Here is a 141,984-nt window from a genome sequence, read left to right on the forward strand (position 1 = left end):
AAGCCAGCCCTGGCACGAAAGTCTGTGAGTTTCTTATCTCCAACTAACCACTAGAAAGCTGGAAGTGCACCATAGCCTTGAGCTGAAGAGCTCAGGGACACCTCCCAAGCCCAGAGTTCACGTCCCATGACCAACAAAAAAAGAAAGAAGAAAGGAAAAAAGAGTAAAAAAGCGTCCTCCATGAAAGAGACTGCCAGGTTACATCAGATACATCAGGTTCTTAGAGAAGTGTATTAAGGAATTGAAAGTTATAAAACGTGAAGTTCTACTAGTTATGTTCAAAAATAATAAGGGTTTTGTTTTTGGTAATTCCCAAAGATGTGAAGTAGACATGTGGCCTCGGTTCATTAGCCACTTTGATCTCTTCTAAGATTCAAAAGTTCAATCTGAGATCTATCCAGCTGTATCCCTAACTCCTCCAGAGGTGCTCATGTCAGAGCCCATTAGCCAGGGATTCTGGGTGAATTTATTTCACAGGTACTGTGTTAACATGGAAAAACCAATCAAGAATAGGCTCTAGATATCCAACCCTGCAAATAATGCGGTTGAATATATATCTGAAAGAACCTTTAGAACAAGACCATGGCAAAAATAGGTCTCTAGAAAATTGCTCACCAAACAGAATAGGGGCAAGTCCTATAAAAAAGTCAGGGATTGTGGGTGAAAGCCAGACAAAGAATGATATTCAGCATCTTCAGGAAGTTTGTCCTCCTACACACGAGACCAGAAAATCACTGCTCACAGCAACATGAGTTAGAATGAACAAGCAACATGTGACACCATCTACAGAAGGGACCTCGGCATGTAAAGGATTTTGTAGGTCTGTCTACAAGTACAATGGCAGGAACAAATACCATAGAAGTATAAATGATCTCCTTAAATAGGTAAGGGCTGGAAATGTACACGAGGGAAATGAGTTTAGCCTTGAAAGGCTATGGAAACCGGAAGGGGTGGGACCAAATGTCAGAGATTGCTGCAAGTTCAATAGGAGTGGCCAGACGCACAAGGGAAAGGTGTGGCCACTGTTTGTAAGTGGAAGTGATGAGCAAAGCCAGACGATTCCTCTGCTTGGGATGGCTTTCCACGCATGCTCCGCAGAACTCAGCCTCCTGATTGTCTGGGCTTACAGAAGTGAGCCATTGAACTCATTGTTACAGTAGCTGTTTTCATGAAGTTCTGGGCTTTGCATGGCCAATGCTGTAATGCTTAAATATGTATTTTAATTTGATTTAGAGCCAAGGGCATGTTCAAAAGGGTTCAGAAAATTTAATAGAAAATCAGATTGAATGCAGGCTTAAAATGTTTCTCAACTAAAACAAGGACAAGAGATGCACAAAATAGAGATTCAACATTCCAAGGAGTTCTGTGTAGAGAGAATAACCCATAGAGAGACTCAACAATATGAACTCAGCAAGTAAGTAATAAACTGAGAATGACAGAACATAATCCAAGGTCAGTGACTGTGTCTCTAGAGAAATGGTTGATGAGATTAGTAGGCTATGAGACATAAGTACTATGACTTTGGAATATAATTGTTAGTAAATTAACTTGTAAAATGTTACTCAAACATGGGTACTATTATTTTCTTTATATGGATTTTCCCACTTAACTCTCTTATATGATGAATTTATTCTCTTAAATTATCTGCTACATATTCAATGTTAGTAATTAAGAAAGATACGTTGTTGTAAAATTCCTTTGCAGATTTGATATAAATAGAAATGCTGAATACACCTGGGTTTTTTTGCAAGATTCTACCCTAATTATTTCTCATGGGGATATAGCAGAAAAATACTATTAACTCCAAGGTGTCAGACACTAGGGTTAGTCTTCTAAACTAAGACTGGAATTGGTCAATTCAGCGGCTGCATTTTTGTGTGTGGCCACTTGAGGGAGGCTGGAGATAAAATGCCTTTAGTGTCGCTCATCTGGGTGGGATATGTGCCTCTTCTTCCAACAATAGGACAAAATATTTTTGGGCAGCAAGTACGTCAGCTTCCTGGTCTCTTTTGTTATGCTCAGCACATTGCAAGCATCGACGGGAAGCATGGCTTGTTCTCAGGCTTAACTCCAAGACTGTGTTCAGGAGCCCTTGGAACTGTGGTCCGTAGACACAGGAACTGGAAGTTTCCATAGAGAAGCCTCATGTTCCTTTGACCAAGTTATCAAAGAGACAACTCGAGAGATGATGGCTCATTGTGCTGCTACCCTCATTACACATCCGCTCCACGTGATCACTCTGAGATGTATGATACAATCCATTGGCAGAGAATCCAAATACTGTGGACTTTGTGACTCCATAATAACTATCTTTCGGGAAGAGGGCTTGCTGGGATTCTTTTCGGGTCTCATTCCTCACTGCCTAGGTGACATCATTTCTCTGTGGTTCTGTAACTCCCTGGCCTACCTCGTGAACACCTATGCACTGGACAGTGGGGTTTCTACCATGAATGAAATGAAAAGTGATTCCCAAGCTGTCACAGCATTCTTTGCCGTATGTTGACCTATCCCTTTATGCTTGTATCTATCTTATGGCTGTCAACAACTGCAGGCTTGCTGGTGGATCCCCTCCTTCCTCCCCACTGTATACTTCCTGGATAGATTGCTGGTACATGCTGCAAAAACAGGGAAATATGAGCCAAGGAAATAGCTTGTTTTTCTGGAAGGTCTCCTGTGGGAACTCTTATTATTATGACCTGAGAATGTTAATTTGAAGATGTGAGGCAGGGACAGTGACATTTCTATAGTCCCAGATGCACAGAATTATGGGAGAGAATGTTGATTTCTATACAGTGTGGCATGCTTTTTAAATAATCATTTAATCTTGGGAAAATGGAAAAAAATGCCTTTGGTGTTTCTCTACTGCACTGAAAGGAGAAATGAAGAAGGGGTTAAAATATTTCCTTGTTCAGTGTGAAGGCAAGTGGAAGACAGAAGGGGCAAGTCCTGTCAGGCCTCATTGAAGATAGATAAAAGGAAGAAACTGCTCAAGAGCTTTTAAAATGATTTCTGATCCTGCATTCAGCTCTTATTCGTCCCAGAGGTTGTGACTGAATTATAACAAATGCTCGTTTCCGCTCATAGTATATAGATAGATGATGAGACTGAATGTTTTGTAGTTCTTGGGAATATTATCTAGAAACTTTTAATTTGATTTGCTGAAAGGAAATTGTTCCTTAGGAGTTCTTTATTGACTAACGAAATGCTGGTATTTGTCCTTGGCAAACTTCACAGTACTGTGGACAGCATGAAGGAGGCCATTGAAGGAATTTCCTTGGTGATTGCACACACTCAGTCTCTTGCCCATACTCCTGTCACAAGGCCTAGCAGCGAGGGCTCTTCTATGGAAAACCTTCCACGTGATGCAGAATTGAAGGGAAGTTTCCCTCCTCGAGAAAACCATGTGACTTCTTCCTCAAATGCATACACTTCAGTTGAGAGCCTGGACCAGTACCTGAGCAGGGTCAATTGCATTTCAATATGTTCCACTGGCTTGCAGTATTTGAATGATTGTTCTTCAGTTTTTGAAATCCTGACTTGTTTGACTGCTTTGTGTTCAGTTAATATTGCTACCATTCAGTGTTCATAATAGAATTGGAGATCTGGGCATTTTTTAAAACTTCAAGCTCTCATGCTGAATCTCTACAGTTATTTTGTTGTTGGTGGTGGTGGTATGTCTTTGTTGTTTACAGTGGTGCTTCCAATATCCTCCATACCTGTGCTCTCCACTCTCAGAATAATTTCAACATTTGTTCTGGTTTCATTCATAGTTATCAAATAGTATATTTAAGAGCATTTCATACATGTCCCATACCTTCTTCTGTCATGTCCTCATTCCCCACTGCTGTCCTTTCCCCCAAAAGTTCCTCTGGTACATTCCTATTATTCATCTTTAAAGTCTAAATTTACAAGATAGAGAGAACCAGTGACATTTCATTCTCAGTCTGGTATATTTGGCTTAACATGTTAAGCTCTGCTGCTATTTTCCTGCAAATGATATTATTTCATTCTTTATAGCTGACTGATTTTCTGTTTTGGCCACATATTGTATTTATGCATGTGCTCCTTGATGAACAGGTACTTGTTTTGATTCTGTGTTTTAACTCTTTTGAAGAGTACTAATATAAGCACAAAGATACAGTGAGAAAAGATATGTTTTGTGTAACTTGCCTCTATAAGGATATTTTAACTTTCTGTGGAAGCTGCATCTGAATTGGTTTGGAAATGAACACTGCTGTCTAGACATATCACTGACCGTGCTTACTACCTGCGTGACTTCACCTCATAGAACCTGATTGTCCTGCACCATCTCAAGCTTACCATCCACTCTTGAACTCATATGCTTACAATGTCAGCAGAGAATTTTCTAGACCTGTAAACTTAAAAACTGAACTTTGTTTCATGGATAAAATTGTGTCATTTGTTGACCTACATTTTTTGTTGTTGTCAGTTGTGGGACTTGATATCTAGGCCTGGGCGTAGTCCCTGAGCTCTTTAGCTCAAGGCTACTGCCATATCCCCGAGTCACAGTGCTACTTCCAGTTTTCTGGTGGATAATTGGAAATGAACAACTCATGAACTTTAGTGCCCAGGTGGCTTTGAACTACAATCCTCAGATCTCAGCCTCCTGAGTAAGTAGGATTGCAGGAGTGAGCTATGGCACCCAGCTACAAAATTTCATAATTACAATGTTCTTGACAAGAACAAGTTTTCCTAAATAACATTTATTATTCTCATTCTTTTGGAAGTGATGATATATTTCCATTGAATTTTAAGGAAATAAGTGAATTTTACTATACTCTATTTCCAACTTCCTGTGCCACACTTGTGAGCTCTATTCTTTGTCTTTAAATTCTCAGTCATACCATCACTAGAATGCCTGATGGATAAGTGAGTAGTAATAAATAACTTCCATGTTAGGGATGGCGAGCTTAAATTATCAATTTGTTTCTCCTATTCAGATTCTGCGCTTACTGTCCTCCTCTCATCTATAGGTGTCATGTAACCATTTCATCGCACCTTGTGATACAAACCCGGTAAGTCCCCGTGTGTGCACCCCTGGAAATGTGCAAACTGTGACACATGCCAGTCACTGCTGAGTGTGTGAGAGTACATTGATGACAGTTTTGCTATTTATCCACTGTTTGAATATTTCTAGACCAAGATTAAAAATTACAGCAGCAAAATATTTATTGGAACACATAGACAAATATGTCATGTGACCCAGCTGTTTAGCCATTTACATCAGTGAGCCTTGGCTCAGAGCTCTGATGGGACACTCTAGATGTTTGAACACACAGAGAAGTCACACAGGTCTGGTTTAAAAATGAAATTCAGCCACATCTTCCTGTTCAGCTCCTGCCCAAATAGGCTTATGGAAGGAAAAAAATGAAAGATGCCCAAACATGTTTTAATATATAATTCATGATATCCTAGCTGGATAGTGTTTGTTTTGTTTTGTTTCAGAGTTTTTCATCTAAGAAAAAAACGAGGCTCCAGGTATTCATGATACACAGTCATTTACTGGACTCATCTGGCACAAGTGAGGAGCACACAAAAGCTTTCTACTTCCCCATTGTTAGGCTTAACACAAATGTGGAATATTCTCCTTAGCACTTAGCAGAAAGATTAGAGAATTATTTTTCAAGAAAATGATGATTGACCCAAGCAAGATGTAGGGGAAAATAATTTACATAGTTGGAGGCAAGTAGGTTTTTGCTGATTTTTAATGGTATACAAATCATAGAATGTTTACATAGAATCTAATGGATATCATGTATGCGCGATTATGCTGTGTGGAATTTGACTTTTGACTTTGAGTCTTTGATATTCTTTTATTGTTGGGATAATGTATAGAAGGGCTACAGTTACATTCATCAGTTAGTAGGTGCATTACTTCTCACACATTGATACCCCTTCTTGTGTTTTTGTTTCCATTTCCCTCTCCCCACCCCCTCCCAATCATCTTGTTTTCCCTCTTCCCTTTCCTATTTCAAATAAACAAATAAACATATATATAATATACCAGACAACGAAGTCTGATACAGTAACAATATGAGATTAACCAAAGGACAAAAAAGAAAAGATAAATAGTACATTAAGAACAACAATCACACAAGATAAAGCTCTTGTTTCCATATCCTAGAGATCCTTTCATTTAGTCTCATCCTATATGACTTTAGGTACCTAGGTGTTACACTATTGTAATCATCTGCTAGGAGAGTCCTAGATGTGTACTAATTATTACAAATGAGGGAAACCATTGAGCCTATAGATTCCTTTGGGTCTGGATTACTTCACTTAATGTGATTGAGTCTTTGATTTTCTTATTCTTTGAAATATCAGATTTCACGAGTCCTGATCTAGGAAGGGTTCAATGTTAATTTCCCACTCACAGCTTCAATACTCTTTTAGAATCTCTCTCTCTCTCTCTCTCTCTCTCTCTCTCTCTCTCTCTCTCTCTCTCTCTCTCTCTCTCTCTCTCTCTGTCTCTCTATCTCACACACTCATACACATACAGATACACACATACACACACAAATGGGTTTAAAGTTCAGAGTTAATTCATCTGTTTTAAATATTTTAAACTACAGTCCTCTTTTGTTCCTGGAAACAAGAAGAATGCCCAAGAGAAGTAAAAAATTGCTGTGGTGCCAGAAATCTTTAAGAAAAAAGCAAAGGAATATCACGGAGCCTCACGTAAAATGTGACAAAAAGAAACTGTTTGCCCAAAGGATGCTGTGAAAGGCAAAGAAGATGTTCATGAGTACCCAGGAATGTCCCAAACTGAGATCTGAATGCCTGGTACAGCACAAGAACCTGGCCAACTTCTAGATACCTGGGCAAAACCAAATTGGCCTTTCACATCAGAATCAGAAATTTCAATGTAGTGAGCCTAGAGTTCCTAAAGGTTTTACAATGTGTCTGTTTTGATAGATTCCAATAACACTTTCGTTACGCTCAATAAAGCTTCCATTATCATGCTTGTTACACAACAAAAGACTTTTAATTTCTACTTCTTGTTATTACTGCTCTTACTCCTCGGTAGAAAGATGGTCAGAGGTGGTAGATGAGTTTGGGAATAGGTGGAGAAAAATGAGATAAGATAATGTTGGGTTATTAATATAAGAGAGGAACATTGTTTTCGTTGTTGGTGGTGGTTGGTGGGGCTTGAACTCTGGGCCTGGCCATGGTTCCTGAGCTCTTTTCTCTCAAGGATAGTTCTCTACTTTGAGCCACAGCACCACTTCCAGTTTCCCCAAGCCCTAAGTTTAAGCACTGGGACTGGCAAAAAAAAAGTTGGGACTGGCAAAAAAAGGTTGGGACTGGCACTATCATTTTTTCCTCTGGAAGCACAGATGATAGTTTAAGTCTATAGTTTTCAAGAATACAATTCTAATTAATCCCAAATAACTACAAAACCAAACAACAACTAAAACTTCAAGCCTATCAAGTTCAGTTAAGTTTTGGGGGGCTTTGGAGGGTTTATTTATTTTTTGGTTGGTCATGGGGCTTGAACTCTGGGCTTGGACCTGGTTTTGTCCCTGAGCTCTTCAGCTCAAGGCTAGCTCTCTACCACAGTGCCACTTCCAGTTTTCTGATGGGTTTAATAGGAAGTAAGAATCTCATGGACTTTCCTGCCTGGGCTAGCTTTGAACCTTGATCCTTAGATCTCAGCCTCCTGAGTAGCTCTGATTACAGGTGTGAACCGCCAGCATCCAACAAGTTCAGTTTAGTTTATCTTGACTTTTCAGATTTATCTCCTACTCTTTTGAGGAAAGAGTATGGTGAGCAGTTATGATGGGACAGTTGGGTAGATGGACTCAACAGTTCTTGTTCTCTAGTGTACGGGGGAACTCTGGTTACCAATAATTATACATACCAATACAGATAATAGAAAAAATTGGGGGTTTGTACTGATGGATATGCTATTTACAGAGTAGGCCACAACTATTTACAACTATGTACCAAATAAAACACTTAACATTGTTGTAAATCGGTGAATCTATGGGATAAATCCCAGAGTTTGATGATCGTAGCCCAGTGACCACTGATTTCTCAACTGCAGGTGAGGGTGGAGGTGGTGGGAGGCTGGGTTTGTTTCATTTCTGTTTTTAGGAAGCAGCCCTTTGCTGTTTTGAACTGTGATCTTCAGATCACATCCTTCTGAGAAGCCAGAATTACAGGCTTGAGCCACCAGTCCCCAGAACACTGTTTTTGATGCAAACCCCAGAGTCTAGAGTTAAACAGACCTAGCTGTGATCATAGGTCAAATCTCCCTGGAAGGCCCAACCTTCTATCTCCTTGATGCTTTCTCTCTGGTGATCTCAGCCAGACACTGTAGAGTGCATCCCTGTTTCTATCCTGTGAAGAACAAGACAACAACTTCAGCCTCTGGGAACACACAGGCTCCTTTTTTGAGGCTTCTTCAGTTCTTCTTGTATCCCCATGAGTCAAAACAGAGGAGTGCCATGTACAGAGAAACTTGAGGGTCTTTTATTGAAGACAGTGGGCCTAGAGCTGGCTATTTCCAAAAAGATTCTCTCAACCAGGAAGGGAAGTTGAGCTGGGTTTTGAAAGTCAGCAAAGCTTAATTGGCAGCGAGGCTAGCTTCTGACTAAGCAGACAACTGGGGCAATGAGGAACCAGCAAGAGGTGTGCTTTAACTCCAGGTGGCCAGAGGCCAGGACTGGGTTAGATAGTTCATCCCCCCCCCCCTTAGTGGTAACTAATGGAAGCATTGGTTTAGTTTGAAGTCATTCTCAGTTGTTAGGTAAGGTGGTATAATGGCTGAGGAGGTACCCTAGGGTAAAATTTGTCCTGGGTAGTCACAGCTGCTCTTGCCACAGTTTCCATTCTGTACCTCACAGCTCCCGTCCCTGTAGAGGCTGACATCCACACATGGCCATGTGGTTCTTGCAGGCCAGGGTGAGTCGGCTGGCTAAGGTCTAGCAGGGCTGGACTGTCATGAATGGGAGTCTCTGGGTTGTCATCAGGAAGAAGTGGGGCTGGGTTTAGACATCACCTGGGTGCAAACTGGAGCTGAGGCTGGTACTACATGTATAATCATGAATCATCTAAGTCTCTATGGTATGAGGGGTGATCCGTGTCAGCTTTTTTTTTTTTGGCTGATCCTAGGGCTTAAACGTGGGGCCTGGCTGCTGTCCCTTAACTTCTTTTGCTCAAGATGAGCACTCTACCACTTGAGCCATAGTACTGCTTCTGGATTTTTGAGTAGTTTACTGGAGTGAGAGTCTCATGGAGTTTCCTTCCCAGGTTGGCTTTGAACTGCAATCATCAGATCTCAGCCTCCTGAGAAGCTAGGATGAGAGGTGTGAGCTACCAGTGCCCAGCTAAGACACATTTCAGGTATAATCACTGCATATTTCTAATACAGATTGGTTTACCCAAGAAAGTAAAGAATAAACTACAGCGCAGCTTCATTAACCTAAGAGTTAAATTTTAATATCAAAGATGTAGCCAGCAATGAGCATGCAGGTAACCATCAAAGACATTGTAAAGATAAGTCCCAAACTGCTCCTCTCAGTGAAGTCCTTTGTTGAGTCACAGCATAAAAGACTACTGGGACCTAACCTAAGAGTGTGCTCTCTAATTTAGGATGGAAATCCCTTCTGTAGTGGTCATGAGGCCTGTAATCTTCTCATCTAGTTGGTTTTCCATTTCATTGACTGTATCTCCATCATAATTCCTCCAGACAACTGTTCATAATGCTTGTATCTGGAACCCAAGAGGCACTGCAGCTTTCCACCCGCAATACACCAGCTTGTGTCTGTAAAGAAATTTAGCTGTAGAAGGCCAAATAACGGTTAAAAGAACATCAAATCCAGAACCTCATTGGAAACAGAGTCCACTGAATATACATTAGCTATAGTTTCATTATTATTATTTTCCTCATTTTCAACAATTTTCTGTTACCAATCATCTTATGCCTGCATCTTTTTTTGTTTTTTTTTGTCAGTTGTGGGTCTTGAACTCAGGGCTGAGGTGCTGTGCCTCTTTGTGTTTGAGGATAGTACTCTGCCACTTGAGCTACAATGCCACTTCCCCTTTTTGAGTGATTAATTGGAGATCAGTATTTCATGGGTATTTTTTCTGTCCAAACTGGCTTTGAACCATGATCCTCAGATCTCAACTTCTTGAGGAGCGAGGATTACAGGTGTGAGCCACTTGCATGGCAGATATGAGGGCAATGATAGAAAATAAAATTTTGCCATTCTCCCCCAAAATACTCCAAAATAGAAAAATTATTTTTATTCATGATTGATAGTACTGCACGTGAAGTTCATTGGGTGAATACAGTGGGAAGGAAATGCCAAAAGTAACCACAGATTGTTTCCATTTATGTGATTCCAGACATGTCAGAATAGAAAATACTTCATCCAAAAGCAAAAGAGCAGAGCAACATAGGATAAGAGGAGAAGAAATAGAGATGATGGGAGCCAAGAGAACATTCTAGTAATTAATGCTGCATTTCAGAGACATTTTTACATGAAATGAATATCTAAAAGCACTACCATCAATAAGCACATTTCAGTTTTCTTTCTTTATCCTGTTTCATATGAATATTGTACTTTTTATACAAAAAAAAGAAACTAAAGTCATATCATAGTAATGAATTGGGTATATGGTAGTTTAGGATAATATTTTACAGTTTACTGATCATAAGCTGAATCTATATAATAGTGATATTTCTGATTCCTGACTCCATTTTGAAACCCACTAAAGTGCAAGAGTATCACTCTTTTTATTTGCCTCAAATTTTCTTCCTTTTTTTTTTGCCAGTCTTGGGCTTGAGTTGAGGGCCTGGGCACTGTCCTTGAACTTTCTCAAGGCTAGAGCTCTACCACTTGAGCCTCAGCACCACTTTCGGCTTTTTTCTATGTATGTGGTACCGAGGAATATGAACCCAGGTTTTCGTGCATGCTAGGCAAGCACTCAACCACTAGGCCAAACTCCCGGCCCAAATTTTCTTCCTTTTAAGTAGAAAAGAATCAAGTCTCAAAAACTCTGAAATTCAATTGTGTTATAGTACTTGCTCCAACAGATGTGTGAGGATATTTGTGAAAGGCAGTTGAACCTCAAATTATAACACATTCAGAAGTTTGTTTCCAAAATGAAGGGTTGCTGCAGTGGTAACAAGTAATATTAGCAATCTCAAGTCATTTTGTCTGAAGCCAAATCTAGGAAGACAGAATTATAAGGAAAAACAGTTCATGGGACTCTTTTCTTCAATACATTATCGTCTTTCTATACATATAACATGTCAAATTCACCATCATGAACTTTCTGAAATTGACCCATGTTTTAAAAAAATGGTTTAAAAATCACACCTTTCATCCTTTTTCTTTAAAGTTTTGAACTGAAATGTTATGTGTGACAAGTAGCTGGCCCAACTGATATAAACAACTAAATCATATTAAACTTCTTTGTCAATATATAGAGCTACATCATTCTATCATACTTGCCTTGAATTTAGGCATGAGAAAAACTTATCATAGCAATTCAAAAGGAGTGGATCAAAGAAAAGAAAAACTGTAGAAGAAGCAAAGACTTGATGAAAGCAATATTTGTAAAACACTCAGATCTGATAGTCAAGTATTAAAAATGCTCTAAAGGAGATAATGAACAAGGTCTATTATAACAGTCAGAAAATGAGACAATCTCACAAATATGAAATGGCATTGATAGGCTCTCTGCTGTTAAATGTAAAGACTAATGATTCAGTCCACAATTCCTTTTGGATTCTCAAAGGGGTTCATTTGAACATCATAAATCTCTTGCTCTATTTTTCTCTTGGTTCTTTTCAGGGAATAGTTAGTTAGAGGTAGCGGAGAGGGAGAGACAGAGAGAAAGTGAGAGGAAGAGAGGGAGAGAGACAGGGAGAAAGAGAAGGAGAAAGAGAGGGAGATAGAGTAGTTTCCAGTATCCTTCAAGGGCATAAAGTAACTCATCTTGCAGAGAAACACAATGGTTATAACCAATGTGAGAAAGCCTACCCTTCCTCTACTTACCTTAAAAGCCCAGGAAAGAATTCACACTGGAGAGAAATCCTAGGAATGTAAACAATATGAAAAAACATTCCCCCTTTCCAGGGTCCTTTAATGAACTTACACTGGAGAGAAGCTCTATGGATGTAAGCAATGTGGGAAAACCTTCATTCTTCCCCATTTCCTTAAAAGACAGGAAAGAATGTACACCAGAGAGAAACTCTGTAGATATATGCAGTGTGGAAATATATTCTCTTTGTCTTGTTAACTTGAGGCACAATAAAGTAGTAACACTAGAGAGAAACCCTTCAATGTGAGTGATGTGGGAAAATATTATTTCTGGTTATCTTTGAAGACATGAAAAATCTCACACTGGAGAGAAATCCTAAGGATGTAAGCAGTGTGGAATAATATTTATTCATCCCTGCTACCTTCAAAAACATGAGAGAACTCAGACAAAAAACCCTATATGTGTAAGCATTGTGGGATTTTCTTCACACAACTCTCTCACTATTAGAGACATGAAAGAATTCACACTAAAGAGAAAAACCTATTTGCATAAACATTGTGTGAATAGTGTCTCTGGTCTAAGTGCCTTGCGAATCAAACTATACATGATGTTGAGAAACCATGTGGACATAAACAATATGGGGAAGAATTCACTCCTTGCCATTCCCTGTAAGTCCTCCTCTTTTTTCTTTGTTTGTTTGTTTATTTGGGTTTTTTGTCATGAGGCAGAGCAGGAACCAGAGCACTGAACAGTGACCCTGCAGGTCAACCAGCTGCCCTTTGCCTCCTGTCAGGCCCTCTTCTGTGATGATGTATTAGGCAGTAATCCTTTCAGGGAGGAAATTTCATTTATTTGGTTATTTTTAAGTTTTATTTGTTATTGTTATTATAAAGGTGATATACACAAGGTTACAGCTACGAAAGTCAGATAATGAATGCATTTATTTTTCTTTTCAAACTTTTACTAGTCAGGGGGCTTGCTCTTTTGCTCAAACATTTTACCACTTTGAGCCACAGCACCATTTCTGGTTTTCCGGTCGTTCGTTGGAGATGAGTCTCATGGACTTTACTAATTGGACTGGCTTTGAACTGTGATCCTCAATTTCCGCCTCCCGAGTACAAGGATGACAGGCATTCGCCACTAGTGCCCAGCTGTCACAGGTTCACTTCTTTTTAGACAGTGTCAATCTGCCCTTTCTCTCTCCATTTATTGTTTGTGCTCATATTTGTATTTGAAATCAGCCTTTGGCATTGTCCCTTAGTTTTTGTTATCAAGGATAGTGCTTTACTCCTTGTGTCACAGCTCCACTTCTGGGTTTTGGATATTTTGGTCCTATGGTCTTTTCTTTCTGGCTGTCCTCAGATATCAGCATTCTAAGTAGCTAGGATTACTGACACTTGGCACTCTAGAGCACAAATCTTATCTCAGAAGCATGGATGGGCATGGAGGAATCTTTCTCCTCTGGGTCTTGGTGTACCAACACAGGAAGGTTGGCTCATAGGTGGTGATCACCTGATGCCAGGGCACCAGAATGTGATTACCTGTAATGCAGAAGGGCCCGCGGGCCAATATCTGGGAACAGTTTGGCTGCCACACCTAAGGTAGGTGCTTCTTACATGAAGATGGAGGCCCTGGATGGTGTTCAGCACACTACAGTGCCCATGACAACCACACAGAGAACAATCCCATCCCAGTGTCCACAGTGTTTCCTATAAAGGGGGTGCAGGAACAGAAGCCCGTAGACCAATCAGGAGCTGGGTCAGACCCTTCAGAAAGCCACAAAGACCAGGAAGCTTAATAGGAAGCAACGCTGTTAATCCCTGCCACCTGAATTGTTACTTCTTTTCTCTGTGCCTCTGTTTCCAAATGTGCAATATGGTTATCCCAGTTCCCGGTTTGAAGTCTTTAGAAGGAAGACTAGGTGAAGTAGTCTGTTAAAAATTCAAACATCCAGTTCCCAGTGCCTGAAATCTGAGCTAGTTTGGGGCTTGAGATTTGAGGATTGTGTTTTAAAGCCAGCCTTGACAAAAAAAAGGAAGCTCAGGGACAGAGTTCAAGCCTTAGGACACACACGCACACACACACGAAAACAGAGTTTGAGAGAGGAGTGCTGCAGCTCTGGATAATTTACAGGAAGCGACTCGACTTGTCTCCTCTCTTCCAGATGACATCCAGTGGTTGGCAGGATCTAGTTCTCCCATCCTATGCTGAGCCCTCAGTGAGGAAGCCCCTAGACCTTAGCTGACTGGCCAGAGGCCCTGGCATTGGGGCTGTGCTGTCCCCGCCCCCTTCCTCTGGGCTCCGCCCCCATGCTCTTGGGCATGCCCACTCTGCATAGGGGACAGTGGGTGACAAGGCCTTGGGTTCCTTGACTGGAAACCTCCTTGCTCTGCTCTCTGGGTAATGGATGCACTTGGGAGCTGCAGGAGGATGCAGCACCTTTCTGCCATGCTGCTCACTTCAGCGCCCGGTAGGATCAGGCCAAGTCTAGTTCCTCAGGGCCCCCCAAGGCCCACAGCCTTCCATGTCCCACAGGAGGCTCAGAACCCGGGATGGGCCCCCTGGGCTTCTGGCAGAGCCCACATGACAGACGTGAGCCACAGCATCCAGCTTTTTATTGAGCTGAAACTTGTGATATTTTGCTGTGATGTCCTTGGACTACCATACTCACTTCTCAGCTTCCTGTGTAGCTGGGATTATAGATGTAAGTCACTGCACCTGTGTTAACCATTCTTCTCTAAGTCTTTCTGCACATATATTTTTTCATTTTCCTCAAATTAACATTTTATATGGATGTTTCATGTTTTTGTGTTCTTCTTTGGATTTATACTCAAAATGTGATTATGATTTGTGCTTCTAATATGCCTCACATGATAAAAGTTTAAATCCAAATCAGACTTACAGAGCAGTAGGAATTAAGAATCCTATTTTGTTTTTAACCCTTAGCTTCTTACCAAATGAAAATAATTCTAAAGGCTCCAACTTCATAATTTCATAGAATATCGTTAATGCCCAAGATAAGGATGTAAATATACCATGTAGTGTCCAAGTGTTACCTTCACTGTATAGATTGAAGGAGATAAGAGTCTGACATAACCTAACTTCTTGTGTCTGAAGGAGATAATTGAAAGGGTGTTTAATATTGCAAAACAAACAGAATCTTTCATTTTAATGAGTGGAATCAAAAAAATACAATCAAGTGTTTATAGACTGATGTAAATACAGCTTAGCATAGATTTACACTGGACATTCTGCTGTGAGTATACACAGATAAAAGACCCTGTAGAGACTATAACCAAGTTGAAGGAAACCATTAATCCACATATCCTATAAAAACATGGGAATTGGTAATTTATGCCATGTTAAAATTCTGTTATTTATAAAATTATGTATAAAATTGTGTTACATTGTATATTTGCTATGTATAGACACTGAATCAATTTCTCCTTCTGAAAATTTACCGCTGGAGAAACAGTTAATCAGTGAACAAACAGGATGCATATTTACATTGTAGTGTTGTATCAGCAAAGAATTGTCTCCAGAACCCCTTCAATGTAGGAATTGAGAAGGATTTTTCTTGGTGGCTGAAAGGAATACCAGTAGGAGGAAACATTCATATTGAGATATGGCTCCTCCAGAGAAAGAATACTGACAGACATGCCTCCAGGGACGCAGAGCAGAGAGTGCCTAGGTTCATCATTTTATCCTTCCAGTCAGGGAATGAGCAGGAGGCAGCTAGAAAGATACCCATTTCCTTGGCATCTGTGTTGTCATAATGAATAGGAAAGGAATGATGGCAGAAGGAAATATTTCTCACATTTAAGAAATATTTTCTGAGTAACACACCTATTATCTGGTGAATGTAATTGTAATCCTTCTATACATTACAATAATAATAATAATAATAATAATAATAATAATAATAATGATAATAAAGAAATATCTTCTGGGAGTCGTGCTGTGGTTCAAGTGGTAGAGCACTAGCCTTGAGCTAAAGAGCTCAGGGACAGCATCCAGGTCCAGAATTCAAGCCCTACCACCGGAATAAAGAAATATCTTCCTACCAAACACAATTTATACTTTTGTTAATCAAGAGGCTGGGAACTGGAAGGTCCAAGTTCAAGGCCAATTCATCACAACAGTCGGAAGACTCCCTGTCCATAATAAGGAGCAAAAATGGATGTAGGCATTCTGCCTCAAGTGGTAGAGCCCTGGAGTGGTCTAGAAAGCTGAGCAAGAGTAAGGGGCCCTCATTTTAATGAGTGGAACCTGCTGAATCTGAAAACCAAAGAAACAAAGAATTGCCCTTTTGCTTTATATCTTAAAGCTTATTATAATTTTTTTCTCATAGGGGAAAGTTGTACATTGTGGTAAAACTTGCTCTATTAAATCTAATGTGCAGAACAAAGTTTCCATTGAACTCTCTGATATGATTTACTACTCTCTTCTCACTGAAAGCTTTTCCTTAATGCATAGGTTAATATGCTTTTCTGTCCTTGTGTATCTAGGACAGAGCTCTCGTTTTTCCTTTTGGAGTTGATCCTGAGTCTTGAATTAGGGCCCAGGCACTGATTATTTTGTTCCGGGTTAGCAGTCTCCCACTTGAGCCACAGCTCCATTTCTGGATTTTTAAGTGGTTCATTGCAGAAAAGAGTCTCACAGACTTTGCTGCCTAAGCTGGTTTCAAACTTTGATTCTTTGATCTCAGCCTCCTAAGTAGTTAGGAGTACAGGTGTGAATCACCAGAGCCCATCTGGCATAACCTTTTCTTTTGTTTAAATCACTATTAGGAATTCTCTTATCATGGGAATATCATCTTTTTATATATAAGCAATTCCTCTCTTGAAAAATGTTTATATTTAATTCTATCCCAGTGAAATAGTAGTACTTTCAAAATTATGTATTTGATACCCTATCTTCCAAAGCTCATGGGATGTTCTTGAGTTAATTGCTTGCTGAAATATTCCCATCAGCCATAGTTCTGTGTATCTGCAAGGTTTTCCCATACTCACATGCTTGAAGGACATGACCAGTGACCTGATAACTATAGCAGCAACAACACTTGTTTTCAATGCTTATCAAGAAGAAATTGCCTAAATGATAAAGCCAGTTCAAACAAGGTCCTTTTTACTGAACAGTATTAATTAATATTGAAAAAATAATTTAGAAATAGTAGCCATTGTCATCAGAAAGAAGGATATCACCCCATTTGTAAGGAAATGTAAAGACTTGGAAAAAATCATATTAAGTGAAGTAATCCAGACCCAAAGGAACATAGGCTCAATGGTTTCCCTCATTTGTCATAATTAGTACAAACCTTGGACTCTCCTAGCAGAGGATTACAATTAGCTCAAAACCAAGTTACAAAAGGCTACATAGGATGAGGCTAAATGAAAGGACCTCCAGGATATGGAAACAAGAGAAATATAATATGTGATTGCTGTTCTAAATGTACTATGTTATTTCCCATCTCTTTTGTTGTCCCTTGCCATATTGTTACAGTATCTTACCTTGTTATTTGGTATATGGTATATACATTTATTTGTTTATTTGAAATAGGAAAGGGAAGGGGGAAACAAAATGAGGGGAGTGGGTGGGAGGAGGGAAATGGGGACAAAAACATGAGAAGGGCTATCAATGTATGTGAAGTAATGCACCTTTTATCTGGGGAATATAAGTGTAACCCTTCTATTAATTACAATAAAAAAGTAGAACGTATAAAAGAAATAGTAGCCATTATATATAGCTAAAGTAATATCGTCATGTCTTTATCTTATATATTTGCTTCTTAATTTTTTCTCTAACCTTTAATGAAATGTGTTCATTTCAGAAGTATCTTCAGTGCTAATATAAAAAGATAAATAATTACCATATTTATATATTTGATATATGGCATTGAAAGTACTTACAGAAATACATACACATTTTGAACTACTTTTACTTTATAGACCACACACCAAATAAATGGAACAGATGATTGTTTTTGTTATTTTTTATTATAATGTTTTGAGGGGTTAGAGTTACATTCGACAGATGGTAGGTGAATTACTCGAACAGATGATTCTAATGTCTCCTCTAAGTTGTCTGAATCAGTCTCGGAAGAGTCTGAATTGCCATATTATGAGTATTTCTCCATACAAAATATACATCAAATGGAGGGTGAAGGTAGGGCCACCACATTGAAAGGAGGATGAAGTTTGGACAACTAAATATGTCAGGGGTCTTTTATCCTTTTTTTTTTTGACCTGGGACTTGAACTCAGGCTTGAGCTCTGTCCCTGAGCTTCTTTTTGCTTAACACTAGGGTTCTACCACTTAAGCCATAACCCCATTACGGTCTTTTTCTGAGAATCTTATAAGATGTGAGGGACTTATGGACTTTTTTTTGCCTTGGCTGTCTGTCTTTGAACCACAATCCTCACATCTCAGCCGTCTTAGTAACCAGGATTAGACTGTGAGTAACCAGCACCTGAATTCTGAGGTCTTTTAGATGAGTTACACCACCATTGCTTACCATTGTTACACAATACCAATGTGTTATTGTTGCATTAGGGTCACGAATATGCCTTAGGTTACAGTAGAATGAGGGCTACACAGTCTGCCATACAGAGATGCTCCCCACTGCATCGCTCTCAGTGGGAAATCACTCCTGTGTATTTTTCATTGAGTGCTTCTCCTCTGTGCTTTCCCATTCTCACAGAGGGTCACACCACATACAAATACAGTACTGCAGGAACCTTAGACGCCTCTTACATTTACCATAGCTCTGGAGACCATGGTCAGTTCTGCAAATGCTAATCCCATAATTAGTGCCCACCAGATCTTGAAAGTTTTACTTCCCCTTTCCCTATTTGGCTCCCCTTTATGCTTGCTTCTTGCCTTATTGCACTGGCTAGGAATTCTAATACTATGTTAAAGAGGAGTGGCGAGAGTGGGCATCCTTGTCTCATTCCTAATTTTAGAGGGAATGGCTTTAGCTTTTCGCCGTTAAGTATAATACTAGCTGTGGGTTTGTCATACACAGCCTTTATTATATTGAGGAATGTTCCATGGATTCCTAGTTTCTCCAGAGCTTATAACGTAAAGGGGTGTTGGATCTTGTCAAATGCCTTTTCTGCATCTCTTTAGACAATCATGTGATTTTTGTCCCTGCTCCTGTTGATGTGTTGAATTATATTAATCGATTTGGGTATGTTGAACCAGTTTTGCCTCCCTGTGATGAAACCTGTTTGATCATAGTGTATAATTTTTTTGATGAGTTGTTGTAGACAGTTGGCCAGTATTTTGTTGAGAAGTTTTGCATCGATGTTCATCAAAGAAACAGGTCTGTGGTTCTCCTTCTTTGATGAATCTCTGTCTGGTTTGGGGATGAGGGTTATACTGGTAAGCTCTTAATATGGTGTGTGTGTGTGTGTGTGTGTGTGTGTGTGTGTGTGTGTGTGTGCTAAGACTTGAAATCTGAGGCTCAAACATGGCTTTTTGATTATGGTTAGTCTTGTTCCACTTGAGTCAAGCCTCCATTCTCTTGCCTTTTGCTGGTTAACTGAAGATAGTGCTCTCTTGTTGTTACCTGCCCCAGGTGGCTACAAACCCTGATCCCCTGAGCCTTTTAGTATCTAGGACTATTGGGATGAGCCACTGGCATGTCATTTCTTTATTAAGATATATTGGCATGCTGTTTTTTTCTTTATTAAGTTCTTCCAAATGTCACAGGAAGCATATCACTTACAGTTGGGACTACTCAGATAAGACACGGGTGGTAAACACATGGGTAACTTTAGTTATCGTCATCAACATTCTGCCTGATTTCTATCATAAATTGGTACTGCATAATTTGAATTTTTGAGCCATAATTTTGGAAACAACTGAGTTACTTACAAACAAGTGGATTCTCTTAGTTTTATAAATTGTTAGCTATTTCCAGGGTTGATTGTTAATTCTGCACTAATGAAGCATGTTAATTCTGCACTGCTGAAGGAAGACCTTTCTCATGTCCTCTGTTTTGTAAAGTCATCATTTGCCTGCAGTGTGTGTGAATAACAGGCAGTTTCCTGTCCCATCTTCCTGTATTTCTATCTCAATGCCAAGCCCTTTTCTGAACACATGTGAATCCACATCTGCTAGCCATAAATTAATAAACTACCCTAGGCAGCTGGTCCTTTAAAGAATGAGCAAATGTCAGTGCTACAGATGAAGAACCTTAAGAATGACTTCCTCCTAAAAGGGCTCCTTCCCTTCCTCACTGCCTCTCCATCCACTACCCACGAGGGATATGCATCTGTCCTCATTGGATATACAGCCTTGGGCTGGGACCCCGCAGCCTTCAGAACCATAAACTTCTCAGAGTCAGGTCTTTTATTATAGCAACAAAAACTAAGACATCTATCATTTCCTCACACTCCCACTATTTTCTAGGTCAGGAAATGCAACTGATTGGAACAACTAGAGACAATTTTGAAAAATACATACAAGTATAATATTTGATTTTTAACAGACTGTATGAGTTTGTAATATAGCAATCTGATATCCTCAAATATACTTGAATGTTAACTGCTGAAATTAGTATGTAATTTGCCTTTGGTTTTGAGTTCAGTTTTTGGTGGTGCTGAGGTAGTCTTTACCACACAGCTGTGTCCTCAGTCCACAGCACAGCTTCTTCTTATTAAATGCCATTGCACAATATCTCATGGCAATTGAACAATTTGGGAATTCTTCCCTTATGAGTTGGGGTGCTGACCAACAGAACTTACTCTTCATTGGGAAAGGCCTGTCTGTTCATTACAAACCACATGTTGGGCCTTACTGATTCTACTTTTGAGTGGAAAAGCAATATTCACTTCTGTGGTCCTAAAACCATTTTGAATCCCTGGCTGAAGTGAAATAAGAAAAAGATGACATAACAGATGAGGGATGTGTCTCAATTACATGGCATCACAGGCTGTAATTTGCCATCTTGTACCCATAAACTTGGTTTCACCCAAGTGTTAAAATTGTCACATAGAAGCCAGGAGAGTGGTGTTGGGGTAAAATGCTTGCCTAGCATTCACAAAGCCCGAGAACTGGTTCTTCAGTACCAAATACACAGAAAAGGCCAGATGTGGTGCTGTGGCTCAAGTTGTAGAGTGCTAAAATTGAAAAAGCCTAAGGAAATTGTCCAAGCCCTGAGTTGAAGCCCCAAGACTGGGAAAAAATATGAAAAATTGTCACACTGGAATGAGTTATAAATATGGATGATCTGCTTATTCTATTTTTAGTGTTTTATCTGTAAATTTTTCCACAATAATTCAGACTACTATGTATATTGTATGATGAAACTGTATGGTAAGAAAAGTTTTTTGACTATACCCATGGTGACAATGAGATTCTACCATGTCAGCCAGTCTATTTTTTTTAAAGATAAAAATGAGTTCAATATACCCCGGAAGTCATTAAATATAGACAGTTTTACTGGTAAACTGTTTATATTTTCATTGTTTCACTGAAATATAAAAGCTCCAACATTCACTTTGGTAAAGATGGCATGCTATAAATTTGATTGTGCACGGATGGAAAAAATGAGGTCTGAACATTCAGTGGAATATTTTTCATTTTCTCCATCTCTCCTGTCTCTATTTTAACTGCTGCGCTTTTATGATCCACAGTGCCACCCCTGGAATTTTGCTTATTTAGAGGTAAGAGTATCTCAGAATTTTCTGCCTGGAATGGCTTCAAACCTGGTACAAGTGTGAATTACTGGCACCCACTAATTCTCACTAAAGGGAAATATGTTCACAGCCAAGAAATGTATGTAGACACATTGATGGATGGATAGGAAAACAGAAAGACAGATTTTTCCAACAATTCTTTATTGAAAAAGACACTCAGCCAAGTTCTCTTTTGGGGCAAAATGAACAATGGAGGCCTCAGGTTTGCTTTTACCAGTTCTCCTGGTCATACAGAAAACCCTAGTTCTGCATCGTTATTTTGAGATTATTTTTGAGGTTATTTTTGATGTTTGCCTCTAGTGTGGCTAGACAGTGATCCTACATTCTGCTTCCTCCCATAGCTGAGATGATAGGAAGGTGCCGCCCTGCCCAGGTTTTCTGCTAACATGAACTTTAACATGAACTTTTTTGCCTGTGATGATCCAGAACTACAATCCTCCCAACCTAGCTTTCTACACAGAAGCTACAAGTGTGAGGAAATAAATGCCTGTGTTTAGGATCTCTGTGGTAGTGTTTAATGGCAAAGTTGGATAACCAATATAACAGGGATGCGGAAACATAGCATGGAGAAAGGCTGAGCCAGGGTAAGAGGACTACGAACCAGGTGAGGGACAAAGTGAGAAGACAGTGTGCAGGGAAGGTCAAGGAGCAGGCAACAAGGAACTGTCATGCCCCTTTGTCAACTGAGAGGCCAAGCATCTGATTACCTTTCCACCTCAGGAGAATGAGAGGAGCCGATGTGATTATTATTTTTTCTGTGATTATTTCTAATTAGTTGTACAAAGAGGTTTTAACTCAGCCAATGAGTTAATGAGTACACTGCACCTTGATAATTGTCTCCTTCTTCCCCCTCTCCCTCAACCCTATGTATCTCCCCTCATTTTACTAGGTTCCAGTTTCATGGAAGTGCATTGAAGAGTATTATGCTATCAATCAAATCCTTACGAATTTTATTTACTTATTTAATACCTGAGTTGAATTCACTCACAAAATATGACCCCTTTCTAGATGCTTTGGATACAATGCTTCTGTCGCTGTCCCTGAGGCACTCACTGGAGGAGAAACCAGGCACGTGGGCATTAAATGTTACAGCAGAGGTGTTCACAGGGTCCTGTGGGAACGCAGTGCAAAAGAGGGCCTAAGTCACCCCCACCCACATAACGATCATCAGTGATGAAGAACTTTCAGGATCACACACACACACACACACACCAGACCTTGAAAACGTGCACTCACTGGCCCCTCATGTCTTGCAATCATAGTTACTCAAGAGGCTGAGATCTGAGGGCTATGGTTCAGACAGCCAGGAGAGGCCATGAGACTCTTATTTTCAGAAAATGCTGATAGTAGTACATAGCTCAAGTGATAGGTGTAGCTTTGGGCCAAACAAGCTCAAGGATGGAGCTCTAACCCTGAGATCAAGCCCAAACACACACACATGTGATCTAGAGGACTAGTGCTGCCCCTGTGGGTAATTTACAGGAAGCAGCTCATCATGTCTCCTCTCTCACGGATGACATCCAGTGGTTGGCAGGATCTAGCTAAACCATCAATGCTCAGTCCTCAGTGAGGATGCCCCTAGACCCTAGCAGACTGGCTGAAGGCACTGGCATTGGGGTTGTGCTGTCCCACCCTCTTCCTCTGGCCTCCGCCCCCATTCTCGGGCACACCCACTCTGCACAGGGGAAGGTGGGAGAGGAGGCCTTGGGTTCCTTGGCTGGAAATTGCCTTGATCTGCTCTCTGGTTAGTGGATGCGCTTGGGAGCTTTAGGAAGATGCAGTATTTTCTGTCATGCTGCTCCCTTTAGCACAAGGTAGGAACAGCCAGGTTCAGTTACTGGGTGGGGGGGAGGGAAGGGAATCCCATGGCCTTCCATATCACACCCAAGGTGCACAAGCCTGCATGGGTCCCAGGGGGCCATGGTAGCCAGGGTACTGCTCTACTATCTGAGCACACACTTGCTTGCTTTCATTCTTTCCTCCTTGATTTTCTTTCCAATTGTTCTCTTTTTTCTTCCTCTTCTTTCTTCTGGTTAATTAGAGATAAGAGTGTCAGTCAATGGATATTCCTGCCAGGGCTGGGTTTGAACCTCCATCCTCAGATCTTAGCCTCCTGCATAGCTAGGATTACAGATATGAGCCACCAGCTCCGAGCCTGTTCATGTTTTGAAACAGTCAATGCTTTTCCTTCTTATGGTTTTAGGTACAGCATATTCAAACATAAAACAAAAGCGATGGTTTGAGGCTCACACATGTAATTCCAGATAGTCAGGATCTGAAGATTGAGGTTCAAAGCCAGCTGGGGGAGAAAAGTCTGAGTTTCAACACAACTTAACCAGCAAAATATGCCAGAATTGAAGATGTGGCTCAAGAGGTAGAATTACAGCCCTGAGTTCAAAAGCTAAGGAGCAGTGCCCAATTCCTAAGTTCAAGCCTCAACACATACTTGTGTGTGTGCACGTAACACTCGCACACAAATGCACACTTACACACACACGGAGAGAAAAGTTACATGTTCAGTAGTACAAAATTAATGCTTTCTTTTGCTGTTTCATATCACCCTGGGTTAGTGAGACCCATTGTGAATAAAAGACTGAGGTACATTCCTACCAGAACCTCCTCATCCACCCCTCATTCAGCTGCCAGACTGGTATCTTCCAGGCAGGCTGCTGGTATTTGTGGTATTTGTCCACTTTCTTCTGGAAATCCCAGGAATCCCATCCCTAGCTGGAGACTTGGCAGATGCCTATACTTCAACAGCCAGCCAGCTACTCTCCCAAATCTCAGGATACAGAGGTTCACTGGGCACTACTCCTGGGTTGGTTTATCATTGTCGAAAAAGAGCAATCTATGCCTAGAGCTCTCTGCATCTCAGGATCTGAAATAGCAATAGCAACTGTAAGGATATACAGGAAACAGCTTCTCCTCTTAAAGAAAAATCACTAGCTCTAAGCTACCCAGGACTACACTAACAGTGAGAGGCTGTCTCAAAAGAGCAAAACAAGCCAGAAACCAGAGGTTCATGCCTAGACCTCTGGAACTTTTCATACTCAGATAATAAGAACAAATGTTTTTCCACACTGCTTACATTCATACGGTTTCTCTGGAGTGTATACTTTCGTGTCTTTGAAGATGATAGGGAAGAGCAAATGCTTTCTCACACTGCTTACATTCATAGGGTTTCTTTCCAGTATGAATTTGCTCGTGTTTTCGAAGGAGAAAGGAGAAAGCAAAAGTTTTCCCACACTGCACACATGTGCAGCATTTCTCTGCAGTGTGAATTCTTTCATGTTCTTTAAGGGATCTAGAGGAAGAGCATGTTTTCCCACATTGCTTACATCCATGGGGTTTGGGTTTCCCTCTAGCATGAGACTTTTCATGTTTTCGAAGGTCACTAGAAAAAACAAATGTTTTTCCACATTGCTTGCAACCATGGGGTTTCTCTCCAGTGTGAATTCTTTCATGTCTTTCAAGGTAGCGAGGAAGAATGAATGTTTTCCCGCACTGCAGACATCTATAGGGCTTCTCTTCAGTGTGAAGTCTTTCATGTCTTCGAAGGGAACAGGAAAATGCAAATGTTTTTCCACATTGCTTACACTCATAGGGTTTCTCTCCAGTGTGAATTCTTTCATGTGCTTTAAGGTAATGAGAGGAAGGGAAGGTTTTCCCACATTGTTTGCATCCATAGGGTTTCTTTCCAGTATGACCTCTTTCATGTCTTCCGAGGGTGCTGCTAGAAACAAATGCTTTCCCACATTGCCTACATTCATAGGGTTTCTCTCCAGTGTGAGTTCTTTCATGTGCTTTAAGATAACTAGAAAAAGGAAAGGTTTTCCCACATTGCTCACATTTATAGGGTTTCTCCATGGGAAGAGTTCTTCTGTGCTCCTGAAGGGTAGTGGAGTTAGGGAAGGGTCTTCTACAATGCACACATTCACATCAGGGTTCAACTTCAGTGTCGATTTCTTCATGTCTGTGAAAAACACAAGAATGGCTACAGGAGTTTTCACATTGCATAGCAGCAAATGGATTTTCCTCATGGTGCATTCTATGGCCAGTTTGATCCTGATGGGATTTCCTGCAGGCTCTCCCACATTCTTTATGAGTGGTGGGGATTTTCTCCCCTTCCTGATTCACACAGGCTGTCTGTCCTGTGTGAGCTCTGAAAGGCATACCCATGGGGGAAGGAGTAAGGATGGTTTCTCCAAACACATGGGTATTAAAGGGTGCTACTCCAGGTAGAGTCTTCTTATTCAAAATGCTTTCCGCATCCTGTTAGAAGGCTTCTTCACACTGACTGCGCTGTTCATGTTCAGACACTCTCTCTACAAATTGAGTTCTGTGAAAAACAAACACACACACACACACACACAGAAACTGAGAACTGCTTGCAAACTAGGAAACCATTAGAAAGTGTCTCCTGAGCTTTCATGATGTCCTCCAAATGCTCCCAATATTGGCATATTTTTTTAGATTCCTGAATTTTCTAGTTTTGAAGCTCCATTTGTATACAGATTAAAAGGAAAATTTTCTAAGATAAAATCAATTTCTATCTGTGTGCATTTGTATAGCAGCTTGGTTGCTATGCCACTCTGCATAGTATTATCTCTGGTTAGGGCAATTACCTTACTTCCTCCCTAGGATTTTTGCATTTAACTTCAGTCTTTTCTTTTTCTTTCTTCTTTTCTAAAATGCAAACATAGAAATCAATGATTTTTCAACAATATAAAAAATATTAAGAATGCAATTATCATCACGAATAATGTGATCACAGTATATTTATAATCATATATTCACCCACATGTTCAGTTTTTCATTCCAAATCATGCAGCATCACTCAGGGCAGGAACAGCTCACAGGTTAAGTAAGGCAATATTTACCTATAGAGGCCAGATTTCTAATGATTTCCCCCATCACATCTCGGTAGAGCTTCCTTTGAGAAAGACTCAGTAAAGCCCATTCTTCCAGGGTAAAATTGATGGCCACATCCTCAACGTTCACAGTCTCCTAAAATATTCCACAAAGAATTCCAAAGCAAGAGTTAAAGTCACAGAAATGAGTCTCATCTTACTTTTTTTTCAAAAAGATACCTTATGTTGTCTATATAGTCAATTATTAAATACTCACCAGACATCTTTTCTACATGGTACTTCTCACATAGTACTTTGTTACTTTTTCCTCCCCACAAACCCACAATTCTAGCACTCCTTAAACCTGAGAAAGGAAGAAAGAGCTAAACGGGAAAAATATGATGTAACAGAGGAAGAACAAAAGAACTTTGAATTTGTCTAGATGATATTCTACAAAGTGACAGGCAAAATAGATCAAAGGAGGGGACATGAATCCTTACTAGGATAAAACATAAATTCATTCAGGACACAGTAGATAGCACACAGTAAGAGCAAGTCTACAATCAGACATTTTTGGCAATCTGGTATCTATCGGGAAACATGTACTGCATTTCTTTGTATCAGAGAAAATAATTAAATTGTCTTGAAACAGGAAAGCTAAAAGTAGAACACTTTCCCCTACATAATGGCAAAGGCCTAAAATTTAAAGCATGGAGAGGATGATGTAGCACAAGGTGTAGTTCAAGGTGACCTTGATGTAGTTCAAGGTCAGCAAGGGCTAAATAATTTGTTTCAGACTCATGTATTTTTGTCAGGACTTCAACTCACAGCCTGCACACTGTCATGTAGCTTTTTTCCTCAAGGTGAGTGCTCTACCTCATGAACTACAGCACAGCCTCTAGTCATGTTTTGGTTAAGTGGTGAAAGGAGACCCATAAACTTTCCTACTTAGGCTAGCTTTGAACTCTAGTCCTTAGATTTCCGTCTTTTGAGTAGATAGGATTGCAGGAATGAGCTAATGGACATCTGGCCCAGCTCCAGACTTATGTCCTAACACTTTTGTCGCAAAGTATTGTAGCCAATAAAACCTTGTCTGTAATAATATTACCCAACACATGGAGTAGTTTAATATGTGTAAACTAAGAGAGACAAAAGAAAATTAGGTGCAATACAAGTCAAAACAAAGGATTAATATGTTCAGCACACTAATGAATGAAACTATATAAAAATACACAAGGAGGGGGGCAGGAGTTTGGCCTAGTGGTAGAGTGCTGGCCTAGCATGCATGAAGACCCGGGTTCAATTCCTCACTACCACGTACATACAAAAAAGCCAGAAATGGTGGTGAGGCTCAAGTGGTAGAAGAGCTATAGCCAAGGACAGTGCTCAGGCCCTGAGCTCAAGCCGAGGATTGGCAAAATAAATAAATAAAAGAAAAAAAACAGATACACAGGAATGACTAGCTAGTCAAGATAATTTTGTACATATAAACAAATTTCCCTGGGACTGACACACAATCACAAAGTGAAACGTTATGCATGAATAAAATTGAAAATGATGCACACTTTACAAACTTGATTGGCTAAAATTAAAGATCTGAGACATTGCCATCAGGACATATGCCACGTTTTTTTAATTTGGCCAGTCCTGGGGTTTGAACTCAGTGCCTGAGCACTGTCCTTGGACTTTTTCAAGGCTACAGCTGTACCACTTCAGCCACAACACCACTTCAAGTTTTTTTCTATTTAGTGATACCAAGGAATTGAACCCCAGACTTTGTGCATGCTAGACAAGCATTCTACCACTAAGCTAAAGTCCAGGCTCTATATGCCATCTTTTCAAAATGTTATTATTGTAAAGGTGATGTACAGGAGACCATGGTTATATCAGTCAAGGACTAAATACATTTCTTTTTGGACAATGTTATCCCTTGCCTTTTCATCCCAATCCACAAGTTCTTAGTTCATTTTCATTATAGTTAAACATGCCACAGTACCACTTCTGACTTTTTCTATGTATGTTGCACTGAGAAATTGAACCCAGGGCTTCATGCATGCTAGGCAAGCACTCTATCACTAGAGTGCTGGCTAGACAAGATGTGTTTACAACGTATAAAGAATGTCTACGTAATTCATCTTTTGGCCAATGTGGATAGAGAGAAAGATTACATTAGATAGAGAGACCAGAGTGAGCATGGTCTTACATTCACCGACAGTGATACTGCACATGTTAATAATCTCATGCACATTCAGCTTGAAGTAATCGATTATGAGAAATCTGTTTCTTTATTCTATGCTCTCAAGTCCTGAATAAGAAAATCTCTATCTTCCACTCACTTCCTAACAGAAACTTCTGAAATGCATATGCAAAACAGTATTTCTTACGTGTGAGATTTCTGTCTTATTTTGCTGACTAGAACAATAGATTGTGTTCACTCTGTCCTTTGGGGCTTTTTAAATAGTTGACTCTCAGATCTGAGTGTTTCAAAATTATTTGTTACATTTATCATCCATTTCTTTTCTCTATGGTTTTCCTTTTCCTTTTCAATTTCTTCAGTAAGTTTTTCTCATGCCTATGTTTAAGGCAACTATAAAAGAATTGTTGTAACTGTCTATGTTGGCAAAGAAACTTAATGTGATTTAGTCTTTTTTTTTTGCCAGTTCTGAGCTTGAGCTCAGTGACTGAGCACTGTCCTTGGACTTTCTCAAGGCTAGGGTTCTGTCACTTGAGCTTCATCACCACCTCCAGCTTTTTTCTGTGAATGTAGTACTGCGGAATCCAGCCTGGGTCTTCCTGCATGCTAGGCAAACACTCTACCACTAGGCCAAACTCCCTGCCACTGGTATAGCCTTTTATAGAAGTTAGGACCAGCTATTGTTACATCTAATGTTTCAGTTAAGAATTTGAAATGGGCTGGGAGTTTGGCCTAGTGGTAGAGTGCTTGCCTAGCATGCACGAAGACCCGGGTTCAATTCCTTGGTACCACATACTCAGAAAAAGCCGGAAGTGGTGCTGAGGCTCATGTGGTAGAGCTCTAGCCTTGAGAAAAATCCAAGGACAGTGCTCAGGCCTGAGCTTAAGGCCAGGACTGGCAAAAAAAAATTGAAATGAAGAAAGTGGAAGAAAAGTATGTGATCTTTACCTTCTTTTTTTCTAAAAAGGTAAACAAAACAAAACAAAAATGTGAGTCCATTTTAGAAATTTCATGGTAGTTGAGTTTGACATGTTATGTATATAGAAACAGGACTAATAATCTATATAAGTAAATCATTGAGAAAAAGAATCTGTTTATCCTTACAATTTTGTCTTTCTTTCTCCCATTTCTCCTTCAAAGTTGGCATCAAGAGACAAAGTGGTTCAGTGTTCTAACTTGGGCTTTCTGATTATTGGTTCCTGCTTGCTAACCCCCTTTTTCTTCTTAACCCTTCATTCTGGAAACATGTTTCTGTATATGTTACAATTCTAGGTTCATTCAACACTCACAAACATCCTCACACACCTGGTGGAAATTAAGGTTTGACTGTTTTCTATCTAAAAGGAAAGATATTTGAGGTGAATAAAAGCAGTCAGTCCACTGAAGTTTGGTGGGTTCCAAAAGAGTCATGCATGAGAACTATAAGTATGACATAGATGTAGCTTATGACCAGTAAGCTGTAAAACTTTGTCCAAAGTTAGCACCTTAGAATTGTGGTGAAGGATAGGAAATTCCTGAAAACTCTTAAGAGGTGAGGCCCCACCCACCCTCAGGTAGAGGTCTGAATGAATTGCTAGAGGCAGGGCTAGAGGCTTGGACCTGGTAGACCTGCACCAGGAACTCATCTCTTTTGCCATCCCTTCGTTATCTCATATTATTACAATATTTCACCTTGTTATCTGATATATTTTATATGTGCTTAATTGGTTATTTGAAATTGGATAGGGAAGAGGGGAAATCAAGATGGGGGGGGGTTGGAAGGGAAATGGGGACCATGTCATGAGAAAGAGTATCAATGTTTGTGAAGTTATGCACCTTTTATCTGGTGAATATAATGTAACCCTTATTAATCACAATAAAAACCCCCTGATAATCAAAAGTCAACATCTAGCTTGTTGCCAGGGACACAGGCAGCCTGCAATGCTAGCTACCCCGGAGGATGACATGTGTAGTTTCTGGTTCAAAGCTAGATTAGGCAGGAACATCAGTGAGACTCTTATCTCCAATTATCCACCAGAAAGCAGGAAGGGCAGCTGTGGCACAAGTGGTAGAGCACCAGCCTGAGTGAAAAAGCTCAGGGGCAGTAGTCAGGCCCCGAATTTAGCGCCCACACCTGCACGTGTGAGCACACACACAACCAATATCATAAAACAAGTCTGAAATCCGTACAGGTCAGAGAGGACAACAGATCTCCCCAACATCCACCGCCACCACGTGGGTGCGTATGGATCCCCTTTCCAAGGAGGGTGGCAATGTGGGAGACAGGTGGAAATTCAGATGTCACAAATGAATCATCAATTCTCTCCACCATTACACCAGGAGTCTTTCCCAGGATGGAAAAGACCCAGCCTGTGGTGACTTCCCCTCCTCTGGCGCAGACAGGATGGCCAGGACCTGGTGGCATTGACTCCTAGGACTCAGGTGCCAGCTGCCAGCCCCGCCCCGCCCCAGCCCTTCTCCAGGCCTTGGAGGGCTGAGGAGCCCTTCACTACCTGGAGGAGCTCTTCACTACCTGGCCCCCTAGGGCCTACCAGACCCAGCTGAGGCCCTGCCTTCTGGATCCGCCCCCCACCCAGCCCAGGATCCTGACAATGGACCTGTGTCCGCACTCACCACTTCCCGCTCCCCGCACACCCGTCTATCCTTGCGGAGATCCACAGGCACTGCACCCCACACACCCGCGGGCGGCTCTGAAACCAGCCCGGGGCGTGATGTCTGTGGGAGTCTAACCCGGAGAAACGTCAGCAGCGGGGCAAGGCCCGGGGTGGAGGGCGCTGGTGTCCAGGGAAGAGCCAGAGAGGCCTTGCTCAGGATTGCAGCTCAGTTCCAGACAGGGTACTGTTCCTGAGCACTTCAGCTCAAGGCTAGTGTTCTACCATTTGACCACAACACCACTTCTGGTTTTGTGGTGGTTAATTTTGGAGATAAGCGTCTCATGGACTTTATTACCCAGGATGGCAATAAAGGAACTGCGATCCTCATATTAAAATATCCTGAGTTGCTAGGATTACAGGCTTGAGCCACTGTGCCCAGCTTAAAAGGCTTTATATCTTTAAATTTGGCGGAGATACAGTCTGTCATCCTAGCTACACACACACACACACACACACACACACACACACACACACACACACACAGAATTCAACATGCTATTTTATTACTTTCATTGCATCCTTCCTTTTTCACTGAATCTTACATTGCAGCATGCTTGCTAGCTTGCTTCTTTCTTTCCTTCCTTCCTTCCTTCCTTCCCTCCTTCCTTCCTTCCTTCCTTCCTTCCTTCCTTCCTTCCTTCCTTCTTTCTTTCCTTTCTTTTGTGGGGTGGCTCCAGGAGCTTGAACTCAGGCCTAAGCTCTGATTCTGACTTTTTAATTTTTTCCACTATAAGTCTGACACTGTACCGCTTCAGCCATTGTTCTATTTTCTACTTCAGGTGTTTAATTCGAGATAAGAATCTCTTGTACTTTTCTTCAAAAACTGGCTTGGAACTCTGATCCTCAGTTTTCAGCCTTCTAAATGCAAAAGATTAACAGATGTGAGTAAGGAGTGCCTGCCTATCACTGAACATTTTAATTCTTTGGCCAGTATTTACTCTTCCAATCCATCTCTTTTATGTTAAAATGTATTAAATTTAAAAGAGTTTTCCTGTAGACAACAGTTTGGTATTGGTTTTTAGTACACTGTGCTTCTTCACATATTTACACAAAGTCGAAGTGATACTCGATTTTTAGTAGTATTGGTAAACTTTTTTACTCATCAGAGTTTTCACTTGCATAATGTTTCCCATTTCTGCCTTTCCATTTATTTTTGCACTCTCTATATTCATCTTATTTGTTTGGATATCAAATACATTTGTCTCCTAATTTTACTCTCCTAGATTTTACAAGGATTTATTTACATTGCATGTAAAGTTATCATTTGGGGAAGTATTCACTGGAGGTTGAAGCCAAGGGTTTGTGCTTATTAGACATGCCTTCTAGTTCTGAGCTATATCCTCTAGCTATTCTGCTTTATTTATTTATTCATTCATGCATTCATTTTTATTGCTGGTCTTGAGGCTTGAACTCAGAGTCTGAGTGCTGTCCTTGAGCTCTTTTTGCTCAAGACTATTGCTTTGCCACTTGAACCATATCTCCAGTTCCATTTTTTTAATTGGCTTATTGGAGCAAATATCATGGAATTTCTAGGTTGGCCTCAAACCATGATTTTTGGATATGAACATCTTGAGATCTAGGATTACATATATGACCCACCTATGCCTAGCTTTTGGTTTTCCTTGCTTTATTTGGACACAGGATGTTGCCAAGTGGCCCAGTATAGCCTCTAATTCATTCCTAATACACCTTCCTATTATGTAGAATTTTAGACACCTGAGTTCTAAGTCCACTTTCATATAACATCGTCCTATTTCAGAGTTAATGCAGGTGTCTTAGAATACTCTGGATTCCTCCCATCCTATATGCAGCTGATATCCTTAAGGATTTTCTCTTCAGAGATTGTAATTACTCCTGCATTGCTGAGAATATTGATGTGTGAGAAGAGAGGAGCATTACTTATCTCCTTCCTGTTTTCTTTACAATGACTTTTGAACACCTTGGTTGGTGAAGGAGAAAGATGGGAAGAAGAATGTTGGTCACAAGGATACCCACCACATGACCTTTCTCTTTTCCTAGGTGGGTAGCAGTCTCCAGGACCTGCAAGGAGAATTGGGGAAAGTGCCCTGAACCGATTTTCTAGGAAAGGAGGCAGCCCTTTCTTACATTCTATTAGATTACATTTTTTTTCTTTTCCTGCAACATGAAGGTACAAAGAGCTGAAAGACTGAATGATTGGTGATGGAGGAATATCAATACCAAATTTCAGACTCCATTACAGAGCTATAGTAATCAAAACAACAGGGTACTGGTACCAGAACTGGCCAGAGGACCAATGGAATAGAACTGAAGACCCAGAAATTAATGCCACCTAATCTGTGATAAGGGAGCAAAAATATGAATGGAAGAAAGATATCCTGGTCAACAAATGGTACTGGCAGAATTGATTAAGCACCTGTACAAAGCCAAAATTGGACCCTTATATATCACCCTGCACCAGAATTAATTCCCAATGGCTCAAAGACCTTGAGGTAAAGGGTGTCTACCCTGGAAACTTTACAGGAATAAATAAGAGACACACTAGGGCTCCTTAGCCCAGAAACACAACATAATAAAGAATGTTTGAACAAATAGGACTGCAGTAACTGGTTTGGTTCTGTGTGCAAAACATATAGCTAGCAAGTCAAACAGAAAGCTCAGAGAGTGGGAGGACTTCACTAGGCATACAATAGACAAGGACCTCATAACAAAAATATACTAATGGCTCAAAGTATTGACTCTCTTAAAAACAAATCCTCAAAAAAAACCCCAAGGATCCCATTTAAAGGTGGGTTAAAGACTTAAAGAGAAACTTCTCAGAAGAGGAAATAAGAATGGCCAATAGACACATGAAGAAATCCTCAACATCTCTTGCCATAAAAGAAATGTAGGGCCCAGGAAATTGGCCTAGTGGTAGAGTGCTTGCCTAGCATGCACAAGGACCTTGCTTTGATTCCTCGGTACTACATACATAGAAAGTGGTGCTGAGGCTCAAGTAGTAAGAGTGCTAGACTTGAGAGAGTCCAAAGGATAGTTCTATGCCCTGAGCTCAAGCCCAGTAGTAGCAAAAAAGAAAAAAAAGCAAATCTAAATCCAAACAACTTTGAGATTCCACCTCACATCAGATAGAATGGCCGCTATCAAGAAATCGAATAGTAACAGTTGCCAATAGACATGTGTTCAGAAGTGATGTCTACTGCATTGTGAGTGGGTCTGTAAACTTGTTCAACCACTCTGGAAAACAGTGTGGCAATTCCTCAAAAGGCTTAATGTACAGCTCCCCTATCACCTAGCAATTCCACTCCTGGGCATTTTCCCAAATGTCCATAAAAAGTACATGTTAAAGCTAGTAGCACCACCACGTTCATTGCAGCATTACTTACCATACCTAAGATATGGAACCAATCCAGATGTCCCTCAGTTGAAGATTGGATAAAGACATTGTGGTATGTATATATAATGGAATTCAATGATGCCATCAGGAAGAATGACATCACCCCATTTTTTAAGGAAGTTGAAAGACTTGGAAAAAATCATATTAAGTGAAGTAAGCCAACTCAAAGAAACCTAGGCTGCATGGTTTCCCTCATTTGTAATTATTAGTATACATCTGGGATTTTCCTAGCAGAGAATCACATTAGCTCAAAAGCAATGAACCTACGGCCATATAGGGTGAGGCTAAGGGAAATGAGTGTGGTGAGGATGTGCATGGAATCCAGTAAGGACACAGAGGGAGTCTACAAGGACATATGATTCTTGAGGTCAAAGAGGGAATGAGGAAGTGGATGGAAGGCATCCCAGTGGGCCCCAGCTCTCCCGAGCTGAGTGTCAAATTCCTGATTCATACATTTCCAGAAGGATAAGACACTAGCCAGAAGGTATAGAGTTTCCCGTAGGTGTGGCGCCACATCAAAAACAGAGACAGATGAACAGGGCTCAGAGCCAGGAGTTACACACCAGCCAGACATAGACAGGAGATGATGTGGTGCAACATGGGAAAGGCTAGAATCCTGAGGTATTTGTGTGGGTGCACATGTGCCTGTATTCTACCACTATATCTTCTGGCCTAGGGCATTGCAGATATTCTTCTACCTTCTACCTCATGGCTGATGCACTAAAATCAGGCATCATACTTCCAGGCACCATTTTGCTGAAGAATTGGATTTGTATGCTGACACATGTCTACCCTGAGTTTCCTTCAAAATTGTTTCCCCTGGCTTCAGGCATAAGAGGAGAAACTATTTTAGATGTTAGACAGCAGGATGCTCAAGATCAAATTATGGGGAAGCACGAAGGGGATCATTGAGGAATCAAGCACGTGTGAAATAATGACCCTATCTTGAGAGCTTGGTCTATTACAGGGCTCTGAATTGCCATCTCAGTACCCAAGTGCTGTGGAGGAGGAGCTACAGATGGATCTCAAGTGGCAGTGCACATACCAAACACGCTCAAGTCCAAGGGTACACTACTGTGGACAATCCACTATGGAAAGATGTACGATTTCTTCCATAATTACTTCCAGATTCTTTTTGCATGTATGTGTTGAATTTGTTAATGGTGAAAACAGCTTGTTAACAGCCATTGCCACTTCAACTGGACATGAGCATTGTTGAGTTGACTTGTCATTTGTGTTAAATCATTTTGCAATATGATAAGAATATACAGGATATATAACAGCCCATAACCACCAGCATTTAATAGTTTCAAATGTGAAAATTAAATAAGGAGACTGGGTCTACACACCATCACCTTGTTCTCCCAGCCATCCTGACACCTAGCTGGGTGATAAGAGCTTTTCATCCAGCTACAAAACCTTCAAAGTGAAACAAGCCAATTTAAGGAGAGCTTGTCTTCAGAGAATATGGAGATGTCATGCTGTTTGGCTTTAGGGAAGATTGTCTCCATTGAATGACTGCTCCATACCCAAGTCATGTGGTTTGTGTCTTTAAAAGCATTGTGTAAGCTCTGTGCTGGGCTGCAGGTCTTGGAGACAGAAGTCTCCCTACAGTCACTGGCTCTCCAATAAAGACTCCCAAATCTGCCTCTCAAAATCTGGCTTCTCTGTTTTTCACTGACTGAGTTCCCATATAACAAAAACAAATGGAAAACAACTGAAGAGAACAAAGGATAAGTGCTTATGGTCTGTTGTGAAATCAACTACTAGCAAACACAATGCTTAGTAAGATTGCCACAATGGATATATGGAAGCCACAAGCCACTGAAGTGAGAAGGCCCTAAGAAAGAAAGGAGCAAACAAACCCAGGATCAACACTTAATACCAAAGCATTCTCCTTCTCTGACTGCCCCATTCAATGAGAGATCTGCTTCTAACCTGCAGTTCCTTTTCTCTGTCACATAGGCAGATCAGACAGGAGGCATTAGCACAGCAAGGAGTGAGAAGAGGGAACATGCAAGCAGAATTTTAGAGGTAGAGCAAGGGCATAAGTTCCTATGAAGTATATTAGCTTTAAAATGATTTAAACAAGAGGACATTAAACAATGGTTTGGTTAACCAGGATAGAAATATTCATCACCACAGCATAAAACTTTGCTTTTGTAGAGTCTCATGTCTATGAAAAAAACCAGGAAATATCCTTTTCCATACACACCAAATAAAATGGTGCTTAGATAAACTGAAGTAAATGGGAGTGCAAAATCAATTCAAATGAATTTACATGGTACTTGACTATGTATAATTTCATTGTTTCATAAGAATAATGAGGACAATTATGTGAACAAGAGCTATGTCAAGAAAAATCATTGATTATAATTTTGTGACTGGGTATTCTAGTGAAATCCCATTCTCAAAGAAATTATAGAGGGTGTGTGTTGTGTGCGTGTGTGTGTGCATGCATGCACATTGCTTTTATGGCATTATGCTCCAGGAGTCTCTATTTCTTGCTGATGTTTGAAGTCTTGAACTATTCATTTCCCATCCAGCATTATGTTGGTGAATTGGAAATGGCCTTTCAAAGACATTCTTATGCCTTCCAATTTGCACCATCTGGCCCCACCCCTCCCAGTAAATATTATCATCAAGTTGAGCCATTCCCTCATCAATCCATTCCTGGCCATGCTGAGGGCACAGTGGTTCACGCCAAAAGTTCAACTCACTCCTATGCAGCTTCATCTAATACAAGCTTCTGAAGTCAAACCTCAATACTGCAGAGAGGCGTGGCAGGGATAGAAGAGGTGGAGATGTAGCTCAAATAGAAGTTTGTGGACTAACATAGACAGGCCAGGGTTTCAAAACCCAGCACTGTATATAGGATTTTTTTCCTGAACGCAGAGGACTAATGACCTGTGTTAGACTTATATGCCTTCACAGTGAAGGTATTGATGACCAAAAGGGTAAGCTGGCCATTCATGGCTAGCTATCAATGCCAAGTGAGTGCATGTAGTTTTCACCTGAGTGTTAAACAATTTCTGGAGTATTGTAACCATAGACAGTACACATGACAGGCTATCAGTAACAGTACATCCTAATATTGAGTTCTGAAAATAAGCAAAAGTAGACTATGTGGAAAGACAATTTCTCCTGTTCTCTTTGGAAGTCAAGTAGGAGGAGCTACAAGGTCAAATGCAGATGGCCAGAGTGCATGTATGCAGCTCACACTTACTGGTGGGAATGGAAGTGGACTTCACATACAGAGTAGCTAATGGAGCATGAATCAGTTTTCTGTACCCCACACCTCTGTTATATTGAAAGGCCCACCACCAGATTGGATGGGAATCCTGCAGATCCTTTATCAATCAGATAGGCTGGACAGATAGGCAACAGTGGTGCCAACAGGAGGAACAGAAGCACCATGGAAGCAGAGATGTAGATGATAAATGAGCTTTGTATCCCACATAGCAAGTGAACTGGAAAATAAGCCACAAAACCACAGGAAAGACTGGTGTAGATTCATAAGGCATGAACTCTTGGTCTTCCTTCCATAAAAGCTTTGTTTAGCAGAGGTGAACACTTCAATGGAACAAGAAACCTCATTTCTAGGAAAAGGCAGGAAATACAGCCTTGTAGACTTAGTTTTTGGTGAATTATAGGTATTTGGGGAGGACAAGTATGTGTAGAAATTCACATAGTATTTGACTGTGTAGAATCTAACAATTCAGTGCTGATAATAAGGAGCAGAGTACACATACATGCAGAGGGATCAGCCAAAAAAGTTCAGACACCCGAATATAGATAGGTGTATAAAGATATACAGAGAACAAGCACCAAGTTTGTGAGGAACGTTTGAAGGTCACAGCAGTGCAGCCTTTGTCTGTGCCATTCTGCCCATTGACAAGTTGGGGGAATGACTGAGACACCAGTGAGGAGATGGATTCTTCTTCTACTGAGCAGAGAACTAGAACTCTTAAAAAAATCCTCATCAAACCACCTGTGTATGAAACCCAATTCAAAGGGGTTGTACGCATTTTCTAAAGTACAAGAACAAATAATCATCAAGTAAGAGCCTCTGCACTAACAATTTACATGACAGCACTGGGAGATACAGGTCTCAAAGGAGTAATGTCCTAGGTGCCTGTCTGGACCTAAGCACCTGCTGAGTCCATGTCCTTGTCATCTGAATGCTTTAGAATATTGAGACAATACGAGTATACAAGACGGAGTATTGGTATCACTATGTCCTCGTGTTTTGTTTTGAAACTAAATTGGAAAGTTCAAGGCTCTGAGTTCATATCTCACCACCGGAGAGAAGTGGCAGAGGGGAAACCTAAGCCGGAGATGTCGCTCAACTGGCAAACCACATGCCTAGCATGCACAAGGCCATGCTTTCAATACCTATCACTGTAGATAAAAAGTATGATTTCTCTGATATTGTCCAAATTAACATTTTGTGTACTTGCAATGTTGAAAATGATGACAATATACTAACAAATATTATCATACTTGAACTTCCTAGCCAAATACCTGGCATATCCATGTACTTGTCCTCTGACTGTTAAGCCATTCTGGAATATAACAATACATAGTATACTCGAAAGCCTGTCCATATCTTGCTCAGGGATGCAATTATGTTCAATTCTGAAATGAAACAGAAACAGTAGACAAAGTCAAAGACATTTTCCGTTGTGAGGTCAAGTACTTGCAACCACAATGCTTAGTCAGATGATCTCAGTCTGTGTATGCTACTCACAATAAGTCCCAGGGTATGACAGAGATTTTAGATAAGGAAGAGCTTTTGACCTTGCGTCAGTCCCTCATAACCCAGGACTCTGCAGCTTGAAATGCTAAGCATCACTTTGGATGGAGTCCTGCATTCCACCTGCAGATGCTTTTATCCATCAGAGCGGCAGGACAGACAGCCAACACTAGAGCAAACAAGAAATAGTGAAGACATAGAAGCAGAAAGTTAGATGTTATATCATATTGAACTCCTATTAGCACATGAAATGCAAAATACATAAAGCAACAAAAGCACAATGAACACTGAGTTAGGTTAACTAGGAAAGTAATATGTCTCAATCTTGCATAAAAGCTTTGTTTTGGAGAGTTTACATTTTAACTTTTGCTAGAAGAAGCTTCATTTCTAGACAAAAGCAGGAAATACCCTTTGCATTTACAGTATGTAAAGTTGGTATTAGGTGAATTATTGCTAACATCAATGAAAAACTAAGTCTATGAATTCACATGGTCCTTGACTGTGTATAGTTTAATCATTTAGCACAGACGAAAATGAACAGCCGGGCACTGATGGCTCATGACTGCACTCCTATCTACTCAGGAGCCTAAGCTCTGAGGATCAGAGTTCAAAGCAACCCAGGCAAGAAATCTGAGAGACTATTTTCTCCAGTAAACCATCAGAAAACTTAAAATGATGCTGAGGTTCAAAGCAATAGAGTACTATCCTTGAGCTGATGAACTGAGACAACACCCAGGCCATGAGTTCAAGGCCCATGACTAAATCAAAATAAAAAAAGTCTTCCATCAAAGGCTAGATATCTGCATATAAATACACATGTGTATAAAGATATGTAGAGACCAAGGAACTATTTTCAAAGTCATAGCAGTGCAGCTGTTGTCTGTACCATTCCTTTCTTTTCCAAGTTATGTGAATGAATGAGAAACAGTGAGGAGACACTTCTCAGAGGAAGAGGTAAGAATGACAAAGAAACAGAGGATGTGCAATCCACCATCCCTAGCCATAAGAAAATGCAAATCAAAATGGCTCTGAGATTCCATCTTATTCAAGTTACATTGCCCAACATTAGGAGTTAGAACAACAAATGCTGGTGGGGATTTGAGGGAAAAGGAATCCTATTTCACTGTAAACTAATACAACCACTTTGCACAGCAGTCTAGAGGTTCCTCAAAAAATCCCTTAACTGTGAACTAGCCATAACATTCCAGGACTTCTATACAGACAAACACAAGCCAAAACACTGTAAATACAGTTGTGCCTCTATGTTCATTTCTGTAATATTCAAAATAGCCCAGTCTTGGGAACAGTCCAGGTGTCCCACAATGGTGAGTGGATTCAAATAATGTACCATACTGATACACAATGTAGTTTTACACTGCCATTAAAAATTATGTAATTTGGGGTCGGGGGTTTGGCCTAGTGGTAGAATGCTTTCCCAGGATGCACAAAGACCTGGGTTCAATTTCTTGGTACTACATACATACAAAAGCGGGAAGTGGTGCTGTGGCTCAAGTGGTAGAGCACTATCTTTGAGGAAAAAGCCAAAGGACAATGTTCAGGCCCTGAGTTCAAACCCAGGACTGACCAAAAAATAAAATAAAATTATGTAATTTGGGAGCCTGGAGTGTGGCCTAGTGGTAGAGTGTTCACCTACCATGTAAGAAGCCCTGAGTTCAATTCCTTAGTACCTTATATAGACAAAAGCTGGAAGTGGTACTGTGGCTCTAGTGGTAGAGTACTAGCCTCAGAAATCACTGCCCAGGCTCTGAACTAAAGCTCCAGGAATGGCAAAAAAAATCTGTCTTTTGGGGGTTAATGGATGGGCCCAGAACAAATCATATTAAGTGAAGATAAGTCAAATTCAGAACAACAAATGACACATAGGCGGAGAGTAAATCTAAAATACATGGTGACATGATAAGTCATAGAGGACTGTGGTCATTCATATATAGTGAGACCAAAGCAGGTACTCTTAGAGGAGGAATTAAGATGCCTCTCTGCTTCTGTCTATGGGGAGGATGAGGGAGGTACACAAAAGTGGAAGGACAGAGAGTGAACAAATAAAGTAGTGATACTCAGTAGAAATCATGTTGAAAATGAACTATATAACTTGTGGAAGGAACAGAGGTGAAAAATGGGAGAGTATAAAGGAGGGGATGTCATTATCTAAAGACAAATATATTCATTACCTGACTTGTGATATGGTAACCCATCTGTATATCACCTATGTAATAACAAGAAAAGTACAAAAGAAGCAAGAAAGCACAACACAAAAAGCTGCCACTCTAAACACTTAAACAGAAAGGTTCCATTGTTGAACTGATGTTGCAAAACTTTTGGGGGAAGGATAGCAGTGGGGAGTGAGGACATGACATGAGAAGGTATGGCACATGTATAAAATGCTCTTCAATATATTATCTGATCAACATTAATAAAGTCCGAGCAACTGTTGAAATTATTCCGAGAGTGGGGAGCACATGTATGGAGGATACTGGAAGCACCACTGTAAACAAAAAAGGTATTCCAATAAAAAAACCAAATATGTAGAGATTCAGAATGAGAGCTTGAAGTTTAAAAAAAATACCCAGATATTCAATTCTTCTACGAACACTGAATAATAGCAATATTAACTGAACACAAGGTAGTCAAACAAGTCAGGATGTTAAAACTGAAGCGTAATCATCCAAACTTTGCAAACCAGTGGAACATATTGAAATGCAACTGACCCTGCTCAGGTACTGGTCCAGGCTCTCAAATGAAGTGTTTGCATTTGACGAAGAAGTCACATGGTTTTCTCGAGGAGGGAAACTTCCCTTCAATTCTGCATCATGTGGAAGTCTTCATAGAAGAGCCCTTGATGCTAGGCCTTGTGACAGGAGTATGTGCAAGAGACTGAGAGTGTGCAATCACCAAGGAAATTCCTTCAATGGCCTCCTTCATTCTGTCCACAGTCCTGTGAAGTTTGCCAAGGACAAATACCAGCATTTCGTTAGTCAATAAAGAATGCCTAAGGAACTTGAATTTCTGAGGACCAGGACAAAAGAATAGATGAAAAATGCCTTTGCATGCATTTACTGTCAGCAATAATGGAAAAGTATGACAACATGGCTGAATGCTGAGGAATTGTGAACAAATTTTTATGAGTATTTTGCAGGTATTGATCAAAAAATTTGTTAACTACACATGTTAAATTTTATAATACTTTACATAGAAGTAGTTATTGAAAGTAAGTGAATAGGAACATATAAAATTATCATATACAAAATATTATTCCTGGCAGCATCAACAAATACTATATTCAAAAATTTTGCCATGCAATGAGATCTCAGTATATTCTAATTTTAGGAAGTCATTATAATTGTGATTTAAGAAATTTGCCTTTAATTATTACATGTATCATTGGTGAAATAACTTATCCCAAACTGTGAACACTACAAAAACACACCTTTAAGCACCTGAGAGGGGAGTCAGAAAGCTATGAAGTTGTATGTATAGATCTAAATGCTGTTCAAGAATTTCCATATAGACTGGCACATACCTCAAAATGACAAAATTCTCCTTCTTGCTCTTCACACTGTAATTGTGATAATACATTCTTTGCTTTTTTCTTGTTCCTTTTCTCGGCATTTGCACGTATTTTCCAAATATATTCTCATATGTATTTTACATTGTCTTTTTTTAAAGTTGTGAAGATCATTACATAAATGAAGTGCATTCTGGGTGAAATAGACAACCTGAAAAAAAACAGTAAAAAGGCTATCTCAGTTTTTTGACCATAAAGGAACACATGTATCCATATTTTCTCATTCACTCATCTGTCAAAGTGCATAAAAAGACTCTACTCCATGAAACCACTGCATGAAGCTTTGCAGATAAATGAGTTACATCCCTGTTCTGGGTTAGCTTAGAGCCTAGGGCAGTGGAAAGGCAGAAAAATGACCACTGTCGCTTCAGTAGATATTGGGATAAGATGCATTTTCTCCTTGCACTAGGAATTGTCCTTCAGTAGGCACAGAAGTACTTTCCAGAAGAAACTAGCTTTCCTAAACAGGAAACGGGAAGAGAGACTATGAGCTGATATGTATCCAATCAATCTACAATATTCACTGATGCTTCATGGCAGTCTGTTTCTACCTAAGGTGCAGTAAGCTGTACTGAGCTGTGGTTCTCTATGAAGCCAATCCAAAAGTATTCAAGCAAACCACACTAAAGCACTTTGATGACAACATATTTGAGAGAATGAAGTCAGTGAATGCACTGCTAAACTATTACAGATGGGTGTCCTAAAGAGACAGTGAAAAAAATGTTCCCAGTACCCAGGCCCTTCTCTGAGAGGGGTACAGACGAAGGCACAAAAAGAAGAAAGCTAGGTGGTGCATACTCCAAGTTCCCAAGATGCAATGGTGAGGAAAACAGGCTGAAGGAAGCTAGGAGCTTGACTGTCACATGACAGCGCACTGGAGAGTACAGAGAGGTATGAGGGAAATCCAGGAGAGCTACACAGGACCCCCTTGCATATGTAACAGAGCAATGGATCACGTGTGTTCAGAAAGGGGCTTGACATTGAGGAATAAAACACATGAAGAGATGACAGGAAACTACCTATTGTTCACACTCTGCCAGGGATTGATGTCATTACAGAGCAGAGGACATCAGAAATGCCTTGCTTCAGCAGGGCAAAATTAACCCTCAATAAATCCTGTCCTGAAATATCCTACAATTTATAAAACCAAGAGAGGAAGAACCAACTTTTTTGTAAGTGACCTAATTATTGCCAAAAACAGGGCTCAAGAAATCTAATTGCTCATTACAGATATAAAAGTTTGAAATCATACAGAAGGTTGATGAGCAAAGCGAATGTTAACCCATGTGTTAAACATCAGTGATTTATCAGAGTAATCCTAATGATGTCATTTGATTTCCTCTGACATTTCTTACAAGTGAATAAAGATCAAAGTCATATGCCAATAGATATGGATGCCAGTAGTTGATCTCTAATAATCCTATTTACTCAGAAGGCTCAGAAGATGTTGGTTCATAGCTACCAGGGGCAGGCAAATATAGGAGACCTTTATCTTCAATGGGCCATCAAAAACCCAGAAAGTGGAGGCTCAAGTGGAACAGAGCCCGCCATAAGTAAAAAACAAGCAAGATTCTTGGATTGGATTTCAAGCCTTACTACACACATCTATATATATATATATATATATATATATACACACACACACACACACACACACACACACACACACACACACATTGATCATATTAATGCCAGAAAGTGTCCACTCTAAAAAGAAAGTTATTAGATTTATGGTAATCTGAACTCTTGTAGATGGAAACTATGGAAAGGCAGATCTCCAAAGAATATACACAATCACAAATCACCCCTTGAAGGACAGCAAACATCAGCAGTCTTCAGTGATATAGTAAAAGGACACCAATGTGCATTCAAGGCATGGACAAACTAGAATGCTAAAACACACAACAAATCTTACCCTACAGTGTGCTTGTGAAAACAGAAAGGAAGCTTCAATTAATGGCTAAAGGCAATGAGAAGTTACAAAGCTTTTTGAACTTCCCTTCTTTGTAACTTTCCTTTCTTCCACTCCTGCCCACGCCTGCTAATTTTTGACAGAGGTTCCCACTATGTAGTTCCAGCTGGTCTGGAACTTCAAATCTGGTCCTAGCCACAGACACACTGAGATAACAGATATGGGTTACCATGCCTGGCTTTTGCAAAGTTCACAAGAAAGCCACATAAATGAGCAGTAAGAGACTTTTGTGACTGATGTGTGTTCACTTCTTTAACAGCCATGATTAAACATACACAGAATTCAGAGGTGAAAGCACTAAATTGTAAATTTTATGCCAATTATAGTTCATCATGCATCAGTAACACCTAAAAAACCTTGAGAATACTGAAAGCTCTGCTACAAGAATCCCCCTGTGAGGATATGAGAAGATATATGAGAAATCTAGAGAAGTGAGAGCTATAACATTGTGGCCATGAGAACCATTGCTTGAAAAGACCTGGTGTGAACTAAATATGGGATTAGCATTTACAAAACTGACCATGGTCTCTGGAGTTGTCGTGAATGTGAAAGGCACCTATGGTTCTTGCACTATTGTAGGTGGAAGTGGTATGACCCTCAGTGAGAATGGGAGAGCACAGAGGAGAAGGGTGCTGCTGCAGGAAGGTCCATAAGACTCTCATCTCCTGTAAAATACTCAGAGAAAGACAGCTATGGGCTATGCCTCAAGGGGTAGATCCCTATCTTTGAGCAAAGAAGGCTCAGGGTCACAGTTTGAGTCTCAGTTCAAGCCCCAGAACTGGGAGAAGACAAAAAGAACTTAGAGGTATTCAGTGGTATTTTACATGGAGAAATGCTCATAATGAGGCAAGGCAGACTCTTCTGAGACCAATGCAGACAACTGAGAGAAGACATTAGAATCATCTGCTCCATTTATTTGGTGTGTGATCTATAAATTAAATAACAGTATTTCAAAATGTATATGTATTTCAGAAAATACATTCAATCCCATACATCAAATATACAAATGAGATAATTATTCATTACCACACCTGGAGTTCTTTCTTCTTCTTAAAGGTTAGAGGAAAAATTACAAAGCAAATACATAAGATAAAGATTTAAAGATCCTATTTCAGCTATAATTCATGGCTACCATTCCCTAATTGGTATTCAAAATTAATTAAGTAAAAATGTTTGAATTCATAAAAAATTAACTTTGTTGTTTTCAGTGTCTTTATCACTGAGCTCTTTTCTTCTGATTTTCATGTGAAACCACTGTTGTTGCGGCCATGGTTGTTGTCAGGTCATTATTCATGTCATCAAGCATGTGACTATAGAAAAACCTTACAGATATACAGAAGTATGGCTGGTGGGAATATTTCAGCAAGCAATTAACTCAAGAACACAGAAATCAACTTTGCACATCCCATAAGCTATGGAGGATGGGGTATCAAATACATATTTTTTAAAGTACTAATATTTTCACTAGGATAGTAATAGAATACAGAAACACTTTCCAGGAGAGAATTTGCTTATGTATCAAAAGATAATATTTGTATGATAAGAAGGATCCTAATACTGAATTAAGCAAAAGAAAAGGTAATGGTCAGCTGGGCTCTACTAGCTTGCATCTGTAATCTTAACTTCTCAGGAGGCTGAGATCTCAGAATCCATATTTGAAATCTGCTTAGGAATCAAAGTCTAACAGACTTATCTTTAATAAACCTTCAAATATTCAGTAGTAGAGCTGTGGCTCAAATGGGTGAGTGGTAACCAAGAGTAAAAACACCTCAGTGGGCCGGAAGCATGGCCTAGTGGTAGAGTGTTTGCCTAGCATGCACGAAACTCTGGGTTCAATTCCTAGGTACCACATACATAGAAAAAGCTGAAAGTGGTGCTGTGCCTTAAATGGTAGAGCACTAGCCTGTGAAAATGCAGGGACAATGCCTCTTTCTTTTGTTCTTTCTTTTTTTTTTGTAAGTCCTGGGGCCTGAGCTCGGGGCCCCAGTTATGAGTACAAGCCTTGGAACTGGCACAGAAAAAAGAAAGAAGAAAAAAAAAGAAAAACATCTCAGTGCCCAGGCCCTCAATTAAAGGCCTAGGATCAACAGCAATAGAAAAAGAAAGAATATTTTCCTAGATGCACAAGGACACAAGAGCATATTGATCTATGCATGAAGAAAAAGCATTCACTGACAAGAAAACTCAATGGAATTTTAGTCAGTGTGTTAGTTTTAAATACTGAAAGTTTTACCACAATGTAAACTTTCCCTTAGGAAGAAAAAAGGTATAATAAGCTTAAAGAAATTAAAAGGACAATTTCTTACTGCTTGTGCGCTCCCCCCCTTCCCCTTCTCTCTATCGATTTCAGATTCTGACCATGTCAACTTTTAAACTTAGGGCTTCTCTTAACTCTTGCTCAACTTTCTACACCATGTCTGGCTTCGACCTCATCTCATAAGGCACACTGCCTGCCTCCTTTAATGCTACTTATTGTGAACAGGGAGTCTCCCAGACTTTCGTGATGGGTTGGCTTTGAACATGGACCTACCAAATCCCAGGCTCTTGATTATCTAAAGGAGAAGTATCTGGTAAGAAGAGCTATTTCTTTTTTTTCATATATTTTTATTGTAACTATTAGAAATGTTACATTATATTCACCAGATAGAAGGTGCATTACTTCACAAACATTGATACCCTTTCTTATGTCTTGGTCCCCATTTCCCTCCCTCCGCTCCACCCCTCATCTTGTTTTTCCCCCTTCCCAACCCTATTTCAAATAACCAAATAAGCATATGTACAATATATGAGACAACAAGCTGAAAAACCGTAACAATACGAGATGAGCCTGGAACAGCATAAGAGATGAGAGATAACATAGCACGTTAAGGATATCAATCACTCATTATATGGCTTTTGTTTCTATATCCAGGAGGTCCTTTCATTTAGTATCATACCATATGGCCTTATGTATCTCGGTTTGTTCTGTTGTAAATCTCTGCTAGGGGAGCCCAAGGTTTCTACTGATTATGACAAATGAGGAAAACCATTGAGCCTATGTTCCTTTGAGTCTGGCATAAGAACAGTTATTTGTTAAGTGTGAAAAATGAGTCTTGGACTTTTGGCAAAATTTCTTTGCAATTGATTACAACATAAACACCAGGATAATGGGTATCTTTCTAGCTGACAACTGCTCAACCCCTGACTGTCAGGGTAAAATGATGAACCTAGGCATGCTCTGCTCGTCTCCCTGGACAATGATTCTCCTAGAGATTCACTTGTCTGTCAGCTTTCTTTCCATGGAGGATCAAGGTCTCATTAGGAAATCCGTTGTCTGAATAGGGACTTTTCCTCCTTCTGGCTTCCATCTCAGGAACAAAGGAAATTTAAAGCTTTCTCAACATCTTCATTGGAAGGGGTGCTAGAGCTAAAATTCTTTGCTGACAGATACCTTGTCCATTATGTCAATACAATGCAAACATGCGTAGTTTGTTCACCGATGGTGTCTCCATAGGTTAATATTCAGAAAGGGAAACGGATTCAGTTTTGAATATATAACACAATTTTAATATGGCATGAAGCCATGATTCCTAAGTTCCTATTGTATATATGGGTTCCTGGGCTTTCTTCCATTTGGTTATCATGCATATTGGTTCTTTAATCTGTGTGTATTCACAGCAAAATATCCAATGTGAATCTATGCTGAGCTATATTTAAATTAGCCAATAAACATTTCATTTTATTTTCTGATCCAATTCATTAAAATGAAATATTCTGTTTCTTTTGTGATATTAAACACCCTTCTCAAACACCTCTCAGACACAACTAGTTAGATTATGTCAGATTCTTCACTCGCTGAATCTACATACTGAACTTCACAGCACAGCACACGATATATTTCTGCCAAATCTTTGGCACTAATGATTTTAATATGAAATTATGAATTTAAAACCTCTGAGAATTATTGAATTCGAAGAAGCTAAGAGTTAGTAACAAAATAGGATTCACAATTCAGAATGCTTAGTCTTCGATTGGGATTTAAACTTTTATCATATGAGGCATATTTACTTATTTTTTTTATTTTTCTTGGATGTAGGACCTGAATTCTGGGCCTGGGTGTTTCCTTGAGCTCCTCAGCCCAAGGCTACTGCCCTACCCCTTGAACCACAGCACCACCTCCATTTTTCTGGTGGTTAATTGGAGATAAGTGTCTTATGGACATTAGGGCCAGGGCTGGCTTTGAATCCTGATCCTCAGATCTCAGCCTCCTGACTAGGTAGGATTATAGGCATGATCTACATGAGGCATATTTATTATCAGAAGCACAAATCATAATCATCCATTTTGAGTGTATCTCTAAGTATCATATTGAATATAAGATATTGACATTTCTAAGGAGTGTCCCAATATTCATACTTATGAAATGAATTATAGAGCACTTAATGCTTTGTCCCACTGATTGTTTAGAGTAACCTGGGATATAAATTCCTTTGGCTATATTATTGAAAATACAAAGACCCCTTATAGGAGAAGATAGAATGTAAATAATGAACATACCAAAGGTTATGTTCTCTCACACATGTCTTGCCCTTCTGCTGCATTAGACTGAGTCATGTCCTGCCGAGAAAACCATTATCTTTTATCAGTCTCACCTACTAAAATCAGATAAATCATGGTATTTAGAGCAAAAGAAAATTTGATCCTTAAAGAAGCAAAAGTGCAAATCCTCAAGTATTCAAAGTAACCAAGAGCAAATTTGTTTTTTTGCCAGTCCTGGGACTTGAATTCAGGGCCTGAACACTGACCTTTGGCTTTCTCAAGGCTAGAGCAATACCACTTGAGCCACAGCACCACTTCCAGCATTTTTTGTGTATGGGGTCCTGAGGAATCGAACCCAAGACCTCATGCAAGCAAGGCAAGAGGCTACCACTAGGCCATGCTCCCAGGCCTAGCAGGAATTACTTCAGTGACCCAGATCTTCATCACTTGAATATATACAGAAGCTTACCCAAGATAAGTGCATGGAACCATTTTGGTGGCTAATTTATTGGGTGCAATTGAAGCAACAGGATAAAAAGAAACAGTAGGGGGGGCATGAGTTTGGCATAGTGGTAGAGTGCTTGCCTAGCTTGCGCGAAGACCCTGGTTCGATTCCTCAGTAACACATACATAGATCAAAGCCAGAAATGGTGCTGAGACTCAAGTGGTAGAGTTCTAGCCTTGAGAAAATCCAAGGACAGTGCTTAGGCCCTGAGGTCAAGCCCAGCACTGGCAAAAAAAAAAAAAGTAAACAGTAGGGCCGGGAGCAGGAGTGGATAGTGAAACTCATTACGAAGCCCCATTCTGTGGCTTGCTCCACTGATCCTATTCAGAGAGCTTGATGACTTAAAAAATTATCAATTCACAAGGTTACTTTTGACCTGTAATGATAAAGGCAAATGCAGTGTACTACTTTAATTATTCTCTGGATCTACTTCTAAGCTTACCTTTATTAGCTATAATTTTGATTGACCATTTAACATAACAGTAAATCTGTTGAGAAAATTTCAGTTAAATGACTTTTTAGAAGTAAATTGGACTACTTACCTTGCCCTCGTGCCTACACTGGAGTTTGTATCCTTAGCTCTTCAGCCTCAGAGGACTGAGCAGCACACTTCTTCAAAAGAACTAAGCAAGGAGTCTGCAGAATAATGGGATGAACAATGAGCCAGTGGGAGATGTGGAGATCACATTCTGACAAGATGCTTGAACTTCCTCTCTTAGCAGGAATGGGACAGGAAAATGTGAGAAACATGTATATGACATGAAAGATCATGAATACAGGGGCTGATACACGACTTGTATGGCCAGTATGTCTTTTTAGGATGTAGAGCCATTGACCAGGAATCCAAACACCTATGTCCAGTCACAACTTCCTGACACACAGAGTGATAGCTAGGGTGCATACTTCAACCAGGAATTTATTGGGAATAAAATCAAAACAGGAGGACAAGTCCTGAGTTCAAGCCCCAATTCCAATACCAGGAAGTACATAAATGACAGATAGAAAAGACAGACTTATAGATGATAGATTGTATAATCATATCTGCACATAGGTACTTGTATTCAGGGAGGAATTATCTGAACATATTAATATTCAAAGACATCAGCAATCTAACTTGTTATGGAAGTCTAGGAGATAATTTTGAAACTTTTTGTATGGTGACAGTTTCTATGACTAGTTTTTATCTTTATATTCATCACTATTCATTGCTTCAGAATTTTTCTGTGAAATGCTGTGTAACAATTAAAAGAAAAAATAAATACTTGACCTTTCTGACCCAGAGTCTATAAAACTAGCTTCACATATCTTCAGCTAATCACAGTCCTTTACTTATGATATTCAAATATCTATTGCTGAAGAAAGCACATAACCCTAAATTCCTATACATATTCTTTCTCATGATCTTTTCTTTTGTTCCAATTAATATCACTGCTGTGAATTAGTCTCTTCACTAATAACACTTTTCTATGTTTTTAAATCTGCTTACTTAAGAAAGGTGAAAAAGCAGATTACATTGAAATGCAAACTTGCCTTCTCTTGTTTTCTAACACAGTAACCTTAAACATAGGGCCTAAATGTTATCCTTTCCCTTTTTACAATCAAGGCTACCATTCTACCACTTGAGTTATAGCTCCACTTCTGATACTTTGCTTCCACTACTGGCTTCAATCTGATCCTCAGATCTCAGCTTCCTGAGTAGCTAGGATTCCAGGCATGAGTCCCTGGTGCCTAGCTCAAAGAAAATATTTATACATATGTCTTGCCACTGAGCAAAAGATCAGCACAGAAAAAAAAGCCATATAGTATGACTCTAAATGAAAGGATCTCCAGGATGTAGAAACAAAAGCCATATAATGAGTGATTGTTGTCCTTGATGTACTATGTTATCTCTCATCTGTTTTACTGTCCCTTGGTTATCTCCTATTGTTATAATACTTCACCTTATTATCTGATATATTTTATATATGCTTAATTGGTTATTTGAAATAGGAGAGGGAAAGGGGGAAATTAAGTTGTGAGAGGGGAGGGGGGAGGGAAATGTGAAACAGGACATGAGAAAGGGTATCAATATTTTTGAAGTAATGCACCTTCTATCTTATGAATATAATGTAACCCTACTATTAATTACAATAAAAATATATGGAAAAAAAAGAATTGTGCTTGAGAGACACCAAGGGAAGAGATGACATTGTCCACATAGGAATGTACTTTTTACTTGATGAATATAACTAACCCCTCTGTACATCACCTTTATAATGACAATAATACAAAATAACTAAATTAAAAGAACCATAGAAGGAATCTGTAGAATAATGATATAAACAAAATGAGCTGTGGGGAGTTGTGAAGATCACATTCTGACAAGATGAATTTCCTCTTTCAAGAGCAATGGAATATTAAATGTGAGAAGCCTGTCTGTGAAATGAAAGATCATATATACATGGGGCTCCGATAAGCCCTGTATGGCCAGTATGTCTTTTTTAGGATGCAGAGGCCACTGACCAGTAATCCAAACATGTATGTGCAGATACAACTTCCTCAGACACAGAATCATAGCTAGGGTGCCTATTTCGCCTAGTATTTCAGTTAGGAAAAAGCCAAAACAGGAGAGCATGTCCTTGAGTTTAAGCCCCAATGCCAGTACTAGGAGATAGTATCTGCACATATGTGTATTTATATCCAGAAAGGAATCATCTGAACATATTAAAATTCAAAAGCATCAGCAAACTATCTGGTTATAGGACTAAGTTAGTGGTTAATTTTTCTGGATGATGGCAGTTTCTATGGTTTTAGTGTTTCTTTTTCTTTATACTCATCTCCTAAATTGTTTTATGAAAAACTTTTTGCCAGTCTTTGGACTTGAACTCAGGGCCTGGGCACTGTCCTTGGACATCTTTTGCTCAACACTCGCACTCTGCCACTTGAGCCACAGCACTACAGCTGGCTTTTTCTATGTAGGTGGTACTGAGGAATTGAACCCAGGGCTTCATGCATGCTAGGCAAGAACTCTATCACTAGGCTATGCTCCTGGCCCATTCTCCAATCTTTTAATGAGGCATTCATGAGTGTTTATGCCTAATAGCTAGGATAATCGTAGCCGAGGCTATGTGCCCAGCTTGAAGAGCTTCTTTTTTCCTTTTCTTTTTTTGTAGATCATGGGGCTTGAACTCCAGGCCTGTCCCTGAGCTCTTCAGCTCAAGTCTACTGCCTTGCCCCTTGAGCCACAGCCCCACTTCCAGTTTTCTAGAGATTAATTGGAGATAAGAGTCTCAGACTCTTCAAACTTAATAGCTTCTTTCTGGAAGATAGGCTCCCAAACTGTACATCAGGGATTAATAATACCCCTGGATAACCCCGTGGTGCTATGAGGACTGAATGTGTTATTAGTATAAAAAGTGCTTAGAACAATGCCTGGCAGATAGAAAGCCCTCAATAACTCATATTACTTTGATCTTGAAATCACAGGGATCTTGTTGTGATAGGACAGCCTGGCTGACTTTGTGGTGACTGAGTATCTCTCACCATGGAGGATCAGAGAGATGAGCCAGGAATTGCCTGTCAACCTGGCTTCTTCTGCAGTACGTTTGCTTGTGGCTAATGGAAGTATTCTCTTAAAAAAAAACATCCTTGAGGATTTCAAATTGCTGGCTAACATATTGGTCCTAAAAGTTGATTGAGTTGTGAATAGGTATAAAAAATGAAAACAACTCAGAGGGCTCATATTCTCTTTACTATGCTGAAGTTAGATCTAAAATGCACTGGGATATGACAAATGATAAAGGAATTCTAGCTACTCACATACAGGGAGACCAGAAGAGAATTCTCTTGAAAGAATCACAAAGGTGCAATGCCTGTATACCTTTTCATATTTATATAAAATAATATATGTACTGAAATGAACTCCAAGATATAAAAACAATGGACTTTTTTTTCCTTTTTTGCCAGTCCTGGGGCTTGCCCTCAGGGCCTGAGCACTGTCCTTGGTTTTTTTCCACAAGGCCTAGCACTCTGCCACTTGAGCCATGGTATCATTTCTGGCTTTTTCTATGTATGTGGTACTGAGGAATTGAACTCGGGTCTTTGTGCATGCTAGGCAAGCACTCTACTATAGCCAGGTTCCTAGCCTGGTCTATTTTTGTCTGAAAACTTGACACTACTGTCAGCATTAACGTCACCACCTAGTGCAGGAATAGGGTCAAATACTGACTGTGTGTAAGTTAATGTTGCACAATCTGTTCACAGGGCAATGACAGGAGGTATAGCTTCTTCATCCCATCTTCTCTGTTGTTGCTGATGTTTCTGATCCTTTGGAATTCAGTGCTTAGTGTACTGGAAAGGAAGTCATTTTTCTCAGGAGGAATCAAACATATATGTTTCTGCTTCACAGAGTTAAGAGTTTTAGAACTAGAAGACATTCAGCACAGCCTACAGATACTTCTACTACTCTAGTTTTGTGATATTTTGAGGTCTGAATCGGCCAAGCCCACTGTTGTGGCCTGCCAGTAAATTCTTCATTACCATCATCAAAGCCAACATGAATGTTGTGCTCAAAATCAGATGAAGGAGAAATCTTTTTACCTTTTTTTGTTTGTTTTGGTCATGGGACTTGAACTCTGGGCGTGACTGCTGCCCCTGAGCTCTTCAGCTCAAGGCTACCCCCCTACCCATTTAGTTACAGCACCATTTCCGGGTTTTTGGTGGTTAAGTGGAGATAAGAATCTCATGGACTTTAGTGCCCAGGGTGGCTTTGAACCAAGATCCTCAAATCTCAGCTTCCTGAGTAGCTAGGATTTCAAGTGTGAGCCATCGAGCCCAGGTTTTTACTTTCTTTTTCAGTGCTGGAGAAATGTGAACATAGTTATTCCTGGTTTTTACAAAGAACGGGAGGTGGGGCAGATGTTTCAAATTGATTCACTGATAAAGGATTTTGGATTCACTGATGAAGGATTTTTGCCTCTAGTGCCAAATATAACTGCTCCTCAGGAGGTGTAGTGGTGCTGGAGGCTGCTCTCCCAATTTTCTATTATCAGACATGATTCAGAATTTTGAAAAGATCATAAAAGCCAGCTATCATACTGCTTGATATTTATTTAAATAGGCTGAAGACACTGCATATAAAATTGTTTACAGGAGTCTGTCATTCCAGCCACTTGGGACTCCGATGTGAAAGAATCTCTTGTGCCCAGGAGTTTGATGCCATCTTGGGCATTATTAGGACAAGCAGGTGGCAGAGGAGGAAATATCTCTAGTTCCAGCCCTGTTGAAGAGCTCCAGAGGGGCTGGGAAGCTGCCAGAAGAGGAGCAGCATTGGAACACGGCTGGGACAGCAGCTATACCCCAAGGACCAGATAGGACAGGTCTGGGCCAGAGTGGAAGTAAGACAGCCACTACTGCAAGTGGTCACAACTGTGAGAGCAGTGACCAGATGTTAATTATTCTTCCTCCTCCCCTCCCCCTCTCCCTGTCCCTCCCTATCTCCCTCCTCTTCCTCCTCCCTCTCTTCCTCCTCCCCCTCCTTCTTCTTTTGTCAGCCATGGGGCTTGGACTCTGGGCCTGGACATTGTCCCTGAGCTCTTCAGCTCAAGGCTACCACCCTACCTCTTGGGCCACAGCTAGTGGTTAACTGGAGATAAGAGTTTTACAGACTTTAGTGCCTGGGCTGGCTTTGAACCGTGATTCTCATATGTCAGCCTTGTGAGTAGCTGACAAGTAGCTGATTACAAGTGTGAGCTTCCAGGGCCTGGCCAGATGTTGATTCTTAAGTGAAAGGCTGATTAACATCTGACCATGATGGGTCAGATGTTTTCCGGTTTCTGGGTTTATTGATAGAAGGAAACCCAGAAACATAACATTTACATGGATAGGGAGAAAAGAGCTTTGCTTTCTAAAGAAGGCAAAAATAGAATAGAATTGTAGAGAAGGGATGAGAAAAGACAGCAAAATTGGTTCTTACTCTAGAAATCCTTTGTGTATTTTGGATACCGAGGCCAGGACTTGGATTTAGGCATTGTCTCTTAGTTTTTCATTAAAGGTCAGCACTCTACCACTTGAGCTACACCTGTATATCCAACTTTTTTTTACTACTTTATTGGGAAATAAGAGTCTTAGAGTTGGGGATGGGAGTTTGGCCTAGTGGTAGAGTGTTTTCTTAGCATGCATGAAGACCTGGATTCAATCCCTTGGTACCACATACATAGAAAAAGCTGGAAGTGGTGCTGTGGCTCAAGTGGTAGAGCTCTAGCCTTGAGAAAGCCCAATGACAGTGTTCAGGCCCTGAATTCAAGCCCCAGAACTGGCCAAAAGAAAAAAAAAGAAAAGAAAAAGAAGAAAAGAAAAGAAAAAAAATGTAACAGTGGCCCACACTGGCTTTGAAACTTGATCTTGAGATTTGGACTGATTCCAAATTTTTTGTAGATTGTGCAAAGCCTGAGCGGTATGAAAACTGAACTGGACATCTAGTTGGGGTTGGATTACCAACTCATTGGTGTTGTAAACAACAGATAATAGTTATCAAAAGTCATGACAAACTCCTATAGTACAGGTTATTGCCTTCAAAGAACAAACACAAGTGGTGTAACAAAAGCCATAAAAAACCTAAAGGACAGCATCTAGGCCCTGAGTTCAAAGCCCCCAAAGAAGTTGAGAATATACAAAGTTATTCCTGGTACAGAGATCCTAAAATACCTTGAAATCTGATAACAAATTGGAGTGTGTCTTTGATTCTTTTCTTTTCTTTTTTTTTTTTGGCTGGCACTAGGGGAATCGTTTATTCTCAGGCATGGCCCTCGCCCGCTCAGGACCACTTGGGTGTGGTCCCCACCCACTCGGTGGCCTGCGCCCTGGGCTCCGCAGACCAGTCCTCGGTGGCGGGCTGCGCGTTCCAGTCCTCGGTGGGGAACTGCTGGATGGGCACGGAGGGCACCTGCACGCCCTCGGACCAGTCGGCCACCTCGGGCTGCGCGGCCGTGAACTCGGGTGCGAGTGCCGTCCACTCGCCCTGGAACGCCTCCTTGGTGACGGCCTTCTCTGCGGCCGCCTGCTCCTCCTTATCGATTTCCTCGGGGTCGCGGTAGAAGTAGAGGTCGGGCATGACCTCCCACGGGTGCTTGCAAAAGATGGTGCCGCGCATGCGCAAGACTTCCCGGGCCAGCATCCACCACATGAGACCCACAGAGTGTGCGCCCTTGTTGTTGCAGGGGATGGCGATGTCCACGAGTCGGTGTTGCAGAGCGCGATGGTGGGCAGGTTGACGTAGGAGGCCTCGGTGAGCGGCTGGTGGTCGGCCCGCAGGTCGGTCACCACCAGCAGGCACGGCTCGCGGAAGGAGGCCTGGATCTGGTTGGTGAAGGTCCCCAGCGTGAAGCGCCCAGCGATGGGTGTGGCGCCTGTGGCCTCCTCGAACTTGAGCAGGGCGCGCTGGCCGGTGTTGCGGGAGGAGATGACACTGACGTCGGCCGGGTTCTCAATGGCCACGATGGCGCAGGCGGCCCCCAGCAGCAGCTTCTCCCAGGTCCTCTTGAGGTTGATGTAGATGCCGTGGGTCTTCCTCTTGAAGATGTACTGCTCCATCTGGAAGTCCAGGTTGGTGGCGCCCAGGTGGGTGCCCGCCGCCAGGAACTTGAGCACGTCCTCTTCCTTCATCTGCAGCACGTCCAAGGCTCCGGACATTGTGTGAATTTCCCTGGGAAGTTACGACGGGAATCAAGAACAACGTATGTAGCCCGGCCTGGTGAGCGCGGAAAGCCTTTGATTCTTTTCATAAGCTGTTTTCAAATATTGTCTGAATGCATGGGAACATGAACTCTGCCAGAGTGCTGCCTCTCTGTAGCATTGGCAGGCTGGGGACTGGCAGCCTGGCACCCTGACTCACCCCTCTTAAACTGTCAATACTCAGGAAGCTCAGTTTGAAGCTCTCTTTGGCATGAAAGTCCATATCTCCAATTAATCACCAAAAAGGCAGAAGTGGAGTCATGACTCAAGTAGTAGAATGCCAGGCCTGCACAAAACAACTTAAGGAGCCGGCCGAGGTGGCTCAAACCCGTAATCCTAGCTACTCACGAGGCTGAGATCTGAGGATTACAGTTGAAAGCCAGCCCTGGCACTAAAGACCATGAGACTCTTATCGCCAATTAACCACTAGAAAAGTGGAAGTGGTGCTATGGCTCAAGGGGTAGGGTGGTAGCCTTGAGCTGAAGAGCTCAGGAACAGGGCTCAGGCCCAGAGTCCAAGCCCTACAATGACAAAACAAAAACAAAAACAGCTTAAAAGGGATAACACTAGGCTGAGTTCAAGACCCACAGAACTGGCTATCTGGTAGGGAAAACATGTTATAGATTGGCCCCTTTAGTGGATAGTGACTATATAGTGAGATGGATTGGGATAAGCCTGAATGCTGTTACAACTGAATTGTCAGCTGCTGGATAATTAAATCATGTTCCCAAACCATAACATCTTAGTTGTCACAAGTGATAACAGATAAGTAGAACACAAGTCACAGCCTTCCCAGGTTGTAGGGAGTGTTTCATGACTGGTTGATTTTAGGCCTCTGGAAAAATCTTTCATGATGGTAAGAGTGGACTAGAAGGCGGTGTAGAGGAACCAGAGTTCCATTTCCTGGCTGCTAAAGTTTTCCTCAGTGTCCCATAGAATGACCTGTGCTGTGTTGTACCAGCCCAGTGCTAGTGGTCTCTAAGGCCTTGAAGCATTGCCATGTTGGTTTCCATCAAACCATGAGCCACTGAGGCAGCTTCTCCCAGGCCCTTTTCTTTGTCTTTTTAGTATTTTGTTTTTGTCAGTGTATATGTGTGTATACTAGTCCCGAGGCTTAAACTCAAGACCTGGGCACTGTCTCTTACCTTTTTTGCTCTAGACTAGTGTTCTACCACTCAGCCATAGCTTCAACTTTTTTTTGGTGATTGAGATATAAGCCTTAATGGAGTTTTGTATCTTGTCTAGACTGGTTTCAGATCTCACACCTCAGCCTCTTGACCAGGTAGGATTATAGGCATGAGCCACTGGAACTCAACTGAAATGCTCTTTTGCATCTCCATTTCAGTAGGTTCTATTATGATGTGAGTGGAAGATGGAAAATTTCTTATTCAGGACTTGAGAGTATAGGATGAAATAGATTTCTTCAAATAAATTAGTTGTTTATTTCAGGCTAAATTTACATAATATAAACAAGTGTGGATTTACTGTGTAGGTGAATACTAGTCCATGCTCACTCTGGTGTGTCTTTCTAATCTTTTTCTGTATCCACACTTGCCAAAAGATGAATTACGTAGACATTCTTTATATATATAAATAGTTCTGTTCTGTTTTTGTGGTATCTTTGTTCAGTTTGGCTATCAGACTAATACTGGCTTCACAGAATGTGTGGCAAAGTTCTTTCCTTTTCCATTTTATGGAACATTCTTGATTCTTCTTTAAAGGACTGGGAGCATTCAGTAGTGAGCACATTTATTCTTGGGCTTTTCATTACAGTGAGACTATTACTGTTGGAACTATTATGACCAGCACTAAGGGGCTCAGGTGCTTTCCCTGCAGGTTTCACTTCTTTCAGATCTCACCCATACAGAGGGGAAGCTAGGATTATAGGCATGAGTTACTGGCCCCAGGAGATGGGAAATGCTCATTTCCAGCCAGAACTGGCCAAAAAAAAAAGATGGCTGGTGAATGTTAAATTGTTGATTAGGCAACACAATATATGTGTTTCTTTTGTTGTTGTTGTTAATAAGTTGAATCTCATTTCCAGTTCTGTGGCTTTTAACTCTTGCTTTTGGAATTATTTGTGGAATATTTTAGGAGACTGTGAACTTTGAGGATGTGGCCATCAATTTTACCTTGGAAGAATGGGCTTTACTAAGTCTTTCTCAAAGGAAGCTCTACCAAGATGTGATGGGGGAAACATTTAAGAACCTGGCCTCCATAGGTAAATATTCCCTTACTTAACTGTGAGCTGTTCCTGCCCTTGGTAATGCTGCATGATTTAGAATGAAAAATGGAACATGTAGATGAATATATGACTGTAAATATACCATGATCTCATTATGCCATGAAAAGTGATGTAGTCTTAATATTGTTTCTGTAATGTTGAAGGAATCAATGGTTTCTGTGTTTGTATTTTAGAAAAGAAGCAGGGACAAGAAAATAGTGAAGTTAACTAAAACTCCAGGGAAGAAAAAAGGTAATTGCACTAAGCAGAAACAATACTGTTCTTTCAAATATTGTAGGGTGGCAGGAAATTTTTAAACTAAACAGATAATGCAAATACATAAGGATAGAAATTGACTTAATCTTAGGACATTTTTCTTTTAACATGTATACAAATGGAGTTCCAAAATTTGTAAATTCAGAAGTCTAAAATATGACACTATGGAGACCATTTGGAGAAGACCATGCAGGCACAGGAGATACTTTTTAATGGTTTAGTGCTTTAAAAAAGTTCTTAGTTTGTCTGCCTTTTGTTTTTCAGAACTATATTTTTAGAGAGGCTCTATGGATCTGAAGAAGAGAGTCAGTTTAATGAAGCCTTCCAACAGAATGTAGAACATACCATGAATAAGAAAACTCTACCCAGACTTGCATCTTTCAAAAACTATATTTTTGGAGAAACCATCCTTGCTCCTTTACCCATGGGTATGCCTTTCAGAGCTCACACAGGACAAATATCTTTTCAGTATCAGGACATATCAGTATATGTGGACAGCCACAACACTCATAAAGCATATGGGAGAGCTTACAGGAAATTCCATCAGGGGAAAATCAGGTATGGAATGCACAATGAGGAAAATCCATTTGCAGCTAAACAATGTGAAAAGTCCTTTAGCAGTTTTTTTCACAGACAAGAAAAAATTGACACTGAAGTTAAACACTGCTGTGAAAGTATGCATTGTAGAAGATCTTGCCCTCATTTTAGTATTCTTCAAGGGCATGAAAGAATCCACCCTGGTGAGAAACCCTTGGCATATGAGCAATGTGGGAAATCCTCTTTTTCTAGTTCTCTTAAAGCACATGAAAGAATTGACACTGTCAAGAAACCCTATAGATGTAAGCAATGTGGAAAAACATTCGCTTTTTCTGGTGCCCTTCGAAGACATGAAAAAGTCACACTGGAGAAAACCCCTATGAATGTATGCAATGTGGGAAAACCTTCCCTTTCTCTAGTTACCTTAAAGAACATGAAAGGATTCACACTGGAGAGAAACCCTATGGGTGTAAGCAATGTGGGAAAACATACGTTTTTCGCAGTTCCCTTGGCAGACATGAAAGAAGTCACACTGGCCACAAACCCTACACATGTAAGCAATGTGGGAAAACATTCATTCTTCTCCATTTCCTTCAAAGACATGAAAGAATTCACACTGGAGAGAAACCCTATGGATGTAAGCAGTGTGGGAAAACATTTGTGTTTCCCTGTTCCCTTCGAAGACATGAAAGAATTCACACTGAAGAGAAACCCTATAAATGTAAGCAATGTGGGAAAGCATTTGTTCTTCCCTACCATCTTCACAGACATGAAAGAATACACTAAAGAGAAACCTTACAGATTTAAGCAGTATGGGAAAATATTTGTTCTTATTATAACTCTGATTACCTAGAGTTATAGGATGAGCCCCTGGCTCCTGGCTGTTTTTGCTCTTTTGAAACAGGATCTCACTATGAGTGTAACCCTGGCTAGCTTAGGGCTAGTGATTTTCATTCCAGAGGAGAAGCTGTTTCCTCTGTATCCTTACAGTTATCATTGCTATTTGGTATCCTGGGATGAAGAGAGTTCTTGGCATAGACTGCTCTTTTTCTGCAATAATAAACCAATCTAGGAACAGAGCCCCGTGATCCTCTGTACCCTGAGCTTTGGGAGAGTGTAAGGAGCTGTTTATTTAGATACAGGCATCTCCCAAGGTCCCCAGCTGGGGATGGGATCCTGAGATTTCCAGAAGGAAGTGGGCAGATACCAGCAGCCTGCCTGGAAGATACCAGTAGCTGAGTGAAGGATGGGTGGGTGAGGAGGCATGCCTCAATCTTTTCACTCACTGTAGATCTCACTGTCCCGGGCTGATATGAAACAACAGCATAAAAATATTGCATGCATTTTGTAATACTGAACATGTAACTTTTCTGTGCACACACACACACACACACACACACACACACACAGATATGTGTGGCACCAGTAGTACTGAGGATTGAACTCAGGACTGGACATTGTCCCTTAGCTTTTGAACTCAAGACTATAGCTCTACCACTTGAGCCACATCTCCAGTTCTGGCTTTTTTACTGATTAAATGGTGATGACTCACAGACTTTCCTGTGCACCCCTAACCCCTCCCTGCTTTGATACTTAATCTTCTGATCTCAATCTCCTGAGTAGCTGGAATTCCATGTGTGAGCCTCCAGCACCCAGGTTTACTTTGTTTGGATATACTATACCCAAAACGGTAATAGGAACAGCACTGTTTGCATCAAAACAGGCTGGGAGCTGGTGCCTCATATCTGTAATCCTAGTTATTCAGGAGGACTCAAGATCTGAGGATGGCGGTTGGAAGCCTGCCCTGGAAAGAACTTTCATTGAGACTCTTATCTCTAATTGACCAAAATGAGGAGGGAGGAGAGAGAGGTAAAAAGGAGGAAGAAGAACAGACAAAAGAAACATAGAAAAAAAGCAAGGGCGATAAGATGAGCTAAGGCTTGAGTGGAAGAGCAGTACCCAGCCCGGCGCCAGGCCCAAGGGGACCCATGCGGGGTTCTGTGCCTCCTGGGCTACACGGAAGGCTGTGGGCCTTGAGGGGCCCTGAGGAACTGGACTTGGCCTGATCCTGCCAGGTGCTGAAGGGAGCAGCATGGCAGAAAGTTGCTGCATCCTCCTGAAGTTCCCAAGTACATCCACTACCCAGAGAGCAGAGCAAGGCGGTTTCCAGTCTAGGAACCCAGGCCTCCTCTCCCACTGTCCCCTATGCAGAGTGGGTGTGCCTGAGAGCGTGTGGGCGGAGCCCAGAGGAAGGGAGTGGGGACAGCACAGCCCCAGTGCCAGGGCCTCCAGCCAGTCTGCTAGGGTATAGGGGTGTCCTCACTGAGGACCAAGCATAGGACGGGTGAGCTAGATCCTGCCAATCACTGGATGCCATTGGGAAGAGAGGAGACAAGTTGAGCTGCTTCCTATAAATTACTCCCAAAGCTGCAGAACTCAATCTGCCAAACTCCAGTTTTATCTTTTTCTTTGGTGGTCTTCGGGCTTGAACTCAGAGCCAGGGCTCTGTCCTTGAGTTTGTTGTTTTGTTCAATGCTCTCACTTTACCACGTGAGCCACAGCACTACTTGCAGCATTTTCTAAATAGTTTGCTAGATATTAGTCTCATGGCCTTTCCTGCCCTGGCTGGATTTGAACCACTGTCCTTAGATTAGTCTCCTGAGTAGCTCTGATTACAGGCATGGGCCACCATTGCCCATTTTTAGGGTCTGTTGTGTATGTGCACACACATGGACGTATGTAATCACTGAAAATTGTTCCTGGTCATGGATGATCATTATCTGGGTGGTGGTGACCCACGCCCTCGTTTGCACTGTGTTCCCACAGGACCCTGTGGACATCTCTGATGTAACATTTAATGCCCACATGCCTGATTTCTCCTCCAGTGACAGGGACATCTCATCCCAAACATCTAGAGTAGGATCAGAATGAAGATAAGTGAACACAAAATTAAAATCATAAGTGTATTCTGAGTGAGTTAAACTCAAGTATTTAATGAGTAAGTAAAGTGCATATGCATTTGATTAATATAGCCATACTATTCAAAGGACTTGTATGAAACTGGAACCTGGTAAAATGAGGTAAGTAGGGTTGGGAGAGATGGGAAAGGAGACATTTATCAAGGTGCAGTGTACTCATTAACTGATTTGGTTGAATAAAAACTTCTTTGCACAACTACTTGGAAATAATCACAGAAGAGGGAGCATCAGCTCCTCTCAATCTCACTCTCACTCATCTTGGGATTCCCCTGAGATGGAAAGGTGGTCAGATGTTAGAACTCTCACAGTGACAAGGGGCATGACACTTGCTTGTTGTCTACTTCCTGACCTTCCCTGCATGATGCCTTGAGGCCTTCTCCCTTTTGGCCCCACTCTCGTTCTCCCTCACCTGGACTGTAGTCCTCTTACCCTGGCCAAGCCTTTCTTCATGCCATCCTTCCACATCCCTGGGATATTAGTTTTCCAACTCTGCCATTAAATGCTACCACAAGGAAATCCAAACAGCAGAAATGTATTTCCTCAGACTTCTAGAAGCTATATGGGAAGCTGAGGTTGAGAGTATTGTACCTCTTCTTGGTTAGCACAGGCACAACTAACAGAGGAAGTTGAAAATAGGATCACTGTGGAGCCACACTAGAGGCAAAAATCAAAATACCTCAAAATATCCATGTGGAAAAAGAGCTTCCTGTATGACTTATCAGTTGAACTGGTAAAAGAAAACTTGAGGCCCTGAGTTCAAACTCCATTGATCATTTCCCCTCCCCACCCCATACACATAGATGAGAACTTGACTGAGTGTTTCAATGGAGGGTTGTTGGAAAATCTGTGTGCCCATCCATCTATCTATCCAGTGATCTACTGATTGGTCTGTCTCCCTGTTTTGGATGTGGACGTATTTCAGATTAATGAGATTTGCTATGTGTCAGTAGCTCACACCTGTAAACATAGTATTCAGGAGGCTGGGATGTGGGGATTCAGTTTGAAGCCATCTCAGTCAGAAAACTCTAATACTCTTACCCTTAGTTAAGCAGCAAAATTCCAGCGGTGGCACGATGGATCATACAAGCACACTGCTGCTTAGAATAATGAGACATGGGAAAGGGAGGGAGAAATGCTAGTATTGAAATTAGTATGCACCTAATTCCATAGGGCATTTCCTTTTTGTTTGTTTTTGGGTTTTCAGAGATCAAGTTTTTGGTCTGAGTGGGAGATGTAACCAGACTCTATATAGTAGCCATCTTTACCACACAGCTATGTCCTTCTCCCAAAGCACTGTTTCTTGTCATCAAATACCTTTGTAAAATATCTCTTTGCATTTGAACAATTTGATTTGGGGTGCTGAACAAAGAAGCTTACATTGGATTGGGAAAGACATATCCATTTCTTTCCAAAACACATTCCAGCCTTCACTGGTTCTCTTCCAAGTTTGAAAATGAAACTCATTTGTCATTCTAAAACTGATTTAATTCCTGGCTTAATCAGTCATGGAAAATAGATGTGTGAAGAGAGGACTTTTTTTTTTGCCAGTCCTGGGCTTGAGCTCAGGGCCTGAGCACTGTCCTTGGACTTTCTCAAGGCTAGAACTCTACCACTTGAGCCTCAGCAACACTTCCAGGTTTTTTTTTTCTATGTATGTGGTACCGAGGAATCGAACCCGGGTCTTCATGCATGCTAGGCAAGCACTTTAACCACTAGGCCAAACTCCCGGCCAAGAGAGGACTTCTTATTAGCAGGCTCTTCTGAAAGCAAAAACTGAGAGGCAAAGGCGTGGAATTTGACATAGTCCACATCCTGCATAGATTGTTTTCCTAGAAAGCACTTCAGGCTGCATGTGCACCTGGCTGCAGCGACTTGACCATCATTTAACCTTGTATTTCTACTACTTAACTTCCAAAGAGAAGAGGAATTGTCAGGGTTTTTAGTCCTCGGTCCCTCCTGACCCGCAGGAGAGATAGGGAGAACACGTCCTGACCAGGACGAGCCGAGAAAGGAGTGGGCCGACTGACTGCCCGCACCCAGCCCTCCCTCACCGGAAGACAATCAGACACGTCAGGGAGACCCGTCAAGGCAGGAACTCGTTTAATGAGGAAGTACATTCAGCTAATATAGGTTGCAGGGGCCTATCAACACAAAGGTGGGCAGCGTGGAGGAGGTCCCCATGTTTACTCTCACTCTAGGTCTCAGCAGAAAGTGATTCACAATACCAACGGTATAGCTCAAAGTTAGGCATGGTGTTCATACATGACAGCTCATTTCTTTGGGTGGTTATCTGACTCAGTGATGCAGATTCATGGGTCAGCCTGACCCTGCACTCTGCTCCCAACAAGGAACAATTATCTTTTGACCTGTATATTGTTGCCTATTTAGTTTCAGAACTGAAAACCAGGACATACTGATACCGACAGCCTGTCATGTGTATTCTTTATTGTTACACTACTCTAAATTATTTAACAGTCAGATGACAAGTACATGGACTCTGCAGATCTTTACATCAGCACATACGTGAACATCATCACTCATTTAGATGGTACCTGTGAAGAAATTAAACAATACACAGAAATTTAGTATGAGTAGTGTAGAAACATCATTCTATCTACAGGACTGAGTATTGAAACCATGGCACGTGCATGCTAGGCACACAGATCTGCTATTCGAGCCACACCTCTACCTCTGCTATCTGTGCCAGGCCTCTCTGCAGTACTGAGGTTTAACTTTAGAAGCTTGTGCTAGAGGAAGCCTGAAAAAGCTTTTGGCAATGCTGCTTCATCATGTGAATCTCTATTGTGCCCTCAACATGGCCAGGAGTGGACTGGTGACCCACTGGCTCAACTGGATGATAATATTACCGGGAGGATGCACACACACATACACAGTCCTGGGACCTGAAATCAGGGCCTGAGCATTGTCCTTGGGCTTTCTCAAGGCCAGAGCTCTATCACTTGAGCCATAGCACCATTCCCAGCTTTTTCTATGTATGTGGTACCAAGGAATCAAACCCAGGTCCCTTGTGCATGCTAGGCAAGCACTCTACCACTAGACCAAACTCCTGTCTCAACTCCCTAAATTTTGACTGAGGATGTAATTTCATTAGAAAACCATCACTGCTCATTTAGCAGTTATAATCATGCCTGATGCCAAGATTTTAACACTTTACCCTCAGTAAATGATGTCTATACACAATTAATTCAGTCAGAATCCTTGGATTCAGATTGATAAAAAAAAGTTTCCATGCTAGATGTGGTGGCTCACACCTTTAATCCTAGCTACTCAGGAGCACCTAGGCCCCAGATTTCAAGCCCTGAAATCGATGTGACTGACCAAAAAAAAAAGTTATCATTAAGTGTATAGAAAGGCAGTCAAGTAGCTGGGCACTAGTGGCTCATGACTGTAACCCTAGCTACTCAGAAGGCTGAGATCTAAGGATTGAGGTTCAAAGCCAGCCAAGGCATGAAAGTCCATGAGACTTTTTTCTTCTAATTAACCACCAGAAAACCAGAAGTGGCACTGTGGCTCAATGTTGTAGAGCACTAACCTTGAGCTGAAGAGCTCAGGACAGCGCCCAGGCCCAGAGTTCAAGCCCTATGACTACCACCACCAAAAGACAGACGGCTCAGAGTTCAGGCCCCATGACCAACCAAAAACAAAAAGTCTTGGCCAGGAGCATAGCCTAGTGGTAGAATGCTCACCTAGCATGGATGAAGCCCTGGGTTCTATTCGTTACTACCACATACATAGAAAAGGCCAGAAGTGGAGCTGTGGCTTAAGTGGTAGAGTGCTACCCTTGAGCAAAACGTATCCCAGGACCGTGCCCCAGCCCTGAGTTTAAGGCCTAGGACCGCCCCTACCCCACCTCACCCCCCCCCAAAAGAAAGGAAGGAAAGAATATCATGTGCAAAATAAGGCAGAAATCCTGAGAGTAAGTCCACTGGCAATTGTCAACAACCAAGAAAATAGGAAAAAGGGGACTTCATGGATAGATTCTTTTCTACCACCCGAGCAAAAACCAAATGGTAGCAGGCACTTCAATATGAAACCTGTGATCCCCGGAGCCGTGATGTAAGTTGGTAGTACAGAAGCTACTTTCTCTGATCCTTTGTAACTGCAATCCTAGAAAATGAGAACCCATTGGAATAGGGTCTCATACACAAGGGATCCTATTAGAGCTTTCTAAGAGTTCTCTTCACTGGTAACTAGAACAGCAAGAACTCCATCTCCACACTGGTGTCTTGGTCATTTACTCAACTTGCAAAAGGACAGAACGGCACAGACAAAAGCTGCACTGCTGTGACATTCAAAATAGTTCCCATAAACTTGTTGCCTTGTCTCTGTACATCTTTTATATACATCCCTATCTATATTTGGATATCTGACCTTTTTAAGCAAACCTCTCCCATCATCACTGTGTTCTGGTTCTCTTGAGAACACGGAAGGATTAAATGATTCATAGAAAAATACCATGTGAATTCATACACTTACTTTTTCATCCAAATTAGCTATAATTCACTAACAACTTTATATACTGTACATGCATGGGAATATTCCCTGCTTTTTCCATGAAATGAGGCCTCTTACTAAATTAAATGATGACCTCTGCTAAACAAAGTTTTTTATGCATGATCAACCAAGAGTTCTTTCCTTATGAACCTATATAATGTTTCCTGTGCTTTTGCTGCTTTCCTTATTTTCCATTTCATTAGCTATGTAGGAACTCAAGCTGACATACCACGTGTATTTCTGCTTCCAGGACTCCTCTGCTCCCTCCTTGCTGGTGCTACTCTTGGCTGCCTCTGATTTTTTTCCCCCAGACCTGGGGCTTGAACGCAGGGCCCGTGCACTGTCCCTGAGCTTCTTTTGCTCAAGGCTAGCCCTCTACTACTTGAGGCACAGTGTCACCTCTGCTTCTGTTTACTTGGTGCTGAGGACTCCAACCTAGGGCTTTCATGCATGCCAGGCAAGCATTCTACCACTAAGCCACATTCCCAGCCCCTGCCTCTCTGATTGATAAAAGGATCTGCAGTACTCCCATCCAGTGTGATGGTCGGTCTTTCAAAGTAACTTGAGTTGTGTGGTGCAAAGAACGGATTCAGACTCCATTAAGCTATGTTGTACATAAAATCTGTTTCCATTCCCTCCAATAAGTGTTTATTGCATATAAATCTGTGACCATCTTCATTTAGTCTTGTAGTTCCTAGGACTTGACTTCCAAAGAGAACAGGAGCAATTATCTTTTGACCTGATCTGTTGTTGCCTATTTACTTTCAAAACTGAAGACAAGGATGTACTGATACCCATAGCCTGTCCTGTATACTGTATGGTTACAATACTCTCAATTGTTCCACACTAAAATGAGCAGCATATGGACCCACCAGGTGTTTGGTTCCAGACAAGATCAGAAGTCATCGTCCTTTGGGTGCTGGTGTCTTCACTATGAAGAAATTAAACACATACACAAGAATTCAGTCTGCAGCTAGGTAAGTGCTGGTGTCTCACACATGTAATCCTAGCTACTAGGAGGCTGAGATCTGAACATTGTGGTTCAAAGCCAGCCTGGGCACAAAAAGTCTGTAAGACTCTTATTCCAATTAACAGACAGAAAACCAGAAATGGCACTATGGCTCAAGTGGTAGAGCCCTAGCGTTGAGCTGAAGAGCTTAGGGACAATGCCCAGGCCCAGAATTCAAGCCCCACGACCACCCCCCTCCAAAGAAAAGTCTGTACAGTGTAGAAGAAAATCATATTTTCCATCTACAGTGCTGAGTATTGAAACCATGATTGTCTGCATGCTAGGCACACGATCTACTATTTCAGCTATACCTCCACCTCTTCTATCCCTACCAGGCCTTTCTTCAATACTGAGGTTTGATTTCAGAAACCTGTGCTAGATGAAGCTGCATAGGAATGAGTCTAGCTTTTGGCAATGCTGCCTCATCACATGAACCCCTTGTGTGCCCTCAGCATGGCCAGGATTGGATTGATGAGCCGCTGGCTCAACTAGATAGTATTTACTGGGAGGGTTGAGGCCAGATGATAGTAATTGGAAGGCACTCACAGTAGGAATGGCTTTGAAAGGCCATTCCCAATTCACCCGCCCAATACAGTTCAAGGGTTAAAGCATCAGCCAGCAGCCCAAGAGAAGAAGCACAATGCCATACTACTAGTGCATGGGCACACACGTGTGCAAACACACAATTTCATGGAAGTAGTTTTGGCTGTGAGTTTAAGGACTTGACACTCAAGTTGCAATCAAAAAATGCAAATCATATGAGACTGTAAAAAATGGTACTAAAGAGTACAATCAACAAGATGAGGGAAAAAAGGGAAGAAAATAACACAAACCTTCATGGTCCACTTATGTGAAGCACAGAGCTCACCAAACTCACAGGATGAGAAAGTTGAATAGTGAGTTGCAAGCTTACAGAAAAGGAGGAAGACAGGGTGGCTTCTGAGCATGGAGGTTCAGATTAAACAAAATGACCCAAAGTTGCCTCACAGCTTAGGCAATGCACCTAACACTACCCAGCTGTACAAAAACAGATATGCTGGAACATCGTATGCTGTGGTTTTTATCCTAATTTTTAAAAAAATCTTAATTCTGGGAGGTCTTCTTTTATGACTAGTTCTCACTCCTTGCTGCAAACCTGTATCATTCTCCAATTCCTAAAATGCAAGGGAACTTTTAACGTTCACATAAGAATTTGATTTTAAAAACAGTTAAATTTGTTCCACTTGGTATTGAAGATGCTTTGTAAATCATTCACCTGAGGCCAAACAGGTATGGCTGAAGGGCTTCAAGTCTCTCCAGTAAGAGGTGGTGGAAAACTTTAAGGTTAGTATAATGAACCGCATCAAAGGACATGGCCTTTCCTCTCTTGTTTGCTTTCAAGCAGCTCCTTCTTTACTCTCTTTCTTCCTAGAGCAGTATCAAATGTCTTTCTCACCTGTCTCTCATTGTTCCCTTTCTCCATTTTCTTCCTACACACTGGAATAGGCTATTATTCCTCTTTCAAAAAGCTGTGGAATAGAAAGACTATATTCTCTACAGGTAAGGAGACTATTGCTTTCTCCTGCTCCAATCTTGTGTGGCCAAGTAAATGAGCAAACTTTTCCACCTCACTAAAGATAAAAGATGAAAGCCACCATGGAGCTCCTGTAGGCAAATAGATGATTTCAGCAAGGGAAGTTCTGGGGCTTGAATTCAGGGACTGGGCACTGGTCCTGAGCCTCCCTATGCTCAAGGCTGGCACTCTTAAAATTTTAGCCACAGCATTACTTCTGTTTTCGTGCTGGTTACATTTCTACCCAGGCATGCCTCACACTGTGATCCTCAGATCCCAGGCTTCTGAGGAGCTGCAAATACAGGAGTAAGCTGCCAGTGACTGGCTCAAATCTAGTCTTAACCAGCTGATCTAAGCAAAAGACCAACATTTAAAAATAAAAACTGGATTAATTTTTTTTCATCTTGGTGTTCCAGATTGGGCTGTAATCATTAAAATCAGAACACAGAGTCTGGTCATTTTCTGTCTCTTGGACCTAATGCATGTTTCACATCATTTGTGCCAATAAGGTAGTCATCAGCGTAACTGTGCTCTTGGTATAAAAAAACTCATTCTTCCTTATTTTTCTTGGTCAGCCACAGGGCTTGAACTCAAGAGAATGGATGCTGTCCATAAGCTTTTCTTTTCTCAAGACTAGCATTCTATGAGGTAACTGACAGCTTCATTTCTGGCCATTTTGGTGGTTAATTGGAAATAAGAGTGTCATGAACTTTCGTGGCTTTGAGCCATGGAGGGGGGAGAGAGAAGAGAAACAGAAGAGAACAAGGAGGGGGGAGGAAGAGAAAAAGGGGAGAAAGATAGAAGGAAAGGAAGGAAAGAAGGGAGGGAGGGAGAAAGAAAGCAAGAGGAAGCAAGCAAGCCAGCTAGAAAGAGAAAGGGAGGGAGGGTGGGAGGGATGAAGAGAGAGAGAGAGAGAGAGAGAGAGAGAGAGAGAGAGAGAGAGAGAGAGAGAGAGAGAGAGAGAGAGAGAGAGAGAAGAAGAAGAAGAAGAAGAAGAAGAAGAAGAAGAAGAAGAAGAAGAAGAAAAAGAAGAAAAAGAAAGAAAGAAGAGGAGGAAAGGAAAGCAAGAAAACAATCACGGAAGCCATGAACAGCCCCGGAGGAACTGGAATCAGCCTGATCCTACCTTGCAGTGAGAGGAGAAGTGTCCTCCTAATGCTACCAAGAGCATCCATTAAGCTGCCAGCGTGGAGGTTACCAGTCTAGGATCCCAAGGCCTTGTCTCCCACTGTTCCCTGCGCAGAGTGGGCGTGCCTGAGAGCGTGGGGGCGGAGCCCAGAGGAAGGGGGCGGGGACAGCACAGCCCCAGTGCCAGGGCCTCTGGCCAGTCTGCTAAGGTCTAGGGGCTTCTTCACTGAGGGAACAGCATAGGATGGGTGAACTAGATCCTGCCAACCACTGGGTGTCATGGGGAAGAGAGGAGACAAGAAGAGCTGCTTCCTGTAAATGAGCCCCTGAACTGTAGCGCTCCTCTCCTAAAGTACACTTTTGTTTTTGTGTGTTGGTCCTGAGGCTTGAGCTCAGGGCCAAGGCTCTGTCCTTGAGCTTGTTGTTTTGCTCAAGGCTCTCAACCACTTGAACCACAGCTCGACTTCCAGATTTTCTTAGTAGTTTGGTGGAGATACAAGTCTCATGGCCTTTCCTGCCCTGGCTGGATTTGAGCCGAGGTCCTCAGATCTCAGCATCTTGAGTAGCTAGCAGTACATATGTGAACCACTGGCCTCCATCTGGAAGTCTCATTGTGTGTGTGTGTAACCATCTAATATGTTATTCACTGATGATTATTTTCAGGGTGGTGGTGACCCATGCCCTCATTTGCACTGTGTTCCCACAGGACCCTGAGGACACCTCTGTTATAACATTTATTATTTTTTTATTGTTGGAGTGATGTACAGAGGGCTTACAGTGACATTCATCAGGTAGTGGGTACATTGCTTCTTTTTGTGTGTGTGTGGGGGGGGTCATGGGTTTTGAGCTCGGCCTGGGCACTGTCCCTGAGCTCTTCAGCCCTTGAGCCAAGCCCCACTTCACGTTTTCTAGAAGTTAATTGGAAACAAGAGTCTCAGGTCCTTTTGTGCCCGCACTGGCTTTGAACCTTGATCCTCAGATCTCAGCCTCCTGAGTAGCTAGAATTATAGGTGTGAGCCCCCGCTCCCCCTCTCCCCCCAGTGTACCTTGCTTCTTTTTTTTTCAATATTGTCTACAATTTATTATCTTTTCCACAGTACAAATTTTTCACAAACCATAAGTCCTTTGCAGTTATTCAAAGTCTGTAAACAAGGGTCTGAATCCCCACACTCCCCACCTCAGTTTCAGCTTGTGAATGTTTTAAGTCCTTCAATCAAGCTTTAGCTCTTCCATTCACATAAGGAATCAAGAGGTTTCTCTCCTTAAATTATTTATATTTTTATCATATAGCCTGAAATGCAGTAAATCCCAGTGAAAGCCCTGGGGAAAACAAAACATGATCTTTACAGCAGGACTCGAACCTTTATATTGAATGCATTTTGAAGAAGCGTCCCATAATAAAAGCATGGGTTTTCGTTTCCAGAAATCAAGTCAATTAGAAACCCTAGTTTCTACTTAAAAACCCATTTTGATCTAAAAGTGAAAACTGTCCCCTATCCACAGTCATTTTACAAACTCTATACAGTTTAACTTGCAGAGATTTTTTTTTCCAGTCTGGAAAACAGTAGTACAATTAGTTTTACTTCTTTTAAGTTATATAGTCCATCATGTAAATAGCTCTGTGGAAAGATAAGAAGATGCTCTGGTAAACAAGAAATTTTTGCAAGCCCATGCTGGCTTACTAGTCCATTAAAGCTTGTAAGTCCATAGTGGCCTTCAACAAAATATGTATATACATCACCATCAAAAATGCAGAAATAAATAGGCAGGAAATGACTGTAAACTGTCTCATCTCTTAATGATTTTTCAGTAATTGGCTTGATGAATTGGCTATGTAGTCACTTAAATAAGCAGACAGTAGACAGTTGCCTTGCAGGACATTCCACTATGGCATCCAGTTTCGAAAGCCCCAATGGAGTTAATTGCAGTCCTAAAATTAAAACAAAAATAGGGAGTAGAGGATGGATGGAAAAAAAAGTGTACAGGTGCTACTGAAATGGAATCCCAACAAAACAGCTAGGTAGATCACTTAGACTTCTTCTTAAAAAGGCTTTTGATTTTTGATGGCTTTTTGCTTTTCTCTCCATTATGACAAAGGTCATGGGGGATGCTGCTTATCCTGGTAACAGTTGGGGCTTCCTGAACTGGTTTGCTTTCGTTGCCAGTGGAGGAACATGATGTGTGACGAGGTTTAGGCACCGGGATGCCACTAGAGAGCTGGTTCATGCTACAGGACTTCTCCAAGATGCCGTTGTACACTTTGCTTGCAGGACTGAAGATCATACTCTTCGTTTCTGTCAGACCTACACAATCAGGAGAGCCCCGGGAGAGATCTGCCGTCACGGGCGAATCTCCTCTGGAAGAATCCTCTAGGGAGAGCTCATCTCTGGATATCTTCCGAGGAGAGACTGGTTGGTATATCTCGAGGCTTGGGGGAGGAGACTGCTTCCTTCCAATGGAAGAGTTCAAGGAGTCACATTCTGAAGCTGTGTCTGGCACTTCCCATTGCTTTTCGGCAGTGAAATAAATGGCCTCCTCCTCTTCTTCATTCCGATAGAGTGCAGGGCAACTTGACACTGAGAGGATGTCTGGATCTGGGGAAGGCAATGAGTGCTGGGGATGCTGAGGCAGGTGAGGATAACGAGGATGGGCTGGATGATGAGCATGTGGAGGAAGCTGGGCTCGCTGGGACTGTGGTGAAGAGGGCACAATGCTAGGGCAAGAGCGACACAAGCTGCTGCTTCTGGCTAAAGATCCAGCAGGTTTAGCCACAGTCCCAGGAAATGGAGGCACGATTGGGGGTGTGTCTTCATCTAAGTCATCAACCCCTCCAGCAATTGGGTAGGGTGGAATGGAAACTCGGGGCAGCACTACCCAGCTGTGATCTGAATAAAGGGAAGAGGTCAGGCTGGGGAGTCCCGAGTTATGGGCTATCTGAAAGCCACAGATCTTCTCAATCTGTTGCCAGCGAAAAAGTCATTCTCGTAAACAAGTTGTCAACTCTGAGAGAGCTTTCTTTGCTTCCAGAATCTTGTGATCTACTTCATGTAGGGAGGAGCTATGAGCAACGTGTAGCGTCCCAAAGACGGTGCTTCTCTTCTTTTTAATTTTTTCTGCCTCATCCTCAGCGATAGCTAACTGCATTTCAGCATTCTGTCTTTTGATGTTGTAGTACTGTACTTCTACTTCATGGGTCAACTGAAGCCATTTTTGAAGAGCATCTGGAACAGACCAGCTGCTTCGCAGTTCAAATTCTTTTTCAGCCTTTTTTAGAGCCATGCAACCTGCTCCAATTCCTGCTCTGCATACTGACGTCTGCTCAGTTCACACTCAGCTCCTTCCCTGAGCTCTCTCAGCCGACAGGCCTCCTCCTTGGCATAATTGATTTCATCCATCATTTTGCGCTCTAGATTTTGCTTCTCGACAGGAACATTTCTGTTTTCTTTCTGTGCCTTTTCAAGCCTCTCTTGTAAGTCTGGAAGACTTTGTTCTGCAGTTTGTAGACTCTCTAAGTCTTTCATCATTTTTGCAACATGTTCTTTTGATGTCTTATTCTGTGTATAAGCAAACCAGCATCCTCCAACACCAATTAGAATAGAAACTGTGAGAATAAAATCCTTCATCCAGTTATGAGGTGGACGTGTCAGAGGTCCAAATAAAACCACATCCAGGGCCTTGAGCTGTAGTTTCTGTCTGTGACTCCGGTCGTTGATTTTCAATTGAGAAATCATAAATGAAAGCTCATGTACTGTGATCCTGGGAAGTATTGTTCCTTTGACATTATTGTCTCTAAAATTCTTCTCATATTGTGGGAGTTCCACAAATTCTATCAACCACTGAAGGGGATCTTCAAGGGTCCAATGATGAACTTCTGATGTTTTCCATCGCTTCCACAAATCCTCAACAGTAATAGGCTTGTCTTCTCTGTGCAGATGGCTATGTATATTAGTCGCCTCTTTATACTTCCTATCTTCTCTGATAAATTCATGGCTTTCCTCTACTTCAATCCCACCATCTTTGTCATCATCCATTTGTTTATGGATCGTCTGAAGAGCTTCCAGACTAAATCTGTCTTCTTCTGTGAAGCATGGTGGACTCAGTGACATGCAGGGATCTGTCAGCAGCGCCCGGCAATTGCCCGCCACTGGCTCTGGAGAAGCAGCCGCCCTGGCCGAGCCAGTCGACCTTCGCCCGCGGAGGTGTCTGGGCACCAGGTCGCATCTGTCTGCGGCTCTGGCCACCAGGAGCCCAAACACCAGCAGAGCAGCCCAGTGCCGCCCAGGCAGCCAGCCCCAGGCCGGGCCGGCTTCCCGGAGGGATGCGGGCAAGGGGACCGCGGGGCAGCGGCGCCCCAGCTGCCTGCCACTTGCTGGCCCTGCGAGGCGCCACCATGGCTGGCGACTCCGCGGGCCGCCCCCGCCACCCCAGACGCTGCCTCCCGCTGGACGCCAGTCTGGTCCTCGGGACGCTGGCGGCCTCCAGAGCTCGGGTCGCGGTGGCGTTCATTGGCTCTGGTTATTTAAAACAAGAAACAAAACAAAACAAAAAAAGTGGGTGGGAGGCAGAAAGGCACTGCTTCCCCAGGCGGTGCGCGAACCCGCGCTGCTGCTGCAGACACCGGGATCCGCTGCTCTGGCTTGGCTCAGCTCCAGCCTCTGCCGAGGAGTTCCTGCAGCGCCTGGAAGACGCGCTGGACCTGAGCGCGCCCGCGAGGGACTTCGCCATCCAGCTGTGGCACAAGGTACCAGGGAAGCTGGTGGTAGAAAAGCCAGCTAGGGTCGCAGAGCGAGAGGCTCGAGCCCTGCTAGAGAAGAACAGATCTTACAAGTTGTTGGAAGAGAGTGAAGACAGCAGTGAGGAAACTGGGATTCTGAGTAAGAGCAGCCTCCAGAAAAAGCGTAAAAAACGGAAACATCCCAGGAAGAAGCACTGTGATGAGGAGGAGGAAGAAGAGGAAGACATTTCTAAAAAAAGGAAAAGGAAGACAGGGGAGCATGAAGAACAGACACAGAAAGCAGAATCAGAGGACGGGTGGAGAGAACGAGAGCACCTTTGGGACCTGGAAGAACGCAATGCCTTTGTGGAGCGAGTGCATCAGTGGACAAGGCTCGGACTCGCCATGTCCTGGAGCACTCAGACAAGGAGGCTGATGAAGGGGCTCAGAAGTGCCTCATGATGGCTGAAGAAGACCAGAAAGCCCTGGTCCCTGAGCTGCGGCAGAAATCCCGCCGAGAGTACCTGGCCAAGCGGGAGCGAGAGAAGCTGGAGGACTTGGACCCAGAGCTGGCTGATGAGGAGTTCCTCTTTGGAGATGGGGAGCTCAGCCGCCATGAACGCCTGCAGCTCAAATACAAGCGGCCAGTGCGGGATCTGGCCCGTGAATACCGGGCAGCCGGTGAGCAAGAGAAGCTGGAGGCCACCGACCGCTACCACATGCCCAAGGAGACCAGGGGACAGCCAGCTGGAGCTGTGGACCTAGTGGAAGAGGAATCGAGCGCTCCTGGGGAAGCGCAGCGGCGATGGGAGGAGGCCCGGCTTGGGGCAGCATCACTGACCTTTGGTGCTGGAGATGCTGACTCCCAGGAGCGGAAGTATCAGCTAGTGCTGGAGAAGGAGGAGGAGACCATCGAGTTTGCCTGTGCCACTCAGCTTCAGGGTGATGAGGGGCCTTCAGCTCGCCCTCCATCAGGAAAGGCCCAGCAGAAGGAGGCCATCCAGGCTGTCCATCGCAGCCTCCCTGTGTTCCCATTCCGAGAGGAGCTCTTGGCTGCCATCGCTAATCACCAAGTCCTCATCATTGAAGGGGAGACCGGCTCAGGGAAGACCACCCAGATCCCACAGTAAGCAGAAGAGCTACAATCCCCGCACAGGCATGGAGTTGGTCACTGTCACCCCCTGCAGCAAGGCCTCAGCCAATCAGCGTGCTGGGCAAGCAGGTCGAGTGGCTGCAGGGAAGTGCTTCCGCCTGTACACAGCCTGGGCCTATCACCATGAGCTGGAAGAGACCACAGTGCCTGAGATCCAGAGGACCAACCTGGGCAATGTAGTGCTGCTGCTTAAGAGCTTAGGGATACATGACCTGGTGCACTTTGACTTCCTGGACCCTCCACCATATGAGACCCTGTTGCTGGCTTTGGATCAACTGTACATTCTAGGAGCCCTCAATCACCTTGGAGAGCTCACCACGACTGGTCGAAAGATGGCAGAGCTGCCTGTGGACCCCATGCTATCTAAAATGATCTTGGCCTCTGAGAAGTACAGCTGTTCAGAGGAGATCCTGACAGTGGCTGCCATGCTTTCTGTCAACAACTCCATCTTCTACCGGCCTAAGGACAAGGCTGTCCACGCTGACAATGCCCCTGTCAACTTCTTCCTCCCTGGTGGAGACCACCTGGTTCTGCTAAACGTGTATAAACAGTGGGCTGAGAGTGGCTACTCCTCCCAGTGGTGCTATGAGAACTTTGTACAAGTCAGATCCATGCGCCGAGCCCGGGATGTGCGGGAACAGCTGGAAGGGCTCTTGGAGCGTGTGGAGGTTGGGCTGAGCTCCTGCCAGGGGGACTACATCGGGGTCCACAAGGCCATCACTTCTGGTTACTTTTACCACATAGCATGGCTGACACCTACTGGCTACCGAATAGTGAAGAAAAGGCACGAAGTGGTCATTCCTCCCAACTCCTCCCTCTTTAAAGAGCAGCCGCCCTGCTGGTTGCTTTACCATGAAGTTGTCTTGACCAGCAAGGCGTTCATGAGACAGGTGTTGGAGATTGAGAGCAGTTGGCTTTTGGAAGTAGCTCCCCACTTCTACAAGGCCAAGGAGGTAGAAGATTCCCACACAAAGAAAATGCCCCCCAAAATAGGCAAGACACGTGAAGAACTGGGCTAGAGAAAAGGACAAATGGGAAGGAACACAAACAGATCTTGATACCAGCACCTTTTCTTTCTGTACATTGCTTAATTCCTGTTACATAAAATTATTTTTTAATAAAAAAGTCATATTGCCTCATGTGATATGTCCATTTTTTTTCCTGCTCCCTTCAGTCAGGAATTCAGTTGGTTTGGGGATCATAGATGTGAATTTTGCTTTTCCATTTGAAAGTAGGATCAGTAAGGACTGAAAGGATTTGGAAAGAAATGGGTAGGTATTTCCAAGCCAAGAATAATGTCTGCTGTTCAGCACCCACAATCACCAAGAATGCTCAAATTGCTCCATGCAACAAGATATTATGCAAAGGAATTTGATGACAAGAAGCAGTGCTTTGGGCTGAGGGCACAGCTGTGTGGTAAAGACTGCCTAGCACACAGAAGCCCTACCAAAAATTGAACTAAATATCAGAAAAGAAAATAAATTGCATACTAATTTCAGCACTAGCAACCTTGTTAAGCACATTTGAGGCTGTTCATTCACTCATTGACCTATTGATCCATTCATACCACATAACCACCCATCCATCCATTCAGATCTCCATCCTCCCATACAGCCAATCATTCATTATCCATTTCTCCATCCATCATCCATCTTTCTACCCATTCATTTGTTGAGGACATTTTGCAAATACATAAGAGAGAACAAAGGCTACCTGGTAGATAGGGAAAGTGGTACAATCTGTATTAATTTACACAATAGCCACCAGCCACAGATAGCATGACAGAGTACAATTAGTTCCATTGAAATCAAATGAAAATTTCAGGGGGTGCTTAACTACAGAACTTACATTGGATTGGGGAAGACTTATCAAGTTCTTTCCCAACCACAGTCCAGCCTTTACTGCTTCTCTTTCAAGTTGAAAAACAAAATTCACATCTGAAATTCTAAAACTGCTTTAATCCTTGACTCAGGCAATCATGGAAAAATGGACATGTTAGGTGAATAAAAAGGCCTTGAGCTCAAGTGCCAGCACTGCTACCCCTCCCCCCAAATATGTCATGAATAGAAATGTAGGTGAAGCCCTATGGTAAACAAGGACAAGGCCAGGACTTTGATTCCCAGGAAGAAACACACACACACACACACACTTCTCATAAATGATTCTTGGTTATCACTAACTCATCTTTGGCTAATGATGTGCTGTAAAAATAACAGCTAGATTTCAGTGAATGCTTCCCCTAATATAGAAATTCTTTAATAAAACTGTCCTTGCCTTCATATGCTGCTTTAGAATGTGTAATAGTATGCTTACAGCTTATAACACCTCAGGCCTCCTGTGTTTTACATGTTAAGTACATTTCCTTAGCAGCTGTAGTTTGATGGTTTAAATAGATGTAAGACTTTTACATTTGGCAACTTACAGTAATGTCTTTATAAAGATAAGATCAAAATTTACTGGTAGGCTCCAGTTATTTTGTAAATGGCAAGTGAGAAACTTTACGCATATGGGCAGATAGTGTGAGTGATATTTTGGGTTAAGGTAGGAAGATGTCAAATTCGAATGTAAAGATCCTGTCCAAAGTCCACAAGAATGAGCTGGACTGCTTCTCTGGGCATGACTCAGCTACCTCACAGGCCTCTTACTGTCTTTCTCACATAGTTCTTCCCGAAGGGAGACTCAGGTAAAGCAGCCAGATGGCTAGTGCAGGTTGGCAGCAGACTAAGAGAAACTGAAAAGAAGACTTTGAATTTCAGTAATTGTATCTCTCCCCTCTCCTTCTCCTTCTCTCTCTCCCCCTTTCCCTCTCTCTCACCGTCTTCTTCTCTCCTCCTGATTCTTTCCCTCCTCCTACTCTTTCCTTAATGTGGCACCAATTGAGGACCTAAGGCACTTGTTTGTCTTTTTTCACTCAACATTAGTTCACTACTAATTGAGGTACATTTTCACCCCTAGCTTTTCTTCTGGTTAATTGGAGATGTGAGTCTCATGGACTTTTCTGCTGAGGTAGGCTTTGAACCACTATCCTCAGCCTCCAGAGTAGCAAGGATTATAGTTGTGAGTCACTGGAATCAACAACTTTTGTGTTTTCACATTGAGAGTTAATTGTAGTCCTAGTTTGTACAAAAAGATTGTAAAATATTACTGATAAATTATTAACCCCAAGAAAGCAGCTACTCTCATTTATTTGAAATAGAAAAATTAAATTGCCTGGCACTGGTGGCTCATGTTTGTGATCCTAGATACTCAGGAGACCGAGATCTGAAGATCGAGGTTCAAAGCCAGTCTATGCATGAAATTCCATGAGACTCTTATTTCCAATTAACCACTAGTGTACTAGTCTTGAGCAAAAACTTCAGGGACAATGCAAGGCCCTGAGTTTAAGTCTCAGTCCTGGCATACATGCCCAAGAATTATGACAATGTAAATATCTGACAGCAAATCACTACTTTTAGTTAGATTTGTTAGACAGAATAGGTGAGAGGTTTTCGGTGCCTGATAATTTTTTTTTATTAGGTAACACATGCTTTTGCAATGGTAGATGTTGGAAATCAAGTTTCCATTCGTGAAACAAATACCTGAGAGTGAACTTCTAAAGAGGAGAGGCTTTGCAGGACATTGATGGCTCACACCTGTAATTCTAGCTGCCCAGAAAGCTGAGATCTGAGGATCACAGTGCAAATTGAGCTTGGTTTGGAAAGGGTATGAAACTCTTATTTTCAGATAACAAGAAGATGGAAAGAACCAAAAAGAACAGAAATTCTGGCCAAGTTTGAGAGATCAGTGCTGCAGCTGCAAGAGCTATTTCGTGGCAACCAGCTGGTTTTCACCCATCTTCTTCCAGATGGTTTACCAGAGTTCAGCTGGCTCTTGCTCAACTGACCTTCCCTCAGAGCCCAGTGAGGACGCCCCTACCAGCTGGGCTGGCAGCCTGCAGGTGGACTGCAGTCCATCCAAGCCCCGCCCCCGCGGCCCCACCCACCCGCGCTTAGACACGCCCCTCCTGCCCAGAGGACCATGGGAGCTGCTTGCCTGGAATCCCTGTGGAAAGCACAGTTGGAGGCCAACGGACAGGGGCTCTTGGTAGACCTACTAAAGGAGCATCTGGAGTTTGCTCGTACATTGACTTTAACTTAAAATATGTATTTTATTTATAATTTAAACGTTTATTTATATATAGTTTACTTATAACTCATAATTTGTTCATTCATTTTGTGGGGAGTGGGTCCTGAACTGGGTTGGGGAAAGGTCTGGGTTTCTTGCTCACGGTTAGTGCTATACCATTTGAACCACACTACTTATGGCTTTCTGGTGGTTTATTGAAGTCTTATGGACTTTCCTGACTGGGTTGGCTTCAAACCATTATCCTGAAGTCTCAGTCTGCAGAGGAGCTAGGGTTACAGATGTGAGCCACTAACAACCTGCTTAAAATATTCTTAATAAATAATTTTGCCATTTTCCATATCCCATCGTTTCAGTCAAGTGAAAACTTTAAAAAAAGGTTGTTACGATTTTACCCAGAGGATTGATTTGACAATTGTAAATTAAATTGATGAAGAGGTCACCATTGAAATTTATACATCACCTTTTCAATCATAAAAGATTAAAATTTCTGGGTAAAATGGAAAATTATGTTTTCAAGATAGTCAAGACTGTTTTTGTTACAGTTTTAGGTATAGAATATTAACATTTGCATCTAAGCTGTGTCCTTGGGCACCTCATTCCTGTAATTCTAGCTAGTCAGTAGACTAAGAGCTGAGGATGGTGATTTGAAGCCAGGCCAAGCAGGAACGTCCATAGTTAACCAGTAAAAAGTGAAAAGTGGGGCAGTCGCTGCTTTGGGACGCGGTGTGCGCGGGGGCTGCGTTCTGGGCTCTGGGTTCGCCATCACCGCCCGTCCCTCTCCGGAGCCCGGCCCGATGGGATGACCAAGACCAAAGATGACCATGAAGTGAGGTCGTGCAAAGTGGCCGATAAAACGGGCAGCATCACCATCTCCGTGTGGGCTGAGGTCGGCAGTCTCATCCAGACCGGGGATATCATACAGTTGACCCGAGGATATGCATCTATGTGGAAAGGATGTCTGACACTTTATACTGGAAGAGGTGGTGAACTTCAAAAAATTGGGGAATTTTGTATGGTTTATTCAGAAGTGCCAAATTTCAGTGAACCCAACCCAGATTATCGAGGACAGCAGAACCAAGGGGTAAATAATGAGCTGAAAAATAGTAATACCAGTACAGGTACATTTGGACCAGTGGGAAATGGTGTTCAAACTGGCCCCGAATCAAGGGGATGCCAAATTTCATATTCTGGTAGAAGCAATGGCTGGGGACTGACCTATCCACAGCTATCAGGAGCAACTAATAATCACACAGTCATGACCACAGTGAGTAATGGCAGGGATCCTCGGAGGGCCTTTAAAAGACGACCTATGCCAAATAGTCACATGAAGTTTTTGAACTACATGACCTACTTGAACACATATTTCACTTTTATTTATTGTTAACTGTGAAACGTATGTCCTTTATTAGTTTTCTTTTACATTTTTGGTTTAAGACAAGTCGTTGATTTTTATAGCAAAACTGTTAAGCTACTCAAGTATCCTATTGAAGAGTAAGAGCTCTCTGAGAAGTAGGGGCATTTACTTAGAGCAAAACTATTGGATATCCTCTTTTAAAAATCTGTACCCATTTTAAGGGTGAGTTACTTGAGATATTAAGCTTGATAGCCTCTGTGAGTCTATCTTCTGTATATGTTTTTGTAATATTTGGCATAAAGTTTAATGGGATATATTGTTTTAAATCCAGCTGTTTACCAGCTAAAGCAACAACCACCAAAAATGGGAAATTTGATCAATGCGAACAGCCATTTTGACTCCAGGAATAACTGATTATATTGACTGCTATTAAGATTTTCCCTAGCACTGAATCATCTAGAATTCTTGAGTTGCCCCCCCAATTTATCGTAATTATGGAATAAAAGTAATTATTTTGTAAGAAAGTACATTTTCTGTGCTTTCTGTAATGTGGTACTTTTAACATTTGTTTTTAAAACTACTTATTATGTTGGGGGAAAATTTAAAACTAAGACCTTAAGTATTTAGTTTTGAAACTACCATGTAAAATATTAAAATGTAGTTTGGAGGAGTTGTAAAATCACAAACATTGATTATTAAAAAAGTGTAAGTAGATATAATGAAGGTGATTTAAATTGAATCCATGTAGCAATTAGCAGTCTTAAGTTGCCCTGGTAGTTAACAGCCTTCAGTGAAAGTGCTAGGTACTTCCCTTTATTTCAGTTGTGTGTATGTGTCCTAATTTTGGAATAGATTGACATTATAAGCAAAAGTTACATGACTCTCAAGAGTGGGTTGCAGCTTTATTAAAAAATGTTAACGTGTACTTTATTTATATGTTACAAATGAGACCCACTTTTACTTTTTACTATATGGGTAGATAGCTAGTAACTTTTTTCCTTTGTTAAAGTTTCGCCTCCTCTTTTGAATAAAACTTGTATTAATGTTGAAAGATCTTCCTAATTTTTACTCTTTTCTATGACAACAGTGGAGAGCCTATACATCTTCCTGACATTATAACATTAACCTGGAGACTTCTTAGTTTTATATTTGTTGTCTTCCCCCCCTCCTACTTTTGTTGCTTTTTCCTTCCTACCTCAAATCATACAATAAAGTCATAGCATTTTAAAATTTTTTAAAAAAAAGTGAAAAGTGGAGGAGAGTGGCTCAAATGGTAGAGCACAAGCCTTGAGATAAAAGCTACAAGGCAGCACTTAGGGCCTGAGATTGTGTCTATACCAGCACCTTCCCCACCAAAAGACCACCATAAACATAAGTTGTGTGACATCTAATTACTATACAGGTCACAAACTCATGATATTTCTGCCTCCAGAGTAGCTGAGATTAAAAGCATGTGCAGCACATCCAACTTCTCCTTCTTGCCCTCTTTGCTTCCCTCCCTCCCTCCCTCCTTCTTTCCTTCCCTCCCTCCCTCCTTCTTTCCTTCCCTCCCTCCCTCCCTCCTTTCCTTCCTTCCTTCTTTCCTTCCTTTCTCTTTTTTTCTGTTTTTGAGACAAGGTCTGAGACACAGATAGCCTAGCTAGACTTGAATTCTAGATTCTTCTGTCTCAGCTCTCTGGGAGTTGTTAAGACAGATAAGCTTCACCATACCTGACCCGTTCTTATTGTTACCTACTGTAGTTTAGTTTTTGCCTTTTGTAGGACCTTCTATAAATATAACTCTGCATACTGCATGGTTTCATATAAAACTTCCAAGATACTTATAAATTGTTAATAAACCCTCTGCATTCTTTTTATATTTTGAAATAGTACTCTATTACATAAACATGCCCCATTTTGTTTATCCATTATCACATTTTATTCATCCATTTATCCCCATATTTATTTATCCATGGACATTGGATTTATTTGCAATTTTTGGTTTGTGATGAATGTAACTGTTATGGATATTCTTTTTCTTTTCCTGTTTTCTCTTTTGGTTTTTTTTTATACATAGTGGAGTTTGAACTCAGAGGCTTGTGCTTGCCAGGCAAGGTTTGGGATTGATTAATTTTTTGTGGGGGGGAGGTAGTCATGGGGCTTGAACTCGGCCCGGGCACCGTCCCTGAGCTCTTCAGCTCAAGGCTACTGCCTTAAGCCAAGCCTCACTTCCCATTTTCTAGATGTTAATTGGAGAAGCATCTCAAGTCCTTTTGTGCTGGGGCTGATTGTGAACCTTGATCTTCAGATCTCAGCATCCTGAGTAGCTAGGATTATAGGCATGATCCACTGTGCCTGGCTTGGGATTGATTAATTTTTTAACTGATTGAGCCATACCCCTAGTTAGGTTTTCTCTTGTGATTGTCTGAATAGGGCCTTCCTTTATCCCAGGCCATCCTGAACCTCTATCCCCCTATTTATGCTTCTAACTGAACTGGGATGACAGCATGAATCACCACGTCCAGCTTTTTATTGTTGAGATGAGGATCGCAGTGCAAATTGAGCTTGGTTTGAAAAGGGTAGGAAACTCTTATCTTCAGTTAACAAGAAGATGGAAAGAACCAAAAAGAACAATTTAGAAGACATGAATAGAGATGAATATGAAGAAAAAGAGAAACTAAAATCATAAAAATTGTCACCATCCAAAAATATTAACCACTAACTTACATCCTTCAATAACCAGATGGTTTGCTGATATATTTGAATGTTAATATGTTCAGATGATTGCTTCCTAAATACAAGTACTGCCGGGGCCAGCCGGCAGTGAACCAGGGTTCGCAAATTGGGATTCCTGAAATAGGGGGCAGGGACTAGGAAAAAATAGAAGAGAGACAAACAGATGGTGTTTGGGAGGGCTACAGCCCAAATCAGGAGCCACAGCTTAAGAAGACAGTAGCCCAAGACTGTAGCCCAGTTTATTTCCAGTTCTGACCTTAAATACACTTGTTTAAACTAGGGAACTGCCAGTGGCTACATTCGTACAAACAGTATCAAGTCTCAAATAGGTTGAATGAGAAGTGATCAAGTCCCAAATAGGTTAAATGAGAAGCTATCAAGTCCCAAACAGGTTAAATGAGAAGCTATTGACACAGCCCAAAATCATGATAAGAGCTTACTTCCTTGTGTACTCAATTGTGCGGGTCCAAGGTCACTGACCCCACAGTCACGGTTACTGACCCCACAGTTGGTCCCCAACAAAGTACCTATGTGCAGATATAATTATAAAATCTACTGTCTGTCTGTCTGTCTGTCTATCTATCTATCTATCTATCTATCTATCTATTTATCTATCTATCACCTGGTACTGGTATTGAGGCTTGAACTCAGGTCTTGTCTTCCTGCTTTCCTTTTTTCCCCAATGTATTCCTGGGTGCTATGATTCTGTATATCAGGAAGTTGTGTCTAGACATAGGTGTTTGGATTACTGGTCAGTGAGTCCACATCCTAAAAAGACATATTGATTGTACATGATCATATATATGAGCCCTTGTATTCATGTGCTTTTTGTTTCACATACATGCTTCTCACATTTTCCTGTCCCATTGCTGTTAAGAGAGGAAGTTCAAGCATCTTGTCAGAATGTGATCCCTACATCTCCCCATGGCTCATTGCTCATCCCATTATTCTGCAGACTTCTTCCTTTGTTCTTTTAAAGAAGTGTGCTGCTCAGTCCTCTGAGGCTGCAAGTCTAACAACACAAACTGCAGAAAAGGCACTAGTGTTAAGTGAGGAATCCAATTAAGTTCTAAAATGTTAGTTGACAGAAATTTGTCGTCGTCTTCTTTTGAACCACAATCCTCAGATCTCAGCCTCCTGAGTAGCTAGCATTCATTACAGGCGTGAGCCACTGTGCCCAGCTAGAAATTTTCTTCTTAATGCAAATCAAAATAACATTGAGATTTCACCTCACTCCAGTTAGAATGGCCATTATCAAAAAATCAAATAACAACAGACGCTGGTGGGAATATGGCCAGAAGGAAGTGCTACTATACTGTTGGTGAGAGTGTAACTCCTTCAACCACTCTGGAAAGCAGTATGGCGATTCCTCAAAAGACTAAGCCTAGAGTTCCCCTCTGACCCAGCAGTTCCCCTCCCTGTCATTTACCCAATAGTCCAGAAACAAGGCCATACAAAAGCTACTAGCGCAACGATGTTCATCGCAGCATTATTTAACATAGCTAAGATATGGAACGAACCCAGATGCCCCTCAGTATATGAATGGATCAAGAAGATGTGGTATTTATACACAATGGAATTCTATACTGCCATCAGAAAGAATGACATCACCCTGTTTGTAAGGAAATGGAAAGACTTGGGGAAAAAAAGCATATTAAGTGAAGCCAGACCCAAAGGAACATAGGCTCCATTTGTAATAATTAGTACACATCTACGCATCTCCTGGCAGAGATCAAAAGCTCAAAAGCTAAGTGCATCTGACCATATAGGATGAAACTAAACAAAATGAACTCTAGGCTATGGAAACAGAGGTTTATCTTTGTGATTGTTGTTATGAAGTTATTTCTTTTCTCTTTTTTTTCCCTTGTGGTTAATTTTATGTGGTTACTGTATCTGACTTTGTTACCTGGTGTATTGTATATATGTTTGTATACCTGGTGTATTTGAAAAAGAGAAGGGAAGGAAGAAAACAAGATGATTGGGAGGGGGTGAGGGAAGGGAGAGGGGAACAAAAACATGAGAAGGGGTATCAATGTTGAAGAAGTAATATACCCACTATCTGATGGATGTAATTGTAACCTTTCTATACATTATCCTGAAGATAAAATGCAATAAAAATAAAAAAGAAAATTTTCTACTTAACAGATTGACTGTTACATTAAATGGTCAATCAAATGATAGATAATAAAGGTAAGCTTAGAAGGTAGATCCAAGGAATAATTACAATAGCATATTGAATTTGCCTTTTTCTTTATAGGTCAAAAGTTACCTTGTAAATTGACCATTTTTTATCATCAAATTCTATGAATGCCACAGAATGGGGTTCCATAATGAGTTTCAATAGGGCTTACAGGAGGAAGGAAATGATAATGAAGCTCACTCAGAGACAATGTACTAGATCCAGGAAAACAAAGTTTGTGTATAGAAATGGCCATGGGCAAATGAAGAACAACCTTTTTTTCCTAGAAATGTAATAAATTATTCCCTTAGGTGTCACGCTTAATGTTGAGAAAGCTATTTGGAAAGAGTCTGATCACTGGACCAAAATACAATCTTAATTCTACATGCTCACAAGGCCATTCCTTTCTGATCTTGTCAGGGAAAATAAGACAGTATAAAACTCCTTACCAGCAGGAAAGGGAAAACCATCTAAGGAAATATTGTCCATTCTGAGAGTTATAGATACAGTGAAAATTTGATAAAGAATTAAGCTAACCTCAAAGAATGTTAGTGTGGGCGTCTAGGAGGAAAAGGAATCCTTAATGAAGATTACAAATGGTAGACTATGTCTTTAATGAGGAAAAGACTTGCCAAAGTAATAGCAGAAATACTTTGGGAAAATACCTATTGTTGAGGTGAAAGAAATTGGAACAAGGTGTTTATAGGTTATTCATGTGAAGTACACAATAACGTGCACCTTAAATTTGCTCATTTTGGTGGTTTTTTTTTTTTGCCAGTCCAGGGTGTGGACTCAGGGCCTGAGCACTGTTATGTGGTAACTAGGAATTGAACCTGGGTCTTCATGCATGCTAGGCAAGCACTCTACCACCAGACCAAATTCCCTGCCCCTCATTTTGATATTTTTTTAATGGCAGTCCTGGTGCTTGAACTCAGAGCCTGGGCACTGTCTTGAACTTTCTCAAGGCTAATGTTCTACCACTTGCGCCACAGCACCACTTCTGGCTTTTTCTATGTACATGGTACCAAGGAATTGAACCCAGGGCTTCTTGCATGCTAGGCAAGCACTCTACCATGAGGCTATACTCCCAGCCCTCATTTTGGTATTTTGTGCCTCTCTCTCTCTGTCTCTCTGTCTTTCTCTCTCTTTGTCTCTCTGTCTCTGTCTCTGTCTTTTGCCAGTCCTGGGGCTAGAACTAACAGCTTGGGCATTGTTCTTGGGCTTTCTCAAGGCTAGCACTATATCACCTGAGCCACATCACCATTTCCAGCTTTTTTTCGGTGTATGGGATACTGAGGAATTGAACCTAGGGCTTCATTCATGCTTTGTGAGCACTAGACCATTAGAATACTACTGCTCCCAATCCCGGCCCTACTGTTTCTTTTTATTCTGCTAGCTTACTTGTGTCAAATTAATAACCAAAATGTTTCTGTGTGTTCATCTTACATGATACTCAGTATATATTTAAATGATGAAGATCTAGGTCATTGAAGTAATACCTGAAGGAAAAATAAAAGTATTCCAATAAGAATTACATTGAACACTTGAGGAAATATACTTTTGTTATTTCTTATTTAAGGATCAGTGTTTCTTTTGCTGTAAATACTATGATTTATCTGACTTTACAGGATGTGACTCAGTATATTGCATCAGAAGAGCAAGACAGTTGTGAGGAAACATATCCAGCCTTTGGTATGTTCATTATTTATATTCTATCTTCTCGTATAAGTGGGTTTTGTATTTTCAATAATATAGCCAAAGGAATTTACTTCCCAGACTACCCTGAACAATTAATAGGTCAAATCAGCAACTGCGATAATTATTTTTGCAAGTATGAGTACTTACTAAAACACTTAAGAAATATCAGCATCATATTAAGTATGATCTTTAGAGTTATGCTCAAAATGTGTGATTGATTTGTGCTTCTGATAATAAATATGCCTCATGTGATAAAAATTTAAATCCAAATCAAAGACTGACTAATTAGTCAGAATTAAGAATGCTATTTTGTCATTAACCCTTAGCTTCTTATCAAAGGGAAATAATTCTTAATGGCTCCCAATTCATAATTTCATATTAAAATCATTAATGCCAAAGACTGGAACAGAAATATATCATGTGGTATGCGTACCTTCAATGTGTGGATTGAGGGAGAGAAGAGTCTGACATGTGTCTGAAGGAGATGATTGGGAAGGGTGCTGAATATTACAAAAAACCCAGAATATTTCATTTTAATGAATTGGATCAGAAAATACAACCACATTTTTATAGACTGATATAAATATAGCTTAGCATAGATTCACACTGGACTTTCTGCTGTGAGTATACACAGACGAAAGACCCTGTATAGACTATAACCAAGTGGAAGAAAACCATTAATCCATATATCCAATAGAAACTTAGAAATCATGGCTTCATGCCATGTTAAAATTGTGTTGTGTATTCAAAACTGAATCAGTTTCCCTTTCTGAATATTTACCTATGGAGACACCATCAGGAAACAAGCCATGCATGTTTGCATTGTATTGACATGACAGAGAAGGAATCTGTCAGCAAAGAATTTTTAGCTCTAGAACCCCTTTCAGTGAAGATGTTGAGAAGGATTTACATTTCCTTTGTTCCTGAGATGGAAGCCAGAAGGAAGAAAATTCCCTACTCAGACAACAGGTTCCCTAATATGACATTGATCCTCCATGGAAAGAAAGCTGACAGACGAGTGAATCTCTAGGAGGATCATCATCCAGGGAGACAGAGCAGAGCATGCCTACATTCATCATTTTATCCTGACAGTCAGGGGTTGAGCAGGTGTCAGCTAGAAAGATACCCATTATCCTGGCATCTACATTGTTATAATGAACAGAAAAGGAATGACAGCAGGAGGACAAGGAGATTTCTCACATTTAAGAAGTAGCTCTTCTTGGGCTAGGAGTTTGGCCTAGTGGTAGAGTGCTTGCCTAGCATGCATGAAGACCAGGATTTGATTCCTTGGTGCCACATACACCGAAGTGGTGTTTTGCCTCAAGTGGTAGAGAACTAACCTTGAGGAAAAAGCCTAAAGACAGTGCTCAGGCCCTGAGTTCATGCCCCAGGACTAGCAAAAAAAAAATTAGTAACTCTTCTTACCATATACAGCTTATACCTTTGTTAATCAAGAGGCTGGGAATTGGTAGGTCCAAGTTCAAAGCCAACCCATCACAAAAGTCTGGGAGACTCCCTATCCACAATAAGTAGTAAAAAAAAAAGGAGGCAGACAGTGTACCTAATGAGGTAAAGGCCAAGTGTGGTATAGAAAGGCGAGAAAGGGTAAGAGAGGCCCTCAGTTGAAAGGCTGAAACCAGCTAAATCTGAAATCCAAAGAAAGAAAGATAAAGGGAGAAAGCAAGCAACTGTCCTTTTGCCTTTTTTTTAAAGCTTATTATACTTTTTTTTATTCACAGAGGAAAGATGTAAATGGTATTTTCTTCTGTTTTTGGCTGTTGGGCTTGGATTCTGGGCTTGGGTGCTGTCCCTTAGCATTTCAGTTTAAGGCTACCGCCCTACCCCTTGGCCACAGTGCCATTTCCCATTTCCTAGTGGTTAATTGGAGATAAGAGTCTCACAGTCTTCAGGGTCTTTAGTGCCTGATCTGGATTTGAATGGAGATTCTCAGATCTCAGACTCGTGAATAGCTAAGATTACAGGCATGAGACACTGTGCTTGGCTGTAGTTAGTTTCTTTCTTTCTTTCTTTCTTTCTTTCTTTCTTTCTTTCTTTCTTTCTTTCTTTCTTTTTTCTTCCTTTTTGTTTTTTGCCAGGCTTACGACTTGAACTCAGGGCCTGAATACTGTCCTTATGTTCTCAAGGATAGTGTTCTAGCCCTTGAGCCACAGCACCACTTCCACCTTTTTCTATGTATGTGATACCGAGGAATCAAACATGATACGAGATATGGGATAGGCAAGCACTCTTACCAATAGGTCAAACTCCTGGCTCAAACATAGTATTTAAAGCTAATGTACAATCTAAAATATATCAACAACTCAAAAAATTGAATCACTCCAAAACTAATCTCCAAAGTAACAACCATCCCATTAAAAAATGGGCCAAAGACTTAAAGAGAGTCTTCTCTGAAGAAGAAACAACAATGGCCTATAGACACATGAAGAAATGCTCAACATCTCTGGTCATAAAAGAAATGCAAATCAAAACAACTCTAAGATTCCACCTCACTCCAGCTAGAATGGCCAGGATCAGGAAAACGAATAACAGATGCTGGAGGGGATGTGGCCAGGAGGGATCACTACTACACTGTTGGTGGGAGTGCAAACTCCTTTAACCACTATGGAAAGCAGTGTGGCAGTGCCTCAAAAGGCTAAACATAGAACTCCCCTATGACCCAGCAATTCCACTACTTGGCATTTACCCAACCATCCAGAAACAAGGACATACTAAACCCACTAGCACAACAATGTTCATTGCAGCACTATTCACCATAGCAAAGATATGGAACCAACCTAGATGTCCCTCAGTTGATGAGTGGATCAACAAGTTGTGGTATTTGTACACAATGGAATTCTATGCTGTTGTCAGAAAGAATGACATCGCCCCATTTGATAGGAAATGGAAAGACTTAGAAAAAATCATATTAAGTGAAGTAAGCCAGACTCAAAGGAACTTAGGCTCAATGGTTTCCCTCATTCGTCATAATCAGTAGAAACCTTGGGCTCTACTAGCAGAGATCTGCAATAGAGCAAAATCTTGATACATAAGGCCATATAGTATGAAGCTAATTGAAAGGACCTCCAGGATATTGAAACAAAAGCCATATAACGAATGATTGTTGTCCTTAATGTACTATGTTGTCTCTCATCTCCTTTGCTGTCCCTTGGGTACCTCATATTGTTACAGTCTCTCACTTTGTTATCTGATATATTGAATTTATTTGTATTTGGTTATTTGAAATTTGATAGGGAAGGGGGGAAAACCAAGACGGGTGTGGGGTGTGGGGGGGAGGGTAATGGGTACCAAGACATGTGAAAGGGTATCAATGTATGTGAATTAATGCACCTTCTATCTGGCAAATATCATGTAACCCTTTTATTAATTACAATAAAAAATTTAAAAAAAGAAAAAAATAAAGCTAATGTACAGAAGAAAATTTCCATTGAACTCTCTCACATGATTTACTGCTTTCTTGCCAGAGAAAGCTTTTCCTTAATAAATAGATTAATACCCTCTTGGGTCCTTTTGTATCTAGGAAAATACTTGCTTTTCTTCTTGTTGGTGTTGCTTGTTGGTGATGATCCTATGGCTTTAACTCAGAGCTGGGCATCTACATGTTTTTGCTCCTGGTTAGCACTCTCCCATTTGAGCCACAGCTCCACTTCTAGTTTTTTGGAGGTTTGTTGGAGATAAGTCCCATAGACTTTGATTCCTAAGCTGATTTCAAGCAGGGATTCTGAGACCTCGGCCTCCTGAGTAGTTAAGATTACAGTTGTGAGCCACTAGAGCCCAGCTGATGATACTTTTTCTTTTGCTTAATTCGTATTAGGATCCCTCTGATCATATCAATATCATCTTTTGAGACATAAGCAATTTTTCTTCTAGAAAGTGTTTTCATATTTTATTTCTAGCCCAGTGAAGATATTAGTACTTAAAATATGTATTTGATACTCAACTATAGTAGTTTAAGTTAAATAAAGAATAAACACAAATATAAAAGCTCTGATTTTCTCTGTATGATGACTTCAGTGTGCAAGATGGAGTTTTAATACCTGTGAAAACTACTTTTAAAATATTTCCTCTGGCATCTGTTAAACCACATCTTGTAATTTTTTGGGGGTGGGTCATGGGTCTTGAACTCGGCCTGGGCACTGTCCCTCAGTTCTTCAGCTCAATTTACCACCCTACCCTAGGTGTTGTCCTTGAGTTCTTCAGCTTCCCTACTCTTGAGCCAAGCCCCACTTCCTGCTTTCTAGAGATTAACTGAAGATAAAGTGTCTCAAGTCCTTTTGTGCTGAGGCTGGCTTTGAACCTTGATCCTCACATTTCAGCCTCCTGAGTAGCTAGGATCTGATGTAAACACCTGAGAGTCTTTTATTGCAAGCTTGAGCCTGGGCTCCTAATCATCAGCCACACAGCAGGTTAGAATTGAGAGCCCCGACCCTTCAGTTAGCAGGGTTTTTTTTTTAGTAATTTGACCATAAGGCACAAGCTGGCCATATGCAAGAGGCCAATAAAATTGTAACATTTCCACCTGGTTTCTTGCCTTTGTTCTTCTGTCAGGAATTTACAGCCCACAGCTTACTCAGGAAATTAGGGGGAAATCTAGAGAGGGGTCTCTTCAGTCTACTAGATTCCTTCTTAGAGAGGATACTTTCTGGCACTAATTTGATCACCGTGTGTGTGTGTGTGTGTGTGTGTGTGTGTGTGTGTGTGTGTGTGTGTGTAGTAAGGCTTGAAATCCAATCCTCAAAAACTTGCTTGGTTGTTTACTTATGGCTGGCTCTGTACCACTTGATCCTCTACTTTCTAGTTTTTTGATGACTAACTGAAGGTAAAGTTCTTCTATATTTACCTACCCCTGGTAGCTATGAACCAAGATCCTCTGAGCCTCTTGAGTAAATAGGATTATAAGAGATGAACTACTGGCATGCATATCTATTGGCATGGGGTTTCTTTCTTTTATTCACTTGTAAGAAATGTCAGAGGAAAACAAATGACTTATAATTAGGACTACTCAGATAAAACACTGATGTTTAACACATGGGTTAACATTCGCTATGCTCATCAACCTTCTGTACGATTTCAATCTTTTATATCTGTAATGTGCAATTAGATTTCTTGAGCCCCGTTTTTGGCAATAATTAGATCACTTACAAGAAAGTTGGTTCTTCCTCTCTTGGTTTTTATAAATTTTTGGATATTTCAGGGCAGGATTTATGGAGTGTTAATTTTGCCCTGCTGTAGCAAGGCATCTCTGATGTCCTCTGTTCTGTAAAGACATCACTTGCAGTGTGTGAACAATAGGTAGTTTCCTGTCATCTCTTCATGTGTTTTATTCCTCAATGTCAGGCTCCTTTCTGAACACACGTGATCCACTGCTCTGCTACATATGCAAGGGGGTCCTGTGTAGCTCTCCTGGATTTCCCTCATACCACTCTGAACTCTCCAGTGCACTGTCACGTAACACTCATCCTCCTCGCTTCCATCAGCCTGTTTCACTCACCATTGCATCTTGGGAACTTGGAGTATGCACCACCTAGCTCCCTTTCTTTGCCTTGGTCTGTGCATTCACTGACTTCATTCTCTCAAATAGGTTGTCTTCAAAGTGCTTTAATGTGGTTTGCTTGAATATTTTTGGATTGGCTTCATACAGAAACAGAACTCAGTGCAGCTTACTCCACCTTAGGTAGAAACAGACTGCCATGAAGCATCAGTAAATATTGTAGACTGGATAAATGCCAGTTCATATTCTCTCTTCTTGCTTCCTTTTTAGTGTTTAGCTATCAATGTAGCTATTTTCTTCTGGAAAGTACTCCTGTGCCTAAAGAAGGTCAATTCCTAGAAGAAAATGCATTTTATTCCAGCATCTAGTGAATCGATAGTGGCCATTTTTCTACCTTTCCATTGCCCTAGTCTCTAAGCTAACTCAGAACAAGGATGTAACTCATCTACCTACAGATCTTCATGTTGTTGTTTCATGAAGTAGAACCTCTTTATGCACTTGGACAGAGAGTGGATGAGAAAATATGTGTTCCTTTATAATAAAAAAAAATAACCCAACCTGACATAGCTTTTTCCCTTGTTTTCTTTCAGGTTGGTTATTTCAGCGAGAATGCACTTCATTCATATGTACAATATGTATGAGAATATGCTTGGGAAATATGTTGAAATGCCAAGACAAGGAGCAAAAAAAAGCAAAGAATATGTTATCACAGTTACAGTGTGAAGAACAGGAAGGAGAATTTTGTCATTTTGAGGTAAATGCCTATCTATATGTAGTGTTTGACAGTTTGGGACAAGTTAGTTTACCACTAATACATGTAATGATTAAAGGCATATTTCTTAAATCACAATTTTAATGACTTCCTAAAAGGAGAATATACTGAGATCTCATTGTAAAGCAAAACATTTTGAATATGCTATTTGTTGATGCTGCCAGAAAGAATATTCTGTATATAAATAATTTTATATGTTCCTATTTAATTACTTTCAATAAATATTTTTATGTATAGGATTATAAAATTAAAACATGAGTTTGATCAATATCTCAAAAATACTCATAGAAAGAATCTTCATTCACAGCTCCTCAGCACTCAGCCGTGTTATGACATATTTCCAATATTAATAACACTATGGATGCAAAGGCATTTTTCATTTATTCTTTTGATCTGGTTCTCAGAAATGCAAGTTCCTTAGGAGTTCTTTATTGACTAATGAAATGCTGGTATTTGTCCTTGGCAAACCTCACAGGACTGTGGACAGCATGAAGGAGGCCATTGAAGGGATTTCCTTGGTGATTGCACACACTCAGTCTCTTGCCCATACTCCTGTCACAAGGCCTAGCAGTGAGGGCTGTTCTACAGAAAAACTTCCACGTGATGCAGAACTGAAGGGAAGTTTCTCTCCTGGAGAAATCCATGTGACTTCTTCCTCAATGCATACACTTCAGTTGAGAGTCTGGACCAGTACCTGAGCATGGTCAGTTGCGTCAATGTTTTCCACTGGCTTGCGGTATTTGAATGATTATTCTTCAGTTTTTGACATCCTGACTTGTTTGACTGCCTTGTATGTATTCAGTTAAGATTGCTACCATCCAGTGTTCATAAAAGAATTGGAGATTTTTGCATTTTTTAAAACCTCTAGGTCTCATTCTGAATTGCTACAGGTTTTTTTTTTTTTTTTGGTCATGGGACTGGGTGTTGTCCCTGAGCCCTTTCAGCTCAAAGCTAAAGCTCTTGCCCTACCCTGGAGCCCAGCGCCACTTCTGATTTTGTAGTCGTTAATTTGAGATGAGTCTCATTGACTTTAGAGCCTGAGCTGGATTTGAACCGTGATCCTCAGATCTCAACTTCCTGAGTAGCTAAGATTACAGGCACGAGGCATGGTGCCTGGCCAGCTGTTTATGTTTGTTTGTTATTGTTATGTCTTTTTTGTTCACAGTGGGGCTTCCAGTATCCTCCATACTGTTCTCTATTCGTGCGATAATTTCAACAGTTGCTCTGACTTTATTAATGTTTATTAGATAGTATACTGAAGAGCATTTTATACATGTCCTATACCTTCTCTTGTCATGTCCTCACTCCCCACTGCTGCCCTTACCGCAAAAGGTCCTCTTGTACATTCCTATTATTCATCTTTAAAGTGTAGATTCACAAAATGGAGAGAAAATGTGACATTTGGCTCTCAGTGTGATGTATTTGGCTTAGCATGATGAGTTCTCCTGTCCATTGTCCTCATAATGATTTCACTCCATTTTTAGAGCAGACTCATTCCTCATTTTGTCCACATATAGCAGTTTTGTATATACTCATTGATGAGTAGGCAATAGTTTTGATTCCTGTGTTTCAACATTTTTGTTGTTGTTGTTGTGAGACCTGAACTCTGGGCCTGGGCTCTTTCCCTGAGCTCTTCAGCTCAAGGCTAGGGCTCTAACACTTTGAGCTTCAATGCACTTCCGTTTTTCTGGTGATTAATTGGAGAGTACTGTGCATTGTATTTCCTGCCTATGCTACTTTGAACTGTGATCCTCAGATCTCATCTCCTGACTAGTGAAGATTGCAGGTGAGAGCCACTGGTGTCCAGCTTCAACTCTTTTGAATAGTGCTAAAATAGGCACAAAGGTACGATGAGAAAAGTTATGTTTTGTGTAACTTGACTCCATAAGCATATTTTAAGTTTCTGTGGAAGCGGCATCTGAACTGGTTTGGAAATGAACACTGCTGTCTAGACACATCACTGGCCATGCTCACCACCTGCGTGATTTCACCTCACAAAACCTGATTGTCCTGCACCATCTCAAGCTTACCCTCCATGCTTGAGCTCATATGCTTACAACTGAATGTCAGCAGATAATTTTATGGACCTGTAAACTTTAAAAATGAACTCTGTTTCATGAATAAAATTGTGTCCTTTGTTCAAACACAAAATCTTTTTCTATGTGGTTTTGTTATTGTAATATATAGTGGGTTTACAGTTATATTTGCCAGATAGTAGGCACATTACTTCTCACACACTGATACTCCTCATGTTTTTTCCTCATTCCCCTTCCCCACCCGATCATCTTGTTTTATCCCCTTCCATTTCTTATTTCAAATAAACAAATAAACATATGTACATTATGCCTTGCAACAAAGTCAGATATTGTAATGATATGAGATTAACCAAAGGGCAACAAAAGAGAAGAGAAATAACATAGTACATTAAGAACAATAATCACACAAGATAAAGCTCTTCTTTCCATATTCTGGAGATCCTTTCATTTAGCCTCATCCTATATGGCCTTATGTATCTAGGTTTTGTGCGATTGTAATCCTCTACCAGGAGAATCCTAGGTGCAAACACAAAATCTCTAAATTGTAATTTTCTTGACAACACTTTCACATTAATTTTTTTAAATAACATTTATTGCTGTAAGTCTTTTGGGTGTGATGGTAGATTTCACTTAAGTTCTAAGCAAATAATTGGATTTTACTATGCTACAGGTCAAACTTCCTGTGCCACACTTGTGAGCTCTATACCTTTGTCTTTAAATTCTCACTGTCTTGCCATCACTAGAATGGCTGCTGGATAAGTGAATATTAATAACTTCTATGTTAGGTATTGTGGGAAACCAATATGAGTCTGGGGTCTAACAGAGTTATACTCGAAAGGCCTATATTGAGGACAAAGGGTGAAGAGTACAATCTGCCTGCCTTCATGCAAGGGTGGAGTGACCTTTTTGCCTAAATTCTCACGGGTCATGACAGTGTGCTTTGATAGTATTCCCAGACTTGTTTGGTTACCCTCTCCCTCCAGGAGATAGATTTGCTGAAAATAACTTGATAGTTGAGACTGGATGATTCTTTATACAAACAATAAGTCTTCTGAGAATTCTTGTTATTATTCAAGTATGGAACTGTAGCTTGATTGCCAACATAAGCAATTGCTTTCTGTTCACTTGTACTAAGGTATAAAATAGACAAGCTGTTTAATAAAGTTGTCAGATGCAGCAATTGCTCTGGCCCTCCCGAACCCCTCTGTCTCTGTCTTATTTTCCTTTCAACCTCTCAGCCCTACTCTTCGAGGACCCTTGGCCGTCTGGCTCTGGCAAAGTATGTGGAGTGTAAGTTATCAATGTGTTTCTCCTATGTGGATTCTGTGCTTACTGTTCTTCTCTCATCTATAGACGTCATGTAACCATTTCATCCCACCTTATGATACAAACCCGGTAAGTTTCCGTGTATGCACACCTGGAAATGCGCAGACTGTAACACATGCCAGCCACTGCTGGGTGTGTGAGAGTACACTGATGACGGTTTTGCTGTTTATCCAGTGTCTGAATATTTCTACACCAAGATTAAAAATTACAGAAGCAAAATATTTATTGGAACACATAGAGAAATATGTTATCTGTCCCAGTTGTTAAAGTAGCCATTTCCACCAGTGAGCCTTGGCCCAGAACTCTGATGGGATTCTCTAGATGTTTGAACATACAGAGAAGTCACACAGGCCTGTGTTAAAAATGAGATTCAACCATGTCTTCCTACTCAGCTCATTTCCACACTGGTGCCCAAAGCATGTTTTGATATATAATTCATGAGATCTGGCTAGGGAACACGATGTTTAGAAATCAACAGGGAAATTTGAACTTTCTTCAAGTTAATGAAGAACATAATACTGAGCAGCACACTCACTTCAATATGGAAGTTACAAGTTGTTTTCCAAGAGGTACAAGACATGGGAGTATGGGCAGTATGCCTGAGAGACAGGAGGGGAGTGGGGGTTGGTTAATGCTATCGAGATGAGGTTGGTCAGATGCAATAGCCCTTAATGTTTTAAAGCAGCTTTCACAAAATAATGAAGTAGAAGTAAGGCAACTTATTTGAACTAATCAGATAATTTTGAAACAAAATTAGGAGTAATTCTGAATCTTTTCTTAGCAGCAATCACATAGAAATGCCAATGATACAATCAGATCACTACCTTAATTTGCAACAGTCAAAAAGCATAATATAGCTAAAAATCTAGAAGAAAGGTTGATGAACAGTTCTTTCCTTATAACTATACACTAATGTTTCCTGTGGTTTTGTGGCTTATTTTCTAGTTCACTTGCTATGTGGGATACAAAGCTCATTTATCATCTGCATCTCTGCTTCCATGATGCTTCTGTTCCTCCCTGCTGGCACCACTGTTGGCTCTCTGTCCAGCCTATCTGATTGATAAAGGATCTGCAGAACTCCCATCCAATATGGTGGTGGGCCTTTCAATATAACAGAGTTGTGGGGTACAGAAAACTGATTCAGGCTCCATTAGCTACTCTGTATGTGAAGTTTGTTTCCATTCCCTCCAGTAAGTTTGACCTGCATACATGTACTGTGGCCATCTGCATTTGACCTTGTAGCTCCTCCTACTTGACTTCCAAAGAGAACAGGAGCAATTGTCTTTCCACATAGTCTACTGTTGCTTATTTTCAAGATTGAATATAAGGCTTTACTGTTATTGATACCCATTTCCAACTCACCAGCATAATGCTGGACGGGAAAAGCACAGTTCAAGACTTCAAGCATTAGCAAGGAATACAGAGTCATGGGGCATAATGCCATAAAAGCAATGTGCATGCATGCACATACACGCACACAACACACACCCATTATAATTTCTTTGAGAATGTGATTTCACTAGAATACCCAGTCACAAAACTATAATCAACGATTTTTCTTGACATAGTTGTTGTTCACATAATTGTCCTCATTATCCATGCTAAAGAATGAAATTATAGTCAAATACCATGTAAATTCATTCAACTTACTTTTTTCACACACTTTTACTTCAGTTTATCTAAGCACCATTTTAAATGGTGCGTATGAAGAAGGATATTTCCTGTTCTTTTCATAGATATGAGACTCTACAAAAGCAAAGTTTTATGCTACATTGATGAAAATTTCTTTCCTGGTTAACCAACCCAATGTTAAATGTCCTCTTGTTTAAGCCATTTTAAAGCTAACATACTTTGTAGGAATTTATGTCCTTACTCCACATCTAAAATTCTGCTTCCATGTTCCCTCTTCTCACTCCTTGATATGCTAATGCTTCCTGTCTGACCTGCCTATCTGATAGGGAAAAGGAATTGAAGGATAGAAGCAGGATCCTCATCAAATGGGGCAGTCAGAGTAGGAGAATGCTTTGGTATTAAGTGTTGATCCTGGGTTTGTTTGCTCCTTTGTTTCTTAGGGCCTTCTCACTTCAGTGGCTTGTGACTTCCATATATCCATTGTGGCAATCTTACTAAGCATTGTGTTTGTTAGTAGTTGATTTCACAACAGACCATAAGCAATTATCTTTTGTCCTTTTCAATTGTTTTCCATTTATTTTTGTTGTATGAGAACTCAGTCAGTGAAAAACAGAGAAGCCAGATTTTGAGAGGCAAAACTGGGAGTCTTTATTGGAGAGCCAGTGACTGCAGGGAGACTTCTGTTCAAAGACCTGCAGCCTAGCATAGAGCTTGCACAAAGCTTTTAAAGACAAAAAACACATGATTTGGGTGAGGAGCAGTCATTCTCTGGAGCCAATCTTCCCTAAAGCCAAACAGCATGGCATCTCCATATTCTCTGAAGACAAGCTGTCCTAAAAATGGCTTGTTTTACTTTGAAAGTTTTGTAGCTGGATGAAAAGCCCTTATCACCCAGCTTGGTGCCAGGATGGATGAGAGAACAAGGTGATGGTGTGGAGACCCAGTCTCCTTATTTCATTTTGACATCTGAAAAAATTTCATGCAGATATTTATGGGCTTTTATGCATCCTGTATATTCTTATCATATTCCAAAATGATTAAACACAAATGACAAGTTAACTCAACAATGATCATGTCTAGTTGAGGAAGTGACAGTGGCTGCAAACAAGCTGTTTTCACCATTAACAAATTCAACACATACATGAAAAAAGAATCTGGAAGTAATTATGGAAGAAATCGTACGTCTGTCCATAGTGTATTGTCCACAGTAGTGTACCCATGGCCTTGAGCGTGTTTGGTATGTGCACTGTCACTTGAGATCCATCTGTAGCTCCTCCTCCCCACCACTGTTTTTGTTGGGTACTGAGATGGCAATTCAGGGGCCTGTAATAGACAAAGCTCTCAAGATAGAGTCACTATTTCACACATGCTTGTTTCTTCAATGATACCTTTGTGCTTTCTCCATACTTTTGATCTTGAGCATCCTGCTGTCTGACATCTAAAATAGTTTCTACTCTTATGCCTGAGGCCAGGGGAAACAAGTTTGAAGGAAACTCAGGGTAGACATGTGTCAGCATACAAATCCAATTCTTCAGCAAAATGGTGCCTGGAAGCATGGTGCCTGATTTAGTGCTTCAGCCATGAGGTAGAAGGTAGGATATCTGCAATGCCCTAGGCCAGAAGTTATAGTGGAAGAATACAGACACATGTGCACACACAGAAATACCTCAGGACTCTAGCCTTTCCCATGTTGGCCATGCATGCACCACATCATCTCCTGTTTATCTCGCTGGTGTGTAACTCCTATGAGCCCTCTGTTCATCTGTCTCTGTTTTTGACGTGGTGCCACACCCAAGGGAAACTGTAGACCTTCTGGCTAGTCTCTTCCCCTTCTGAAGATGTAGGAATCGGAATTTGACAGTCAGCTGGAGAGATCTGGGGCACACTGGGATGCCTTCCATCCACTTCCTTGTTCCCTCTTTGACCTCAAGAACCATATGTCCTTTTAGACTCTTTCTGTGTCCTCACTGGATTCCATGTACATCCTCACCACACTCATTTCCCTTAGCCTCACCCTGTATGGCCATAGGTTCATTACTTTTGAGCTAATGTGATTCTCTGCTAGGAAAATCCTAGACATATACTAATGATTACAAATGAAGGAAACCTTGGAGCATAGGTTTCTTTGGGTCTGGCTTACTTCACTTAATATGATTTTTTCCAAGTCTTTCCATTTCCTTAAAAAATGGGGTGATGTCATTCTTTCTGATGGCAGCATAGAATTCCATTGTGTATAGATACCACAATGTCTTGATCCAATCTTCAACTGAGGGACATCTAGATTGGTTTCATATCTTAGGTATGGTAAGTAATGCTGCAATGAATATGGTGGTGGTACTAGGTTTAATATGTCCTTTTTTATGGACATTTGGGAAAATGCCCAGGAGTGGGATTGCTAGGTGATAATGGAACTGTACATTAAGTCTTTTGAGGAATTGCCACACTGTTTTCCAGAGTGGTTGAACAAGTTTACACTCCCACTCACAATGCAGTAGACATCACTTCTGGCCACATCCATACTGGCAACTGTTGCTATTCGATTTCTTGATACTGGCCATTCTAACAGGAGTGAGGTGGAATCTCAAAGTTGTTTGGATTTACATTTCCTTTTTTTTCCTACTCCTGGGCTTGAGCTCAGGGCAAAGAACTGTCCTTTGGACTTTCTCAAGTCTAGTGCTCTACTACTTGAGCCTCAGCACCACTTCTGGCTTTTTTTTTCTATGTATGTGGTACCAAGGAATCAAACCAAGATCTTCATGCATGCTAGGCAGGCACTCTACCACTAGGCCAATCTCCTGAGCCCTACATTAAGGACAACAGTCACTCATTATATGGCTTTGGCTTCCTTATTCTGGAGGTCCTTACATTTAGTGTCATACTATTTGACCTAATGTCTCTGGATTTTATTCTATTGTAAATCTCTGCTAGTAGAGCCCAAGGTTTTTACTGATTATGACAAATGATTATGACAATGTCTATTGCCATACCACCCTGAATGCGCTCAATCTCCTCTACTGGCCATTCTTATTTCCTCCTCAGAGAAGTTTCTCTTTAAGTATTTAGCCCACCTTTAAATGGGATCGTTGTGGGGTTTTTTTTGAGGATTTGTTTCTAAGAGAGTCAATATTTTGAGCCATTAGTTTATTTTTGATATGAGGTCCTTGTCTATTGTATGGCTAGTGAAGTTTTCCCACTCTCTGGGCTTTCTATTTAACTTGCTAGCTATATGCTTTGCATACAGAACCTGCCCAATTATTGCAATCCCATTTGTCCAAACTTTATTATGTTGTGTTTCTGTGCCTTTATTAACCTGTGCTAAGGAGCCCTAGTGTGTCTCTTATTTATTCCTGTAAAGTTTCCAGGGTGTCGGCCTTTACCTCAAGGTCTTTGAGCCATTTGGAATTAATTCTGGTGCAGGGTGATATATAAGGATCCAATTTTAGCTTTGTACAGGTGCTTAATCAATTCTGCCAGCACCATTTGTTGACCAGGCTATCTTTCTTCCATTCATATTTTTGCGCCCTTATCACAAATTAGGTGGCCATGGGTATGTGCGTTAATTTGTGGGTCTTCAGTCCTATTCCATTGGTCCTCTGGCTAGTTCTGGTACCAATACCATGTTGTTTTGATTAGTATAGCTCTGTAATGGAGTCTGAAGTTTGGTATTGATATTCCTCTAGCACCAAGCATTCAGTCTTTCAGCTCTGTGTACCTTCATGCTGCAGGAAAAGAAATAAAATGTAATCTAATAGAATGTAAGAGAAGGGCTACCTCCTTTCCTTGAAAATCTGTTCAGGGCACTTTCCCCAATTCTCCTTGCACGTCCTGGAGACTGCTACCCACCTAGGAAAAGAGAAAGGTCATGTGGTGGGTATCCTTGTGACCAACATTCTTCTTCTCATCTTTCTCCTTCTCCACCAACCAAGGTGTTCAAAAGTCATTTAAAGAAAACAGGAAGGAGAGTAGTAATGTAAAGAAACGGAGGGAAGTTAATAAATGATGCCTTGGGAAAGGAAGCAAGGAAGAAAGGATTTGGGAAGTAAGAATTATCTTAAATGGTTGTTTCCAGGTGAAGAAAGGAGGAAATTAAGACTATTGCTGGATTGAGTAAGGAGCAGCTGGTATGAGTATGTCTTGGTTTGAGAAGGTAGAGCTTATTAGTAAAGTTAGTGAAGATGGTATGCAAGAAGAGGAAAAAGGGGGTTCCCACACACCCCTCCACAGAACTACTACTACCACAAGTTTCCCCCAAAGGAAGCTGAGGAGAACTGGTCAGGTAAGAGGGGTTGTTACATCCCATACAGAGTCAGTTAGTGCTTCCCCTTTCAAAATTAACCAGAGTCCAGATATCAAAAGTACAGACTTCATAAGCATGCCTGTCTAACACTCATTCCTATCTGTCTTTTAACTGGGAAGGAACACATATCTACCACCTATTAGTTCTATTTATACTCAGTCTACCATCCATATTCTTTACTCCAGAAAATGACCAAGGCCTCCCACCGGGCCCTTACCATTCTAATCCAGTCACAGATTCTGACTGATTATTCTTAACAAGTCCACCATGCTGTCCTCTAGCCAGTGGCCACATGTCAGTCAGGAGTAGTTAGGGACATACCTACCAATGCAGAACCACCTACAACATAGGAGACAGGTACCAGCCACATCATTCAATACTTTCTTTTCTAGCCTGAACAGATGGCTCTCCTTTCTTCTGCCATTTATGGGTGCTCTATGTTTGGTCTTTTGTTTTTATCTGTACAGCTCCTGCCTTTTAAGTCCTTTAGATTTCATCCAGAGACAAGTAGGTGCATTCACCACAGAGGAACTGTTACTACTGTCTTTTCCTGGATGGGATAACATTTCTGCCTTCTACCCCTGAGGTGGATGCCCCTTGTTAGTAGGAAGTAGCCAGAGGGAGTCTGTGCTCCTTTATAATGTTCAAAAGGCTGGGATGATAGGTTGGCCTGGGAAAATGGCCCCTTCCCTGATTCTTCTCTCCTTGACAAACTGCAGCAAGACTCCTTCCCCTTAGTTCTCTCTCGTAGCAAAAGTGCACCTGGCCCTCCCTAGAAGTTCTGTTACTCAAGTTAAGGTTGGGGGACTAGATTGCCCTCTTAAGTTGGTGATGGTATTGAGAGTGTCTCCAAACCTCCAGAGAGCCACAACTGAGTTAATGATCAGACAGCCCATTGGCCTGATCAGGGTTTATGTTTTCTCAAATACATATATCCTAGTACTTTACCTTCCTTTTGTAGAAACATAAGTAGTTCGTGTCAGCTTCTGAAAGATTTATTTGGGGTCATTTTATCTCATTTTCTCAATGAGATCATGCCAAATGGCTGTATGTCCTTTCTCTGTCTCTACCTCATGACTCTTTAGTAGATGTAATGGTTTGGGTAGCTCTGCCCAGTCTGTTGGACTCTCATAGAAGGAAATTTTGCCTAAAAATCATCACAATTGGGTAGCTGAGTTGAAATGGGAAACCAAATAGCCAGCAAGTACGTAGTAAATAGTCGACACTGAGGAGGTGGTGTGGGGAAGGGTAAAAAGAAAGAAATGCATCATTAAGTCATGGCTAAAATGTTATTATTGCTTAAGAAAATACTCTGGGGTTGGTGGTGTGGCCTAGTGGTAGAGTATTTGCCTAAAATACAGATAGGCCATATTCAGTCCCTCTGTACCACATACACGTAAAAAAGCCAGAAGTGGTACTGTAGCTTGCCGCGACTCCCTTGGCCGGCAAGGAAGGACACGACAAAGATAACTTCTTCTCGAGCAGCAGTTTATTCAGCAAGCTAGTACAGCCATGCTGGGTCGACCCCAACTTCCTCAAACATCGACCTTAAATAGGCCTATCAACCAATCACAATTATTTCCTTAACACTAACATCCAATCAACTACAAGCATTCCTCCAGCACACTCCGAACATACTTCCAATCACGCATTAGGGGCGTGAACAGTCAAATCTCTTCCTGGAAACTTTTAGACAAACAACTCAGAAAAACAACCACGGAGGCGGATGTCAGCGCCATCTTGTAATGGCGATTGCAATGGCTCTCTACATCTCCCCCTTTTTTCTTTTGGCCAAAATAAAACAAAAGCATAGTGGAAATCCGGAGGCCGGCCGAACCTTCGGACGTCCCTCTTGCTCTTAAGAAGGTAAGGGATCATGCCTGTCTTAGGTTGGAGAGATGCCTCTTGGTTCTTACCCGTCATCAACATCCGATGCTTAAGTATCGGAGTCTGTCTTAGGTTGATACCAAGATCAATCTCTACACTTACCCGTCCTTGACTACTGATCCAGCATACCCAGCCAAACCTGGGGGGAGAGATTCGATTCCAGAGCAATAAGAGCTTGTTTCACAATATACTTATCACGTCTCCTCTGTGTCTGAAGTTGTCTATACATGATTACAACAAACCAACAAAATAAAACAAAACTCACACATAATATTACAATCAAAGACACACATCCAGCCCACTCCTTGACCCAATTAAAGGAGTTGGAAATCCAATTTACAAAATCTTCAACTGTAGCAATATTAACACGGGTAGAATTTACAATCATAATTTCATAGCGAAGTTGAGTGGTTAAATTCTCAAAATCCTTGGACCAAGATTCTCTCAACATATTTCCTAATTGTCTGGACAAATTCGCTGCTCGAGAATAATTATAATAGGGTAAAGAAGTAATACACAACCCAGTGCCTATACCCACACAAGACAATTGAGCATAGGAAAACATCAAATTAACTTGTTCCTGAAGTAAGTCCACTCTTTGATTCAATAACATGACACCGTGTGCCAAATGCTGATTAATCTGTAACTGCGTGTCCATAGTTTGAGATACCGCCTCGGACAGAGTATTCACGGTAGTTGCGGTCTGAACTGTGGTGACTAACGTGGCGGCACTGGCTGCGGCGGTGGCGAGTAATGAAGAAACCAGGACCACCAAAGCAGTGGTTCCAAGATTACGACGAGGTCTCTTCAACCGCACAATTAAATCCTTCTCAGACACTTCTACAGGAACAGGAATAAATGTTGGCAAACGCATAACTACAACAGAATTAAACTCACTAGCATTCCAACACTGACTTAAAAAGCAGGGACAACTAGAACAATTCAATAAAGAATTATTTCCAATACAATTACTTTCAAAAACTAAAAACATAAAGGGCGGCCAAACACATACAGGACTAGCTTTATACTTAGTCTTAAATTTACAATTATCTTCCAAAGTAACATTTAAACTTTCTCCTACTAGGGCAGCTCCTTTCTGTATAACCGAATTACTCACTGTAACGGAGTGGTTACAGTACCAAATTTCTCCCTCTTGAATAAATCCCAAAGCATTTGCTGTGGTACAGGCAAATTGTCCACATAACAGCCAAGCATTAAAAGGATTTTCAGTATCTTCCCGAGTACCTTGAAAATTAAATTTAGACTCATGAATAAAAGTAGTATTTCCAGCAGTATGAATTTTAGGAGAAAAGGTAAATCCATATCCTATCGAGGAATATCGCGGGCTTTGACACCCTGTCCATTCCCAGGGCCAATTCAATGGACTAACACATTTCGGATACACTAAGGGAGGAGGAGGGTTCCAAGCTTTATAAGAAAATATAGGGATTCTAGCACTAAATCCTACCACTACAGTTTTGGTCACATTCCCATTTTTTTTTGGCCAGTCCTGGGCTTCGGCTCAGGGCCTGAGCACTGTCCTTGGACTTTCTCAAGGCTAGAGCTCTACCACTTGAGCCTCAGCACCACTTCTGGCTTTTTTGTATGTATGTGGTACCAAGGAATCGAACCCGGGTCTTCATGCATGCTAGGCAAGCACTTTAACCACTAGGTCAAACTCCCGACCCCACATTCCCATTCTTAACACTAGGATATTCTGTACTATTAAACTTTCCTACCTTATGCTCTTGTAAGTATATACAAATATCACTATAAAATTGATTCAGGGTAAAACACAAGGATGAAGATAACATTACAGATAACGAATAATTTCCTTTCTCATAACTATAAGGTAAACATGGCAATTTCAAGGAGTTACTACTGGTAAAAAGGTATGGAAACACTCTGGAGGTATTAGTCACAGGCATTGGAAGTGGGAAGGTCTTCATTACTGCCCATAGTAGGCGAGGCTCCACCAGCGGACAAAGTAGTATTATCAGTAATATCTTCTTTGCGGCCATCTTCTTGCGCTTTTCTCACCAAGCGTTCTGGCACCCAAATGGGATCTTGTGAATTCTGTGGAAACACACAAACAGCTCCTCGTGCCCAGGAGAGCACGGGGTCTGGCCCATTCCATTGGCCTGTTAATATATCTTTCCATTTTACCATTCCTTTATTTAGTCCCACAATTGGAATAGTATGCCGCTCCGCAGCAGAGTGGCCTTGAGTGTCCAAATTTAAAAAATTTATGGTAAAAAGGGCTAAGGAAATTCTTTCTTTTGGTGTCCTATTCTGCCCAATTCCCTCTTTTTGTTTTTGTAAATAAATTTTTAAGGTGCGATGAGCATGTTCCACAATGTCTTGCCCTTGAGGATTATATGGTAATCCATGAGAAATCTGTACTACCATGGTTTGGCAGAAGGCAAGAAATTGTTTACTAGTATAGGCAGAGCCATTATCAGTTTTTAATAAGTAGGGCATTCCCCAGGAAGCCCAGGCTTCCAAGCAATGAGTAATTACATGATGAGCTGTTTCTCCACCCAAAGCGGTAGCATGAATAATTCCAGAACATGTATCAGTTGATACGTGTAAATATTTTAACTTTCCAAATTCCATAACATGGGTAACATCCATTTGCCAAATTTTTAGTGGAAGTAAACCACGGGGATTAACACCTAATGGCACAACTGGAAGATGGGTAACACATTTTGGGCAATTTAAAATAATTTGTCTGGTTGTCTGTCGAGACAGCTTAAATTGAGATTGTAAGGTGCGAGCATTAACATGAAATTGATGATGAAATTCTTGTGCCTGCATTTCTGGGGTAAGAGCAACAAAGGCCATTTGCATACGTGTACATTTATCCACTACATCATTGCCCAAACTTAAGGGCCCAGGTAAACCAGTGTGAGTACGAATATGCAATGGAAAAAAGGGGGCTCTACGAGCGCAAATTAATTCCTGCAACTGAATAAACAAATTACATACAGTGCTATTTTTATTTATGGGTCCTGCAGCTTCTAAGAACTGCAAAGTATTAACTACAAATGCAGAATCAGAAATAAGATTAAAAGGAAAATGACAATTTTTAAAAACAGAAATTACAACCTGCAATTCTATTCTCTGTGCTGATCCAGGCTGAAACTGGCATAAAACTGGCTCTTGGCCTTCAACCAAATATGCTCCCATTCCATTCTTGGAACCATCTGTAAAAATATTGATGGCTCCAGGTATAGGTTGTCTGGCAGTAATAGTTGGGAAAATAATAGGGTGTTCCTTAAAAAACTGCAAAATTGGACTTTTTGGATAATGATTATCAATTTTTCCTATAAATGAACAAATTAAAACAGCCCACTCAGTAAAGGTGGAGCTTAAAACTTGTATTTGCTGACTGTTATATGGAATTATAAGAAAATTGGGCTGAGTGCCAAAATGCTGCACGCTAAATTTTATTCCCAAAATAGCTAGATTGGCAACGGCAGTGGGATAATACTCGATAGATTTTGCAGGAGATATTTTCGGATGAATCCATGCTAAGGGACCATCCTGCCACAACACCCCTGTAGGCTGTTGAGATGAGGCCAAAATAACTAAAGAAATTTCTTTTCCCAACTCTATTCTTTTTTGAAAGGCCAGTTGTAACTTTTCTTCTAAAGTTTCTAAAACTTTTCTTGCTGCAGGGGTTAATTCCCTAGGCGAATCCAAACCTGATGGGCCTTGCAATAACTCATATAAAGGTTGCAACTCCTGGTTACTCATAGGCAGGGAGGTTCGAATCCAATTTCTATTTCCCAAAAGTTTTTGGAAATCATTCAAGGTCTTTAAATTGTCTTTTCGCAACTGCCAATTTAATGGAATAATTTTTTGGGCTGTTATTCTACTTCCCAAATAATGTACAATATTGTTCTTCTGTACCTTTTCTGGGGCTATAAATAATCCTTTATTTTCCAGACACTTTATTAATAAAATAAAAGCCTCGTTCAATGCCCTTTGATCTTTGGAAGTCAGCAAAATATCATCCATATAGTGTAAACACCGTACTGATGAAAACTTTTCCCTGCACAGGAATTAAAGCTGCATGTACATACAATTGACACAAAGTGGGGCTATTGGCCATTCCCTGAGGTAACACAACCCATTCAAATCGCTTATTAGGGCTCTCTTGATTAATGGAGGGCAGGGTGAATGCAAACCTACAAGTATCCTTATTATTTAAAGGAATAGAAAAAAAGCAACTTTTTATATCCAGAACAATTATGGGCCATTCTTGAGGCAAAGTAGAAAGTAAAGGCAGTCCTCGCTGAACAGGCCCCATGATTTGCATTTGACTATTAATTGCTCGCAAATCATGTAATAGTCGCCATTTCCCAGATTTCTTTTTAATAACAAATATAGGAGTATTTCATGGAGATACTGAAGGGTGGACATGTCCTAATTTTAACTGTTCTTTTACTAAATTATGGGCAGCTGCCAATTTCTTGGACGGGAGGGGCTATTGAGGGACCCATACAGGGTCCTTGAAAAACTGGGCATTTCTCCAAGTTCTTCCCTTTTCGACCTTGATCGAGGCAATGGCCCTGGGTCTACGGGAAACTCTTCAAGGTCAGACTCCGCCAAGTCTCCGTCTCTTGGCAGTGGTGGATAGATAGAGGGTATATGCCTTTCACTTTTCACACTACTCTGCCTGGATGCCGTTCTCTCTTCTTTAAATTCCTCCAGCGCTATTTTTCTTTCCACTAGAGCGCCGGAGCAGCGCTCATCGGCCAGACAACTCCTGACTAACCTCCATATAGGTTTCACTCCAGGCCCCAGTCTACTCTTCTCGTCAGCGCTATCTAAATCGTTTCCTAATTTATCCCAAGTTGGCAAAGATAGATTTCCTGAGACTGAAAACCAAGGAGCTACCTCCTCCACATTTGACAAGAACAGTCTCAAAGTACTTTGTTTCACTTTTAAATTCTTAGTACGCAATAATGCGTCCAAGGCTGTAACTAATTGAGATGACTCTGAGGCTCCCATCTTAAAACTGGAGCTTCTCCCCACTCTTTCTTTATCTACAGAAAAGAGCAGAAGTAATTGGTCCCCTTACCTGGGACTTTAATTGGTCCCTCTTACCCGGGACTTTAATTGGTCCCCCTTACCGGGACTTTAATTGGTCCTGCTCACCCAGGACTTTAATTGGTCCCTCTTACCTGGGACTTTAATTGGTTCCCCTTACCTGGGAAACTTACCGGTGCACCACCTCGAGTTTTGAAGTCTGCTGGAAATGAAGGTCTTGGCATACGGGCGTCCCCGTACGGGCCACCAGCTGCCGCGACTCCCTCGGCCGGCAAGGAAGGACACGACAAAGATAACTTCTTCTCGAGCAGCAGTTTATTCAGCAAGCTAGTACAGCCATGCTGGGTCGACCCCAACTTCCTCAAACATCGACCTTAAATAGGCCTATCAACCAATCACAATTATTTCCTTAACACTAACATCCAATCAACTACAAGCATTCCTCCAGCACACTCCGAACATACTTCCAATCACGCATTAGGGGCGTGAACAGTCAAATCTCTTCCTGGAAACTTTTAGACTAACAACTCAGAAAAACAACCACGGAGGCGGATGTCAGCGCCATCTTGTAATGGCGATTGCAATGGCTCTCTACAGTAGCTCAATGGCAGAGCAGTAAACATGAGCAAAATGTGTCCAAGGACGGTGCCTAGATCTTGAGTTCAAGTTACAGGACTTTCAAAAAGAACAAAAATAATAAAGTACTCGGTCATGGGTCCCAGTAAATACCTCAGTAGCCACAGTAGGCCATAATTGCTAAAACATTTCAGACTCCCCTGAAATTACCTTACATAGCCACCAGATGGTGATGTGCCCATGAACTATTTTTTTTTTTTGCCAGTCCTGGCCTTGAGCTCAGGGCCCAAGCCCTTGTTCTTAGACTTTCTCAAGGCTAGAGCTCTACCACTTGAGCCTTAGCACCACTTCCAGCTTTTTACTATGTATGTGGTACCAAGGAATTGAATCCAGGTCTTCGTGCAAGCACTCTACCACTAGGCCAAATTCCTGGTTCCGCCCATGAACTATTGTGCATGCTCCTTCCAGCCTGCTCAAGGACTCAGAAAAGTCTCTCTCTGTGTGTGTGTGTGTGTGTGTGTGTGTGTGTGTGTTTGTGTGTGTGCATGTACTTGTGTTGGAGGGGTTGAACTCACAGCCTAGGCATGCCCCCTGAGTATTTTTTTGGTCTAGTACTCTGCAACTTTAGCTACAGCTCAAGGATTGTTTCTTTGGGGGGTGGGCAGGGGAGATCATTAATTGGAAATAACAGTCTTGTAATCCTCTTTCCAGGATGGGCTTCATACAATGATCCTAAATTTCAGCTTCCTGAGTAACTAGAGTTACAGCTGTGAGTCACTAGCAACCACTGAACTGTGGGTTTACAGATGTAATTGTGAGGCAGGGGTGAGGCAGGTGGGAGGGCTGTTGTGTGACTTCGTATTAGAATCCTTGTCTACCATGCCAAAGGGTGGAGGGTTAAAAATTAGGAATACAAGTGGTTTAGAGGCATAAGCTGGGACTCACAGGAGCAGCCTGTAGCCAACTAGTAACCAAAGGAAGGAACCTGAAGAACTGTATGTGAGCCCTAACCATCAAGAACAGAAGAACAAGAACAACAGGGTTGGGGAGGCCATATACTGCTGTGGAGCCTGGGTGGGCATCAAAGCTACGTAGTGTGGAAGATGAACAGACTGTGATCATAGCTAGTTACCTGATTGATGGACTGATTCTTCATCAATGGACAGGGCCATCGAGGTCACAGAGGAGGGGATGCCTTGGGGCAACAACAGGAAGATCCTGGGAGTTCCCAAGCAAGACAGTGAGTGAAGAAAACTCTGCTTTGGGGAAATGAACCTAGCCTTGAACCAGTATCTTCTAAGCCTGATTTGGGGAAGGAGAAGCATGATTGATCTCATCTTAGTAAAGTGGACAACCTGACTCATACACTGTCGGGCACTTTCCAGAGCTACCATAAACCCTCTGCATGCAGTTGTTTCCAGGAAGTATCTGCCTGGAGACTCCATCTCCCCATATCCTCACCCTGCAGACCGAGGAGTCAGGTAAGTGAGAGTGAGCTGCCCAGCATGGGCCAGCATGACTAGTCTGACCCCTCTTCACACCTCCTGCTCACACTTTCTTCCCTCAGCAGGGCCTGGATACACTGAGCAAGACTACAAACATGGTTAATCAAAAGACTGCCCACAGATTACACAATGAGCTCAAGAATCTAAACCCCCTTCAAACCAACTCAAGAAATGGGCAAATGTGATACTCATATTAACACTGGCCAATAAACGCACGAGTAAATGCTAAACATCTCCAGTCATAAAGGAAATGAAAATCAATCCAACACACATTGCATTTCACTCCAGTAAGATTGGCCAAATTCAAGAATATGAGTGGCAACAAATACTAAGGAATGGAAGGGAAATGGAACTTAGTACACTGTTAGTTGTTATTATTAAATTATTAATTCATATTGTGATTAAATGTTACTAATATTGGTTGTAAATAATTTATTGTTAGCATTAAGGCATCTTTAAATTTACAACATGTATTAAGCACCACAACAGAGGTAAAGAAAATTTTGGTAGTTCCTAAATGTTCAATTCCAATGTGTGTAAAGAAGACTGTGACAAAGAAAAGTAAGAACCACTCATTGTTTCCCTTTCCTTCCTCCTTCCCTCCCTCTCTTCCTTCCTTCCTTTCTTCTTTCCTTCCCTGATTTCTGCATTTTATCCACTAGTTTAATTTAGCTTTAATATTCTGTTCTTCCACATAGTAAATAAAAAAAAGGGAAATAAAGTAGAAGATGGAAAGGGAATGAAGTATCCAAGGCAGTTTTGCTCTTGTCTTTGTATATGCAACAGGTGATGATTAAATGTTGCAAGAAGAGAGTAGAGTCTGGCACCAGAGTTTTACACCTGTAATCCTAAATATTCAGGAGGCTGAGATATGAGGATCAATCTTTGAAGCGAGCTGGAGGAATGATATTAGAAATACTTCTCTGGAAATAAGCACTGAAATTTACAAGATGAGCTGTGATTCTAGAGGTAGATCACCAGATAAGAGAAAAAGAAAGAGAAAGAAAAAGTACAAGTTCTGGTGTATAGGAGGGGGTAAGAGATCTAGGGGTAGGAGCAGGACAGAAGGGGGGAGGGGAGGAGCAGAAGCAGGGGGTGGAAAGAAGAGATGAAGAAATTGAAAACAGAAAAAAGGGAGAGAAATAGTAGATAACAGAACAACTTTACCTAGAATTGAATTACTCTGAGCATCTGAGTCCACCCAGCAACACACCCTAGAGTGAATTTACAAATACTATTCCCATGGGAATCAGAGCCATCGGTAGGGATGACTCCAGGGCTGCACCCTGTTGAACACAAGAGCCTTGCTTACTTGTGGTGCTAGTAAAACCCAGATGTGTTCAGGAAAGGATGAATATTTCAGGAGACTCAAATCCAAATGGAGAGGGAAACACTGATAGGCAGAGGGGAGGATGGGGGAAGTGGGTCACAAGACCACCTGAGGGAGACATGTCTGGCTTGAGGAGGTGCTGCTCCACCTTGAAACCAGCCACTCCCACCATTGGCTGCGTGTCCTGGGGAGGGCTGGTGGCAAGCTCTTCAGCACCCAGGGAGGAACCAGGATCATCTAGGGCTGCAAATTCCCTATGCAGTGACAGAAAATCACCTGTGGCCAAAACTCACCACAGGAAACTGCCAGTCATTCCTGGGGTCCCAGGTGTCACCAGTGAGGAACCCCCGAGGTAGCCAGTCAAAGCCATCTGGCCAGCAGTCCAGAAGATGCACCAATAAGGGACCAGGCATGGGATGAAGCGATGCTCCTGAGCCGCTCAGGCTCTTGTCAGGAGGAGAGTTACACCAGCCAGGACTTAGGAAAGAAAGTTACCCTCCTGGGCCTTCAGTTGTCCTGTGGACCACCAGGCCTTGCTGCTCACACGCTGGGGGCCGGGGGTCTATGAGAAAGGCAGGACCCATAAGTGGGCATGGGCTTCTGCTGGGGCCTAGGGGGAAGCTACCGGGAGATAGGACCTGGATTGGACATGCATGGACTTGTTCTGGGGGGATGGGTGCTACAGGAAGACAGGACCTGTACAGGACGTGGACATGCTCTGGGGGCTGGTCTACCTGAAGACAGGACCTGGACTGGACGTGGACTTGCTCTGGGGCGGGTCTACCTGAAGACAGGATCTGGACTGGACGTGGACTTGCTCTGGGGCGGGTCTACCTGAAGACAGGACCTGGACTGGACGTGGACTTGCTCTGGGGGCGGGTCTACCTGAAGACAGGACCTGTACTGGACCTGGACTTGCTCTGGGGCGGGTCTACCTGAAGACAGGACCTGGACTGGACGTGGACTTGCTCTGGGGGCGGGTCTACCTGAAGACAGGACCTGGACTGGACGTGGACTTGCTCTGGGGGCGGGTCTACCTGAAGACAGGACCTAGACTGGACGTGGACTTGCTCTGGGGGCGGGTCTACCTGAAGACAGGACCTGGACTGGACGTGGACTTGCTCTGGGGCGGGTCTACCTGAAGACAGGACCTGGACTGGACATGGACTTGCTCTGGGGGCGGGTCTACCTGAAGACAGGACCTGTACTGGACCTGGACTTGCACTGGGGCGGGTCTACCTGAAGACAGGACCTGTACTGGACCTGGACTTGCTTTGGGGCGGGTCTACCTGAAGACAGGACCTGGACTGGACGTGGACTTGCTCTGGGGCAGGTCTACCTGAAGACAGGACCTGGACTGGACATGGACTTGGGCAGGGGCGGAGCCTCAACCAGGATGTCACCGATGCAGCCTCAGCTGGATGCTGGGACACTGGGAACATTTACTTCCCGGTCTTGACCGCCATTTCCTCCAGCTGCACCTAGGGGACTAAGTTCTGTCCCCATGGCCTTCCTGGGGAAGGAGTGGCAGGACTCCTTTTCACCCTCGTGTTTCTCGGCAACCCGGGTCACCTGTCCTGCCGGCATTTTTGAAGCGGCCTGGAGCCCAGGAGCACCCGGCAGTGGCCTGCGTGGGAGGCCTGGCCCGCAGGTCCACTTGGACTGTCAGAGCCCAGGCTGCAGAAGAGGTGACAGCTGCTCCTGGAAACTCCATCCTACAGGGGCTGCCGGGCTGGCCGAGTGGTGGGGCCAAAGGCCCAGACTTGCTGTTCTCCAGGCCTAGGAGTTGGTGCCTGCCTGACCCAGTGGGCCGCCTGCAGTGAGAGAAGAGGCATTTAGGCAGTGCCAGACTGGGGGATTTGGTGGTGGACCTGCCGAAGTTATTCCATGGCCTGGCCTAAATTGCTGCAGCCCCAAAGCCCCAGGGTTCTGGAAACATGGGGAGGGGCAGGAAGGACTATGAGTGAAGGGATGGATGCCAGCTCCTCTTCTTCCCCAGATGAAGAGCAAGTATGCCAGATTGTCTCCCTGTAGCACCTGTATTCAGACTGTGGTCTGCCTGGACTGGCTTCCAGAAGATTTGACCCTGGCCATGCAGCTGCTAATACTGAGTCCTGAATTAAGCAAGCAGAAGAGGTGATGGAGGCCAGGTTCAAGGACGAGGGAACGCATGAGGGTCAGGAACAGGATTTCTGGAGGCCATCGTAGTTGTCCAGGAGTGGTGTGTGTGTTGAAGCAGAGCATTCAGTCTTCACAACCTCAGGTATTAGTAAACTGTGCATTCATGGAGAGCCTAGCATGCATCACTTGCACCATCAGATGGGAACTAGTTACCACCCTTAGAATCGACAGGGAAAGTGGATTTTTCTTCATGTTCACTGCAAGCTAATTCATCTACCCTGCATTTCACTTTTTTTAACATTGATTTTTACATCCTATTTCAAATGTGATATTTAACAAAGGGAATCTCAATATACTGTCACTGGCTCATAGATTTTAGCTCATAAAATTAAGCTGAGTCTTTGTATGGCATAGATAATATTAATCTACATAATAAAACATTATGTCTATAGAGTATATTGCCCATCATAGATTTTTATGTCTATGTAGTTACATTTATATATGCAGGTTAATGTACTTTCTTTACATTGTCAGAGTGAGGAAACTATCACTCCATATCACACGTAATGAAACCCCATACCTAATAGCAGTCATATTTCCTGTTCTTTTCCTGACTCTCCATCAGAGCTATAAACAACTACCAATGTATCTGTGTATTTGCTTTTTCAGACTTTTCATGGATTGTTTTTCTTTTTTTGGGGGGGGGGAAATGTGAAAACATTTACTATCAAATTAAGAACAGGCGGCAAGGGCAACCTATTCTGCGTTTCTCAAAAGATACATGAGAGGCCAGGAAGCACAGATCTCGCCCCGGAGTAAAGAATTACAGAGTCAAATGTGCATAACAGTACTCTAGCAGGCTGTGAATTTATACAGGAGTTTACATGACTACTGCTAACAATACAACTTATACATCTGAGAAAGAAATACATGTTTCTGAAACAAATATCCCCGTGGTAAGCCACATGTGCACGGTGGGGCCACCCAGGTGGCAGGAGTGAAGGCTGGTGCCCACCGCCATCCTCACCCCCAGCCTCAACGGCAGAGGCACACCTGCACACCACCACAGGTGCTCTTACTGCGTCTTTTGTTTACATGAGAGCGGCACAGTCCCGGAAGGGATGCCTGCCCCTTTATGTCCCGGATGCCAGTGCCAGTGTCAACAAGTGAGTCAAGGTTCCTCTCAGCACTGCTGCCTCCACTCTCCAAACCAGCTGCACACAGGAAGAAGACAATAAGGACATCACACTGCTTGACAAAGGCTGTCTTCATTCCCCGACAGCAACGGGGACCCGCTTGTTGATTCTGCACACACAAGGTCAACAGCTCTCAGCTATGTACCAACACAGACTTTGGTCTCAAACGTTAGTCCCAGCCAACTCCTGCCTTTTCCAGAACCTACAATTAATTCAAGTGGCAAACAGATTAGTTCCCCACATAATCTCTAGGCTTCAGAATGTTCCAAACTGGGATTTATTCCACATACAACGTCATGATATGAAATAAAGTCCAAAAAATTCTCAAGTTTCATTTATTTCAAGGCACTTTCCACCAGAAGGCATAAAAATGAAAAAGAAAAAGCTAATCTGTACAATACAACCATGTTTCAATAGTCACCAGAGTGAGATCCCAAGGAGGCAAAGAAGGAAGCCATACTGAAACTGACTAACTCGGTTTGCTTGCTGCAGTCAAAGACTACAGCCCAGGAAGGGCAGGCGGAGCAGCCCCCGGCAGGGACTCACGCCCAGTCCACTGGCGATCCTGGGAAGAGACCCCAGTGTCTGAAACCGTCCAGGCATTCTGACTTTGGCGGATCTCAGCACTGACTGAATTGTAAATAAAATAGCAACACTTTGTCGTATAACCACTCACCAATACTTCATGAGAGCCCCATTCATGACCCCACTGTCTGTGGATAATCCTGTTACTCTGTCTCCCACACCTCTGAGTGTGAGAACAAGTCAAACTGATTATATAGTTAGTACCTATGTAAACAATCTTAATATACACTAATAAGATAATGTCAGTTATCTGGTACTTTACTTTATCTCTCCCCAATGTCTGCTACATTTAAACTACTAACTACTTGAAGATTAAAACTCCCTTATCAACTACCTTAATTTTATCCTCAAATCTAAGGAAGGAAAGAATCCCTCTAAAAAAAGATCACAGCTAGAGATGGCTGCTGAGACCTACCCTGCCTGGAGCCAAGGGTAGACTACCAACACCATCCTGTGGCCTGCAGGGCAGCAAAGGGTCCCTCTGGGGACTGGGTTGGTTACAGAATTCCCATAACAGCTGCAGCTCCACATCTTTTATATTCACTCTAGCTAAGCATGAGTACGGCCAAACCTCCTGAAGCCAAGAGCCGAGGATACCTCACTCAGTTCCAAGGAGGTGGGAAGTAAGTCCTCTGGGAGAACGGCTGACAAGACACTGAAGGAACATGCTCAAGAAGGCAGGGCACATTGGGTACAGTGGTTCCACCGGGACCCTAGTCGCTGGAGAGCAGACTGGGAGGCCGTGGTTTGAGACCAGACCAGGCAAAGCTAGTGAGACTCCCTCTTAACCAAGAAAAGCTGAGTGTGACTGGTGCCTGTCACCCTAGCTATATGGAAAGGGTACACAGGAGGACTGAGGCCAGCTTGGCATAAACAGGAAATACTATTTAAAAAAATGACAAAACCTAAAAGGATAGCTGAATGCCTGTGGCTCACACTGTAATCCTAGCTACTCAGGAATCTGAGATCTGAGGATTGCCATGCAGCGCCAATCCAGGCAGGAAAGCATGTTATCTCCAATTAGCCATCATAAAGCCGCAAGTGGATCTGTGGCTCAAGTGGTAGAGTCTTCAACAATAAAGCTAAGGAACAGCATCCAGGTCCTGAGTTCAAGCCTTAGTACTGGCACACAAAACAAGCATGAAGGGCTATAGCCATGGTTCAAGTAGTAGAGCACTTGCCTAGTTAGCTAGCACAAGGCCCCAAGTTCTGACCCCAGCACTGCCTAGAAACAGAAAGCCAGCACATACAAAGGAGTGTGCTAAGAGGCCAATCAGCTGTCAACTAAGCAGTTAGGTATTAGCCAATGAGCAATCATAGCCCGCTCTAAACTAGCTCATTGGTATGCCTCAAGCTGCCCAACACGGCAAGCAGTCCCCTAGTTCCAGGGTCTAGGAGGCTGAGGCCACGCGGGGGAGGGGGAAAGATGGCATCTGCACTGCTTACATTCCCACCAGGCTTACTGAAGGGGGTTCCTGCTCCAGCAAGGTCTCCACACACATCTCTGCCCTGATCTACATATGTACACACCATCGCCCAGCAGAGACTAGTGCCATACCACACCTCAAGCCCACACCTCCCACCAAGTGAGGAGCAAGTAACTGAAAAAAGCAGGACATCTGCAGCGTTGCTGACAACTGGAGTTGAGAACTACTCTGCCAAGCTCAGGAGCAGACGAGAAAGGCTGACAGGCCTTGTGTGACAGCCTCGGTCCTGGTCCCCACCAGCACCCAGGGCTGTCTTGCTGTCACACACACAAACTGGTCGAAGTCACTCTGCAGCTGTCACCACTGTATCAGCATAGGAAAGTACACCAAAAACAAGGGCTGCTTGAGATGATGAGGACTTCTCATGGGACTTTCTTAGAATCAAAGAGAAACCTTTATTTTCAACAAAATTACCTGTAAGAGATGGCCCACTGGTCTGCTATGAACAGTCTCTCATCACATACAGCACCAAAATATATATTTAAAAAAACAAAACCACACAGCCTGCCCCTCACACACACATCACCCCCAAAAGCCATACAATCCAAACCAAAAGGCATGAACAAACCAAACTCAATACCTGCACACACAAGTTGTCTTTGAATTAGGATTTACAAATTTATATTCTTTCCTATGGGAAAAAACACACACACAAAACAAAAACAAGATGGTAAGGAAAAACTTGAAGATGAAGGCTTGACAAGTCTTAAGAAAAATTTAAGAAAACATAGTCTGTCTACAAGCTAACAGAAAGCCAAAGAATGATCAGTGCTTTTCCAGTGTTTTGGGTGGGAGGCTTTATGGCTGACTGATAACCGCCACCAATGCAGACTTCCAACGCAGCCTTCCTGGCCAAGGAGCTCATGGGCAGCCAGAAACACCAGGAGCCCACAACAAGGAAGGTCGGCCCGTCCAACCCTCAGGTCGCGTCACAGTGCACACACGGCATCAGACTCCAAGAGCCGGGGTCTTTCGCTGTGGGTTTGCCAGCATTTTAAAAGGGTGGCTTTCCCCCTTTCAAAAGATGCTGGCTCAAAAACAAAGTGAAGTACAAGGGGAGAAAGGTTCTTTACTGCAGTGAGGCTCTGTCAGTCGTGGCCCGAGAGAGGCAAGTCCTATGCCGGTGACTGCGGGGGTCCAGGCACAGGCTCTGCTTGGGCTCCTCAATCACACCTTTGCTGAGGTCTGTCATTTTGGGATATTTTACTTTCTTCTGGTCCAACTCATTCTGAGCCCAAAGTAGCAGTTTCAGTAATTTTGCCAGCTTAGGTGTGGACTCAGGATTTTCATAATCTAGAGCAGCTTGGTTAACTTCACTCCACCCCTTTTGCCTCTGCATCATGTGAAGGAGGTCTCCAAAGGGAGACTCTTCAGGGCTGTCGAAGGCCAGCAGGGCCGGCGTGCGCTCCATCTCTGTGAGGCACTCTCTGCTCTCCTCACCCTGCTTTGCCAGCCGTGTCTGGGCAAACTCCAGGGCTGCCTCAGTCTCACAATGGCGGATCAGCTCCATCAAATGCTGTTGCTGCAGATGAAAATGAAGATACCGGTTTGAGTCCAAGAGCTGTGGGTGGAGGCTGTTGATCAGGGCGATGGCTTCCTGAATCTGACCCTTCAGAATCATCTCCCGAATCTTAATTACTCGTTCATCAAGGGTTTCCAAATCCACACTTGGTTCAATCCCAGATTCCATTCGAAACTTCTCTGCTGCTTCCTTGAAACCCTCTGTGACTAGGTAGTTCATGATGAGACGATTCATGTCTGCTCGTTGAACATGCAAGTTATTGAGCTTTTCCATCCATTCATCTTTCGTTATTTCATCGGGTTTTTCTGCATAACTCATTCTGATTTATTTCGTGCGAATCCCGCCTCCCTCAGGACACGGCCGAGGCGGCGGCTCCCGGGTCGGGGCAGGGCGGCAGCCTCATGGATTGTTTTTCTTAGTATGCTTTGGAAGTTCCTCCTGGTTGTAGTATGTATCTATATATCTACTCTGCACTCTTTTGGAAGGTCAATACCCCATCGCATAGACATGGCATATTTTAAGCATTCATTTGGGTTGTTACTACTTTTTGGGTGGTTTGAGTGATACAGCAGTGAACATTTGTGGATAAGTGCTTTCATTTCTCTTGTGTATGTACACAGCTTACATTAGGAGTATTGAGTCCTGTGGTCAATGTGAAGATCTGCCTCATTACATGCATTTTTCAAAGCAGTTGCATCACCTTGTAGTCTTGTTCCCGATTCTTCCCCATGTCTCTTCTCAGCCTTCGGTATTGTCTGTGTTTTTCGGTACAGCCAGCTGTATTTCAAATGTTTTCATTGTGAGGAAAAATTCATTCAGTTCTATTTCCCCTCAATAGTATTGCATAGAGAATCTGAAGTATTCTGAAAAACTCTTTTCAGTATGTTGAGAGATTCCTTTCTCAACATTCCTGTGCATATTGACACATAAGTTACAAATAATTTTGTATTAGCTTATATTAATTTTAAGGTGGAGAATTGGATTGCCTTTTTTTCGTATATGTATACAATATATTATAATCAATCTTCCTTTATTACTTTCCCCAAATTTTTTCAACAGGTTTCCTTGCTCTGTCAGAATTTTTGCAATCAAACTAGCTATTTCAATATTTACCCACTACTTTTATTTTACCCACCCTTCTCCATTTATACTTAAGTAGTCCTTTAGTCAAATTCCTGCCGTATATTTATCCATATAGGCCTAAACATGAATATATATATTCCTTTTAGTTTTTGATTCCGCATATGAATGAAGACCTAATTTTTGTGAAGTTAGTTTATTGGGTTCTATGAGATGTTCTCAAATTGCCTCGCATTTTGTTGCATTTTTAGTTTGTATGGCTGTGTAATATTGCAGCTATACAGACATTAATATTGACCGCATCAACAGTCTTTATAAAAATAAGAAGTCATGTTTATGTCTACTCTTCCTACACATTACTTTCTATAACTAGGGCAAATTCTGAAGTGGATAGATCGTATTGACTTAACTGTTTCAATTTTCCTTGGTATTGACATTGGTTTCAGCATTTTGGTATAATAAGAATTACTAATTTTGTTTGCATACTTATCATTTTGTAATGATCAATTGATTAGCATTTATGAATAGTACCATGGTGTTTAATTATGATATTCCCAGACATATGTACATTGAACTTTGAATGAGTTTCTCCTGTCCTATTCCTTTTTAACCCATTTGTTCATAAAGCATTTAATAGGTTTCTGCAGACTCTCTCCATATATAGGTGAGTGTCTGTATGAAACATCATCTTCCTGATACCTGGTTTCCATCTCCCTCTCTGACTTATTTAATCAGCAGGTTTCCCTTTGTTGTGTTTTTGTTTCACTTTGTTTTGTTTTTTTATTACACATATCCCATTTTTACTATTGTTTATTATCATTAGTTTAGATCTAGTTTCCACATGAATGGAAACCTGCGCTATTTGACATCTTGAGCTTGGTTTATGTCAGTCAACATGATGATCCCAGTTGCATTCATTTGCCTAGAGACAATGATATTTGACTCTTCTTCATGTGAATCAAACTCCATTGCTTGTAAGTATTACATTTTTTCCTTTTGCCAATCCTAGCACTTGAACTCAAGGCCTGAGCACTGTCCTTGGGATTTCTCAGGGCTAGGGTACTACCACTTCTGGCTTTTTCGGGCTTTTGTGTAGGTAGTACCAAGGAATGTGACACTGGGCTTCGTGCATACTAGGCAGGCACACTACCCCTAGGCTATCCTCTGGGCCCGAGTGTTACATTTTCTTTACGCATTCATTGGTTGTTGTTTACCTTGGCTGAGGCACAGCCTAACTGTTGGGAAGAGCACTACAATAAAAATGGGTATTATAAATGTTTAACTGTTTTAACAACTTACACTTCTCCGGATGTATGTCCAAAGGTCATATAGCAGCATCTGAATTTTATGTCTAATCAATCCTTTGACTCTTTATGCAAAGGTCACACAGCAGGATTATAAGGTTGCTCTATTTTAGCCTATCCCAAGTGCCCCTAAGTAGGAGAATTTTAGGTCAAGCCCTAGAGTTGCTTGCTGGTACTCAGCCACTTAAACCATACTCCAGCGTGGCTTGTTGCTGGTCACTTTGGAAGATGAAGTACCATGGTCTTTCCTCCAGGGCTGGGGGGGAACTGTCATCTATCAGGTTTCACTCTACTGATTAGCTAGGGTTAATGGAACTAGCCAACATAAATAAATATATATATATGTATAAATACATTTATGTATATACACACATATATACTGATACATACACATATATACATACACATTTATATGTGTATATATATTTGTATATATATTTACGTACAAGTATGTATATATTTATAGCATCCTATATGTATGTGATTTCCACAGTGGACACACGAAATTACATGCCCACCCACAGTAGTGTATTGTATAAAGGATATTTTCCCCATGTCTACTCTCACAACCTCTTCATCAGCATTTGTTGTTTGCTTTTATAATAATTGCTATTCTCACTGTGGTGAGATTGCAGTCTCAGGGTCACTTTGCAAATGAGGTGGAAACTGTTTATACTTCTGCAACCTGAAGAAGTCATTTGCTAATTTATTAATTGGTTTTCGTTTGTAGAATTGTGTATTCTTCATATTAACCCTTATGTGTTTTATAGAGGACCAAGATTTTCTCCTATTGTGTACATTGTTGCATGAATTTATGGTGTCATTTGATGTGCAGAGACTTTTTAATTGATTGGAATCCTATTTGTCAACTAATTCTTGTTCTTATTTTCTTGAGTCCTATCCAGGAGATAATTTCTTGTCTCTCTTATTCACTGCCACCCTGTGTTGTTCTGTAGTGATGTCAAAGTTTCAAATCTTAATATAAATAGCTTTGATCCATTTTGAGTTGATTTTTGAACTGTATAGAGAGACTATGATTGTAGGTTCACTCTTCTACATGTAGATAAGCAGTTGTTCAAAATTGTTAAACCATACTTTTGATTCCTTTTTCCAATAATTGTATGAGGATGGCTGTGTGCATTTAATTTTGAGTCTTCTATTTTGTTTTCTTAGTTTTCTAAGGACCATGTTGTTTTTATCCATGTAGCTTTACAATCTTTTAAAGTCTGGTAGTATAAAACCTTTAGTGTTTTGATCTTTTTACCCAGGATTATTTTTACTACCTGGGATATTTTATGTTTCCCTATGAATTTAATGATTTATTGCTATGATGATTTCAGGAAAAAAAATCACTGTGAAGTTTGGGTGAAATTTTCCAGAGATGTGAAGATTACTTTCAGAAAGGTTTAAAACTGATATAAGTAAATAATTAACATGAAATAATGATACATGTTAAGGCTTTACTGTAATTATCCCTTAATTATAATGATGAAGTACTATTAATATAAATTCCGACAATTCAGTTTTCCATGTTTTAATGCCTTTATCCATTTTTTGAAGGATTGATAGAGTATGCCCCTCTAGTTATTATTTAGGGTTCCTGCTAGGTATTGTTTTAATAAAGGCTGGTATTATTTGAAGAGCTTAATTTTTAGTGTATATTTACTACACAAAGCAGTATATCCATAATATTTGCCATGTGTATACACTGCATTTTAATAGGAAGAATCTCATCCTATTTCTCTTTCCATCTACCATTCCTCTGTTCATTAACAGCCTTTTTATTTACTATAGTTTGATTATATTTAGCCTCCATGTTGGTGTTACTGTGTATATGTGTGTGTACAGACATATATATATATATATATATATAATATACGTGTACTGGTATGCCTTTAAAGTTTGGATTCCAGCAATAATTGAAAATGTGATATTTTCTTTTTGAGCTTGGTTCATCTCAATCACATGATCATCTCCAGGACTGTCCACTTTACTGTAAATCACAGGATGTTAGGGTTTTTTTTTAAAAAATAACTGAGGATTTATGGAAGACAGCATGGAACTGAGGACCCAGACATTAACCCACAGACCTATGGTCACCTAATCTTTGATAAGGGAGCCAAAAAAATAAAATGGAAGAAAGAAAGCCTCTTCAACAAATGTTGCTGGCAGAACTGGTTCAGCACCTGCAGAAAACTAAAGTTGGATCCTTCTTTTTTACCTTGCACTAGGATTAATTCCAAATGGACCAAAGACCTCGAAGTAAAAGCTGATACACTGAAAACTTTACAAGAAGGAATTGGAGATACTCTAGGTCTCCTTGGCACAGGTTGAAACTTTCTTAATAAGGACCAAGAAACACTGGATAATTGGGACTGCATTAAACTGCAGAACTTCTATATGGCAAAGGACATAGCTAGCAAATTAACTAGAAGATCTTCACTAACCATAGAATAGACAAAGGCCTCATATCTAAAATATATGAACAGCTCAAAAAATTGAATCACTCCAAAAGTAATCTCCAAAGAAAAAACCATCCCATTAAAAGATGGGCCAAAGACTTAAAGAGAGACTTCTCTGAAGAAGAAATAAGAATGGCCTATAGACACATGAAGAAATGCTCGACATCTCTAGTCATAAAAGAAATGCAGATCAAAACAACTCTAAGATTCCACCTCACTCCAGTTAAAATGGCCAGGATCAAAAAATCTATTACCAGCAGGTGCTGGAGGGGATATGGACAAGGAGGGATCTTTACTACACTATTGGTGGGAGTACAAACTCGTTCAACCACTATGGAAAGCAAGGCAATCCCTCAAAAGACTAAATATAGAACTCCCCTATGACCCAGCAATTCCACTACTTGCCATTTACCCAGTCATGCAGAAACAAGGACATACTAAATCCACCAGCACAACAATGTTCATTGCAGCACTATTTACCATAACAAAGATATGGAACCAATCCAGATGTCCCTCAGTTGATGAGTGGATCAACAAGATGTGGTATTTGTACACAATGGAATTCTATGCTGCTGTCAGAAAGAATGACACCGCCCATTTGTAAGGAAATGGAAAACTTTGGAAGAAACCATATTAAGTGAAGTAAGCCAGACTCAAAGGAACACAGGCTCAATGATTTCCCTCGTTTGTCATAATCAATAGAAACCTTGGGCTCTCCTAGCAGAGATTCACAATAGAACCAAATCTAGATTCATAAGGCCATATAGTATGACGCTAAATGTAAGGACGTCCAGGATAAAGAAACAAAAGCCATATAATGAGTGATTGCTGTCCTTAACATACCATGTTATCTCTCATCTCTTTTACTGTCCCTTGGTTATCTCATATTATTACAATATTTCACCTTGTTATCTGATATATTTTATATATGCTTCATTGCTTATTTGAAATAGGAGAGGGAAGAGGGGAAATCAAGTTGTGCGGTGGGAGGGGGGAGTGGAATGGGGACCATGACATGAAAAAGTGTATGAATATATATGAAGTAATGTACCTTCTATCTGGTGAATATAATGTAACTCTTATATTAATTACAATAAAATATATGAGAGAAAAAATAACGGAGTCATATTCCATCGTATATATGTACTACAATTCTTTATTTAATCTTTAGTTCCTAGGCACTTTAGCTGAATCCATCATATGCTTGTGGTAATCGAATTGAAATAAACATGGTATGCATGGGTTTTCTTGTATATTCATTAGATTCCTTGAGATATATCCCCAATAGCATTATGGCAGGGTCCCAAGCTAAATCTATTTGTAGAACCTACATCCTTCACCAGGGTGTTTCAAACCTGCACCTAGTATTCTTGAATTAGATGGACCCACGTTTTCTTACTCTCCCTATATCTGGTATTATTCAGCAGCGTTTTCATTAGTAAGATTGTGATACTGTCTCCATTCACAGATACATTCTATTGCAGTAGTTTTCAACATCTATCATTCTCTTTTCCTCATTTCCTTCTCATCTAATAAAACATTCCCATAATAATGAAGATACTCCTGTATTTTTGTATATGATCCCATGTATCCTTTTACATATGTTTTTGCACATATGAGAGGAAACGTGATTTTTCCATTGTGAACCTGGCCTGAAAACAATATAACTTCATCTTTATGGATGAATAATACATATTATGTAGCTATACCCCATTTATCAATTCATTTGACAGTTTTGGGTCAACTGTTTCCATATGTTGGCTATTTTAAACAGTGCTACAAAGATTGTGTGTTTGCTTGTGCTTCTATCATATCCTGATTTACATTCTTTCAGATACATGACCCAAAATGTTATCACTGTATTGTGTGGTAAATGTATTTTTAGGTTTTTGAGGAACCTCCGTATCAGTTTCCATAGTGCTTATACTGATTTCTGTTTCCTTATCATTTGTTGTTGTTTGTGTTGTGAGTGATTGCCAATTCTGACTGATGTTGGAGAAGTTCTCACGTTTGGTTTGTATTTCTCTAAGGGCAAGGAATTTTTGAAGACTTCTTCCTGATTGTATTCTTTCAAGATATGTCTCTTCCGTGTGTTTGCCCATTTGTTGGGTTACTGAGTCCACCTTTGTGGTAATTTTTTTTCATAGAAATCTCCAAGCAGTCATATCCAGGGCATTTTAGCTTTATTTCATTTAATTTTCCTCTGTTACTGTATTCAACCATAACTATGATGTATAGTGTTAAAAATGTTAATTTGCAGTGATTTATTTCTTTTCATTTCTTTTTGAGGGAGGCAGCTCTTGCTTTGTGTCTGGTCTGGATGAGCTTTGTGCACTCACCTTGCTGGGTAGGATAGGCATGCAACACGGACCCCAGCCATTGTGTCTCCCTTGGAGCTAGGATAACAACAGTTAGTTCAGATGTGCTTTCAAGAACTAGTATTCCTTGGCTGACCTTGAACCACAGTCTCCAGTCTCTGCTTCTCAATAGATAAGATGGCAAGCTACAGCCATCATACCCAGCCATATAAATCCTCAATTCTCTGAAATGAGAGCGTGAGCGATTCAACTATTCCTCCCCAAGTCCTCACTATCGCTCTTGCCTAGTGGACCCCAATTGAATATGGGTCAGAAAATATCCAGCCTTCTAGTCATTCTATCCAACCGACAGTGGAAGACACAGATCAATGTAATATATTTATCAGAATACATAATAGGTGATAAGAGGATTCTGAGACTTCTCAACTTGTTACTGACTGTAGGATGGAGGAGGAAATAGAAAAACAGAGTTCATCAACAACATTAAACTAGAGAAAAGGGGACAATGCTTCAACTGAGTCCCTGTATTCTTATGGTTAGTCACCAAGAACTTTGTACTTCTCCTTAAGAACCAATCAAGGAAGAGCAAATTTCTATCAGTTCAAGACTTTCCTCCCTTTGTGTTGTGCTTTCCTTTTCATTTGATGCAGTATAATATTTTAGTATTCTTTCCAGATATTCTTTGTATTAATGAAACACCCTGGTTCTCCTCACTAGGTGGGCAATTTTCCTTTTACCTATTCTCAGTAGGGAATTGGAACTAGTATTAACACTTATTTTTAATTAGAGTTTGTAAGAGTTTAGTAAAGCTTTTTATTTCAGAAATCTCTTTTTTGCCAGTCCTGGGATTGACCTCAGGGCTTGAGCACTGTCTTTGGACTTTCTAAAGGCTAGAGCTCTACCACTTAAACCACAGTACCACTCCTGGCTTTTTCTTTTTTTTTTGAAATTATTTTTTGTATTTTTGAAACTCTTTGAAGAGCCAAGTCCTAAATGTAGTAGAAAACCACCTCCCAAAAGCTCAGTCCATTTTAAGATGATGAAGACATATAGATGAGTGACAGTTTGAGATGTCCTCCATATACCGTATGCAATTACAATGAAACCCAAATTGATTTTTATTCATAATTCTGATGTGTTGAACTCAGAAGGAATGCCTAAGTAAAAGTCTTTGGCTTAACTCACTGTAGTGACATTAATACAGAATGGACATCTTGGATCAAAGATAAGAGGCTACTGGGGAACCCCTGGAATGCTTCAATATCTCTTATAACTGGATTTGACTTAGCAGGAATAAATTTTTTAAAAAAGAATCCCTTTGTAAAAGAAAGTTTATACAAAAAATTTCTAAAAAACAAAGAACCATAGATATAATGTGTTCAGTACAGGAGAGAGAATGAATCTTAAAAGCTTAGCTCACTTCTGGTTTAATTTTACTAATCTAGGCCACTCTTGAAAAAAGAGCTTATATGAAGGGCTCTGAAGTATGGCCTTCAAATATATTGGATATTAAGTTTACTAAGTAAATCTATGTCTAGTATATGACATATAGTATGCTACTCGTAATAGGATTATTCTATGTAATTAAACTGGGTTTGGAGGCAAAAATAAAATTTATTTCAATGCAGAACAAATTTTTCATGTTTCTATTAAATGTGTCATCACAAACAACAATGTAATGGTGTTCTATGACTTGGAAACATAATGTAATTTACAGTATTGCCAAACAGAATTCCACAAAAACTTTATAGCACACCTTATGTGACTAGCTCAAAGTCCTTAGTTCAACTAAGTGATATGGAAGCATTTTGGTAAATATCTGCAAACCAATACAGCAGTGAACAGTTCCTAATACAGAAGTCCATTAAGAAAAGTCAATTTTGTAACATTTTACATAAAAATAAAAGTAAAAAGGGCACTGCTTCATCAGCACATTCTTCACTTCTGTCTGGACGAGAGGCCAAACTTACTGTTCACTCTTCAGTTCATCTTGTTTTCCATTTAGTTCTTGATCAACTTGTTTTATGCATTCTGGTATGCCAGCGTATTCCATGGGAACAAGCTCTACTAGTTTTGCCAAATTAAAAACATATCTAATTTTTGGCTGAATTTTGAGCTAATAAATGGTTTTGTAACACCCCAATTCTGGATTTTTTCTAGGTATGAACCAAATAATCAAATCCAGGTCTTCATGCATGCTAGGCAAATGCTCTACCACTAGGCCAATCTCCCAGACTCTTATTTCAGAAATCATTTTTCAAGTTTGGGTTAACAGAAAAATTCTCCACATTAAATATACAGGCAAAAGAAAAGGTGAGGTATTCTATGTGTTGAAACTATTTTACTGTAGTGTTCGACTTTGGTCTTATGTCCTTTCCAATTTCAGTCCATTGTCTTTAAGGAGAACTGGTATGCCTTTAATTCTCGAACATTCCATTCCTCATTCTGCAGTGATGTAAAGATGACCAGTGCATTCTGTTTGGGGTTGCCATAGGAGCAACTATATGAGTAGAGTTTGCTCTACAAGGTAAGGGTCTGAGCAAGGGCAGTCTGTCTATCATAGTGTTTGCTCTCTATGACATTGGACTTTCTTCCCATCCTTTCCATAGGGATTAAAGTAAAAAGAATGAGTTTTTTGAGGGAGGGCTTGTTGGATAATGTGAGGAGGAGAAGAGGCTGATTGGAGGGGACTTGGAGGAGTTAGAGCTGACTGGGGATCTCTCTAGTTCTTACATATGAAGGCTTTGCCTTGTAGCTATCTGAATAAAGTGGGGGGGGGACTTGAAACTGGGGCCTGGACACTGTTCCTTAGCTTTTTTTTTTCTCCAACTCCTACCACTCTGCCACTTGAGCTACAACTCCATGTACAACTTTTGCCGGTTAGTGGAGATTAGAGTTCCACGAAGCTTTTTGAGGCTTTGAACTTCTTGTCTTCAGATCTCAGCTCCTGAATACCTGGGATTTCTGATTAGTCAATCACCTAAAGCTCATTTCCTCTGAAGATTTATCTTAACAAACTGGGTTTAGGGGAAGTGATGAACCAAAAGGAATGAAAAGAAAAGTGGTTGCTAGGCAAGCACTTTAACCACTAGGCCAAACTCCCAGCCCTGATTCAAAAATTTTTCTTCTCTTGTTCTGCAACAGAACTATGAAAAGTAATTGCAGAATGTACTTCTCCCAGGATTGGTCAACTCTGAAGAATTATAGCTTTCAAGGTTTCATAGGCTATAGATTTTAAAAGGCTCACCACCACCTAAAACAGTTCTGTGTGCATGACTTTCCATAATGTTTGGTATATTAAGTATATTTTCAACACAATCAGTGTGAAATTCTTCTGTGTTTTCCTTCTCTTAGGTGAATGGTTTGTTACCTAGTGATACTATACTGAGATATATCCGGATTACACTGTAGCAGTGTTGACCCTCAACAAATGTAATATGGAAGTCATGGGATTCAAAGATGCAAAACCATGAGTAAAAGTCCCAAGCTTGGCTGATGAAATTGAGAATATACCTATACTTTCTTTGTTAATAAATGTCAACTCTATGGAAATGATATGGCACACATTCACAAATTAAACACATTTCTTTTTCTTTCTTTCTTTCTCTTTTTCTTTTTGTGGTCTTGGTACTTAAAATTGAGGACATTAGCACTGTCCCTGAGCTCTTTTGCTTGGAGCTAGTTTTCAGATACTTTGTGCCACATCTCCATTTCTGTTTGTGAATTGCAGATGAGAGTCTCAGGGACTGTTGGCTGCGGCTGGCTTCAACCCTGAGCCTCAGCTCTATCTCCTACAGAGGAGAACTACCAGCGTATGCCAGCACCACCAGGCTTCCTTCTGTTTAAAATACTGCAGTTGAGATGCTGTGATAGGCATGCCTGAGTCCATGTAAACTGGGCTCTGGCAACAGCTGTTGATCCAGCATGAGCAATTGGTGAGTGGATTTACCTGTCATCTGAAAGTAAAATCATTTTGAAATATGGTACCAAGACAAAGTTGATATTACTGCCCAACCATATCATGTAACTATTATCTGTTTTGAAAATAAATACCAAAGGAAAGAGGTCAAAAGAAACTTTCTCATAGGCTGTTCTAAAGTTAACTATGAGGAGCTAAAAGAGTATCACAGGTCAGGCACTCAAGTCACAATGACTAGTTTGAAGTGAGGAGGAATTCAGATATGAAGTAGCTAAAGGAATCAGGATAAATGTGTCAAAAGCCAGGACTATTTCACCTGAAATACCACCATCATGATGGATAGGAATCTTGCTTCCGCTGTGCAGATCTTTTTCTCCATAAGACAGGCAGGAAAGAAAGCTAGTATTGGTGGAAGCAAGGAGTAAAGGGGAAACAGAATCAAACATTTAGATGATATATCAGCTGGAATTTTTTTTATAGTGCGTGAAGTGGAAAACAGTGAACACGGATACAAAATTTAAAAGCCATATCAGCTGGAGTTTCTACATAACAAGCGAAAGGGAAAAGAGGAGACCTGGAAGCAGAATTTGGGTGATATATCAGATTCAGCTTCTACATAGCAAGGGAAAGAAAATCTAGGAAACAACAAAACCACAGAAAACATTGGTGTAGGTTCACGAAGAAAGAATTCTTCATCAGTCTTGTCTAAAAGCTTTGTTTTTTAGAGATGAACATTTAGTTAGATCCCAAAGTCTCTTTTTTAGGAAAACACAAGAAATACCCTCTTGAATATATATATATATATATCGATCATATTTATAGTTAGTCTTCAGTGAATTGCAGCTAATTTGTGTGAAAAAGTACATATAGGAAGGTCCAGGTGTATGGCCTAGTGGTAGAGTGCTTGCTTAGCATGCAGGAAGCCCTCAGTTCTATTTCTTGGTAACACATACACAAGAAAAATTGGAAATGGTGCTGTTTCAAGAGATATAGTGCTAGCCTTGAGAAAGCTCAAGGACAGTGCCCAGGCCCTGAGTTCAGGCTCCAGAATTAGCAAAAATTAAAAAGTATATATAGGATTTTACATAGTATTCGACTGTGCTTAATTTAATGATTCAAAGCAGATCCCATCTCTGTCTAGAGAGGTCAGCTATGATAGGTCAAATAATGAACATAGATAGGCATATGTATGAAGATATACAGAGACTAAATAAGTATGTAGGACCGATTATTTTCTTTGATTTTATTTTGTAGGATGGGGACTTGAACTCTGGGCCTGTGTGCTATTGTCCCTGAGCTCTTCAGCACAAGGCAGGGGCTATACCACTTGAGCCATAGCACTACTTCCGGGTTTCTGGTGGCTAGCTGGAGATTCCAGTCTCATTGGAAATTACAGTGGCAAGGCTGGCTTTGAAATATGATCCTCAGATTTCAACCTCCTGAGTAGCTAGGATTTTAGTCACTTGATCCCTGCATTATGGAAACTATTTTGAATGTCACAGCTGTGCAGCTCTATCTATGCCATACTGTCCTTTTAAAGTTGGGTGAATGATTGAGACACCAGTGAGGAGATGGGGTTCTTGATGTTGCAGTGAACAGTAAAGAGAACTCTTAGAAAACTCTGATAGGATAGCTTGTTTATAAGACCCTATTCTGAGGGGCTGTACACATTTTGTAGACTGCAATGACAAATGATCACAGAAAAAGTAGCTTCCGCAGTAACAATTTACATCACAACACTGGGGGATATAGGGCTCAAATCAAAGGGCCCACAGCTACTTGGCCCCTACTCAGGGCTGAGGAAAAGGAAGTTCCTTGTAGATCCCTTTTCCCTGTTTTCCTGGTTGTGGACAATTGTCAGGCCCATGATTCCTCCTCTAGATTTCTGCCCTACTTGGCACATGCCATTCTTATTTTATCATATATTTTTTATTGTAATTAATAGAAGGGTTACATGATATTTGCCAGACAGATGGTGCATCACTTCACATACATTGATAACCTTTCACATGTCTTGGTCCTCATTTCCCTCCCCCCCCACCCCCACCCTTCATCTTGTTTCCCCCCCTTCCCTATCCAATTTCAAATAACCAAAAACAAATATATCCGATATATCAGGTAACAAAGTGAGATACTGTAACAATATGAGATAATCAAGGGACAGCAAAAGAGATAAGAGATAACATAGTACCTTAAGAACAACAATCATTCATTATATGGCTTATGTTTCTATATCCTAGAGATCCTTTCATTTAGCCTCCTACTATATGGCCTTTTGTATCAAGGTTTTGACCTATTGCAAATCTCTGCTAGGACAGCCCAAGGTTTCCACTGATTATGACAAATGAGGGAAACCACTGAGCCTAAGGTCCTTTGAGTCTGGCTTACTTTAGTTAATCTGATTTTTTCTAAGTCTTTCCATTTCCTAACAAATGGGGCAATGTCATTCTTTCTGACAGCAGCATAGAATTCCATTGTGTACAAATACCACATTCTTTTGGTACAGTGAATACTTTTTCAAAATCTAAATCCAAGGTTTATGACTCAATGAATAGTGTGTAGATATCAATAACCTTGGGTAAAGCATTGAAGGCATCAAGAATGATTTTAATTGTGGAAATGAACAGTGACTGGGTGTTCCAAAGAAATCATATTCTCAAAGAAATTAGGGAGTGTGTGTGAGAGTGTGTGTGTGTGTGTGTGTGTGTGTGTGTTTATATGTGTGTTTGTGTGCTGGTACTCTGGTGTTATGACATCTGCCCCTCTGCTCTTGTGCTTAAGTCTGATATTTTCTTTTCAACTTTTCCTTTCCAGTCCAATATTTTGTTGCCAATATTTTGAATTGGAAATGTCTTTTCAAAGCCATTTCCACTCTGATTTCCTTCCATTTATCATCATCAGTCCTCTCAGTAAATGTCATTATTGAGTTGAGCAGTGGTTCACCAATCCATTCCTGGCCATGCTGAGGGCACAACAGGGGTTCATGTGATGAGACTGCGTTGCCAAATGCTAGTCTCATCCCATGCAGCTTCATCTAGTACAGGCTTCTGAAGTCAAATCTCAGTACTGCAAAGAGGCCTGGTAGGGATAGCAGAAGTGGAGAGGTAGCTCCTGTAGCAGATCCCATGCTTGGCATGGAGAAGTCCATGGTTTCAATACCCAGCATTGTAGATAGAAAATGATAGTTTTCTTTACTTTTTAGACTCAACTTTTGCGTATGTGTTTAATTTCTTCACAGTGTGGACACTTACACCCAGAGGGGAAAGTTGTCCCAGTCCTGGCCGGCCCTGAACATCTGGTGAGTCCCCCGTGTACTTCTCATCACAGTGCTAACCAATATGCAGTGTTGTAACCATAGACAATACCCATGGCAGGCACACAGTGTCAGTACAACCTTGTTTTCAGTTTTGAAAATAAACAGGCCACAATGGAACACACCAATAAACAACTGTTCCTATTCTCTTTGGAAGTCAAGTTGCCGGATCTACGAAGATAAATGAAGATGGTCACAGTGAATATATGAAACTCACACTAATTGAATGGAATGGAATCAGATTTCACATACAAAGTAGCTAATGGAGCCTGAATCAGTGCTTTATACCCCACACTTATGTTACCTTGAAAGACTCAGCATCACATCAGATAGAGGTCCTGCAGATCCTTTTATCAATCAGAGAGGTAGGACAGACAGCCACTAATACTGCAACCAAGTAGGGAACAGAGGAGCTACGGAAGCAGAAATGTAGAGGATATGTCATCTTGATTTCCTACATAGCAAGTGAAATGGAAAATAAGGGAAGCCACAAAGCCACAGTCAACACTGTAGATTCATAAGGCAAGATCTCTTGGCCAATGTTGCATAAAAACTTTGTTTGGCAGAGGTGAACATTTATTACAATACCAAGCATCATTTTCCAGGAAAATTCAGGAAGTATTCTCTTGCATATACAATATATAGATAGTTTTTTTTATGAATTATAGATACTTTGGGAAAAAAAGTAGATGTGAGAATTAACATAGTATTTGACTGTGCATAATTTAAAGATAAAGTAGTGATCATAAGGGGAAGGAAATGTATGTCTAGAGAAGTCAGCCATGAGGGTCAGATACTGGAATATAGATAGGTATGTGTATAAAGTTGTACAGAGAGTGTGCATCAAGTTTGTGGGCAGTATTTTGAATGTCACAGTAGTACACTTTTATCTGTGCCATTCCATCCTTTCACGAGTTGGGTGAATGACTAAGATGAGTGAGGAGAATGGAGTTTCTGTTGTTCTAGTGAGCCATAAAGAGAACTCTTAGAAAAATCTATAATCAGATCACCTCCATGAGACTTTATTCCAACGGATTGTGTATGTTTTCTAGAGCTCAGTGACAAATCACAATGAAGTAGCTTCTGCACTAACAATGTATTTGAGAGCACTGAGGGGATTCAGTTCTCCAAGGGCCCATGAGCACTTGTCTCTGACTCAAGGATGAAGAAAATAATTGAAGCACAAAGTCCCATTTTGTTGTGATAGTTTTCTTGCCCATGGATTCATCCTCTAGTTTTCTGACCTACTTGGCACATGCCATTCTTTCTGTACAGTAAATACTAACAATTTTTTGGCCAGTCCTGGGCTTGAGGTCAGGGCCTGAATTCTGTCCTTGGATTTTCTCAAGTCTAGAGCTCTACCACTTGAGCCTCAGCACCATTTCTGGCTTGTACTGAGGAATTGAAGCCAGATCTTCATGCATTCTAGGCTAGCACTCCACCACTAGGCCAAATTCCCATCCCAATGCCAATTTTTAACAAATATGAATCCAGGGTTTATGAGTTGATGCGTAGAGTATAGACATCATTTATCTTGGGCGAATCATTAAAGTCTTGGGATCAAACATGATTTTAATTGCTGAAGTGAAGAGTGACTGGGTGTTCCAAAGAAATCACATACTCAACCAAAGAAATTATGGACTGTGTTACCTGTGTGTGTGTGTGTGTGTGTGTGTGTGTGTGTGTGTGTGTGTGTGTGTGTGTTTGTGATATGCATGTTTAGTATTCATATGAATATGCACTGGTATTATGACATGCCCCTCTGCTCTTGTGCTCTAATATAATGCATTATCACTCAAACTCCCCATTTGTAGTCCAATGTTTTGCTGCAGGATTGGAAATAGCCATTCAAAGCCATTTCTACTCTGAGTGCCTTCCACTTGCTATCATCAGATCTCCCACGAAAGGTTATTCAGTGGTTCACCAGTCCATTCCGTGCCATTCTAAGAGAAAACAGAGGTTCACATGATGAGGCAACATTGCCAAAACTCGAATCACTCCTATGCAGATTCATCTAACCCAAGATTCTGAAGTCAAACCTCAATACTTCAAGGAGGCCTGGCAGGGATAGCAGAGGTGGAGGTGTAGCTCTAATATCAGATCCCATGCTTGGCATGGAGAAGACCATGGTTTCAATACCCAGCAATGTAGATATTTTTCTGTACTGTTCTGGCTCAATTTTTGTGTATGTGTTTAATTTCTTCACAGTGTGGAATCTGACACCCAGAGGGGAAATGTATCCCAGTCCTGGCCGGCCCTCAACATATAGTGAGTCCATGTACTTGTCAACTGAGTGATAAACAATGTAAAGTGTTGTAACCGTAGACAATATATATGACAGTCGATCAGTATCAGTACATCCTTGTTTTAAGTTTTGACATAAATAAGAATAGAAAAGGTTAAAAGACAATTGTTCCTGTTTTCTTTGAAAGTCAAGTAGTAGGATCTATAAAGGGAAATGAAGATGGTCACAGTTCATGTATAAAACTCACACCAATTGAATGTATTGGAAACAGATTTCACATAAAAAAAACACTAATGGAACCTGAATCACTTCTTCATACTCCACTCCTCTGTTACCTTGAAAGGCATACTATCACATTGGATGGGAGCCTACAGATCTTTGTATCAATCAAGGAGGCTAGAAACACAGCCAACAGTAGCACCAGCAAGTGGGAACTGAGGGAGTCATGGAAGCAGCAGTGTAGATGGTATATCAGCTTGATTTCCTGCATAGCAAGTGAAATGGAAAATAAGGAACAACACAAATCCACAATATATGTCCATAAGGAAAGAATTCTTTGTCAATCATTTTATAAAAGATTTCTTTATCAGAGGTCAACATTTCTTTGGACCAAGAACCTCATTTCTAGGAAATTCCCCCTTCCAAAAATAGTATATTTTGTGATTGTTTTTGATGAATTGTACCAAATTTGGGTAAAAAATAGTTTTAGGAATTTCCAGTGTTTTACTGTGTATAATTTAATGATTCAAAGCAGATCACACATATATCTAGAGAGGTCAGCATAAAATAACAGATACCAGAATATGGATATACATGTGTACAAAGATGTTCAGAGACTGAGCACAAAGAATGTGGAGAACTATTGGAGTGTCACGGCAGTGCGATTTTGTCTGTGCCATTCCATCCTTCTGAAAATTGGGTGAAGGACTCAGACTCCAGAAGAAAGTGAATTCTCCCGGTCCTTGTGAGCAGTGAAGGGAACTCTTAGAAAACTCTGATCAGACCACCTGGGCATGAGACACAGATCGAAGGGTTTGTACACATTTTCTAGGACTGCAGTAACAAAGGATCACAAAGGAAGAACTTGTGCACTAACAATTTACCTCCCACGACTGGGGATTATAGGTCTGAAAGTGGCTGTGAACATTTGTCTCTTGTTCGAGACAGTAGAAGGGAATGTCTCCACAAAGTCTCCCTTTTGGTTTGGACAATTGTTTGGCCCATCCACTCCTCCTTTAGATTTCTATCCTATTTGGCAGATGCCACGTACTTCTGTACAGTTAATGCAACCTTTTTCATAAATGTGAATCGAAGGTTTCTGACTCCATGAATAGTGCACAGACGTCATTTATTTGGGTAAAGCCTTAAAGTCTTGGCATCAAGACATGATTGTAATTGTTGAAATGAACAGTTGCTGGGTTTTCTCACAAGATCACATTCTTCATCAAGGAAATTACCAATTGTGTGTGTGTGTGTGTGTGTGTGTGTGTGTGTGTGTGTGTTCCTGTGCAGTTGCTGTGGTATTTGGCCTTGTGCTCCTTTTGTTCTTGTGCCATGGGTGTTGCTTCCACTCTTGATCTGTACATTCCCTCATCAGCATTTTGCTGCTGAACTGAATTAGCCTTTCAGACACATTCTTTTGCTTAGTGACTTTGTTTTTGTCATCTGTCTTCAGTTCTCTCAGTACATGATCCAGTAGATCACAGAGGTCTGACAGTGGTTCATCTACCCATGCCAGATCATCCTGAGAGCACAGCCAGCAAGGGATGATTGAGTCAGCATAGACAAAAGCAATCTTCTGTCCTCAGAAGCTTCATTCAGCACTGGGCCCAAACTTTAAGCTGCAGTTTCAGAGACAGGGATTGAAGCTATAGAACAGTTAGATACACAACTCAAATGCATATCTAGCGAAAACCATAGTTTAAACCCCCAACCTTTTAGGGAAATGCATTGTTTCTTCTCCCAGTGTCCCACTTAATTGTCTCTATGTTTTGTATTTTGTTATAGTGAGCACCACACATTAGAGGTCCTCATATCTGAACCGAGCGCAAATGTTTGGTGAGTTGATTTGACATCTCAGTGTACAACCGTTTTGGAGTCTGAGGACAATACAGATTATACAGACAGCCTAGGAATATCTTTATGAAGTCATTTTGAATATTGACACAAATAGAGGATGATTGCGTTGGTCAAAAAACACTGGTGGATTGGTTGCTCTGTAGTCTAGGAAGCAACCAAATTTTTCATAATGTCAGTGCTTGTATGTTGCTTTCTATTAGCCAACGGAGGTGACAGTCCTACTCAGAAGTAACCCCGTGGTGAAATGGTGTGTAGAGCCTAGTATTAAAGTTCTTATTGAGTGTGGATTGACCCTGCATTCTCCAGAATGGTGATACTGAAAAGCCCACCATTATATTGATGGAATTCCTGCTTCTGGCCTACTGTCCATTGTTCCTATCTGAGAATTGAAATCAGTAAAATATCCCAGATTATTGAAGGAATGGAGGAAGC

At 41.2% G+C, this 141,984-nt stretch overlaps 3 long non-coding RNA genes and 7 pseudogenes across 4 annotated transcripts; 5 read left to right on the forward strand and 5 right to left on the reverse strand.

Moving 5' to 3' along the window:
- Positions 1-2,037: 2,037 nt before the first annotated feature.
- LOC150040057 (mitochondrial carrier homolog 2 pseudogene) lies at positions 2,038-5,036 on the forward strand (annotated as a pseudogene).
- A 19,181-nt stretch (positions 5,037-24,217) lies between these two features.
- LOC150040058 (uncharacterized) lies at positions 24,218-51,002 on the reverse strand (annotated as a pseudogene).
- A 2,639-nt stretch (positions 51,003-53,641) lies between these two features.
- LOC150040059 (uncharacterized) lies at positions 53,642-60,739 on the forward strand. 2 transcript variants are annotated; one of them, XR_016534102.1, is made up of 4 exons: positions 53,642-53,704; positions 59,931-60,057; positions 60,255-60,312; positions 60,601-60,739. It is a non-coding gene; the product is annotated as an uncharacterized LOC150040059 (long non-coding RNA). The 2 variants fall into 2 exon arrangements; XR_016534101.1 differs by lacking the exon at positions 53,642-53,704 and adding an exon at positions 55,447-55,501.
- Positions 56,880-57,833, reverse strand: LOC150040060 (small ribosomal subunit protein uS2 pseudogene; annotated as a pseudogene).
- Positions 60,740-66,327: 5,588 nt separating the features above from the next.
- LOC150040061 (uncharacterized) lies at positions 66,328-72,107 on the reverse strand. Its single transcript, XR_016534099.1, has 3 exons — positions 72,054-72,107; positions 69,239-69,297; positions 66,328-66,403 (listed from the first exon to the last, which is right to left on the reverse strand). It is a non-coding gene; the product is annotated as an uncharacterized LOC150040061 (long non-coding RNA).
- Positions 72,108-73,409: 1,302 nt separating this feature from the next.
- Positions 73,410-76,561, reverse strand: LOC150040062 (stromal interaction molecule 2 pseudogene; annotated as a pseudogene).
- Positions 76,562-76,652: 91 nt separating this feature from the next.
- Positions 76,653-79,002, forward strand: LOC150040063 (pre-mRNA-splicing factor ATP-dependent RNA helicase DHX16 pseudogene; annotated as a pseudogene).
- A 2,924-nt stretch (positions 79,003-81,926) lies between these two features.
- On the forward strand, positions 81,927-96,107 carry LOC150040064 (uncharacterized). The gene is made up of 3 exons (XR_016534100.1): positions 81,927-82,064; positions 89,924-89,987; positions 96,093-96,107. It is a non-coding gene; the product is annotated as an uncharacterized LOC150040064 (long non-coding RNA).
- Positions 82,847-83,431, forward strand: LOC150040065 (SOSS complex subunit B2 pseudogene; annotated as a pseudogene).
- A 26,272-nt stretch (positions 96,108-122,379) lies between the features above and the next one.
- Positions 122,380-123,172, reverse strand: LOC150040066 (glucose-induced degradation protein 8 homolog pseudogene; annotated as a pseudogene).
- Positions 123,173-141,984: the final 18,812 nt, after the last annotated feature.

This window comes from Megascapheus bottae, unplaced genomic scaffold, assembly GCF_031878675.1.
Source record: "Megascapheus bottae isolate mThoBot1 unplaced genomic scaffold, mThoBot2.hap1 HAP1_SCAFFOLD_103, whole genome shotgun sequence".
NCBI lineage: Eukaryota > Metazoa > Chordata > Mammalia > Rodentia > Geomyidae > Megascapheus > Megascapheus bottae.